Source organism: Equus asinus, chromosome 6 (assembly GCF_041296235.1).
Source record: "Equus asinus isolate D_3611 breed Donkey chromosome 6, EquAss-T2T_v2, whole genome shotgun sequence".
Lineage (NCBI taxonomy): Eukaryota > Metazoa > Chordata > Mammalia > Perissodactyla > Equidae > Equus > Equus asinus.
This window is the reverse complement of record NC_091795.1, coordinates 3,092,541-3,226,221: the sequence shown is the minus strand read 5'-3', so window position 1 is coordinate 3,226,221 and position 133,681 is coordinate 3,092,541.

Here is a 133,681-nt window from a genome sequence, read left to right as displayed (position 1 = left end):
AAGTGGTTCTGGTGTAGCCGGCAGTTCATTTTGGCGTGTCTGGCACATGGGTCCTGCGAGTCGAGCAGGTGGTTCCGGCGTGCTCGGCAGGTGGTCCAGGCATGTCCGGCAGGTGGTTCCAGTCTGTCCAGGACGTGGTTCCAGCGTGTCCGGCACGTGGTCCCCTTACGTCTGAGAGGTGGTTCCTGCATGCCTGGCAGGTTATTGCGGATTGTCTGCCAGGTGGTTCTCTCATAGCCAGCTGTTGATTTTGGCCTGTCAGGCAGGTGGTTCTGGTGAGTCCAGCAGGTGGCTCCGGCGTGCTCGGCAGGTGGTTCTGGCATGTCTGGCAGGTGGTTCCGGCGAGTTGAGCAGCTGGTTCCAGCCTGTCCGTCAGGTTAGGTTTAGGGATAGGGTTAGGGTTACGGTTAGGGATAGGGTTTAGGGTTTGGGGTTAGGGGTTAGGGTTAGGGGTAGGGTTAGGGTTAGGGTTACGGTTGGGTTAGGGTTTAGGGTTAGGGTTAGGCTTAGGGGTTAGGGTTAGGGTTAGGGTTAGGGTTAGGGTTAGGGGTTAGGGTTAGGGTTAGGGTTTGGGGATACGGTTAGGGTTAGGGTTAGGGTTAGGGCCCGGCAGGTGGATCCGGCGAGCCGAGCAGGTGGCTCCGGCGCGCCCAGCAGGTGCTTCCGCTGTGCCCGGCAGGTGGTTCCGGCGAGGCGAGCAGGTGGCTCCGGCGTGCTCGGCAGGTGCTTCCACTGCGCCCGGCAGGTGGTTCCGGCGAGTCGAGCAGGTGGTTCCTGCGTGCTCGGCAGGTGGTTCAGTTGGGTCTGGCAGGTGGTTTCGGTCTGTTCTGGGTGTGGTTCCAGCATCTCAGGCACATGGTTCTGGCACGTCTGAGAGGTGGTTCCGGCTGGCCCAACAGGTGTTTCTGGAGTCTCCGCCAAGTGGTTCTGGCGTAGCTGGCAGGTGATGTTGGCGTGACTGGCAGGTGGTTCCAGCCAGCCCGGCAGGTGTTTCCGGAGTGTTCACCAACTGGCTGTGGCGTAGCCGGCAGGTGATTTTGGCGTGTCCGACAGGTGGTTCTGGCGAGTCGAGCAGGTGCTTCCGGCATGCTCGGCAGGTGCTTCCGGTGTCATTGGCATGTGGTTCTGGCATGTCTGAGAGGTGGTTCCGGCATGCCTGACAGGTGATTCCGGAGTGTTCGCCAAGCGGTTCTGGCATAGGCGGCAGGTGATTTTGCCATGTCCAGAATGTGGTTCCAGCGAGTCGAACATGTGGTTCCGGCGTGTCCGGCAGGTGGTTCTGGGGTGTCCGGCATGAGGTTCTGGCACGTCTGAGAGGTGGTTCCGGCCGGCCCGACATGCATTTCCGGAGTGTCCGCCACGTGGTTCAGGCACGTCTGAGAGGTGGTTCCAGCATGCCCGGCAGGTTTTCCCGGAGAGTCCTCCAAGTGGTTCTGGCGTAGCCCGCAGGTGATTTTGGTGTGTCCGGCAGGTTGTTCCGTTCTGTCCGATAGGTTGTTCCGGCATGTCCAGCATGTGCTTCTGGCACTTCTGAGAGGTGGTTCTGGCATGCCGGGCAGGTTATTCCGGAGTGTCCGGTAAGTGGTTCTGGTGTAGCCGGCAGTTCATTTTGGCGTGTCTGGCACATGGGTCCTGCGAGTCGAGCAGGTGGTTCCGGCGTGCTCGGCAGGTGGTCCAGGCATGTCCGGCAGGTGGTTCCAGTCTGTCCAGGACGTGGTTCCAGCGTGTCCGGCACGTGGTCCCCTTACGTCTGAGAGGTGGTTCCTGCATGCCTGGCAGGTTATTGCGGATTGTCTGCCAGGTGGTTCTCTCATAGCCAGCTGTTGATTTTGGCCTGTCAGGCAGGTGGTTCTGGTGAGTCCAGCAGGTGGCTCCGGCGTGCTCGGCAGGTGGTTCTGGCATGTCTGGCAGGTGGTTCCGGCGAGTTGAGCAGCTGGTTCCAGCCTGTCCGTCAGGTTAGGTTTAGGGATAGGGTTAGGGTTACGGTTAGGGATAGGGTTTAGGGTTTGGGGTTAGGGGTTAGGGTTAGGGGTAGGGTTAGGGTTAGGGTTACAGTTGGGTTAGGGTTTAGGGTTAGGGTTAGGGTTAGGGGTTAGGGTTAGGGTTAGGGTTAGGGTTAGGGTTAGGGGTTAGGGTTAGGGTTAGGGTTTGGGGATACGGTTAGGGTTAGGGTTAGGGTTAGGGCCCGGCAGGTGGATCCGGCGAGCCGAGCAGGTGGCTCCGGCCCGCCCAGCAGGTGCTTCCGCTGTGCCCGGCAGGTGGTTCCGGCGAGGCGAGCAGGTGGCTCCGGCGCGCTCGGCAGGTGCTTCCGCTGCGCCCGGCAGGTGGTTCCGGCGAGTCGAGCAGGTGGTTCCTGCGTGCTCGGCAGGTGGTTCAGTTGGGTCTGGCAGGTGGTTTCGGTCTGTTCTGGGTGTGGTTCCAGCATCTCAGGCACATGGTTCTGGCACGTCTGAGAGGTGGTTCCGGCTGGCCCAACAGGTGTTTCTGGAGTCTCCGCCAAGTGGTTCTGGCGTAGCTGGCAGGTGATGTTGGCGTGACTGGCAGCTGGCTCCAGCCAGCCCGGCAGGTGTTTCCGGAGTGTTCACCAACTGGCTGTGGCGTAGCCGGCAGGTGATTTTGGCGTGTCCGACAGGTGGTTCTGGCGAGTCGAGCAGGTGCTTCCGGCATGCTCGGCAGGTGCTTCCGGTGTCATTGGCATGTGGTTCTGGCATGTCTGAGAGGTGGTTCCGGCATGCCTGACAGGTGATTCCGGAGTGTTCGCCAAGCGGTTCTGGCATAGGCGGCAGGTGATTTTGCCATGTCCAGAATGTGGTTCCAGCGAGTCGAACATGTGGTTCCGGCGTGTCCGGCAGGTGGTTCTGGGGTGTCCGGCATGAGGTTCTGGCACGTCTGAGAGGTGGTTCCGGCCGGCCCGACATGCATTTCCGGAGTGTCCGCCACGTGGTTCAGGCACGTCTGAGAGGTGGTTCCAGCATGCCCGGCAGGTTTTCCCGGAGAGTCCTCCAAGTGGTTCTGGCGTAGCCCGCAGGTGATTTTGGTGTGTCCGGCAGGTTGTTCCGTTCTGTCCGATAGGTTGTTCCGGCATGTCCAGCATGTGCTTCTGGCACTTCTGAGAGGTGGTTCTGGCATGCCGGGCAGGTTATTCCGGAGTGTCCGGTAAGTGGTTCTGGTGTAGCCGGCAGTTCATTTTGGCGTGTCTGGCACATGGGTCCTGCGAGTCGAGCAGGTGGTTCCGGCGTGCTCGGCAGGTGGTCCAGGCATGTCCGGCAGGTGGTTCCAGTCTGTCCAGGACGTGGTTCCAGCGTGTCCGGCACGTGGTCCCCTTACGTCTGAGAGGTGGTTCCTGCATGCCTGGCAGGTTATTGCGGATTGTCTGCCAGGTGGTTCTCTCATAGCCAGCTGTTGATTTTGGCCTGTCAGGCAGGTGGTTCTGGTGAGTCCAGCAGGTGGCTCCGGCGTGCTCGGCAGGTGGTTCTGGCATGTCTGGCAGGTGGTTCCGGCGAGTTGAGCAGCTGGTTCCAGCCTGTCCGTCAGGTTAGGTTTAGGGATAGGGTTAGGGTTACGGTTAGGGATAGGGTTTAGGGTTTGGGGTTAGGGGTTAGGGTTAGGGGTAGGGTTAGGGTTAGGGTTACGGTTGGGTTAGGGTTTAGGGTTAGGGTTAGGCTTAGGGGTTAGGGTTAGGGTTAGGGTTAGGGTTAGGGTTAGGGGTTAGGGTTAGGGTTAGGGTTTGGGGATACGGTTAGGGTTAGGGTTAGGGTTAGGGCCCGGCAGGTGGATCCGGCGAGCCGAGCAGGTGGCTCCGGCGCGCCCAGCAGGTGCTTCCGCTGTGCCCGGCAGGTGGTTCCGGCGAGGCGAGCAGGTGGCTCCGGCGTGCTCGGCAGGTGCTTCCGCTGCGCCCGGCAGGTGGTTCCGGCGAGTCGAGCAGGTGGTTCCTGCGTGCTCGGCAGGTGGTTCAGTTGGGTCTGGCAGGTGGTTTCGGTCTGTTCTGGGTGTGGTTCCAGCATCTCAGGCACATGGTTCTGGCACGTCTGAGAGGTGGTTCCGGCTGGCCCAACAGGTGTTTCTGGAGTCTCCGCCAAGTGGTTCTGGCGTAGCTGGCAGGTGATGTTGGCGTGACTGGCAGGTGGTTCCAGCCAGCCCGGCAGGTGTTTCCGGAGTGTTCACCAACTGGCTGTGGCGTAGCCGGCAGGTGATTTTGGCGTGTCCGACAGGTGGTTCTGGCGAGTCGAGCAGGTGCTTCCGGCATGCTCGGCAGGTGCTTCCGGTGTCATTGGCATGTGGTTCTGGCATGTCTGAGAGGTGGTTCCGGCATGCCTGACAGGTGATTCCGGAGTGTTCGCCAAGCGGTTCTGGCATAGGCGGCAGGTGATTTTGCCATGTCCAGAATGTGGTTCCAGCGAGTCGAACATGTGGTTCCGGCGTGTCCGGCAGGTGGTTCTGGGGTGTCCGGCATGAGGTTCTGGCACGTCTGAGAGGTGGTTCCGGCCGGCCCGACATGCATTTCCGGAGTGTCCGCCACGTGGTTCAGGCACGTCTGAGAGGTGGTTCCAGCATGCCCGGCAGGTTTTCCCGGAGAGTCCTCCAAGTGGTTCTGGCGTAGCCCGCAGGTGATTTTGGTGTGTCCGGCAGGTTGTTCCGTTCTGTCCGATAGGTTGTTCCGGCATGTCCAGCATGTGCTTCTGGCATTTCTGAGAGGTGGTTCTGGCATGCCGGGCAGGTTATTCCGGAGTGTCCGGTAAGTGGTTCTGGTGTAGCCGGCAGTTCATTTTGGCGTGTCTGGCACATGGGTCCTGCGAGTCGAGCAGGTGGTTCCGTCGTGCTCGGCAGGTGGTCCAGGCATGTCCGGCAGGTGGTTCCAGTCTGTCCAGGACGTGGTTCCAGCGTGTCCGGCACGTGGTCCCCTTACGTCTGAGAGGTGGTTCCTGCATGCCTGGCAGGTTATTGCGGATTGTCTGCCAGGTGGTTCTCTCATAGCCAGCTGTTGATTTTGGCCTGTCAGGCAGGTGGTTCTGGTGAGTCCAGCAGGTGGCTCCGGCGTGCTCGGCAGGTGGTTCTGGCATGTCTGGCAGGTGGTTCCGGCGAGTTGAGCAGCTGGTTCCAGCCTGTCCGTCAGGTTAGGTTTAGGGATAGGGTTAGGGTTACGGTTAGGGATAGGGTTTAGGGTTTGGGGTTAGGGGTTAGGGTTAGGGGTAGGGTTAGGGTTAGGGTTACAGTTGGGTTAGGGTTTAGGGTTAGGGTTAGGGTTAGGGGTTAGGGTTAGGGTTAGGGTTAGGGTTAGGGTTAGGGGTTAGGGTTAGGGTTAGGGTTTGGGGATACGGTTAGGGTGAGGGTTAGGGTTAGGGCCCGGCAGGTGGATCCGGCGAGCCGAGCAGGTGGCTCCGGCGCGCCCAGCAGGTGCTTCCGCTGCGCCCGGCAGGTGGTTCCGGCGAGTCGAGCAGGTGGTTCCTGCGTGCTCGGCAGGTGGTTCAGTTGGGTCTGGCAGGTGGTTTCGGTCTGTTCTGGGTGTGGTTCCAGCATCTCAGGCACATGGTTCTGGCACGTCTGAGAGGTGGTTCCGGCTGGCCCAACAGGTGTTTCTGGAGTCTCCGCCAAGTGGTTCTGGCGTAGCTGGCAGGTGATGTTGGCGTGACTGGCAGCTGGCTCCAGCCAGCCCGGCAGGTGTTTCCGGAGTGTTCACCAACTGGCTGTGGCGTAGCCGGCAGGTGATTTTGGCGTGTCCGACAGGTGGTTCTGGCGAGTCGAGCAGGTGCTTCCGGCATGCTCGGCAGGTGCTTCCGGTGTCATTGGCATGTGGTTCTGGCATGTCTGAGAGGTGGTTCCGGCATGCCTGACAGGTGATTCCGGAGTGTTCGCCAAGCGGTTCTGGCATAGGCGGCAGGTGATTTTGCCATGTCCAGAATGTGGTTCCAGCGAGTCGAACATGTGGTTCCGGCGTGTCCGGCAGGTGGTTCTGGGGTGTCCGGCATGAGGTTCTGGCACGTCTGAGAGGTGGTTCCGGCCGGCCCGACATGCATTTCCGGAGTGTCCGCCACGTGGTTCAGGCACGTCTGAGAGGTGGTTCCAGCATGCCCGGCAGGTTTTCCCGGAGAGTCCTCCAAGTGGTTCTGGCGTAGCCCGCAGGTGATTTTGGTGTGTCCGGCAGGTTGTTCCGTTCTGTCCGATAGGTTGTTCCGGCATGTCCAGCATGTGCTTCTGGCACTTCTGAGAGGTGGTTCTGGCATGCCGGGCAGGTTATTCCGGAGTGTCCGGTAAGTGGTTCTGGTGTAGCCGGCAGTTCATTTTGGCGTGTCTGGCACATGGGTCCTGCGAGTCGAGCAGGTGGTTCCGGCGTGCTCGGCAGGTGGTCCAGGCATGTCCGGCAGGTGGTTCCAGTCTGTCCAGGACGTGGTTCCAGCGTGTCCGGCACGTGGTCCCCTTACGTCTGAGAGGTGGTTCCTGCATGCCTGGCAGGTTATTGCGGATTGTCTGCCAGGTGGTTCTCTCATAGCCAGCTGTTGATTTTGGCCTGTCAGGCAGGTGGTTCTGGTGAGTCCAGCAGGTGGCTCCGGCGTGCTCGGCAGGTGGTTCTGGCATGTCTGGCAGGTGGTTCCGGCGAGTTGAGCAGCTGGTTCCAGCCTGTCCGTCAGGTTAGGTTTAGGGATAGGGTTAGGGTTACGGTTAGGGATAGGGTTTAGGGTTTGGGGTTAGGGGTTAGGGTTAGGGGTAGGGTTAGGGTTAGGGTTACGGTTGGGTTAGGGTTTAGGGTTAGGGTTAGGGTTAGGGGTTAGGGTTAGGGTTAGGGTTAGGGTTAGGGTTAGGGGTTAGGGTTAGGGTTAGGGTTTGGGGATACGGTTAGGGTTAGGGTTAGGGTTAGGGCCCGGCAGGTGGATCCGGCGAGCCGAGCAGGTGGCTCCGGCGCGCCCAGCAGGTGCTTCCGCTGTGCCCGGCAGGTGGTTCCGGCGAGGCGAGCAGGTGGCTCCGGCGCGCTCGGCAGGTGCTTCCGCTGCGCCCGGCAGGTGGTTCCGGCGAGTCGAGCAGGTGGTTCCTGCGTGCTCGGCAGGTGGTTCAGTTGGGTCTGGCAGGTGGTTTCGGTCTGTTCTGGGTGTGGTTCCAGCATCTCAGGCACATGGTTCTGGCACGTCTGAGAGGTGGTTCCGGCTGGCCCAACAGGTGTTTCTGGAGTCTCCGCCAAGTGGTTCTGGCGTAGCTGGCAGGTGATGTTGGCGTGACTGGCAGCTGGCTCCAGCCAGCCCGGCAGGTGTTTCCGGAGTGTTCACCAACTGGCTGTGGCGTAGCCGGCAGGTGATTTTGGCGTGTCCGACAGGTGGTTCTGGCGAGTCGAGCAGGTGCTTCCGGCATGCTCGGCAGGTGCTTCCGGTGTCATTGGCATGTGGTTCTGGCATGTCTGAGAGGTGGTTCCGGCATGCCTGACAGGTGATTCCGGAGTGTTCGCCAAGCGGTTCTGGCATAGGCGGCAGGTGATTTTGCCATGTCCAGAATGTGGTTCCAGCGAGTCGAACATGTGGTTCCGGCGTGTCCGGCAGGTGGTTCTGGGGTGTCCGGCATGAGGTTCTGGCACGTCTGAGAGGTGGTTCCGGCCGGCCCGACATGCATTTCCGGAGTGTCCGCCACGTGGTTCAGGCACGTCTGAGAGGTGGTTCCAGCATGCCCGGCAGGTTTTCCCGGAGAGTCCTCCAAGTGGTTCTGGCGTAGCCCGCAGGTGATTTTGGTGTGTCCGGCAGGTTGTTCCGTTCTGTCCGATAGGTTGTTCCGGCATGTCCAGCAAGTGCTTCTGGCACTTCTGAGAGGTGGTTCTGGCATGCCGGGCAGGTTATTCCGGAGTGTCCGGTAAGTGGTTCTGGTGTAGCCGGCAGTTCATTTTGGCGTGTCTGGCACATGGGTCCTGCGAGTCGAGCAGGTGGTTCCGGCGTGCTCGGCAGGTGGTCCAGGCATGTCCGGCAGGTGGTTCCAGTCTGTCCAGGACGTGGTTCCAGCGTGTCCGGCACGTGGTCCCCTTACGTCTGAGAGGTGGTTCCTGCATGCCTGGCAGGTTATTGCGGATTGTCTGCCAGGTGGTTCTCTCATAGCCAGCTGTTGATTTTGGCCTGTCAGGCAGGTGGTTCTGGTGAGTCCAGCAGGTGGCTCCGGCGTGCTCGGCAGGTGGTTCTGGCATGTCTGGCAGGTGGTTCCGGCGAGTTGAGCAGCTGGTTCCAGCCTGTCCGTCAGGTTAGGTTTAGGGATAGGGTTAGGGTTACGGTTAGGGATAGGGTTTAGGGTTTGGGGTTAGGGGTTAGGGTTAGGGGTAGGGTTAGGGTTAGGGTTACAGTTGGGTTAGGGTTTAGGGTTAGGGTTAGGGTTAGGGGTTAGGGTTAGGGTTAGGGTTAGGGTTAGGGGTTAGGGTTAGGGTTAGGGTTTGGGGATAGGGTTAGGGTTAGGGTTAGGGTTAGGGCCCGGCAGGTGGATCCGGCGAGCCGAGCAGGTGGCTCCGGCGCGCCCAGCAGGTGCTTCCGCTGGGCCCGGCAGGTGGTTCCGGCGAGGCGAGCAGGTGGCTCCGGCGCGCTCGGCAGGTGCTTCCGCTGCGCCCGGCAGGTGGTTCCGGCGAGTCGAGCAGGTTGTTCCTGCGTGCTCGGCAGGTGGTTCAGTTGGGTCTGGCAGGTGGTTTCGGTCTGTTCTGGGTGTGGTTCCAGCATCTCAGGCACATGGTTCTGGCACGTCTGAGAGGTGGTTCCGGCTGGCCCAACAGGTGTTTCTGGAGTCTCCGCCAAGTGGTTCTGGCGTAGCTGGCAGGTGATGTTGGCGTGACTGGCAGCTGGCTCCAGCCAGCCCGGCAGGTGTTTCCGGAGTGTTCACCAACTGGCTGTGGCGTAGCCGGCAGGTGATTTTGGCGTGTCCGACAGGTGGTTCTGGCGAGTCGAGCAGGTGCTTCCGGCATGCTCGGCAGGTGCTTCCGGTGTCATTGGCATGTGGTTCTGGCATGTCTGAGAGGTGGTTCCGGCATGCCTGACAGGTGATTCCGGAGTGTTCGCCAAGCGGTTCTGGCATAGGCGGCAGGTGATTTTGCCATGTCCAGAATGTGGTTCCAGCGAGTCGAACATGTGGTTCCGGCGTGTCCGGCAGGTGGTTCTGGGGTGTCCGGCATGAGGTTCTGGCACGTCTGAGAGGTGGTTCCGGCCGGCCCGACATGCATTTCCGGAGTGTCCGCCACGTGGTTCAGGCACGTCTGAGAGGTGGTTCCAGCATGCCCGGCAGGTTTTCCCGGAGAGTCCTCCAAGTGGTTCTGGCGTAGCCCGCAGGTGATTTTGGTGTGTCCGGCAGGTTGTTCCGTTCTGTCCGATAGGTTGTTCCGGCATGTCCAGCATGTGCTTCTGGCACTTCTGAGAGGTGGTTCTGGCATGCCGGGCAGGTTATTCCGGAGTGTCCGGTAAGTGGTTCTGGTGTAGCCGGCAGTTCATTTTGGCGTGTCTGGCACATGGGTCCTGCGAGTCGAGCAGGTGGTTCCGGCGTGCTCGGCAGGTGGTCCAGGCATGTCCGGCAGGTGGTTCCAGTCTGTCCAGGACGTGGTTCCAGCGTGTCCGGCACGTGGTCCCCTTACGTCTGAGAGGTGGTTCCTGCATGCCTGGCAGGTTATTGCGGATTGTCTGCCAGGTGGTTCTCTCATAGCCAGCTGTTGATTTTGGCCTGTCAGGCAGGTGGTTCTGGTGAGTCCAGCAGGTGTCTCCGGCGTGCTCGGCAGGTGGTTCTGGCATGTCTGGCAGGTGGTTCCGGCGAGTTGAGCAGCTGGTTCCAGCCTGTCCGTCAGGTTAGGTTTAGGGATAGGGTTAGGGTTACGGTTAGGGATAGGGTTTAGGGTTTGGGGTTAGGGGTTAGGGTTAGGGGTAGGGTTAGGGTTAGGGTTACGGTTGGGTTAGGGTTTAGGGTTAGGGTTAGGGTTAGGGGTTAGGGTTAGGGTTAGGGTTTGGGGATAGGGTTAGGGTTAGGGTTAGGGTTAGGGCCCGGCAGGTGGATCCGGCGAGCCGAGCAGGTGGCTCCGGCGCGCCCAGCAGGTGCTTCCGCTGGGCCCGGCAGGTGGTTCCGGCGAGGCGAGCAGGTGGCTCCGGCGCGCTCGGCAGGTGCTTCCGCTGCGCCCGGCAGGTGGTTCCGGCGAGTCGAGCAGGTTGTTCCTGCGTGCTCGGCAGGTGGTTCAGTTGGGTCTGGCAGGTGGTTTCGGTCTGTTCTGGGTGTGGTTCCAGCATCTCAGGCACATGGTTCTGGCACGTCTGAGAGGTGGTTCCGGCTGGCCCAACAGGTGTTTCTGGAGTCTCCGCCAAGTGGTTCTGGCGTAGCTGGCAGGTGATGTTGGCGTGACTGGCAGCTGGCTCCAGCAAGCCCGGCAGGTGTTTCCGGAGTGTTCACCAACTGGCTGTGGCGTAGCCGGCAGGTGATTTTGGCGTGTCCGACAGGTGGTTCTGGCGAGTCGAGCAGGTGCTTCCGGCATGCTCGGCAGGTGCTTCCGGTGTCATTGGCATGTGGTTCTGGCATGTCTGAGAGGTGGTTCCGGCATGCCTGACAGGTGATTCCGGAGTGTTCGCCAAGCGGTTCTGGCATAGGCGGCAGGTGATTTTGCCATGTCCAGAATGTGGTTCCAGCGAGTCGAACATGTGGTTCCGGCGTGTCCGGCAGGTGGTTCTGGGGTGTCCGGCATGAGGTTCTGGCACGTCTGAGAGGTGGTTCCGGCCGGCCCGACATGCATTTCCGGAGTGTCCGCCACGTGGTTCAGGCACGTCTGAGAGGTGGTTCCAGCATGCCCGGCAGGTTTTCCCGGAGAGTCCTCCAAGTGGTTCTGGCGTAGCCCGCAGGTGATTTTGGTGTGTCCGGCAGGTTGTTCCGTTCTGTCCGATAGGTTGTTCCGGCATGTCCAGCATGTGCTTCTGGCACTTCTGAGAGGTGGTTCTGGCATGCCGGGCAGGTTATTCCGGAGTGTCCGGTAAGTGGTTCTGGTGTAGCCGGCACTTCATTTTGGCGTGTCTGGCACATGGGTCCTGCGAGTCGAGCAGGTGGTTCCGGCGTGCTCGGCAGGTGGTCCAGGCATGTCCGGCAGGTGGTTCCAGTCTGTCCAGGACGTGGTTCCAGCGTGTCCGGCACGTGGTCCCCTTACGTCTGAGAGGTGGTTCCTGCATGCCTGGCAGGTTATTGCGGATTGTCTGCCAGGTGGTTCTCTCATAGCCAGCTGTTGATTTTGGCCTGTCAGGCAGGTGGTTCTGGTGAGTCCAGCAGGTGGCTCCGGCGTGCTCGGCAGGTGGTTCTGGCATGTCTGGCAGGTGGTTCCGGCGAGTTGAGCAGCTGGTTCCAGCCTGTCCGTCAGGTTAGGTTTAGGGATAGGGTTAGGGTTACGGTTAGGGATAGGGTTTAGGGTTTGGGGTTAGGGGTTAGGGTTAGGGGTAGGGTTAGGGTTAGGGTTACGGTTGGGTTAGGGTTTAGGGTTAGGGTTAGGGTTAGGGGTTAGGGTTAGGGTTAGGGTTAGGGTTAGGGTTAGGGGTTAGGGTTAGGGTTAGGGTTTGGGGATACGGTTAGGGTTAGGGTTAGGGTTAGGGCCCGGCAGGTGGATCCGGCGAGCCGAGCAGGTGGCTCCGGCGCGCCCAGCAGGTGCTTCCGCTGTGCCCGGCAGGTGGTTCCGGCGAGGCGAGCAGGTGGCTCTGGCGCGCTCGGCAGGTGCTTCCGCTGCGCCCGGCAGGTGGTTCCGGCGAGTCGAGCAGGTGGTTCCTGCGTGCTCGGCAGGTGGTTCAGTTGGGTCTGGCTGGTGGTTTCGGTCTGTTCTGGGTGTGGTTCCAGCATCTCAGGCACATGGTTCTGGCACGTCTGAGAGGTGGTTCCGGCTGGCCCAACAGGTGTTTCTGGAGTCTCCGCCAAGTGGTTCTGGCGTAGCTGGCAGGTGATGTTGGCGTGACTGGCAGCTGGCTCCAGCCAGCCCGGCAGGTGTTTCCGGAGTGTTCACCAACTGGCTGTGGCGTAGCCGGCAGGTGATTTTGGCGTGTCCGACAGGTGGTTCTGGCGAGTCGAGCAGGTGCTTCCGGCATGCTCGGCAGGTGCTTCCGGTGTCATTGGCATGTGGTTCTGGCATGTCTGAGAGGTGGTTCCGGCATGCCTGACAGGTGATTCCGGAGTGTTCGCCAAGCGGTTCTGGCATAGGCGGCAGGTGATTTTGCCATGTCCAGAATGTGGTTCCAGCGAGTCGAACATGTGGTTCCGGCGTGTCCGGCAGGTGGTTCTGGGGTGTCCGGCATGAGGTTCTGGCACGTCTGAGAGGTGGTTCCGGCCGGCCCGACATGCATTTCCGGAGTGTCCGCCACGTGGTTCAGGCACGTCTGAGAGGTGGTTCCAGCATGCCCGGCAGGTTTTCCCGGAGAGTCCTCCAAGTGGTTCTGGCGTAGCCCGCAGGTGATTTTGGTGTGTCCGGCAGGTTGTTCCGTTCTGTCCGATAGGTTGTTCCGGCATGTCCAGCATGTGCTTCTGGCACTTCTGAGAGGTGGTTCTGGCATGCCGGGCAGGTTATTCCGGAGTGTCCGGTAAGTGGTTCTGGTGTAGCCGGCACTTCATTTTGGCGTGTCTGGCACATGGGTCCTGCGAGTCGAGCAGGTGGTTCCGGCGTGCTCGGCAGGTGGTCCAGGCATGTCCGGCAGGTGGTTCCAGTCTGTCCAGGACGTGGTTCCAGCGTGTCCGGCACGTGGTCCCCTTACGTCTGAGAGGTGGTTCCTGCATGCCTGGCAGGTTATTGCGGATTGTCTGCCAGGTGGTTCTCTCATAGCCAGCTGTTGATTTTGGCCTGTCAGGCAGGTGGTTCTGGTGAGTCCAGCAGGTGGCTCCGGCGTGCTCGGCAGGTGGTTCTGGCATGTCTGGCAGGTGGTTCCGGCGAGTTGAGCAGCTGGTTCCAGCCTGTCCGTCAGGTTAGGTTTAGGGATAGGGTTAGGGTTACGGTTAGGGATAGGGTTTAGGGTTTGGGGTTAGGGGTTAGGGTTAGGGGTAGGGTTAGGGTTAGGGTTACAGTTGGGTTAGGGTTTAGGGTTAGGGTTAGGGTTAGGGGTTAGGGTTAGGGTTAGGGTTAGGGTTAGGGGTTAGGGTTAGGGTTAGGGTTTGGGGATAGGGTTAGGGTTAGGGTTAGGGTTAGGGCCCGGCAGGTGGATCCGGCGAGCCGAGCAGGTGGCTCCGGCGCGCCCAGCAGGTGCTTCCGCTGGGCCCGGCAGGTGGTTCCGGCGAGGCGAGCAGGTGGCTCTGGCGCGCTCGGCAGGTGCTTCCGCTGCGCCCGGCAGGTGGTTCCGGCGAGTCGAGCAGGTTGTTCCTGCGTGCTCGGCAGGTGGTTCAGTTGGGTCTGGCAGGTGGTTTCGGTCTGTTCTGGGTGTGGTTCCAGCATCTCAGGCACATGGTTCTGGCACGTCTGAGAGGTGGTTCCGGCTGGCCCAACAGGTGTTTCTGGAGTCTCCGCCAAGTGGTTCTGGCGTAGCTGGCAGGTGATGTTGGCGTGACTGGCAGCTGGCTCCAGCAAGCCCGGCAGGTGTTTCCGGAGTGTTCACCAACTGGCTGTGGCGTAGCCGGCAGGTGATTTTGGCGTGTCCGACAGGTGGTTCTGGCGAGTCGAGCAGGTGCTTCCGGCATGCTCGGCAGGTGCTTCCGGTGTCATTGGCATGTGGTTCTGGCATGTCTGAGAGGTGGTTCCGGCATGCCTGACAGGTGATTCCGGAGTGTTCGCCAAGCGGTTCTGGCATAGGCGGCAGGTGATTTTGCCATGTCCAGAATGTGGTTCCAGCGAGTCGAACATGTGGTTCCGGCGTGTCCGGCAGGTGTTTCCGGTCTGTCCAGCAGGTGGTTCTGGGGTGTCCGGCATGAGGTTCTGGCACGTCTGAGAGGTGGTTCCGGCCGGCCCGACATGCGTTTCCGGAGTGTCCGCCACGTGGTTCAGGCACGTCTGAGAGGTGGTTCCAGCATGCCCGGCAGGTTTTCCCGGAGAGTCCTCCAAGTGGTTCTGGCGTAGCCCGCAGGTGATTTTGGTGTGTCCGGCAGGTTGTTCCGTTCTGTCCGATAGGTTGTTCCGGCATGTCCGGCACGTGCTTCTGGCACTTCTGAGAGGTGGTTCTGGCATGCCGGGCAGGTTATTCCGGAGTGTCCGGTAAGTGGTTCTGGTGTAGCCGGCAGTTCATTTTGGCGTGTCTGGCACATGGGTCCTGCGAGTCGAGCAGGTGGTTCCGGCGTGCTCGGCAGGTGGTCCAGGCATGTCCGGCAGGTGGTTCCAGTCTGTCCAGGACGTGGTTCCAGCGTGTCCGGCACGTGGTCCCCTTACGTCTGAGAGGTGGTTCCTGCATGCCTGGCAGGTTATTGCGGATTGTCTGCCAGGTGGTTCTCTCATAGCCAGCTGTTGATTTTGGCCTGTCAGGCAGGTGGTTCTGGTGAGTCCAGCAGGTGGCTCCGGCGTGCTCGGCAGGTGGTTCTGGCATGTCTGGCAGGTGGTTCCGGCGAGTTGAGCAGCTGGTTCCAGCCTGTCCGTCAGGTTAGGTTTAGGGATAGGGTTAGGGTTACGGTTAGGGATAGGGTTTAGGGTTTGGGGTTAGGGGTTAGGGTTAGGGGTAGGGTTAGGGTTAGGGTTACGGTTGGGTTAGGGTTTAGGGTTAGGGTTAGGGTTAGGGGTTAGGGTTAGGGTTAGGGTTAGGGTTAGGGGTTAGGGTTAGGGTTAGGGTTTGAGGATAGGGTTAGGGTTAGGGTTAGGGTTAGGGCCCGGCAGGTGGATCCGGCGAGCCGAGCAGGTGGCTCCGGCGCGCCCAGCAGGTGCTTCCGCTGGGCCCGGCAGGTGGTTCCGGCGAGGCGAGCAGGTGGCTCCGGCGCGCTCGGCAGGTGCTTCCGCTGCGCCCGGCAGGTGGTTCCGGCGAGTCGAGCAGGTTGTTCCTGCGTGCTCGGCAGGTGGTTCAGTTGGGTCTGGCAGGTGGTTTCGGTCTGTTCTGGGTGTGGTTCCAGCATCTCAGGCACATGGTTCTGGCACGTCTGAGAGGTGGTTCCGGCTGGCCCAACAGGTGTTTCTGGAGTCTCCGCCAAGTGGTTCTGGCGTAGCTGGCAGGTGATGTTGGCGTGACTGGCAGCTGGCTCCAGCCAGCCCGGCAGGTGTTTCCGGAGTGTTCACCAACTGGCTGTGGCGTAGCCGGCAGGTGATTTTGGCGTGTCCGACAGGTGGTTCTGGCGAGTCGAGCAGGTGCTTCCGGCATGCTCGGCAGGTGCTTCCGGTGTCATTGGCATGTGGTTCTGGCATGTCTGAGAGGTGGTTCCGGCATGCCTGACAGGTGATTCCGGAGTGTTCGCCAAGCGGTTCTGGCATAGGCGGCAGGTGATTTTGCCATGTCCAGAATGTGGTTCCAGCGAGTCGAACATGTGGTTCCGGCGTGTCCGGCAGGTGGTTCTGGGGTGTCCGGCATGAGGTTCTGGCACGTCTGAGAGGTGGTTCCGGCCGGCCCGACATGCATTTCCGGAGTGTCCGCCACGTGGTTCAGGCACGTCTGAGAGGTGGTTCCAGCATGCCCGGCAGGTTTTCCCGGAGAGTCCTCCAAGTGGTTCTGGCGTAGCCCGCAGGTGATTTTGGTGTGTCCGGCAGGTTGTTCCGTTCTGTCCGATAGGTTGTTCCGGCATGTCCAGCATGTGCTTCTGGCACTTCTGAGAGGTGGTTCTGGCATGCCGGGCAGGTTATTCCGGAGTGTCCGGTAAGTGGTTCTGGTGTAGCCGGCAGTTCATTTTGGCGTGTCTGGCACATGGGTCCTGCGAGTCGAGCAGGTGGTTCCGGCGTGCTCGGCAGGTGGTCCAGGCATGTCCGGCAGGTGGTTCCAGTCTGTCCAGGACGTGGTTCCAGCGTGTCCGGCACGTGGTCCCCTTACGTCTGAGAGGTGGTTCCTGCATGCCTGGCAGGTTATTGCGGATTGTCTGCCAGGTGGTTCTCTCATAGCCAGCTGTTGATTTTGGCCTGTCAGGCAGGTGGTTCTGGTGAGTCCAGCAGGTGGCTCCGGCGTGCTCGGCAGGTGGTTCTGGCATGTCTGGCAGGTGGTTCCGGCGAGTTGAGCAGCTGGTTCCAGCCTGTCCGTCAGGTTAGGTTTAGGGATAGGGTTAGGGTTACGGTTAGGGATAGGGTTTAGGGTTTGGGGTTAGGGGTTAGGGTTAGGGGTAGGGTTAGGGTTAGGGTTACGGTTGGGTTAGGGTTTAGGGTTAGGGTTAGGGTTAGGGGTTAGGGTTAGGGTTAGGGTTAGGGTTAGGGGTTAGGGTTAGGGTTAGGGTTTGGGGATAGGGTTAGGGTTAGGGTTAGGGTTAGGGCCCGGCAGGTGGATCCGGCGAGCCGAGCAGGTGGCTCCGGCGCGCCCAGCAGGTGCTTCCGCTGGGCCCGGCAGGTGGTTCCGGCGAGGCGAGCAGGTGGCTCCGGCGCGCTCGGCAGGTGCTTCCGCTGCGCCCGGCAGGTGGTTCCGGCGAGTCGAGCAGGTTGTTCCTGCGTGCTCGGCAGGTGGTTCAGTTGGGTCTGGCAGGTGGTTTCGGTCTGTTCTGGGTGTGGTTCCAGCATCTCAGGCACATGGTTCTGGCACGTCTGAGAGGTGGTTCCGGCTGGCCCAACAGGTGTTTCTGGAGTCTCCGCCAAGTGGTTCTGGCGTAGCTGGCAGGTGATGTTGGCGTGACTGGCAGCTGGCTCCAGCCAGCCCGGCAGGTGTTTCCGGAGTGTTCACCAACTGGCTGTGGCGTAGCCGGCAGGTGATTTTGGCGTGTCCGACAGGTGGTTCTGGCGAGTCGAGCAGGTGCTTCCGGCATGCTCGGCAGGTGCTTCCGGTGTCATTGGCATGTGGTTCTGGCATGTCTGAGAGGTGGTTCCGGCATGCCTGACAGGTGATTCCGGAGTGTTCGCCAAGCGGTTCTGGCATAGGCGGCAGGTGATTTTGCCATGTCCAGAATGTGGTTCCAGCGAGTCGAACATGTGGTTCCGGCGTGTCCGGCAGGTGTTTCCGGTCTGTCCAGCAGGTGGTTCTGGGGTGTCCGGCATGAGGTTCTGGCACGTCTGAGAGGTGGTTCCGGCCGGCCCGACATGCGTTTCCGGAGTGTCCGCCACGTGGTTCAGGCACGTCTGAGAGGTGGTTCCAGCATGCCCGGCAGGTTTTCCCGGAGAGTCCTCCAAGTGGTTCTGGCGTAGCCCGCAGGTGATTTTGGTGTGTCCGGCAGGTTGTTCCGTTCTGTCCGATAGGTTGTTCCGGCATGTCCAGCACGTGCTTCTGGCACTTCTGAGAGGTGGTTCTGGCATGCCGGGCAGGTTATTCCGGAGTGTCCGGTAAGTGGTTCTGGTGTAGCCGGCAGTTCATTTTGGCGTGTCTGGCACATGGGTCCTGCGAGTCGAGCAGGTGGTTCCGGCGTGCTCGGCAGGTGGTCCAGGCATGTCCGGCAGGTGGTTCCAGTCTGTCCAGGACGTGGTTCCAGCGTGTCCGGCACGTGGTCCCCTTACGTCTGAGAGGTGGTTCCTGCATGCCTGGCAGGTTATTGCGGATTGTCTGCCAGGTGGTTCTCTCATAGCCAGCTGTTGATTTTGGCCTGTCAGGCAGGTGGTTCTGGTGAGTCCAGCAGGTGGCTCCGGCGTGCTCGGCAGGTGGTTCTGGCATGTCTGGCAGGTGGTTCCGGCGAGTTGAGCAGCTGGTTCCAGCCTGTCCGTCAGGTTAGGTTTAGGGATAGGGTTAGGGTTACGGTTAGGGATAGGGTTTAGGGTTTGGGGTTAGGGGTTAGGGTTAGGGGTAGGGTTAGGGTTAGGGTTACGGATGGGTTAGGGTTTAGGGTTAGGGTTAGGGTTAGGGGTTAGGGTTAGGGTTAGGGTTAGGGTTAGGGGTTAGGGTTAGGGTTAGGGTTTGGGGATAGGGTTAGGGTTAGGGTTAGGGTTAGGGCCCGGCAGGTGGATCCGGCGAGCCGAGCAGGTGGCTCCGGCGCGCCCAGCAGGTGCTTCCGCTGGGCCCGGCAGGTGGTTCCGGCGAGGCGAGCAGGTGGCTCCGGCGCGCTCGGCAGGTGCTTCCGCTGCGCCCGGCAGGTGGTTCCGGCGAGTCGAGCAGGTTGTTCCTGCGTGCTCGGCAGGTGGTTCAGTTGGGTCTGGCAGGTGGTTTCGGTCTGTTCTGGGTGTGGTTCCAGCATCTCAGGCACATGGTTCTGGCACGTCTGAGAGGTGGTTCCGGCTGGCCCAACAGGTGTTTCTGGAGTCTCCGCCAAGTGGTTCTGGCGTAGCTGGCAGGTGATGTTGGCGTGACTGGCAGCTGGCTCCAGCCAGCCCGGCAGGTGTTTCCGGAGTGTTCACCAACTGGCTGTGGCGTAGCCGGCAGGTGATTTTGGCGTGTCCGACAGGTGGTTCTGGCGAGTCGAGCAGGTGCTTCCGGCATGCTCGGCAGGTGCTTCCGGTGTCATTGGCATGTGGTTCTGGCATGTCTGAGAGGTGGTTCCGGCATGCCTGACAGGTGATTCCGGAGTGTTCGCCAAGCGGTTCTGGCATAGGCGGCAGGTGATTTTGCCATGTCCAGAATGTGGTTCCAGCGAGTCGAACATGTGGTTCCGGCGTGTCCGGCAGGTGGTTCTGGGGTGTCCGGCATGAGGTTCTGGCACGTCTGAGAGGTGGTTCCGGCCGGCCCGACATGCATTTCCGGAGTGTCCGCCACGTGGTTCAGGCACGTCTGAGAGGTGGTTCCAGCATGCCCGGCAGGTTTTCCCGGAGAGTCCTCCAAGTGGTTCTGGCGTAGCCCGCAGGTGATTTTGGTGTGTCCGGCAGGTTGTTCCGTTCTGTCCGATAGGTTGTTCCGGCATGTCCAGCATGTGCTTCTGGCACTTCTGAGAGGTGGTTCTGGCATGCCGGGCAGGTTATTCCGGAGTGTCCGGTAAGTGGTTCTGGTGTAGCCGGCAGTTCATTTTGGCGTGTCTGGCACATGGGTCCTGCGAGTCGAGCAGGTGGTTCCGGCGTGCTCGGCAGGTGGTCCAGGCATGTCCGGCAGGTGGTTCCAGTCTGTCCAGGACGTGGTTCCAGCGTGTCCGGCACGTGGTCCCCTTACGTCTGAGAGGTGGTTCCTGCATGCCTGGCAGGTTATTGCGGATTGTCTGCCAGGTGGTTCTCTCATAGCCAGCTGTTGATTTTGGCCTGTCAGGCAGGTGGTTCTGGTGAGTCCAGCAGGTGGCTCCGGCGTGCTCGGCAGGTGGTTCTGGCATGTCTGGCAGGTGGTTCCGGCGAGTTGAGCAGCTGGTTCCAGCCTGTCCGTCAGGTTAGGTTTAGGGATAGGGTTAGGGTTACAGTTAGGGATAGGGTTTAGGGTTTGGGGTTAGGGGTTAGGGTTAGGGGTAGGGTTAGGGTTAGGGTTACGGTTGGGTTAGGGTTTAGGGTTAGGGTTAGGGTTAGGGGTTAGGGTTAGGGTTAGGGTTAGGGTTAGGGGTTAGGGTTAGGGTTAGGGTTTGGGGATAGGGTTAGGGTTAGGGTTAGGGTTAGGGCCCGGCAGGTGGATCCGGCGAGCCGAGCAGGTGGCTCCGGCGCGCCCAGCAGGTGCTTCCGCTGGGCCCGGCAGGTGGTTCCGGCGAGGCGAGCAGGTGGCTCCGGCGCGCTCGGCAGGTGCTTCCGCTGCGCCCGGCAGGTGGTTCCGGCGAGTCGAGCAGGTTGTTCCTGCGTGCTCGGCAGGTGGTTCAGTTGGGTCTGGCAGGTGGTTTCGGTCTGTTCTGGGTGTGGTTCCAGCATCTCAGGCACATGGTTCTGGCACGTCTGAGAGGTGGTTCCGGCTGGCCCAACAGGTGTTTCTGGAGTCTCCGCCAAGTGGTTCTGGCGTAGCTGGCAGGTGATGTTGGCGTGACTGGCAGCTGGCTCCAGCAAGCCCGGCAGGTGTTTCCGGAGTGTTCACCAACTGGCTGTGGCGTAGCCGGCAGGTGATTTTGGCGTGTCCGACAGGTGGTTCTGGCGAGTCGAGCAGGTGCTTCCGGCATGCTCGGCAGGTGCTTCCGGTGTCATTGGCATGTGGTTCTGGCATGTCTGAGAGGTGGTTCCGGCATGCCTGACAGGTGATTCCGGAGTGTTCGCCAAGCGGTTCTGGCATAGGCGGCAGGTGATTTTGCCATGTCCAGAATGTGGTTCCAGCGAGTCGAACATGTGGTTCCGGCGTGTCCGGCAGGTGTTTCCGGTCTGTCCAGCAGGTGGTTCTGGGGTGTCCGGCATGAGGTTCTGGCACGTCTGAGAGGTGGTTCCGGCCGGCCCGACATGCGTTTCCGGAGTGTCCGCCACGTGGTTCAGGCACGTCTGAGAGGTGGTTCCAGCATGCCCGGCAGGTTTTCCCGGAGAGTCCTCCAAGTGGTTCTGGCGTAGCCCGCAGGTGATTTTGGTGTGTCCGGCAGGTTGTTCCGTTCTGTCCGATAGGTTGTTCCGGCATGTCCAGCACGTGCTTCTGGCACTTCTGAGAGGTGGTTCTGGCATGCCGGGCAGGTTATTCCGGAGTGTCCGGTAAGTGGTTCTGGTGTAGCCGGCAGTTCATTTTGGCGTGTCTGGCACATGGGTCCTGCGAGTCGAGCAGGTGGTTCCGGCGTGCTCGGCAGGTGGTCCAGGCATGTCCGGCAGGTGGTTCCAGTCTGTCCAGGACGTGGTTCCAGCGTGTCCGGCACGTGGTCCCCTTACGTCTGAGAGGTGGTTCCTGCATGCCTGGCAGGTTATTGCGGATTGTCTGCCAGGTGGTTCTCTCATAGCCAGCTGTTGATTTTGGCCTGTCAGGCAGGTGGTTCTGGTGAGTCCAGCAGGTGGCTCCGGCGTGCTCGGCAGGTGGTTCTGGCATGTCTGGCAGGTGGTTCCGGCGAGTTGAGCAGCTGGTTCCAGCCTGTCCGTCAGGTTAGGTTTAGGGATAGGGTTAGGGTTACGGTTAGGGATAGGGTTTAGGGTTTGGGGTTAGGGGTTAGGGTTAGGGGTAGGGTTAGGGTTAGGGTTACGGTTGGGTTAGGGTTTAGGGTTAGGGTTAGGGTTAGGGGTTAGGGTTAGGGTTAGGGTTTGGGGATAGGGTTAGGGTTAGGGTTAGGGTTAGGGCCCGGCAGGTGGATCCGGCGAGCCGAGCAGGTGGCTCCGGCGCGCCCAGCAGGTGCTTCCGCTGGGCCCGGCAGGTGGTTCCGGCGAGGCGAGCAGGTGGCTCCGGCGCGCTCGGCAGGTGCTTCCGCTGCGCCCGGCAGGTGGTTCCGGCGAGTCGAGCAGGTTGTTCCTGCGTGCTCGGCAGGTGGTTCAGTTGGGTCTGGCAGGTGGTTTCGGTCTGTTCTGGGTGTGGTTCCAGCATCTCAGGCACATGGTTCTGGCACGTCTGAGAGGTGGTTCCGGCTGGCCCAACAGGTGTTTCTGGAGTCTCCGCCAAGTGGTTCTGGCGTAGCTGGCAGGTGATGTTGGCGTGACTGGCAGCTGGCTCCAGCAAGCCCGGCAGGTGTTTCCGGAGTGTTCACCAACTGGCTGTGGCGTAGCCGGCAGGTGATTTTGGCGTGTCCGACAGGTGGTTCTGGCGAGTCGAGCAGGTGCTTCCGGCATGCTCGGCAGGTGCTTCCGGTGTCATTGGCATGTGGTTCTGGCATGTCTGAGAGGTGGTTCCGGCATGCCTGACAGGTGATTCCGGAGTGTTCGCCAAGCGGTTCTGGCATAGGCGGCAGGTGATTTTGCCATGTCCAGAATGTGGTTCCAGCGAGTCGAACATGTGGTTCCGGCGTGTCCGGCAGGTGTTTCCGGTCTGTCCAGCAGGTGGTTCTGGGGTGTCCGGCATGAGGTTCTGGCACGTCTGAGAGGTGGTTCCGGCCGGCCCGACATGCGTTTCCGGAGTGTCCGCCACGTGGTTCAGGCACGTCTGAGAGGTGGTTCCAGCATGCCCGGCAGGTTTTCCCGGAGAGTCCTCCAAGTGGTTCTGGCGTAGCCCGCAGGTGATTTTGGTGTGTCCGGCAGGTTGTTCCGTTCTGTCCGATAGGTTGTTCCGGCATGTCCAGCACGTGCTTCTGGCACTTCTGAGAGGTGGTTCTGGCATGCCGGGCAGGTTATTCCGGAGTGTCCGGTAAGTGGTTCTGGTGTAGCCGGCAGTTCATTTTGGCGTGTCTGGCACATGGGTCCTGCGAGTCGAGCAGGTGGTTCCGGCGTGCTCGGCAGGTGGTCCAGGCATGTCCGGCAGGTGGTTCCAGTCTGTCCAGGACGTGGTTCCAGCGTGTCCGGCACGTGGTCCCCTTACGTCTGAGAGGTGGTTCCTGCATGCCTGGCAGGTTATTGCGGATTGTCTGCCAGGTGGTTCTCTCATAGCCAGCTGTTGATTTTGGCCTGTCAGGCAGGTGGTTCTGGTGAGTCCAGCAGGTGGCTCCGGCGTGCTCGGCAGGTGGTTCTGGCATGTCTGGCAGGTGGTTCCGGCGAGTTGAGCAGCTGGTTCCAGCCTGTCCGTCAGGTTAGGTTTAGGGATAGGGTTAGGGTTACGGTTAGGGATAGGGTTTAGGGTTTGGGGTTAGGGGTTAGGGTTAGGGGTAGGGTTAGGGTTAGGGTTACGGTTGGGTTAGGGTTTAGGGTTAGGGTTAGGGTTAGGGGTTAGGGTTAGGGTTAGGGTTTGGGGATAGGGTTAGGGTTAGGGTTAGGGTTAGGGCCCGGCAGGTGGATCCGGCGAGCCGAGCAGGTGGCTCCGGCGCGCCCAGCAGGTGCTTCCGCTGGGCCCGGCAGGTGGTTCCGGCGAGGCGAGCAGGTGGCTCCGGCGCGCTCGGCAGGTGCTTCCGCTGCGCCCGGCAGGTGGTTCCGGCGAGTCGAGCAGGTTGTTCCTGCGTGCTCGGCAGGTGGTTCAGTTGGGTCTGGCAGGTGGTTTCGGTCTGTTCTGGGTGTGGTTCCAGCATCTCAGGCACATGGTTCTGGCACGTCTGAGAGGTGGTTCCGGCTGGCCCAACAGGTGTTTCTGGAGTCTCCGCCAAGTGGTTCTGGCGTAGCTGGCAGGTGATGTTGGCGTGACTGGCAGCTGGCTCCAGCAAGCCCGGCAGGTGTTTCCGGAGTGTTCACCAACTGGCTGTGGCGTAGCCGGCAGGTGATTTTGGCGTGTCCGACAGGTGGTTCTGGCGAGTCGAGCAGGTGCTTCCGGCATGCTCGGCAGGTGCTTCCGGTGTCATTGGCATGTGGTTCTGGCATGTCTGAGAGGTGGTTCCGGCATGCCTGACAGGTGATTCCGGAGTGTTCGCCAAGCGGTTCTGGCATAGGCGGCAGGTGATTTTGCCATGTCCAGAATGTGGTTCCAGCGAGTCGAACATGTGGTTCCGGCGTGTCCGGCAGGTGTTTCCGGTCTGTCCAGCAGGTGGTTCTGGGGTGTCCGGCATGAGGTTCTGGCACGTCTGAGAGGTGGTTCCGGCCGGCCCGACATGCGTTTCCGGAGTGTCCGCCACGTGGTTCAGGCACGTCTGAGAGGTGGTTCCAGCATGCCCGGCAGGTTTTCCCGGAGAGTCCTCCAAGTGGTTCTGGCGTAGCCCGCAGGTGATTTTGGTGTGTCCGGCAGGTTGTTCCGTTCTGTCCGATAGGTTGTTCCGGCATGTCCAGCACGTGCTTCTGGCACTTCTGAGAGGTGGTTCTGGCATGCCGGGCAGGTTATTCCGGAGTGTCCGGTAAGTGGTTCTGGTGTAGCCGGCAGTTCATTTTGGCGTGTCTGGCACATGGGTCCTGCGAGTCGAGCAGGTGGTTCCGGCGTGCTCGGCAGGTGGTCCAGGCATGTCCGGCAGGTGGTTCCAGTCTGTCCAGGACGTGGTTCCAGCGTGTCCGGCACGTGGTTCTCTTACGTCTGAGAGGTGGTTCCTGCATGCCTGGCAGGTTATTGCGGATTGTCTGCCAGGTGGTTCTCTCATAGCCAGCTGTTGATTTTGGCCTGTCAGGCAGGTGGTTCTGGTGAGTCCAGCAGGTGGCTCCGGCGTGCTCGGCAGGTGGTTCTGGCATGTCTGGCAGGTGGTTCCGGCGAGTTGAGCAGCTGGTTCCAGCCTGTCCGTCAGGTTAGGTTTAGGGATAGGGTTAGGGTTACGGATAGGGATAGGGTTTAGGGTTTGGGGTTAGGGGTTAGGGTTAGGGGTAGGGTTAGGGTTAGGGTTACGGTTGGGTTAGGGTTTAGGGTTAGGGTTAGGGTTAGGGGTTAGGGTTAGGGTTAGGGTTTGGGGATAGGGTTAGGGTTAGGGTTAGGGTTAGGGCCCGGCAGGTGGTTCCGGCGAGCCGAGCAGGTGGCTCCGGCGCGCCCGGCAGGTGCTTCCGCTGGGCCCGGCAGGTGGTTCCGGCGAGGAGAGCAGGTGGCTCCGGCGCGCTCGGCAGGTGCTTCCGCTGCGCCCGGCAGGTGGTTCCGGCGAGTCGAGCAGGTTGTTCCTGCGTGCTCGGCAGGTGGTTCAGTTGGGTCTGGCAGGTCGTTTCGGTCTGTTCGGGGTGTGGTTCCAGCATCTCAGGCACATGGTTCTGGCACGTCTGAGAGGTGGTTCCGGCTGGCCCAACAGGTGTTTCTGGAGTCTCCGCCAAGTGGTTCTGGCGTAGCCGGCAGGTGATGCTGGCGTGACTGGCAGGTGGTTCCAGCCAGCCCGGCAGGTGTTTCCGGAGTGTTCACCAACTGGCTGTGGCGTAGCCGGCAGGTGATTTTGGCGTGTCCGACAGGTGGTTCTGGCGAGTCGAGCAGGTGCTTCCGGCATGCTCGGCAGGTGCTTCCGGTGTCATTGGCATGTGGTTCTGGCATGTCTGAGAGGTGGTTCCGGCATGCCTGACAGGTGATTCCGGAGTGTTCGCCAAGTTGTTCTGGCATAGGCGGCAGGTGATTTTGCCATGTCCAGAATGTGGTTCCAGCGAGTCAAACATGTGGTTCCGGCGTGTCCGGCAGGTGGTTCTGGGGTGTCCGGCATGAGGTTCTGGCACGTCTGAGAGGTGGTTCCGGCCGGCCCGACATGCATTTCCGGAGTGTCCGCCACGTGGTTCAGGCACGTCTGAGAGGTGGTTCCAGCATGCCCGGCAGGTTTTCCTGGAGAGTCCTCCAAGTGGTTCTGGCGTAGCCCGCAGGTGATTTTGGTGTGTCCGGCAGGTTGTTCCGTTCTGTCCGATAGGTTGTTCCGGCATGTCCAGCATGTGCTTCTGGCACTTCTGAGAGGTGGTTCTGGCATGCCGGGCAGGTTATTCCGGAGTGTCCGGTAAGTGGTTCTGGTGTAGCCGGCAGTTCATTTTGGCGTGTCTGGCACATGGGTCCTGCGAGTCGAGCAGGTGGTTCCGGCGTGCTCGGCAGGTGGTCCAGGCATGTCCGGCAGGTGGTTCCAGTCTGTCCAGGACGTGGTTCCAGCGTGTCCGGCACGTGGTCCCCTTACGTCTGAGAGGTGGTTCCTGCATGCCTGGCAGGTTATTGCGGATTGTCTGCCAGGTGGTTCTCTCATAGCCAGCTGTTGATTTTGGCCTGTCAGGCAGGTGGTTCTGGTGAGTCCAGCAGGTGGCTCCGGCGTGCTCGGCAGGTGGTTCTGGCATGTCTGGCAGGTGGTTCCGGCGAGTTGAGCAGCTGGTTCCAGCCTGTCCGTCAGGTTAGGTTTAGGGATAGGGTTAGGGTTACGGTTAGGGATAGGGTTTAGGGTTTGGGGTTAGGGGTTAGGGTTAGGGGTAGGGTTAGGGTTAGGGTTACGGTTGGGTTAGGGTTTAGGGTTAGGGTTAGGGTTAGGGGTTAGGGTTAGGGTTAGGGTTTGGGGATAGGGTTAGGGTTAGGGTTAGGGTTATGGCCCGGCAGGTGGATCCGGCGAGCCGAGCAGGTGGCTCCGGCGCGCCCAGCAGGTGCTTCCGCTGGGCCCGGCAGGTGGTTCCGGCGAGGCGAGCAGGTGGCTCCGGCGCGCTCGGCAGGTGCTTCCGCTGCGCCCGGCAGGTGGTTCCGGCGAGTCGAGCAGGTTGTTCCTGCGTGCTCGGCAGGTGGTTCAGTTGGGTCTGGCAGGTGGTTTCGGTCTGTTCTGGGTGTGGTTCCAGCATCTCAGGCACATGGTTCTGGCACGTCTGAGAGGTGGTTCCGGCTGGCCCAACAGGTGTTTCTGGAGTCTCCGCCAAGTGGTTCTGGCGTAGCTGGCAGGTGATGTTGGCGTGACTGGCAGCTGGCTCCAGCAAGCCCGGCAGGTGTTTCCGGAGTGTTCACCAACTGACTGTGGCGTAGCCGGCAGGTGATTTTGGCGTGTCCGACAGGTGGTTCTGGCGAGTCGAGCAGGCGTTTCCGGCATGCTCGGCAGGTGCTTCCGGTGTCATTGGCATGTGGTTCTGGCATGTCTGAGAGGTGGTTCCGGCATGCCTGACAGGTGATTCCGGAGTGTTCGCCAAGCGGTTCTGGCATAGGCGGCAGGTGATTTTGCCATGTCCAGAATGTGGTTCCAGCGAGTCGAACATGTGGTTCCGGCGTGTCCGGCAGGTGTTTCCGGTCTGTCCAGCACGTGGTTCTGGGGCGTCCGGCATGAGGTTCTGGCAAGTCTGAGAGGTGGTTCCGGCCGGCCCGACATGCGTTTCCGGAGTGTCCGCCACGTGGTTCAGGCACGTCTGAGAGGTGGTTCCAGCAAGCCCGGCAGGTTTTCCCGGAGAGTCCTCCAAGTGGTTCTGGTGTAGCCCGCAGGTGATTTTGGTGTGTCCGGCAGGTTGTTCCGTTCTGTCCGATAGGTTGTTCCGGCATGTCCAGCACGTGCTTCTGGCACTTCTGAGAGGTGGTTCTGGCATGCCGGGCAGGTTATTCCGGAGTGTCCGGTAAGTGGTTCTGGTGTAGCCGGCAGTTCATTTTGGCGTGTCTGGCACATGGGTCCTGCGAGTCGAGCAGGTGGTTCCGGCGTGCTCGGCAGGTGGTCCAGGCATGTCCGGCAGGTGGTTCCAGTCTGTCCAGGACGTGGTTCCAGCGTGTCCGGCACGTGGTTCTCTTACGTCTGAGAGGTGGTTCCTGCATGCCTGGCAGGTTATTGCGGATTGTCTGCCAGGTGGTTCTCTCATAGCCAGCTGTTGATTTTGGCCTGTCAGGCAGGTGGTTCTGGTGAGTCCAGCAGGTGGCTCCGGCGTGCTCGGCAGGTGGTTCTGGCATGTCTGGCAGGTGATTCCGGCGAGTTGAGCAGCTGGTTCAAGCCTGTCCGTCAGGTTAGGGTTAGGGATAGGGTTAGGGTTTAACGTTAGGGTTAGGGTTAGGTTTGCGGGTTAGGGTTTAGGGTTAGGGTAAGGGTTAGTGGTTAGGGTAAGGGTTAGGGTTAGGGTTAGGGTTAGGGTTTAGGGTTAGGGTAAGGGTTAGTGGTTAGGGTAAGGGTTAGGGTTACGGTTAGGGTTAGGGGTTAGGGTTAGGGTTAGGGTTTGGGGTTAGGGTTAGGGTTAGGGTTAGGGCCCGGCAGGTGGTTCCGGCGAGCCGAGCAGGTGGCTCCGGCGCGCCCGGCAGGTGCTTCCGCTGGGCCCGGCAGGTGGTTCCGGCGAGGAGAGCAGGTGGCTCCGGCGCGCCCGGCAGCTGCTTCCGCTGCGCCCGGCAGGTGGTTCTGGCGAGGCGAGCAGGTGGCTCCGGCGCGCTCGGCAGGTGCTTCCGCTGCACCCGGCAGGTGGTTCCGGCGAGTCGAGCAGGTTGTTCCTGCGTGCTCGGCAGGTGGTTCAGTTGGGTCTGGCAGGTGGTTTCGGTCTGTTCTGGGTGTGGTTCCAGCATCTCAGGCACATGGTTCTGGCACGTCTGAGAGGTGGTTTCGGCTGGCCCAACAGGTGTTTCTGGAGTCTCCGCCAAGTGGTTCTGGCGTAGCTGGCAGGTGATGTTGGCGTGACTGGCAGCTGGCTCCAGCAAGCCCGGCAGGTGTTTCCGGAGTGTTCACCAACTGGCTGTGGCGTAGCCGGCAGGTGATTTTGGCATGTCCGACAGGTGGTTCTGGCGAGTCGAGCAGGTGCTTCCGGCATGCTCGGCAGGTGCTTCCGGTGTCATTGGCATGTGGTTCTGGCATGTCTGAGAGGTGGTTCCGGCATGCCTGACAGGTGATTCCGGAGTGTTCGCCAAGCGGTTCTGGCATAGGCGGCAGGTGATTTTGCCATGTCCAGAATGTGGTTCCAGCGAGTCGAACATGTGGTTCCGGCGTGTCCGGCAGGTGGTTCTGGGGTGTCCGGCATGAGGTTCTGGCACGTCTGAGAGGTGGTTCCGGCCGGCCCGACATGCATTTCCGGAGTGTCCGCCACGTGGTTCAGGCACGTCTGAGAGGTGGTTCCAGCATGCCCGGCAGGTTTTCCTGGAGAGTCCTCCAAGTGGTTCTGGCGTAGCCCGCAGGTGATTTTGGTGTGTCCGGCAGGTTTTTCCGTTCTGTCCGATAGGTTGTTCCGGCATGTCCAGCATGTGCTTCTGGCACTTCTGAGAGGTGGTTCTGGCATGCCGGGCAGGTTATTCCGGAGTGTCCGGTAAGTGGTTCTGGTGTAGCCGGCAGTTCATTTTGGCGTGTCTGGCACATGGGTCCTGCGAGTCGAGCAGGTGGTTCCGGCGTGCTCGGCAGGTGGTCCAGGCATGTCCGGCAGGTGGTTCCAGTCTGTCCAGGACGTGGTTCCAGCGTGTCCGGCACGTGGTTCCCTTACGTCTGAGAGGTGGTTCCTGCATGCCTGGCAGGTTATTGCGGATTGTCTGCCAGGTGGTTCTCTCATAGCCAGCTGTTGATTTTGGCCTGTCAGGCAGGTGGTTCTGGTGAGTCCAGCAGGTGGCTCCGGCGTGCTCGGCAGGTGGTTCTGGCATGTCTGGCAGGTGGTTCCGGCGAGTTGAGCAGCTGGTTCCAGCCTGTCCGTCAGGTTAGGTTTAGGGATAGGGTTAGGGTTACGGTTAGGGATAGGGTTTAGGGTTTGGGGTTAGGGGTTAGGGTTAGGGGTAGGGTTAGGGTTAGGGTTACGGTTGGGTTAGGGTTTAGGGTTAGGGTTAGGGTTAGGGGTTAGGGTTAGGGTTAGGGTTTGGGGATAGGGTTAGGGTTAGGGTTAGGGTTAGGGTTAGGGCCCGGCAGGTGGATCCGGCGAGCCGAGCAGGTGGCTCCGGCGCGCCCAGCAGGTGCTTCCGCTGTGCCCGGCAGGTGGTTCCGGCGAGGCGAGCAGGTGGCTCCGGCGCGCTCGGCAGGTGCTTCCGCTGCGCCCGGCAGGTGGTTCCGGCGAGTCGAGCAGGTTGTTCCTGCGTGCTCGGCAGGTGATTCAGTTGGGTCTGGCAGGTGGTTTCGGTCTGTTCTGGGTGTGGTTCCAGCATCTCAGGCACATGGTTCTGGCACGTCTGAGAGGTGGTTCCGGCTGGCCCAACAGGTGTTTCTGGAGTCTCCGCCAAGTGGTTCTGGCGTAGCTGGCAGGTGATGTTGGCGTGACTGGCAGCTGGCTCCAGCAAGCCCGGCAGGTGTTTCCGGAGTGTTCACCAACTGGCTGTGGCGTAGCCGGCAGGTGATTTTGGCGTGTCCGACAGGTGGTTCTGGCGAGTCGAGCAGGTGCTTCCGGCATGCTCGGCAGGTGCTTCCGGTGTCATTGGCATGTGGTTCTGGCATGTCTGAGAGGTGGTTCCGGCATGCCTGACAGGTGATTCCGGAGTGTTCGCCAAGCGGTTCTGGCATAGGCGGCAGGTGATTTTGCCATGTCCAGAATGTGGTTCCAGCGAGTCGAACATGTGGTTCCGGCGTGTCCGGCAGGTGGTTCTGGGGTGTCCGGCATGAGGTTCTGGCACGTCTGAGAGGTGGTTCCGGCCGGCCCGACATGCATTTCCGGAGTGTCCGCCACGTGGTTCAGGCACGTCTGAGAGGTGGTTCCAGCATGCCCGGCAGGTTTTCCTGGAGAGTCCTCCAAGTGGTTCTGGCGTAGCCCGCAGGTGATTTTGGTGTGTCCGGCAGGTTGTTCCGTTCTGTCCGATAGGTTGTTCCGGCATGTCCAGCATGTGCTTCTGGCACTTCTGAGAGGTGGTTCTGGCATGCCGGGCAGGTTATTCCGGAGTGTCCGGTAAGTGGTTCTGGTGTAGCCGGCAGTTCATTTTGGCGTGTCTGGCACATGGGTCCTGCGAGTTGAGCAGGTGGTTCCGGCGTGCTCGGCAGGTGGTCCAGGCATGTCCGGCAGGTGGTTCCAGTCTGTCCAGGACGTGGTTCCAGCGTGTCCGGCACGTGGTTCCCTTACGTCTGAGAGGTGGTTCCTGCATGCCTGGCAGGTTATTGCGGATTGTCTGCCAGGTGGTTCTCTCATAGCCAGCTGTTGATTTTGGCCTGTCAGGCAGGTGGTTCTGGTGAGTCCAGCAGGTGGCTCCGGCGTGCTCGGCAGGTGGTTCTGGCATGTCTGGCAGGTGGTTCCGGTGAGTTGAGCAGCTGGTTCCAGCCTGTCCGTCAGGTTAGGTTTAGGGATAGGGTTAGGGTTACGGTTAGGGATAGGGTTTAGGGTTTGGGGTTAGGGGTTAGGGTTAGGGGTAGGGTTAGGGTTAGGGTTACGGTTGGGTTAGGGTTTAGGGTTAGGGTTAGGGTTAGGGGTTAGGGTTAGGGTTAGGGTTTGGGGATAGGGTTAGGGTTAGGGTTAGGGTTAGGGCCCGGCAGGTGGATCCGGCGAGCCGAGCAGGTGGCTCCGGCGCGCCCAGCAGGTGCTTCCGCTGTGCCCGGCAGGTGGTTCCGGCGAGGCGAGCAGGTGGCTCCGGCGCGCTCGGCAGGTGCTTCCGCTGCGCCCGGCAGGTGGTTCCGGCGAGTCGAGCAGGTTGTTCCTGCGTGCTCGGCAGGTGATTCAGTTGGGTCTGGCAGGTGGTTTCGGTCTGTTCTGGGTGTGGTTCCAGCATCTCAGGCACATGGTTCTGGCACGTCTGAGAGGTGGTTCCGGCTGGCCCAACAGGTGTTTCTGGAGTCTCCGCCAAGTGGTTCTGGCGTAGCTGGCAGGTGATGTTGGCGTGACTGGCAGCTGGCTCCAGCAAGCCCGGCAGGTGTTTCCGGAGTGTTCACCAACTGGCTGTGGCGTAGCCGGCAGGTGATTTTGGCGTGTCCGACAGGTGGTTCTGGCGAGTCGAGCAGGTGCTTCCGGCATGCTCGGCAGGTGCTTCCGGTGTCATTGGCATGTGGTTCTGGCATGTCTGAGAGGTGGTTCCGGCATGCCTGACAGGTGATTCCGGAGTGTTCGCCAAGCGTTTCTGGCATAGCCGGCAGGTGATTTTGCCATGTCCAGAATGTGGTTCCAGCGAGTCGAACATGTGGTTCCGGCGTGTCCGGCAGGTGTTTCCGGTCTGTCCAGCAGGTGGTTCTGGGGTGTCCGGCATGAGGTTCTGGCACGTCTGAGAGGTGGTTCCGGCCGGCCCGACATGCGTTTCCGGAGTGTCCGCCACGTGGTTCAGGCACGTCTGAGAGGTGGTTCCAGCATGCCCGGCAGGTTTTCCCGGAGAGTCCTCCAAGTGGTTCTGGCGTAGCCCGCAGGTGATTTTGGTGTGTCCGGCAGGTTGTTCCGTTCTGTCCGATAGGTTGTTCCGGCATGTCCAGCACGTGCTTCTGGCACTTCTGAGAGGTGGTTCTGGCATGCCGGGCAGGTTATTCCGGAGTGTCCGGTAAGTGGTTCTGGTGTAGCCGGCAGTTCATTTTGGCGTGTCTGGCACATGGGTCCTGCGAGTCGAGCAGGTGGTTCCGGCGTGCTCGGCAGGTGGTCCAGGCATGTCCGGCAGGTGGTTCCAGTCTGTCCAGGACGTGGTTCCAGCGTGTCCGGCACGTGGTCCCCTTACGTCTGAGAGGTGGTTCCTGCATGCCTGGCAGGTTATTGCGGATTGTCTGCCAGGTGGTTCTCTCATAGCCAGCTGTTGATTTTGGCCTGTCAGGCAGGTGGTTCTGGTGAGTCCAGCAGGTGGCTCCGGCGTGCTCGGCAGGTGGTTCTGGCATGTCTGGCAGGTGGTTCCGGCGAGTTGAGCAGCTGGTTCCAGCCTGTCCGTCAGGTTAGGTTTAGGGATAGGGTTAGGGTTACGGTTAGGGATAGGGTTTAGGGTTTGGGGTTAGGGGTTAGGGTTAGGGGTAGGGTTAGGGTTAGGGTTACGGTTGGGTTAGGGTTTAGGGTTAGGGTTAGGGTTATGGGTTAGGGTTAGGGTTAGGGTTAGGGTTAGGGGTTAGGGTTAGGGTTAGGGTTTGGGGTTAGGGTTAGGGTTAGGGTTAGGGCCCGGCAGGTGGTTCCGGCGAGCCGAGCACGTGGCTCCGGCGCGCCCGGCAGGTGCTTCCGCTGGGGCCGGCAGGTGGTTCCGGCGAGGAGAGCAGCTGGCTCCGGCGCGCTCGGCAGGTGCTTCCGCTGCGCCCGGCAGGTGGTTCCGGCGAGGCGAGCAGGTTGTTCCTGCGTGCTCGGCAGGTGGTTCAGTTGGGTCTGGCAGGTCGTTTCGGTCTGTTCGGGGTGTGGTTCCAGCATCTCAGGCACATGGTTCTGGCACGTCTGAGAGGTGGTTCCGGCTGGCCCAACAGGTGTTTCTGGAGTCTCCGCCAAGTGGTTCTGGCGTAGCTGGCAGGTGATGTTGGCGTGACTGGCAGGTGGTTCCAGCCAGCCCGGCAGGTGTTTCCGGAGTGTTCACCAACTGGCTGTGGCGTAGCCGGCAGGTGATTTTGGCGTGTCCGACAGGTGGTTCTGGCGAGTCGAGCAGGTGCTTCCGGCATGCTCGGCAGGTGCTTCCGGTGTCATTGGCATGTGGTTCTGGCATGTCTGAGAGGTGGTTCCGGCATGCCTGACAGGTGATTCCGGAGTGTTCGCCAAGCGGTTCTGGCATAGGCGGCAGGTGATTTTGCCATGTCCAGAATGTGGTTCCAGCGAGTCGAACATGTGGTTCCGGCGTGTCCGGCAGGTGGTTCTGGGGTGTCCGGCATGAGGTTCTGGCACGTCTGAGAGGTGGTTCCGGCCGGCCCGACATGCATTTCCGGAGTGTCCGCCACGTGGTTCAGGCACGTCTGAGAGGTGGTTCCAGCATGCCCGGCAGGTTTTCCTGGAGAGTCCTCCAAGTGGTTCTGGCGTAGCCCGCAGGTGATTTTGGTGTGTCCGGCAGGTTGTTCCGTTCTGTCCGATAGGTTGTTCCGGCATGTCCAGCATGTGCTTCTGGCACTTCTGAGAGGTGGTTCTGGCATGCCGGGCAGGTTATTCCGGAGTGTCCGGTAAGTGGTTCTGGTGTAGCCGGCAGTTCATTTTGGCGTGTCTGGCACATGGGTCCTGCGAGTCGAGCAGGTGGTTCCGGCGTGCTCGGCAGGTGGTCCAGGCATGTCCGGCAGGTGGTTCCAGTCTGTCCAGGACGTGGTTCCAGCGTGTCCGGCACGTGGTTCCCTTACGTCTGAGAGGTGGTTCCTGCATGCCTGGCAGGTTATTGCGGATTGTCTGCCAGGTGGTTCTCTCATAGCCAGCTGTTGATTTTGGCCTGTCAGGCAGGTGGTTCTGGTGAGTCCAGCAGGTGGCTCCGGCGTGCTCGGCAGGTGGTTCTGGCATGTCTGGCAGGTGGTTCCGGTGAGTTGAGCAGCTGGTTCCAGCCTGTCCGTCAGGTTAGGTTTAGGGATAGGGTTAGGGTTACGGTTAGGGATAGGGTTTAGGGTTTGGGGTTAGGGGTTAGGGTTAGGGGTAGGGTTAGGGTTAGGGTTACGGTTGGGTTAGGGTTTAGGGTTAGGGTTAGGGTTAGAGGTTAGGGTTAGGGTTAGGGTTAGGGTTAGGGTTAGGGGTTAGGGTTAGGGTTAGGGTTTGGGGATAGGGTTAGGTTTAGGGTTAGGGTTAGGGCCCGGCAGGTGGATCCGGCGAGCCGAGCAGGTGGCTATGGCGTGCCCAGCAGGTGCTTCCGCTGTGCCCGGCATGTGGTTCCGGCGAGGCGAGCAGGTGGCTCCGGCGCGCTCGGCAGGTGCTTCCGCTGCGCCCGGCAGGTGGTTCCGGCGAGTCGAGCAGGTTGTTCCTGCGTGCTCGGCAGGTGGTTCAGTTGGGTCTGGCAGGTGGTTTCGGTCTGTTCTGGGTGTGGTTCCAGCATCTCAGGCACATGGTTCTGGCACGTCTGAGAGGTGGTTCCGGCTGGCCCAACAGGTGTCTCTGGAGTCTCCGCCAAGTGGTTCTGGCGTAGCTGGCAGGTGATGTTGGCGTGACTGGCAGCTGGCTCCAGCCAGCCCGGCAGGTGTTTCCGGAGTGTTCACCAACTGGCTGTGGCGTAGCCGGCAGGTGATTTTGGCGTGTCCGACAGGTGGTTCTGGCGAGTCGAGCAGGTGCTTCCGGCATGCTCGGCAGGTGCTTCCGGTGTCATTGGCATGTGGTTCTGGCATGTCTGAGAGGTGGTTCCGGCATGCCTGACAGGTGATTCCGGAGTGTTCGCCAAGCGGTTCTGGCATAGGCGGCAGGTGATTTTGCCATGTCCAGAATGTGGTTCCAGCGAGTCGAACATGTGGTTCCGGCGTGTCCGGCAGGTGGTTCTGGTGTGTCCGGCATGAGGTTCTGGCACGTCTGAGAGGTGGTTCCGGCCGGCCCGACATGCGTTTCCGGAGTGTCCGCCACGTGGTTCAGGCACGTCTGAGAGGTGGTTCCAGCATGCCCGGCAGGTTTTCCTGGAGAGTCCTCCAAGTGGTTCTGGCGTAGCCCGCAGGTGATTTTGGTGTGTCCGGCAGGTTGTTCCGTTCTGTCCGATAGGTTGTTCCGGCATGTCCAGCATGTGCTTCTGGCACTTCTGAGAGGTGGTTCTGGCATGCCGGGCAGGTTATTCCGGAGTGTCCGGTAAGTGGTTCTGGTGTAGCCGGCAGTTCATTTTGGCGTGTCTGGCACATGGGTCCTGCGAGTCGAGCAGGTGGTTCCGGCGTGCTCGGCAGGTGGTCCAGGCATGTCCGGCAGGTGGTTCCAGTCTGTCCAGGACGTGGTTCCAGCGTGTCCGGCACGTGGTTCTCTTACGTCTGAGAGGTGGTGCCTGCATGCCTGGCAGGTTATTGCGGATTGTCTGCCAGGTGGTTCTCTCATAGCCAGCTGTTGATTTTGGCCTGTCAGGCAGGTGGTTCTGGTGAGTCCAGCAGGTGGCTCCGGCGTGCTCGGCACGTGGTTCTGGCATGTCTGGCAGGTCATTCCGGCGAGTTGAACAGCTGGTTCCAGCCTGTCCGTCAGGTTAGGGTTAGGGATAGGGTTAGGGTTTAACGTTAGGGTTAGGGTTAGATTTACGGGTTATGGTTTAGGGTTAGGGTAAGGGTTAGTGGTTAGGGTAAGGGTTAGGGTTAGGGTTAGGGTTAGGGGTTAGGGTTAGAGTTAGGGTTTGGGGTTATGGTTAGGGTTAGGGTTAGGGCCCGGCAGGTGGTTCCGGCGAGCCGAGCAGGTGGCTCCGGCGCGCCCGGCAGGTGCTTCCGCTGGGCCCGGCAGGTGGTTCCGGCGAGGCGAGCAGGTGGCTCCGGCGTGCTCGGCAGGTGCTTCCGCTGGGCCCGGCAGGTGGTTCCGGCGAGGAGAGCAGGTGGCTCCGGCGCGCTCGGCTGGTGCTTCCGCTGTTCCCGGCAGGTGGTTCTGGCATGTCTGGCAGGTGATTCCGGCGAGTTGAACAGCTGGTTCCAGCCTGTCCGTCAGGTTAGGGTTAGGGATAGGGTTAGGGTTTAACGTTAGGGTTAGGGTTAGGTTTACGGGTTAGGGTTTAGGGTTAGGGTAAGGGTTAGTGGTTAGGGTAAGGGTTAGGGTTAGGGGTAGGGTTAGGGGTTAGGGTTAGGGTTAGGGTTTGGGGTTAGGGTTAGGGTTAGGGTTAGGGCCCGGCAGGTGGTTCCGGCGAGGCGAGCAGGTGGCTCCGGCGCGCTCGGCAGGTGCTTCCGCTGCGCCCGGCAGGTGGTTCCGGCGAGTCGAGCAGGTTGTTCCTGCGTGCTCGGCAGGTGGTTCAGTTGGGTCTGGCAGGTGGTTTTCGTCTGTTCGGGGTGTGGTTCCAGCATCTCAGGCACATGGTTCTGGCACGTCTGAGAGGTGGTTCCGTCTGGCCCAACAGGTGTTTCTGGAGTCTCCGCCAAGTGGTTCTGGCGTAGCTGGCAGGTGATGTTGGCGTGACTGGCAGGTGGTTCCAGCCAGCCCGGCAGGTGTTTCCGGAGTGTTCACCAACTGGCTGTGGCGTAGCCGGCAGGTGATTTTGGCGTGTCCGACAGGTGGTTCTGGCGAGTCGAGCAGGTGCTTCCGGCATGCTCGGCAGGTGCTTCCGGTGTCATTGGCATGTGGTTCTGGCATGTCTGAGAGGTGGTTCCGGCATGCCTGACAGGTGATTCCAGAGTGTTCGCCAAGTTGTTCTGGCATAGGCGGCAGGTGATTTTGCCATGTCCAGAATGTGGTTCCAGCGAGTCGAACATGTGGTTCCGTCGTGTCCGGCAGGTGGTTCTGGGGTGTCCGGCATGAGGTTCTGGCACGTCTGAGAGGTGGTTCCGGCCGGCCCGACATGCATTTCCGGAGTGTCCGCCACGTGGTTCAGGCACGTCTGAGAGGTGGTTCCAGCATGCCCGGCAGGTTTTCCTGGAGAGTCCTCCAAGTGGTTCTGGCGTAGCCCGCAGGTGATTTTGGTGTGTCCGGCAGGTTGTTCCGTTCTGTCCGATAGGTTGTTCCGGCATGTCCAGCATGTGCTTCTGGCACTTCTGAGAGGTGGTTCTGGCATGCCGGGCAGGTTATTCCGGAGTGTCCGGTAAGTGGTTCTGGTGTAGCCGGCAGTTCATTTTGGCGTGTCTGGCACATGGGTCCTGCGAGTCGAGCAGGTGGTTCCGGCGTGCTCGGCAGGTGGTCCAGGCATGTCCGGCAGGTGGTTCCAGTCTGTCCAGGACGTGGTTCCAGCGTGTCCGGCACGTGGTCCCCTTACGTCTGAGAGGTGGTTCCTGCATGCCTGGCAGGTTATTGCGGATTGTCTGCCAGGTGGTTCTCTCATAGCCAGCTGTTGATTTTGGCCTGTCAGGCAGGTGGTTCTGGTGAGTCCAGCAGGTGGCTCCGGCGTGCTCGGCAGGTGGTTCTGGCATGTCTGGCAGGTGGTTCCGGTGAGTTGAGCAGCTGGTTCCAGCCTGTCCGTCAGGTTAGGTTTAGGGATAGGGTTAGGGTTACGGTTAGGGATAGGGTTTAGGGTTTGGGGTTGGGGTTAGGGTTAGGGGTAGGGTTAGGGTTAGGGTTACGGTTGGGTTAGGGTTTAGGGTTAGGGTTAGGGTTAGGGGTTAGGGTTAGGGTTAGGGTTAGGGTTAGGGTTAGGGGTTAGGGTGAGGGTTAGGGTTTGGGGATAGGGTTAGGGTTAGGGTTAGGGTTAGGGCCCGGCAGGTGGATCCGGCGAGCCGAGCAGGTGGCTATGGCGCGCCCAGCAGGTGCTTCCGCTGTGCCCGGCATGTGGTTCCTGCGAGGCAAGCAGGTGGCTCCGGCGCGCTCGGCAGGTGCTTCCGCTGCGCCCGGCAGGTGGTTCCGGCGAGTCGAGCAGGTTGTTCCTGCGTGCTCGGCAGGTGGTTCAGTTGGGTCTGGCAGGTGGTTTCGGTCTGTTCTGGGTGTGGTTCCAGCATCTCAGGCACATGGTTCTGGCACGTCTGAGAGGTGGTTCCGGCTGGCCCAACAGGTGTCTCTGGAGTCTCCGCCAAGTGGTTCTGGCGTAGCTGGCAGGTGATGTTGGCGTGACTGGCAGCTGGCTCCAGCCAGCCCGGCAGGTGTTTCCGGAGTGTTCACCAACTGGCTGTGGCGTAGCCGGCAGGTGATTTTGGCGTGTCCGACAGGTGGTTCTGGCGAGTCGAGCAGGTGCTTCCGGCATGCTCGGCAGGTGCTTCCGGTGTCATTGGCATGTGGTTCTGGCATGTCTGAGAGGTGGTTCCGGCATGCCTGACAGGTGATTCCGGAGTGTTCGCCAAGCGGTTCTGGCATAGGCGGCAGGTGATTTTGCCATGTCCAGAATGTGGTTCCAGCGAGTCGAACATGTGGTTCCGGCGTGTCCGGCAGGTGTTTCCGGTCTGTCCAGCAGGTGGTTCTGGGAGGTCCGGCATGAGGTTCTGGCACGTCTGAGAGGTGGTTCCGGCCGGCCTGACATGCGTTTCCGGAGTGTCCGCCACGTGGTTCAGGCACGTCTGAGAGGTGGTTCCAGCATGCCCGGCAGGTTTTCCCGGAGAGTCCTCCAAGTGGTTCTGGCGTAGCCCGCAGGTGATTTTGGTGTGTCCGGCAGGTTGTTCCGTTCTGTCCGATAGGTTGTTCCGGCATGTCCAGCACGTGCTTCTGGCACTTCTGAGAGGTGGTTCTGGCATGCCGGGCAGGTTATTCCGGAGTGTCCGGTAAGTGGTTCTGGTGTAGCCGGCAGTTCATTTTGGCGTGTCTGGCACATGGGTCCTGCGAGTCGAGCAGGTGGTTCCGGCGTGCTCAGCAGGTGGTCCAGGCATGTCCGGCAGGTGGTTCCAGTCTGTCCAGGACGTGGTTCCAGCGTGTCCGGCACGTGGTTCTCTTACGTCTGAGAGGTGGTTCCTGCATGCCTGGCAGGTTATTGCGGATTGTCTGCCAGGTGGTTCTCTCATAGCCAGCTGTTGATTTTGGCCTGTCAGGCAGGTGGTTCTGGTGAGTCCAGCAGGTGGCTCCGGCGTGCTCGGCAGGTGGTTCTGGCATGTCTGGCAGGTGATTCCGGCGAGTTGAGCAGCTGGTTCCAGCCTGTCCGTTAGGTTAGGGTTAGGGATAGGGTTAGGGTTTAACGTTAGGGTTAGGGTTAGGTTTACGGGTTAGGGTTTAGGGTTAGGGTAAGGGTTAGTGGTTAGGGTAAGGGTTAGGGTTAGGGTTAGGGTTAGGGGTTAGGGTTAGGGTTAGGGTTTGGGGTTAGGGTTAGGGTTAGGGTTAGAGCCCGGCAGGTGGTTCCGGCGAGCCGAGCAGGTGGCTCCGGCGCGCCCGGCAGGTGCTTCCGCGGGCCCGGCAGGTGGTTCCGGCGAGGCGAGCAGGTGGCTCCGGCGCGCTCGGCAGGTGCTTCCGCTGTGCCCGGCAGGTGGTTCCGGCGAGGTGAGCAGGTTGTTCCTGCGTGCTCGGCAGGTGGTTCAGTTGGGTCTGGCAGGTCTTTTCAGTCTGTTCGGGGTGTGGTTCCAGCATCTCAGGCACATGGTTCTGGCACGTCTGAGAGGTGGTTCCGGCTGGCCCAACAGGTGTTTCTGGAGTCTCCGCCAAGTGGTTCTGGCGTAGCTGGCAGGTGATGTTGGCGTGACTGGCAGGTGGTTCCAGCCAGCCCGGCAGGTGTTTCCGGAGTGTTCACCAACTGGCTGTGGCGTAGCCGGCAGGTGATTTTGGCGTGTCCGACAGGTGGTTCTGGCGAGTCGAGCAGGTGCTTCCGGCATGCTCGGCAGGTGCTTCCGGTGTCATTGGCATGTGGTTCTGGCATGTCTGAGAGGTGGTTCCGGCATGCCCGACAGGTGATTCCGGAGTGTTCGCCAAGTTGTTCTGGCATAGGCGGCAGGTTATTTTGCCATGTCCAGAATGTGGTTCCAGCGAGTCGAACATGTGGTTCCGGCGTGTCCGGCAGGAGTTTCCGGTCTGTCCAGCAGGTGGTTCTGGGGTGTCCGGCATGAGGTTCTGGCACGTCTGAGAGGTGGTTCCGGCCGGCCCGACATGCGTTTCCGGAGTTTCCGCCACGTGGTTCAGGCACGTCTGAGAGGTGGTTCCAGCATGCCCGGCAGGTTTTCCCGGAGAGTCCTCCAAGTGGTTCTGGCGTAGCCCGCAGGTGATTTTGGTGTGTCCGGCAGGTTGTTCCGTTCTGTCCGATAGGTTGTTCCGGCATGTCCAGCACGTGCTTCTGGCACTTCTGAGAGGTGGTTCTGGCATGCCGGGCAGGTTATTCCGGAGTGTCCCGTAAGTGGTTCTGGTGTAGCCGGCAGCTCATTTTGGCGTGTCTGGAACATGGGTCCTGCGAGTCGAGCAGGTGGCTCCGGGGCGCTCGGCAGGTGCATCCGCTGGACCCGGCAGGTGGTTCCGGCGAGGCGAGCAGGTGGCTCCGGCGCGCTCGGCAGGTGCTTCCGCTGTGCCCAGCAGGTTGTTCCAGCGAGGCGAGCAGGTGGCTCCGGCGCGCCCGGCAGGTGGTTCCGGCGAGGTGAGCAGGTGGCTCCGGCGCGCTCGGCAGGTGCTTCCGCTGCGCCCGGCAGGTGGTTCTGGCGAGGCGAGCAGGTTGTTCCTGCGTGCTCGGCTGGTGGTTCAGTTGGGTCTGGCAGGTGGTTTCGGTCTGTTCGGGGTGTGGTTCCAGCATCTCAGGCACATGGTTCTGGCACGTCTGAGAGGTGGTTCCGGCTGGCCCAACAGGTGTTTCTGGAGTCTCCGCCAAGTGGTTCTGGCGTAGCTGGCAGGTGATGTTGGCGTGACTGGCAGGTGGTTCCAGCCAGCCCGGCAGGTGTTTCTGGAGTGTTCACCAACTGGCTGTGGCGTAGCCGGCAGGTGATTTTGGCGTGTCCGACAGGTGGTTCTGGCGAGTCGAGCAGGTGCTTCCGGCATGCTCGGCAGGTGCTTCCGGTGTCATTGGCATGTGGTTCTGGCATGTCTGAGAGGTGGTTCCGGCATGCCTGACAGGTGATTCCGGAGTGTTCGCCAAGCGGTTCTGGCATAGGCGGCAGGTGATTTTGCCATGTCCAGAATGTGGTTCCAGCGAGTCGAACATGTGGTTCCGGCGTGTCCGGCAGGTGTTTCCGGTCTGTCCAGCAGGTGGTTCTGGGGTGTCCGGCATGAGGTTCTGGCACGTCTGAGAGGTGGTTCCGGCCGGCCCGACATGCGTTTCCGGAGTGTCCGCCACGTGGTTCAGGCACGTCTGAGAGGTGGTTCCAGCATGCCCGGCAGGTTTTCCCGGAGAGTCCTCCAAGTGGTTCTGGCGTAGCCCGAAGGTGATTTTGGTGTGTCTGGCAGGTTGTTCCGTTCTGTCCGATAGGTTGTTCCGGCATGTCCAGCACGTGCTTCTGGCACTTCTGAGAGGTGGTTCTGGCATGCCGGGCAGGTTATTCCGGAGTGTCCCGTAAGTGGTTCTGGTGTAGCCGGCAGCTCATTTTGGCGTGTCTGGAACATGGGTCCTGCGAGTCGAGCAGGTGGCTCCGGGGCGCTCGGCAGGTGCATCCGCTGGACCCGGCAGGTGGTTCCGGCGAGGCGAGCAGGTGGCTCCGGCGCGCTCGGCAGGTGCTTCCGCTGCGCCCAGCAGGTTGTTCCAGCGAGGCGAGCAGGTGGCTCCGGCGCGCCCGGCAGGTGGTTCCGGCGAGGCGAGCAGGTGGCTCCGGCGCGCTCGGCAGGTGCTTCCGCTGCGCCCGGCAGGTGGTTCCGGCGAGGCGAGCAGGTTGTTCCTGCGTGCTCGGCTGGTGGTTCAGTTGGGTCTGGCAGGTGGTTTCGGTCTGTTCGGGGTGTGGTTCCAGCATCTCAGGCACATGGTTCTGGCACGTCTGAGAGGTGGTTCCGGCTGGCCCAACAGGTGTTTCTGGAGTCTCCGCCAAGTGGTTCTGGCGTAGCTGGCAGGTGATGTTGGCGTGACTGGCAGGTGGTTCCAGCCAGCCCGGCAGGTGTTTCCGGAGTGTTCACCAACTGGCTGTGGCGTAGCCGGCAGGTGATTTTGGCGTGTCCGACAGGTGGTTCTGGCGAGTCGAGCAGGTGCTTCCGGCATGCTCGGCAGGTGCTTCCGGTGTCATTGGCATGTGGTTCTGGCATGTCTGAGAGGTGGTTCCGGCATGCCTGACAGGTGATTCCGGAGTGTTCGCCAAGCGGTTCTGGCATAGGCGGCAGGTGATTTTGCCATGTCCAGAATGTGGTTCCAGCGAGTCGAACATGTGGTTCCGGCGTGTCCGGCAGGTGTTTCCGGTCTGTCCAGCAGGTGGTTCTGGGGTGTCCGGCATGAGGTTCTGGCACGTCTGAGAGGTGGTTCCGGCCGGCCCGACATGCGTTTCCGGAGTGTCCGCCACGTGGTTCAGGCACGTCTGAGAGGTGGTTCCAGCATGCCCGGCAGGTTTTCCCGGAGAGTCCTCCAAGTGGTTCTGGCGTAGCCCGCAGGTGATTTTGGTGTGTCCGGCAGGTTGTTCCGTTCTGTCCGATAGGTTGTTCCGGCATGTCCAGCACGTGCTTCTGGCACTTCTGAGAGGTGGTTCTGGCATGCCGGGCAGGTTATTCCGGAGTGTCCCGTAAGTGGTTCTGGTGTAGCCGGCAGCTCATTTTGGCGTGTCTGGAACATGGGTCCTGCGAGTCGAGCAGGTGGCTCCGGGGCGCTCGGCAGGTGCATCCGCTGGAGCCGGCAGGTGGCTCCGGCGAGGCGAGCAGGTGGCTCCGGCGCGCTCGGCAGGTGCTTCCGCTGTGCCCAGCAGGTTGTTCCAGCGAGGCGAGCAGGTGGCTCCGGCGCGCCCGGCAGGTGGTTCCGGCGAGGCGAGCAGGTGGCTCCGGCGCGCTCGGCAGGTGCTTCCGCTGCGCCCGGCAGGTGGTTCCGGCGAGGCGAGCAGGTTGTTCCTGCGTGCTCGGCAGGTGGTTCAGTTGGGTCTGGCAGGTGGTTTCGGTCTGTTCGGGGTGTGGTTCCAGCATCTCAGGCACATGGTTCTGGCACGTCTGAGAGGTGGTTCCGGCTGGCCCAACAGGTGTTTCTGGAGTCTCCGCCAAGTGGTTCTGGCGTAGCTGGCAGGTGATGTTGGCGTGACTGGCAGGTGGTTCCAGCCAGCCCGGCAGGTGTTTCCGGAGTGTTCACCAACTGGCTGTGGCGTAGCCGGCAGGTGATTTTGGCGTGTCCGACAGGTGGTTCTGGCGAGTCGAGCAGGTGCTTCCGGCATGCTCGGCAGGTGCTTCCGGTGTCATTGGCATGTGGTTCTGGCATGTCTGAGAGGTGGTTCCGGCATGCCTGACAGGTGATTCCGGAGTGTTCGCCAAGCGGTTCTGGCATAGGCGGCAGGTGATTTTGCCATGTCCAGAATGTGGTTCCAGCGAGTCGAACATGTGGTTCCGGCGTGTCCGGCAGGTGTTTCCGGTCTGTCCAGCAGGTGGTTCTGGGGTGTCCGGCATGAGGTTCTGGCACGTCTGAGAGGTGGTTCCGGCCGGCCCGACATGCGTTTCCGGAGTGTCCGCCACGTGGTTCAGGCACGTCTGAGAGGTGGTTCCAGCATGCCCGGCAGGTTTTCCCGGAGAGTCCTCCAAGTGGTTCTGGCGTAGCCCGCAGGTGATTTTGGTGTGTCCGGCAGGTTGTTCCGTTCTGTCCGATAGGTTGTTAGGGCATGTCCAGCACGTGCTTCTGGCACTTCTGAGAGGTGGTTCTGGCATGCCGGGCAGGTTATTCCGGAGTGTCCGGTAAGTGGTTCTGGTGTAGCCGGCAGCTCATTTTGGCGTGTCTGGAACATGGGTCCTGCGAGTCGAGCAGGTGGCTCCGGGGCGCTCGGCAGGTGCATCCGCTGGACCCGGCAGGTGGCTCCGGCGAGGCGAGCAGGTGGCTCCGGCGCGCTCGGCAGGTGCTTCCGCTGTGCCCAGCAGGTTGTTCCAGCGAGGCGAGCAGGTGGCTCCGGCGCGCCCGGCAGGTGGTTCCGGCGAGGCGAGCAGGTGGCTCCGGCGCGCTCGGCAGGTGCTTCCGCTGCGCCCGGCAGGTGGTTCCGGCGAGGCGAGCAGGTTGTTCCTGCGTGCTCGGCAGGTGGTTCAGTTGGGTCTGGCAGGTGGTTTCGGTCTGTTCGGGGTGTGGTTCCAGCATCTCAGGCACATGGTTCTGGCACGTCTGAGAGGTGGTTCCGGCTGGCCCAACAGGTGTTTCTGGAGTCTCCGCCAAGTGGTTCTGGCGTAGCTGGCAGGTGATGTTGGCGTGACTGGCAGGTGGTTCCAGCCAGCCCGGCAGGTGTTTCCGGAGTGTTCACCAACTGGCTGTGGCGTAGCCGGCAGGTGATTTTGGCGTGTCCGACAGGTCGTTCTGGCGAGTCGAGCAGGTGCTTCCGGCATGCTCGGCAGGTGCTTTCGGTGTCATTGGCATGTGGTTCTGGCATGTCTGAGAGGTGGTTCCGGCATGCCTGACAGGTGATTCCGGAGTGTTCGCCAAGCGGTTCTGGCATAGGCGGCAGGTGATTTTGCCATGTCCAGAATGTGGTTCCAGCGAGTCGAACATGTGGTTCCGGCGTGTCCGGCAGGTGTTTCCGGTCTGTCCAGCAGGTGGTTCTGGGGTGTCCGGCATGAGGTTCTGGCACGTCTGAGAGGTGGTTCCGGCCGGCCCGACATGCGTTTCCGGAGTGTCCGCCACGTGGTTCAGGCACGTCTGAGAGGTGGTTCCAGCATGCCCGGCAGGTTTTCCCGGAGAGTCCTCCAAGTGGTTCTGGCGTAGCCCGCAGGTGATTTTGGTGTGTCCGGCAGGTTGTTCCGTTCTGTCCGATAGGTTGTTCCGGCATGTCCAGCACGTGCTTCTGGCACTTCTGAGAGGTGGTTCTGGCATGCCGGGCAGGTTATTCCGGAGTGTCCCGTAAGTGGTTCTGGTGTAGCCGGCAGCTCATTTTGGCGTGTCTGGAACATGGGTCCTGCGAGTCGAGCAGGTGGCTCCGGGGCGCTCGGCAGGTGCATCCGCTGGACCTGGCAGGTGGTTCCGGCGAGGAGAGCAGGTGGCTCCGGCGCGCTCGGCAGGTGCTTCCGCTGCGCCCAGCAGGTTGTTCCAGCGAGGCGAGCAGGTGGCTCCGGCGCGCCCGGCAGGTGGTTCCGGCGAGGCGAGCAGGTGGCTCCGGCGTGCTCGGCAGGTGCTTCCGCTGCGCCCGGCAGGTGGTTCCGGCGAGGCGAGCAGGTTGTTCCTGCGTGCTCGGCAGGTGGTTCAGTTGGGTCTGGCAGGTGGTTTCGGTCTGTTCGGGGTGTGGTTCCAGCATCTCAGGCACATGGTTCTGGCACGTCTGAGAGGTGGTTCCGGCTGGCCCAACAGGTGTTTCTGGAGTCTCCGCCAAGTGGTTCTGGCGTAGCTGGCAGGTGATGTTGGCGTGACTGGCAGGTGGTTCCAGGCAGCCCGGCAGGTTTTTCCGGAGTGTTCACCAACTGGCTGTGGCGTAGCCGGCAGGTGATTTTGGCGTGTCCGACAGGTGGTTCTGGCGAGTCAAGCAGGTGCTTCCGGCATGCTCGGCAGGTGCTTCCGGTGTCATTGGCATGTGGTTCTGGCATGTCTGAGAGGTGGTTCCGGCATGCCTGACAGGTGATTCCGGAGTGTTCGCCAAGCGGTTCTGGCATAGGCGGCAGGTGATTTTGCCATGTCCAGAATGTGGTTCCAGCGAGTCGAACATGTGGTTCCGGCGTGTCCGGCAGGTGTTTCCGGTCTGTCCAGCAGGTGGTTCTGGGGTGTCCGGCATGAGGTTCTGGCACGTCTGAGAGGTGTTTCCGGAGTGTCCGCCACGTGGTTCAGGCACGTCTGAGAGGTGGTTCCAGCATGCCCGGCAGGTTTTCCCGGAGAGTCCTCCAAGTGGTTCTGGCGTAGCCCGCAGGTGATTTTGGTGTGTCCGGCAGGTTGTTCCGTTCTGTCCGATAGGTTGTTCCGGCATGTCCAGCACGTGCTTCTGGCACTTCTGAGAGGTGGTTCTGGCATGCCGGGCAGGTTATTCCGGAGTGTCCCGTAAGTGGTTCTGGTGTAGCCGGCAGCTCATTTTGGCCTGTCTGGAACATGGGTCCTGCGAGTCGAGCAGGTGGCTCCGGGGCGCTCGGCAGGTGCATCCGCTGGACCCGGCAGGTGGTTCCGGCGAGGCGAGCAGGTGGCTCCGGCGCGCTCGGCAGGTGCTTCCGCTGTGCCCAGCAGGTTGTTCCAGCGAGGCGAGCAGGTGGCTCCGGCGCGCCCGGCAGGTGGTTCCGGCGAGGCGAGCAGGTGGCTCCGGCGCGCTCGGCAGGTGCTTCCGCTGCGCCCGGCAGGTGGTTCCGGCGAGGCGAGCAGGTTGTTCCTGCGTGCTCGGCTGGTGGTTCAGTTGGGTCTGGCAGGTGGTTTCGGTCTGTTCGGGGTGTGGTTCCAGCATCTCAGGCACATGGTTCTGGCACGTCTGAGAGGTGGTTCCGGCTGGCCCAACAGGTGTTTCTGGAGTCTCCGCCAAGTGGTTCTGGCGTAGCTGGCAGGTGATGTTGGCGTGACTGGCAGGTGGTTCCAGCCAGCCCGGCAGGTGTTTCCGGAGTGTTCACCAACTGGCTGTGGCGTAGCCGGCAGGTGATTTTGGCGTGTCCGACAGGTCGTTCTGGCGAGTCGAGCAGGTGCTTCCGGCATGCTCGGCAGGTGCTTTCGGTGTCATTGGCATGTGGTTCTGGCATGTCTGAGAGGTGGTTCCGGCATGCCTGACAGGTGATTCCGGAGTGTTCGCCAAGCGGTTCTGGCATAGGCGGCAGGTGATTTTGCCATGTCCAGAATGTGGTTCCAGCGAGTCGAACATGTGGTTCCGGCGTGTCCGGCAGGTGTTTCCGGTCTGTCCAGCAGGTGGTTCTGGGGTGTCCGGCATGAGGTTCTGGCACGTCTGAGAGGTGGTTCCGGCCGGCCCGACATGCGTTTCCGGAGTGTCCGCCACGTGGTTCAGGCACGTCTGAGAGGTGGTTCCAGCATGCCCGGCAGGTTTTCCCGGAGAGTCCTCCAAGTGGTTCTGGCGTAGCCCGCAGGTGATTTTGGTGTGTCCGGCAGGTTGTTCCGTTCTGTCCGATAGGTTGTTCCGGCATGTCCAGCACGTGCTTCTGGCACTTCTGAGAGGTGGTTCTGGCATGCCGGGCAGGTTATTCCGGAGTGTCCCGTAAGTGGTTCTGGTGTAGCCGGCAGCTCATTTTGGCGTGTCTGGAACATGGGTCCTGCGAGTCGAGCAGGTGGCTCCGGGGCGCTCGGCAGGTGCATCCGCTGGACCTGGCAGGTGGTTCCGGCGAGGAGAGCAGGTGGCTCCGGCGCGCTCGGCAGGTGCTTCCGCTGCGCCCAGCAGGTTGTTCCAGCGAGGCGAGCAGGTGGCTCCGGCGCGCCCGGCAGGTGGTTCCGGCGAGGCGAGCAGGTGGCTCCGGCGTGCTCGGCAGGTGCTTCCGCTGCGCCCGGCAGGTGGTTCCGGCGAGGCGAGCAGGTTGTTCCTGCGTGCTCGGCAGGTGGTTCAGTTGGGTCTGGCAGGTGGTTTCGGTCTGTTCGGGGTGTGGTTCCAGCATCTCAGGCACATGGTTCTGGCACGTCTGAGAGGTGGTTCCGGCTGGCCCAACAGGTGTTTCTGGAGTCTCCGCCAAGTGGTTCTGGCGTAGCTGGCAGGTGATGTTGGCGTGACTGGCAGGTGGTTCCAGGCAGCCCGGCAGGTTTTTCCGGAGTGTTCACCAACTGGCTGTGGCGTAGCCGGCAGGTGATTTTGGCGTGTCCGACAGGTGGTTCTGGCGAGTCAAGCAGGTGCTTCCGGCATGCTCGGCAGGTGCTTCCGGTGTCATTGGCATGTGGTTCTGGCATGTCTGAGAGGTGGTTCCGGCATGCCTGACAGGTGATTCCGGAGTGTTCGCCAAGCGGTTCTGGCATAGGCGGCAGGTGATTTTGCCATGTCCAGAATGTGGTTCCAGCGAGTCGAACATGTGGTTCCGGCGTGTCCGGCAGGTGTTTCCGGTCTGTCCAGCAGGTGGTTCTGGGGTGTCCGGCATGAGGTTCTGGCACGTCTGAGAGGTGTTTCCGGAGTGTCCGCCACGTGGTTCAGGCACGTCTGAGAGGTGGTTCCAGCATGCCCGGCAGGTTTTCCCGGAGAGTCCTCCAAGTGGTTCTGGCGTAGCCCGCAGGTGATTTTGGTGTGTCCGGCAGGTTGTTCCGTTCTGTCCGATAGGTTGTTCCGGCATGTCCAGCACGTGCTTCTGGCACTTCTGAGAGGTGGTTCTGGCATGCCGGGCAGGTTATTCCGGAGTGTCCCGTAAGTGGTTCTGGTGTAGCCGGCAGCTCATTTTGGCGTGTCTGGAACATGGGTCCTGCGAGTCGAGCAGGTGGCTCCGGGGCGCTCGGCAGGTGCATCCGCTGGACCCGGCAGGTGGTTCCGGCGAGGCGAGCAGGTGGCTCCGGCGCGCTCGGCAGGTGCTTCCGCTGTGCCCAGCAGGTTGTTCCAGCGAGGCGAGCAGGTGGCTCCGGCGCGCCCGGCAGGTGGTTCCGGCGAGGCGAGCAGGTGGCTCCGGCGCGCTCGGCAGGTGCTTCCGCTGCGCCCGGCAGGTGGTTCCGGCGAGGCGAGCAGGTTGTTCCTGCGTGCTCGGCTGGTGGTTCAGTTGGGTCTGGCAGGTGGTTTCGGTCTGTTCGGGGTGTGGTTCCAGCATCTCAGGCACATGGTTCTGGCACGTCTGAGAGGTGGTTCCGGCTGGCCCAACAGGTGTTTCTGGAGTCTCCGCCAAGTGGTTCTGGCGTAGCTGGCAGGTGATGTTGGCGTGACTGGCAGGTGGTTCCAGCCAGCCCGGCAGGTGTTTCTGGAGTGTTCACCAACTGGCTGTGGCGTAGCCGGCAGGTGATTTTGGCGTGTCCGACAGGTGGTTCTGGCGAGTCGAGCAGGTGCTTCCGGCATGCTCGGCAGGTGCTTCCGGTGTCATTGGCATGTGGTTCTGGCATGTCTGAGAGGTGGTTCCGGCATGCCTGACAGGTGATTCCGGAGTGTTCGCCAAGCGGTTCTGGCATAGGCGGCAGGTGATTTTGCCATGTCCAGAATGTGGTTCCAGCGAGTCGAACATGTGGTTCCGGCGTGTCCGGCAGGTGTTTCCGGTCTGTCCAGCAGGTGGTTCTGGGGTGTCCGGCATGAGGTTCTGGCACGTCTGAGAGGTGGTTCCGGCCGGCCCGACATGCGTTTCCGGAGTGTCCGCCACGTGGTTCAGGCACGTCTGAGAGGTGGTTCCAGCATGCCCGGCAGGTTTTCCCGGAGAGTCCTCCAAGTGGTTCTGGCGTAGCCCGCAGGTGATTTTGGTGTGTCCGGCAGGTTGTTCCGTTCTGTCCGATAGGTTGTTCCGGCATGTCCAGCACGTGCTTCTGGCACTTCTGAGAGGTGGTTCTGGCATGCCGGGCAGGTTATTCCGGAGTGTCCCGTAAGTGGTTCTGGTGTAGCCGGCAGCTCATTTTGGCCTGTCTGGAACATGGGTCCTGCGAGTCGAGCAGGTGGCTCCGGGGCGCTCGGCAGGTGCATCCGCTGGACCCGGCAGGTGGTTCCGGCGAGGCGAGCAGGTGGCTCCGGCGCGCTCGGCAGGTGCTTCCGCTGCGCCCAGCAGGTTGTTCCAGCGAGGCGAGCAGGTGGCTCCGGCGCGCCCGGCAGGTGGTTCCGGCGAGGCGAGCAGGTGGCTCCGGCGCGCTCGGCAGGTGCTTCCGCTGCGCCCGGCAGGTGGTTCCGGCGAGGCGAGCAGGTTCTTCGTGCGTGCTCGGCTGGTGGTTCAGTTGGGTCTGGCAGGTGGTTTCGGTCTGTTCGGGGTGTGGTTCCAGCATCTCAGGCACATGGTTCTGGCACGTCTGAGAGGTGGTTCCGGCTGGCCCAACAGGTGTTTCTGGAGTCTCCGCCAAGTGGTTCTGGCGTAGCTGGCAGGTGATGTTGGCGTGACTGGCAGGTGGTTCCAGCCAGCCCGGCAGGTGTTTCTGGAGTGTTCACCAACTGGCTGTGGCGTAGCCGGCAGGTGATTTTGGCGTGTCCGACAGGTGGTTCTGGCGAGTCGAGCAGGTGCTTCCGGCATGCTCGGCAGGTGCTTCCGGTGTCATTGGCATGTGGTTCTGGCATGTCTGAGAGGTGGTTCCGGCATGCCTGACAGGTGATTCCGGAGTGTTCGCCAAGCGGTTCTGGCATAGGCGGCAGGTGATTTTGCCATGTCCAGAATGTGGTTCCAGCGACTCGAACATGTGGTTCCGGCGTGTCCGGCAGGTGTTTCCGGTCTGTCCAGCAGGTGGTTCTGGGGTGTCCGGCATGAGGTTCTGGCACGTCTGAGAGGTGGTTCCGGCCGGCCCGACATGCGTTTCCGGAGTGTCCGCCACGTGGTTCAGGCACGTCTGAGAGGTGGTTCCAGCATGCCCGGCAGGTTTTCCCGGAGAGTCCTCCAAGTGGTTCTGGCGTAGCCCGCAGGTGATTTTGGTGTGTCCGGCAGGTTGTTCCGTTCTGTCCGATAGGTTGTTCCGGCATGTCCAGCACGTGCTTCTGGCACTTCTGAGAGGTGGTTCTGGCATGCCGGGCAGGTTATTCCGGAGTGTCCCGTAAGTGGTTCTGGTGTAGCCGGCAGCTCATTTTGGCCTGTCTGGAACATGGGTCCTGCGAGTCGAGCAGGTGGCTCCGGGGCGCTCGGCAGGTGCATCCGCTGGACCCGGCAGGTGGTTCCGGCGAGGCGAGCAGGTGGCTCCGGCGCGCTCGGCAGGTGCTTCCGCTGCGCCCAGCAGGTTGTTCCAGCGAGGCGAGCAGGTGGCTCCGGCGCGCCCGGCAGGTGGTTCCGGCGAGGCGAGCAGGTGGCTCCGGCGCGCTCGGCAGGTGCTTCCGCTGCGCCCGGCAGGTGGTTCCGGCGAGGCGAGCAGGTTCTTCCTGCGTGCTCGGCTGGTGGTTCAGTTGGGTCTGGCAGGTGGTTTCGGTCTGTTCGGGGTGTGGTTCCAGCATCTCAGGCACATGGTTCTGGCACGTCTGAGAGGTGGTTCCGGCTGGCCCAACAGGTGTTTCTGGAGTCTCCGCCAAGTGGTTCTGGCGTAGCTGGCAGGTGATGTTGGCGTGACTGGCAGGTGGTTCCAGCCAGCCCGGCAGGTGTTTCCGGAGTGTTCACCAACTGGCTGTGGCGTAGCCGGCAGGTGATTTTGGCGTGTCCGACAGGTGGTTCTGGCGAGTCGAGCAGGTGCTTCCGGCATGCTCGGCAGGTGCTTCCGGTGTCATTGGCATGTGGTTCTGGCATGTCTGAGAGGTGGTTCCGGCATGCCTGACAGGTGATTCCGGAGTGTTCGCCAAGCGGTTCTGGCATAGGCGGCAGGTGATTTTGCCATGTCCAGAATGTGGTTCCAGCGAGTCGAACATGTGGTTCCGGCGTGTCCGGCAGGTGTTTCCGGTCTGTCCAGCAGGTGGTTCTGGGGTGTCCGGCATGAGGTTCTGGCACGTCTGAGAGGTGGTTCCGGCCGGCCCGACATGCGTTTCCGGAGTGTCCGCCACGTGGTTCAGGCACGTCTGAGAGGTGGTTCCAGCATGCCCGGCAGGTTTTCCCGGAGAGTCCTCCAAGTGGTTCTGGCGTAGCCCGCAGGTGATTTTGGTGTGTCCGGCAGGTTGTTCCGTTCTGTCCGATAGGTTGTTCCGGCATGTCCAGCACGTGCTTCTGGCACTTCTGAGAGGTGGTTCTGGCATGCCGGGCAGGTTATTCCGGAGTGTCCCGTAAGTGGTTCTGGTGTAGCCGGCAGCTCATTTTGGCGTGTCTGGAACATGGGTCCTGCGAGTCGAGCAGGTGGCTCCGGGGCGCTCGGCAGGTGCATCCGCTGGACCCGGCAGGTGGTTCCGGCGAGGCGAGCAGGTGGCTCCGGCGCGCTCGGCAGGTGCTTCCGCTGTGCCCAGCAGGTTGTTCCAGCGAGGCGAGCAGGTGGCTCCGGCGCGCCCGGCAGGTGGTTCCGGCGAGGCGAGCAGGTGGCTCCGGCGCGCTCGGCAGGTGCTTCCGCTGCGCCCGGCAGGTGGTTCCGGCGAGGCGAGCAGGTTGTTCCTGCGTGCTCGGCTGGTGGTTCAGTTGGGTCTGGCAGGTGGTTTCGGTCTGTTCGGGGTGTGGTTCCAGCATCTCAGGCACATGGTTCTGGCACGTCTGAGAGGTGGTTCCGGCTGGCCCAACAGGTGTTTCTGGAGTCTCCGCCAAGTGGTTCTGGCGTAGCTGGCAGGTGATGTTGGCGTGACTGGCAGGTGGTTCCAGCCAGCCCGGCAGGTGTTTCTGGAGTGTTCACCAACTGGCTGTGGCGTAGCCGGCAGGTGATTTTGGCGTGTCCGACAGGTGGTTCTGGCGAGTCGAGCAGGTGCTTCCGGCATGCTCGGCAGGTGCTTCCGGTGTCATTGGCATGTGGTTCTGGCATGTCTGAGAGGTGGTTCCGGCATGCCTGACAGGTGATTCCGGAGTGTTCGCCAAGCGGTTCTGGCATAGGCGGCAGGTGATTTTGCCATGTCCAGAATGTGGTTCCAGCGAGTCGAACATGTGGTTCCGGCGTGTCCGGCAGGTGTTTCCGGTCTGTCCAGCAGGTGGTTCTGGGGTGTCCGGCATGAGGTTCTGGCACGTCTGAGAGGTGGTTCCGGCCGGCCCGACATGCGTTTCCGGAGTGTCCGCCACGTGGTTCAGGCACGTCTGAGAGGTGGTTCCAGCATGCCCGGCAGGTTTTCCCGGAGAGTCCTCCAAGTGGTTCTGGCGTAGCCCGCAGGTGATTTTGGTGTGTCCGGCAGGTTGTTCCGTTCTGTCCGATAGGTTGTTCCGGCATGTCCAGCACGTGCTTCTGGCACTTCTGAGAGGTGGTTCTGGCATGCCGGGCAGGTTATTCCGGAGTGTCCCGTAAGTGGTTCTGGTGTAGCCGGCAGCTCATTTTGGCCTGTCTGGAACATGGGTCCTGCGAGTCGAGCAGGTGGCTCCGGGGCGCTCGGCAGGTGCATCCGCTGGACCCGGCAGGTGGTTCCGGCGAGGCGAGCAGGTGGCTCCGGCGCGCTCGGCAGGTGCTTCCGCTGTGCCCAGCAGGTTGTTCCAGCGAGGCGAGCAGGTGGCTCCGGCGCGCCCGGCAGGTGGTTCCGGCGAGGCGAGCAGGTGGCTCCGGCGCGCTCGGCAGGTGCTTCCGCTGCGCCCGGCAGGTGGTTCCGGCGAGGCGAGCAGGTTGTTCCTGCGTGCTCGGCTGGTGGTTCAGTTGGGTCTGGCAGGTGGTTTCGGTCTGTTCGGGGTGTGGTTCCAGCATCTCAGGCACATGGTTCTGGCACGTCTGAGAGGTGGTTCCGGCTGGCCCAACAGGTGTTTCTGGAGTCTCCGCCAAGTGGTTCTGGCGTAGCTGGCAGGTGATGTTGGCGTGACTGGCAGGTGGTTCCAGCCAGCCCGGCAGGTGTTTCCGGAGTGTTCACCAACTGGCTGTGGCGTAGCCGGCAGGTGATTTTGGCGTGTCCGACAGGTGGTTCTGGCGAGTCGAGCAGGTGCTTCCGGCATGCTCGGCAGGTGCTTCCGGTGTCATTGGCATGTGGTTCTGGCATGTCTGAGAGGTGGTTCCGGCATGCCTGACAGGTGATTCCGGAGTGTTCGCCAAGCGGTTCTGGCATAGGCGGCAGGTGATTTTGCCATGTCCAGAATGTGGTTCCAGCGAGTCGAACATGTGGTTCCGGCGTGTCCGGCAGGTGTTTCCGGTCTGTCCAGCAGGTGGTTCTGGGGTGTCCGGCATGAGGTTCTGGCACGTCTGAGAGGTGGTTCCGGCCGGCCCGACATGCGTTTCCGGAGTGTCCGCCACGTGGTTCAGGCACGTCTGAGAGGTGGTTCCAGCATGCCCGGCAGGTTTTCCCGGAGAGTCCTCCAAGTGGTTCTGGCGTAGCCCGCAGGTGATTTTGGTGTGTCCGGCAGGTTGTTCCGTTCTGTCCGATAGGTTGTTCCGGCATGTCCAGCACGTGCTTCTGGCACTTCTGAGAGGTGGTTCTGGCATGCCGGGCAGGTTATTCCGGAGTGTCCCGTAAGTGGTTCTGGTGTAGCCGGCAGCTCATTTTGGCGTGTCTGGAACATGGGTCCTGCGAGTCGAGCAGGTGGCTCCGGGGCGCTCGGCAGGTGCATCCGCTGGACCCGGCAGGTGGTTCCGGCGAGGCGAGCAGGTGGCTCCGGCGCGCTCGGCAGGTGCTTCCGCTGTGCCCAGCAGGTTGTTCCAGCGAGGCGAGCAGGTGGCTCCGGCGCGCCCGGCAGGTGGTTCCGGCGAGGCGAGCAGGTGGCTCCGGCGCGCTCGGCAGGTGCTTCCGCTGCGCCCGGCAGGTGGTTCCGGCGAGGCGAGCAGGTTGTTCCTGCGTGCTCGGCTGGTGGTTCAGTTGGGTCTGGCAGGTGGTTTCGGTCTGTTCGGGGTGTGGTTCCAGCATCTCAGGCACATGGTTCTGGCACGTCTGAGAGGTGGTTCCGGCTGGCCCAACAGGTGTTTCTGGAGTCTCCGCCAAGTGGTTCTGGCGTAGCTGGCAGGTGATGTTGGCGTGACTGGCAGGTGGTTCCAGCCAGCCCGGCAGGTGTTTCTGGAGTGTTCACCAACTGGCTGTGGCGTAGCCGGCAGGTGATTTTGGCGTGTCCGACAGGTGGTTCTGGCGAGTCGAGCAGGTGCTTCCGGCATGCTCGGCAGGTGCTTCCGGTGTCATTGGCATGTGGTTCTGGCATGTCTGAGAGGTGGTTCCGGCATGCCTGACAGGTGATTCCGGAGTGTTCGCCAAGCGGTTCTGGCATAGGCGGCAGGTGATTTTGCCATGTCCAGAATGTGGTTCCAGCGAGTCGAACATGTGGTTCCGGCGTGTCCGGCAGGTGTTTCCGGTCTGTCCAGCAGGTGGTTCTGGGGTGTCCGGCATGAGGTTCTGGCACGTCTGAGAGGTGGTTCCGGCCGGCCCGACATGCGTTTCCGGAGTGTCCGCCACGTGGTTCAGGCACGTCTGAGAGGTGGTTCCAGCATGCCCGGCAGGTTTTCCCGGAGAGTCCTCCAAGTGGTTCTGGCGTAGCCCGCAGGTGATTTTGGTGTGTCCGGCAGGTTGTTCCGTTCTGTCCGATAGGTTGTTCCGGCATGTCCAGCACGTGCTTCTGGCACTTCTGAGAGGTGGTTCTGGCATGCCGGGCAGGTTATTCCGGAGTGTCCCGTAAGTGGTTCTGGTGTAGCCGGCAGCTCATTTTGGCGTGTCTGGAACATGGGTCCTGCGAGTCGAGCAGGTGGCTCCGGGGCGCTCGGCAGGTGCATCCGCTGGACCCGGCAGGTGGTTCCGGCGAGGCGAGCAGGTGGCTCCGGCGCGCTCGGCAGGTGCTTCCGCTGTGCCCAGCAGGTTGTTCCAGCGAGGCGAGCAGGTGGCTCCGGCGCGCCCGGCAGGTGGTTCCGGCGAGGCGAGCAGGTGGCTCCGGCGCGCTCGGCAGGTGCTTCCGCTGCACCCGGCAGGTGGTTCCGGCGAGGCGAGCAGGTTCTTCCTGCGTGCTCGGCTGGTGGTTCAGTTGGGTCTGGCAGGTGGTTTCGGTCTGTTCGGGGTGTGGTTCCAGCATCTCAGGCACATGGTTCTGGCACGTCTGAGAGGTGGTTCCGGCTGGCCCAACAGGTGTTTCTGGAGTCTCCGCCAAGTGGTTCTGGCGTAGCTGGCAGGTGATGTTGGCGTGACTGGCAGGTGGTTCCAGCCAGCCCGGCAGGTGTTTCCGGAGTGTTCACCAACTGGCTGTGGCGTAGCCGGCAGGTGATTTTGGCGTGTCCGACAGGTGGTTCTGGCGAGTCGAGCAGGTGCTTCCGGCATGCTCGGCAGGTGCTTCCGGTGTCATTGGCATGTGGTTCTGGCATGTCTGAGAGGTGGTTCCGGCATGCCTGACAGGTGATTCCGGAGTGTTCGCCAAGCGGTTCTGGCATAGGCGGCAGGTGATTTTGCCATGTCCAGAATGTGGTTCCAGCGAGTCGAACATGTGGTTCCGGCGTGTCCGGCAGGTGTTTCCGGTCTGTCCAGCAGGTGGTTCTGGGGTGTCCGGCATGAGGTTCTGGCACGTCTGAGAGGTGGTTCCGGCCGGCCCGACATGCGTTTCCGGAGTGTCCGCCACGTGGTTCAGGCACGTCTGAGAGGTGGTTCCAGCATGCCCGGCAGGTTTTCCCGGAGAGTCCTCCACGTGGTTCTGGCGTAGCCCGCAGGTGATTTTGGTGTGTCCGGCAGGTTGTTCCGTTCTGTCCGATAGGTTGTTCCGGCATGTCCAGCACGTGCTTCTGGCACTTCTGAGAGGTGGTTCTGGCATGCCGGGCAGGTTATTCCGGAGTGTCCCGTAAGTGGTTCTGGTGTAGCCGGCAGCTCATTTTGGCGTGTCTGGAACATGGGTCCTGCGAGTCGAGCAGGTGGCTCCGGGGCGCTCGGCAGGTGCATCCGCTGGACCCGGCAGGTGGTTCCGGCGAGGCGAGCAGGTGGCTCCGGCGCGCTCGGCAGGTGCTTCCGCTGTGCCCAGCAGGTTGTTCCAGCGAGGCGAGCAGGTGGCTCCGGCGCGCCCGGCAGGTGGTTCCGGCGAGGCGAGCAGGTGGCTCCGGCGCGCTCGGCAGGTGCTTCCGCTGCGCCCGGCAGGTGGTTCCGGCGAGGCGAGCAGGTTCTTCCTGCGTGCTCGGCTGGTGGTTCAGTTGGGTCTGGCAGGTGGTTTCGGTCTGTTCGGGGTGTGGTTCCAGCATCTCAGGCACATGGTTCTGGCACGTCTGAGAGGTGGTTCCGGCTGGCCCAACAGGTGTTTCTGGAGTGTCCGCCAAGTGGTTCTGGCGTAGCTGGCAGGTGATGTTGGCGTGACTGGCAGGTGGTTCCAGCCAGCCCGGCAGGTGTTTCCGGAGTGTTCACCAACTGGCTGTGGCGTAGCCGGCAGGTGATTTTGGCGTGTCCGACAGGTGGTTCTGGCGAGTCGAGCAGGTGCTTCCGGCATGCTCGGCAGGTGCTTCCGGTGTCATTGGCATGTGGTTCTGGCATGTCTGAGAGGTGGTTCCGGCATGCCTGACAGGTGATTCCGGAGTGTTCGCCAAGCGGTTCTGGCATAGGCGGCAGGTGATTTTGCCATGTCCAGAATGTGGTTCCAGCGAGTCGAACATGTGGTTCCGGCGTGTCCGGCAGGTGTTTCCGGTCTGTCCAGCAGGTGGTTCTGGGGTGTCCGGCATGAGGTTCTGGCACGTCTGAGAGGTGGTTCCGGCCGGCCCGACATGCGTTTCCGGAGTGTCCGCCACGTGGTTCAGGCACGTCTGAGAGGTGGTTCCAGCATGCCCGGCAGGTTTTCCCGGAGAGTCCTCCAAGTGGTTCTGGCGTAGCCCGCAGGTGATTTTGGTGTGTCCGGCAGGTTGTTCCGTTCTGTCCGATAGGTTGTTCCGGCATGTCCAGCACGTGCTTCTGGCACTTCTGAGAGGTGGTTCTGGCATGCCGGGCAGGTTATTCCGGAGTGTCCCGTAAGTGGTTCTGGTGTAGCCGGCAGCTCATTTTGGCGTGTCTGGAACATGGGTCCTGCGAGTCGAGCAGGTGGCTCCGGGGCGCTCGGCAGGTGCATCCGCTGGACCCGGCAGGTGGTTCCGGCGAGGCGAGCAGGTGGCTCCGGCGCGCTCGGCAGGTGCTTCCGCTGCGCCCAGCAGGTTGTTCCAGCGAGGCGAGCAGGTGGCTCCGGCGCGCCCGGCAGGTGGTTCCGGCGAGGCGAGCAGGTGGCTCTGGCGCGCTCGGCAGGTGCTTCCACTGCGCCCGGCAGGTGGTTCCGGCGAGGCGAGCAGGTTGTTCCTGCGTGCTCGGCTGGTGGTTCAGTTGGGTCTGGCAGGTGGTTTCGGTCTGTTCGGGGTGTGGTTCCAGCATCTCAGGCACATGGTTCTGGCACGTCTGAGAGGTGGTTCCGGCTGGCCCAACAGGTGTTTCTGGAGTCTCCGCCAAGTGGTTCTGGCGTAGCTGGCAGGTGATGTTGGCGTGACTGGCAGGTGGTTCCAGCCAGCCCGGCAGGTGTTTCTGGAGTGTTCACCAACTGGCTGTGGCGTAGCCGGCAGGTGATTTTGGCGTGTCCGACAGGTGGTTCTGGCGAGTCGAGCAGGTGCTTCCGGCATGCTCGGCAGGTGCTTCCGGTGTCATTGGCATGTGGTTCTGGCATGTCTGAGAGGTGGTTCTGGCATGCCTGACAGGTGATTCCGGAGTGTTCGCCAAGCGGTTCTGGCATAGGCGGCAGGTGATTTTGCCATGTCCAGAATGTGGTTCCAGCGAGTCGAACATGTGGTTCCGGCGTGTCCGGCAGGTGTTTCCGGTCTGTCCAGCAGGTGGTTCTGGGGTGTCCGGCATGAGGTTCTGGCACGTCTGAGAGGTGGTTCCGGCCGGCCCGACATGCGTTTCCGGAGTGTCCGCCACGTGGTTCAGGCACGTCTGAGAGGTGGTTCCAGCATGCCCGGCAGGTTTTCCCGGAGAGTCCTCCAAGTGGTTCTGGCGTAGCCCGAAGGTGATTTTGGTGTGTCCGGCAGGTTGTTCCGTTCTGTCCGATAGGTTGTTCCGGCATGTCCAGCACGTGCTTCTGGCACTTCTGAGAGGTGGTTCTGGCATGCCGGGCAGGTTATTCCGGAGTGTCCCGTAAGTGGTTCTGGTGTAGCCGGCAGCTCATTTTGGCGTGTCTGGAACATGGGTCCTGCGAGTCGAGCAGGTGGCTCCGGGGCGCTCGGCAGGTGCATCCGCTGGACCCGGCAGGTGGTTCCGGCGAGGCGAGCAGGTGGCTCCGGCGCGCTCGGCAGGTGCTTCCGCTGTGCCCAGCAGGTTGTTCCAGCGAGGCGAGCAGGTGGCTCCGGCGCGCCCGGCAGGTGGTTCCGGCGAGGCGAGCAGGTGGCTCCGGCGCGCTCGGCAGGTGCTTCCGCTGCGCCCGGCAGGTGGTTCCGGCGAGGCGAGCAGGTTCTTCCTGCGTGCTCGGCTGGTGGTTCAGTTGGGTCTGGCAGGTGGTTTCGGTCTGTTCGGGGTGTGGTTCCAGCATCTCAGGCACATGGTTCTGGCACGTCTGAGAGGTGGTTCCGGCTGGCCCAACAGGTGTTTCTGGAGTCTCCGCCAAGTGGTTCTGGCGTAGCTGGCAGGTGATGTTGGCGTGACTGGCAGGTGGTTCCAGCCAGCCCGGCAGGTGTTTCTGGAGTGTTCACCAACTGGCTGTGGCGTAGCCGGCAGGTGATTTTGGCGTGTCCGACAGGTGGTTCTGGCGAGTCGAGCAGGTGCTTCCGGCATGCTCGGCAGGTGCTTCCGGTGTCATTGGCATGTGGTTCTGGCATGTCTGAGAGGTGGTTCTGGCATGCCTGACAGGTGATTCCGGAGTGTTCGCCAAGCGGTTCTGGCATAGGCGGCAGGTGATTTTGCCATGTCCAGAATGTGGTTCCAGCGAGTCGAACATGTGGTTCAGGCGTGTCCGGCAGGTGTTTCCGGTCTGTCCAGCAGGTGGTTCTGGGGTGTCCGGCATGAGGTTCTGGCACGTCTGAGAGGTGGTTCCGGCCGGCCCGACATGCGTTTCCGGAGTGTCCGCCACGTGGTTCAGGCACGTCTGAGAGGTGGTTCCAGCATGCCCGGCAGGTTTTCCCGGAGAGTCCTCCAAGTGGTTCTGGCGTAGCCCGAAGGTGATTTTGGTGTGTCTGGCAGGTTGTTCCGTTCTGTCCGATAGGTTGTTAGGGCATGTCCAGCACGTGCTTCTGGCACTTCTGAGAGGTGGTTCTGGCATGCCGGGCAGGTTATTCCGGAGTGTCCGGTAAGTGGTTCTGGTGTAGCCGGCAGCTCATTTTGGCGTGTCTGGAACATGGGTCCTGCGAGTCGAGCAGGTGGCTCCGGGGCGCTCGGCAGGTGCATCCGCTGGACCCGGCAGGTGGTTCCGGCGAGGTGAGCAGGTGGCTCCGGTGCGCTCGGCAGGTGCTTCCGCTGCGCCCAGCAGGTTGTTCCAGCGAGGCGAGCAGGTGGCTCCGGCGCGCCCGGCAGGTGGTTCCGGCGAGGCGAGCAGGTGGCTCCGGCGCGCTCGGCAGGTGCTTCCGCTGCGCCCGGCAGGTGGTTCCGGCGAGGCGAGCAGGTTGTTCCTGCGTGCTCGGCAGGTGGTTCAGTTGGGTCTGGCAGGTGGTTTCGGTCTGTTCGGGGTGTGGTTCCAGCATCTCAGGCACATGGTTCTGGCACGTCTGAGAGGTGGTTCCGGCTGGCCCAACAGGTGTTTCTGGAGTCTCCGCCAAGTGGTTCTGGCGTAGCTGGCAGGTGATGTTGGCGTGACTGGCAGGTGGTTCCAGCCAGCCCGGCAGGTGTTTCCGGAGTGTTCACCAACTGGCTGTGGCGTAGCCGGCAGGTGATTTTGGCGTGTCCGACAGGTGGTTCTGGCGAGTCGAGCAGGTGCTTCCGGCATGCTCGGCAGGTGCTTCCGGTGTCATTGGCATGTGGTTCTGGCATGTCTGAGAGGTGGTTCCGGCATGCCTGACAGGTGATTCCGGAGTGTTCGCCAAGCGGTTCTGGCATAGGCGGCAGGTGATTTTGCCATGTCCAGAATGTGGTTCCAGCGAGTCGAACATGTGGTTCCGGCGTGTCCGGCAGGTGTTTCCGGTCTGTAGAGCAGGTGGTTCTGGGGTGTCCGGCATGAGGTTCTGGCACGTCTGAGAGGTGGTTCCGGCCGGCCCGACATGCGTTTCCGGAGTGTCCGCCACGTGGTTCAGGCACGTCTGAGAGGTGGTTCCAGCATGCCCGGCAGGTTTTCCCGGAGAGTCCTCCAAGTGGTTCTGGCGTAGCCCGCAGGTGATTTTGGTGTGTCCGGCAGGTTGTTCCGTTCTGTCCGATAGGTTGTTCCGGCATGTCCAGCACGTGCTTCTGGCACTTCTGAGAGGTGGTTCTGGCATGCCGGGCAGGTTATTCCGGAGTGTCCCGTAAGTGGTTCTGGTGTAGCCGGCAGCTCATTTTGGCGTGTCTGGAACATGGGTCCTGCGAGTCGAGCAGGTGGCTCCGGGGCGCTCGGCAGGTGCATCCGCTGGACCCGGCAGGTGGTTCCGGCGAGGCGAGCAGGTGGCTCCGGCGCGCTCGGCAGGTGCTTCCGCTGCGCCCAGCAGGTTGTTCCAGCGAGGCGAGCAGGTGGCTCCGGCGCGCCCGGCAGGTGGTTCCGGCGAGGCGAGCAGGTGGCTCTGGCGCGCTCGGCAGGTGCTTCCGCTGCGCCCGGCAGGTGGTTCCGGCGAGGCGAGCAGGTTGTTCCTGCGTGCTCGGCTGGTGGTTCAGTTGGGTCTGGCAGGTGGTTTCGGTCTGTTCGGGGTGTGGTTCCAGCATCTCAGGCACATGGTTCTGGCACGTCTGAGAGGTGGTTCCGGCTGGCCCAACAGGTGTTTCTGGAGTCTCCGCCAAGTGGTTCTGGCGTAGCTGGCAGGTGATGTTGGCGTGACTGGCAGGTGGTTCCAGCCAGCCCGGCAGGTGTTTCTGGAGTGTTCACCAACTGGCTGTGGCGTAGCCGGCAGGTGATTTTGGCGTGTCCGACAGGTGGTTCTGGCGAGTCGAGCAGGTGCTTCCGGCATGCTCGGCAGGTGCTTCCGGTGTCATTGGCATGTGGTTCTGGCATGTCTGAGAGGTGGTTCTGGCATGCCTGACAGGTGATTCCGGAGTGTTCGCCAAGCGGTTCTGGCATAGGCGGCAGGTGATTTTGCCATGTCCAGAATGTGGTTCCAGCGAGTCGAACATGTGGTTCCGGCGTGTCCGGCAGGTGTTTCCGGTCTGTCCAGCAGGTGGTTCTGGGGTGTCCGGCATGAGGTTCTGGCACGTCTGAGAGGTGGTTCCGGCCGGCCCGACATGCGTTTCCGGAGTGTCCGCCACGTGGTTCAGGCACGTCTGAGAGGTGGTTCCAGCATGCCCGGCAGGTTTTCCCGGAGAGTCCTCCAAGTGGTTCTGGCGTAGCCCGCAGGTGATTTTGGTGTGTCCGGCAGGTTGTTCCGTTCTGTCCGATAGGTTGTTCCGGCATGTCCAGCACGTGCTTCTGGCACTTCTGAGAGGTGGTTCTGGCATGCCGGGCAGGTTATTCCGGAGTGTCCCGTAAGTGGTTCTGGTGTAGTCGGCAGCTCATTTTGGCGTGTCTGGAACATGGGTCCTGCGAGTCGAGCAGGTGGCTCCGGGGCGCTCGGCAGGTGCATCCGCTGGACCCGGCAGGTGGTTCCGGCGAGGCGAGCAGGTGGCTCCGGCGCGCTCGGCAGGTGCTTCCGCTGTGCCCAGCAGGTTGTTCCAGCGAGGCGAGCAGGTGGCTCCGGCGCGCCCGGCAGGTGGTTCCGGCGAGGTGAGCAGGTGGCTCCGGCGCGCTCGGCAGGTGCTTCCGCTGCGCCCGGCAGGTGGTTCTGGCGAGGCGAGCAGGTTGTTCCTGCGTGCTCGGCTGGTGGTTCAGTTGGGTCTGGCAGGTGGTTTCGGTCTGTTCGGGGTGTGGTTCCAGCATCTCAGGCACATGGTTCTGGCACGTCTGAGAGGTGGTTCCGGCTGGCCCAACAGGTGTTTCTGTAGTCTCCGCCAAGTGGTTCTGGCGTAGCTGGCAGGTGATGTTGGCGTGACTGGCAGGTGGTTCCAGCCAGCCCGGCAGGTGTTTCTGGAGTGTTCACCAACTGGCTGTGGCGTAGCCGGCAGGTGATTTTGGCGTGTCCGACAGGTGGTTCTGGCGAGTCGAGCAGGTGCTTCCGGCATGCTCGGCAGGTGCTTCCGGTGTCATTGGCATGTGGTTCTGGCATGTCTGAGAGGTGGTTCTGGCATGCCTGACAGGTGATTCCGGAGTGTTCGCCAAGCGGTTCTGGCATAGGCGGCAGGTGATTTTGCCATGTCCAGAATGTGGTTCCAGCGAGTCGAACATGTGGTTCCGGCGTGTCCGGCAGGTGTTTCCGGTCTGTCCAGCAGGTGGTTCTGGGGTGTCCGGCATGAGGTTCTGGCACGTCTGAGAGGTGGTTCCGGCCGGCCCGACATGCGTTTCCGGAGTGTCCGCCACGTGGTTCAGGCACGTCTGAGAGGTGGTTCCAGCATGCCCGGCAGGTTTTCCCGGAGAGTCCTCCAAGTGGTTCTGGCGTAGCCCGAAGGTGATTTTGGTGTGTCCGGCAGGTTGTTCCGTTCTGTCCGATAGGTTGTTCCGGCATGTCCAGCACGTGCTTCTGGCACTTCTGAGAGGTGGTTCTGGCATGCCGGGCAGGTTATTCCGGAGTGTCCCGTAAGTGGTTCTGGTGTAGCCGGCAGCTCATTTTGGCGTGTCTGGAACATGGGTCCTGCGAGTCGAGCAGGTGGCTCCGGGGCGCTCGGCAGGTGCATCCGCTGGACCCGGCAGGTGGTTCCGGCGAGGCGAGCAGGTGGCTCCGGCGCGCTCGGCAGGTGCTTCCGCTGTGCCCAGCAGGTTGTTCCAGCGAGGCGAGCAGGTGGCTCCGGCGCGCCCGGCAGGTGGTTCCGGCGAGGTGAGCAGGTGGCTCCGGCGCGCTCGGCAGGTGCTTCCGCTGCGCCCGGCAGGTGGTTCTGGCGAGGCGAGCAGGCTGTTCCTGCGTGCTCGGCTGGTGGTTCAGTTGGGTCTGGCAGGTGGTTTCGGTCTGTTCGGGGTGTGGTTCCAGCATATCAGGCACATGGTTCTGGCACGTCTGAGAGGTGGTTCCGGCTGGCCCAACAGGTGTTTCTGGAGTCTCCGCCAAGTGGTTCTGGCGTAGCTGGCAGGTGATGTTGGCGTGACTGGCAGGTGGTTCCAGCCAGCCCGGCAGGTGTTTCTGGAGTGTTCACCAACTGGCTGTGGCGTAGCCGGCAGGTGATTTTGGCGTGTCCGACAGGTGGTTCTGGCGAGTCGAGCAGGTGCTTCCGGCATGCTCGGCAGGTGCTTCCGGTGTCATTGGCATGTGGTTCTGGCATGTCTGAGAGGTGGTTCTGGCATGCCTGACAGGTGATTCCGGAGTGTTCGCCAAGCGGTTCTGGCATAGGCGGCAGGTGATTTTGCCATGTCCAGAATGTGGTTCCAGCGAGTCGAACATGTGGTTCAGGCGTGTCCGGCAGGTGTTTCCGGTCTGTCCAGCAGGTGGTTCTGGGGTGTCCGGCATGAGGTTCTGGCACGTCTGAGAGGTGGTTCCGGCCGGCCCGACATGCGTTTCCGGAGTGTCCGCCACGTGGTTCAGGCACGTCTGAGAGGTGGTTCCAGCATGCCCGGCAGGTTTTCCCGGAGAGTCCTCCAAGTGGTTCTGGCGTAGCCCGAAGGTGATTTTGGTGTGTCCGGCAGGTTGTTCCGTTCTGTCCGATAGGTTGTTAGGGCATGTCCAGCACGTGCTTCTGGCACTTCTGAGAGGTGGTTCTGGCATGCCGGGCAGGTTATTCCGGAGTGTCCGGTAAGTGGTTCTGGTGTAGCCGGCAGCTCATTTTGGCGTGTCTGGAACATGGGTCCTGCGAGTCGAGCAGGTGGCTCCGGGGCGCTCGGCAGGTGCATCCGCTGGACCCGGCAGGTGGTTCCGGCGAGGCGAGCAGGTGGCTCCGGCGCGCTCGGCAGGTGCTTCCGCTGTGCCCAGCAGGTTGTTCCAGCGAGGCGAGCAGGTGGCTCCGGCGCGCCCGGCAGGTGGTTCCGGCGAGGTGAGCAGGTGGCTCCGGCGCGCTCGGCAGGTGCTTCCGCTGCGCCCGGCAGGTGGTTCTGGCGAGGCGAGCAGGTTGTTCCTGCGTGCTCGGCTGGTGGTTCAGTTGGGTCTGGCAGGTGGTTTCGGTCTGTTCTGGGTGTGGTTCCAGCATCTCAGGCACATGGTTCTGGCACGTCTGAGAGGTGGTTCCGGCTGGCCCAACAGGTGTTTCTGGAGTCTCCGCCAAGTGGTTCTGGCGTAGCTGGCAGGTGATGTTGGCGTGACTGGCAGGTGGTTCCAGCCAGCCCGGCAGGTGTTTCTGGAGTGTTCACCAACTGGCTGTGGCGTAGCCGGCAGGTGATTTTGGCGTGTCCGACAGGTGGTTCTGGCGAGTCGAGCAGGTGCTTCCGGCATGCTCGGCAGGTGCTTCCGGTGTCATTGGCATGTGGTTCTGGCATGTCTGAGAGGTGGTTCTGGCATGCCTGACAGGTGATTCCGGAGTGTTCGCCAAGCGGTTCTGGCATAGGCGGCAGGTGATTTTGCCATGTCCAGAATGTGGTTCCAGCGAGTCGAACATGTGGTTCAGGCGTGTCCGGCAGGTGTTTCCGGTCTGTCCAGCAGGTGGTTCTGGGGTGTCCGGCATGAGGTTCTGGCACGTCTGAGAGGTGGTTCCGGCCGGCCCGACATGCGTTTCCGGAGTGTCCGCCACGTGGTTCAGGCACGTCTGAGAGGTGGTTCCAGCATGCCCGGCAGGTTTTCCCGGAGAGTCCTCCAAGTGGTTCTGGCGTAGCCCGAAGGTGATTTTGGTGTGTCTGGCAGGTTGTTCCGTTCTGTCCGATAGGTTGTTAGGGCATGTCCAGCACGTGCTTCTGGCACTTCTGAGAGGTGGTTCTGGCATGCCGGGCAGGTTATTCCGGAGTGTCCGGTAAGTGGTTCTGGTGTAGCCGGCAGCTCATTTTGGCGTGTCTGGAACATGGGTCCTGCGAGTCGAGCAGGTGGCTCCGGGGCGCTCGGCAGGTGCATCCGCTGGACCCGGCAGGTGGTTCCGGCGAGGTGAGCAGGTGGCTCCGGTGCGCTCGGCAGGTGCTTCCGCTGCGCCCAGCAGGTTGTTCCAGCGAGGCGAGCAGGTGGCTCCGGCGCGCCCGGCAGGTGGTTCCGGCGAGGCGAGCAGGTGGCTCCGGCGCGCTCGGCAGGTGCTTCCGCTGCGCCCGGCAGGTGGTTCCGGCGAGGCGAGCAGGTTGTTCCTGCGTGCTCGGCAGGTGGTTCAGTTGGGTCTGGCAGGTGGTTTCGGTCTGTTCGGGGTGTGGTTCCAGCATCTCAGGCACATGGTTCTGGCACGTCTGAGAGGTGGTTCCGGCTGGCCCAACAGGTGTTTCTGGAGTCTCCGCCAAGTGGTTCTGGCGTAGCTGGCAGGTGATGTTGGCGTGACTGGCAGGTGGTTCCAGCCAGCCCGGCAGGTGTTTCCGGAGTGTTCACCAACTGGCTGTGGCGTAGCCGGCAGGTGATTTTGGCGTGTCCGACAGGTGGTTCTGGCGAGTCGAGCAGGTGCTTCCGGCATGCTCGGCAGGTGCTTCCGGTGTCATTGGCATGTGGTTCTGGCATGTCTGAGAGGTGGTTCCGGCATGCCTGACAGGTGATTCCGGAGTGTTCGCCAAGCGGTTCTGGCATAGGCGGCAGGTGATTTTGCCATGTCCAGAATGTGGTTCCAGCGAGTCGAACATGTGGTTCCGGCGTGTCCGGCAGGTGTTTCCGGTCTGTAGAGCAGGTGGTTCTGGGGTGTCCGGCATGAGGTTCTGGCACGTCTGAGAGGTGGTTCCGGCCGGCCCGACATGCGTTTCCGGAGTGTCCGCCACGTGGTTCAGGCACGTCTGAGAGGTGGTTCCAGCATGCCCGGCAGGTTTTCCCGGAGAGTCCTCCAAGTGGTTCTGGCGTAGCCCGCAGGTGATTTTGGTGTGTCCGGCAGGTTGTTCCGTTCTGTCCGATAGGTTGTTCCGGCATGTCCAGCACGTGCTTCTGGCACTTCTGAGAGGTGGTTCTGGCATGCCGGGCAGGTTATTCCGGAGTGTCCCGTAAGTGGTTCTGGTGTAGCCGGCAGCTCATTTTGGCGTGTCTGGAACATGGGTCCTGCGAGTCGAGCAGGTGGCTCCGGGGCGCTCGGCAGGTGCATCCGCTGGACCCGGCAGGTGGTTCCGGCGAGGCGAGCAGGTGGCTCCGGCGCGCTCGGCAGGTGCTTCCGCTGTGCCCAGCAGGTTGTTCCAGCGAGGCGAGCAGGTGGCTCCGGCGCGCCCGGCAGGTGGTTCCGGCGAGGCGAGCAGGTGGCTCCAGCGCGCTCGGCAGGTGCTTCCGCTGCGCCCGGCAGGTGGTTCCGGTGAGGCGAGCAGGTTGTTCCTGCGTGCTCGGCTGGTGGTTCAGTTGGGTCTGGCAGGTGGTTTCGGTCTGTTCGGGGTGTGGTTCCAGCATCTCAGGCACATGGTTCTGGCACGTCTGAGAGGTGGTTCCGGCTGGCCCAACAGGTGTTTCTGGAGTCTCCGCCAAGTGGTTCTGGCGTAGCTGGAAGGTGATGTTGGCGTGACTGGCAGGTGGTTCCAGACAGCCCGGCAGGTGTTTCCAGCCAGCCCGGCAGGTGTTTCCGGAGTGTTCACCAACTGGCTGTGGCGTAGCCGGCAGGTGATTTTGGCGTGTCCGACAGGTGGTTCTGGCGAGTCGAGCAGGTGCTTCCGGCATGCTCGGCAGGTGCTTCCGGTGTCATTGGCATGTGGTTCTGGCATGTCTGAGAGGTGGTTCCGGCATGCCTGACAGGTGATTCCGGAGTGTTCGCCAAGCGGTTCTGGCATAGGCGGCAGGTGATTTTGCCATGTCCAGAATGTGGTTCCAGCGAGTCGAACATGTGGTTCCGGCGTGTCCGGCAGGTGTTTCCGGTCTGTCCAGCAGGTGGTTCTGGGGTGTCCGGCATGAGGTTCTGGCACGTCTGAGAGGTGGTTCCGGCCGGCCCGACATGCGTTTCCGGAGTGTCCGCCACGTGGTTCAGGCACGTCTGAGAGGTGGTTCCAGCATGCCCGGCAGGTTTTCCCGGAGAGTCCTCCAAGTGGTTCTGGCGTAGCCCGCAGGTGATTTTGGTGTGTCCGGCAGGTTGTTCCGTTCTGTCCGATAGGTTGTTCCGGCATGTCCAGCACGTGCTTCTGGCACTTCTGAGAGGTGGTTCTGGCATGCCGGGCAGGTTATTCCGGAGTGTCCCGTAAGTGGTTCTGGTGTGGTCGGCAGCTCATTTTGGCGTGTCTGGAACATGGGTCCTGCGAGTCGAGCAGGTGGCTCCGGGGCGCTCGGCAGGTGCATCCGCTGGACCCGGCAGGTGGTTCCGGCGAGGCGAGCAGGTGGCTCCGGCGCGCTCGGCAGGTGCTTCCGCTGTGCCCAGCAGGTTGTTCCAGCGAGGCGAGCAGGTGGCTCCGGCGCGCCCGGCAGGTGGTTCCGGCGAGGTGAGCAGGTGGCTCCGGCGCGCTCGGCAGGTGCTTCCGCTGCGCCCGGCAGGTGGTTCTGGCGAGGCGAGCAGGTTGTTCCTGCGTGCTCGGCTGGTGGTTCAGTTGGGTCTGGCAGGTGGTTTCGGTCTGTTCGGGGTGTGGTTCCAGCATCTCAGGCACATGGTTCTGGCACGTCTGAGAGGTGGTTCCGGCTGGCCCAACAGGTGTTTCTGTAGTCTCCGCCAAGTGGTTCTGGCGTAGCTGGCAGGTGATGTTGGCGTGACTGGCAGGTGGTTCCAGCCAGCCCGGCAGGTGTTTCTGGAGTGTTCACCAACTGGCTGTGGCGTAGCCGGCAGGTGATTTTGGCGTGTCCGACAGGTGGTTCTGGCGAGTCGAGCAGGTGCTTCCGGCATGCTCGGCAGGTGCTTCCGGTGTCATTGGCATGTGGTTCTGGCATGTCTGAGAGGTGGTTCTGGCATGCCTGACAGGTGATTCCGGAGTGTTCGCCAAGCGGTTCTGGCATAGGCGGCAGGTGATTTTGCCATGTCCAGAATGTGGTTCCAGCGAGTCGAACATGTGGTTCCGGCGTGTCCGGCAGGTGTTTCCGGTCTGTCCAGCAGGTGGTTCTGGGGTGTCCGGCATGAGGTTCTGGCACGTCTGAGAGGTGGTTCCGGCCGGCCCGACATGCGTTTCCGGAGTGTCCGCCACGTGGTTCAGGCACGTCTGAGAGGTGGTTCCAGCATGCCCGGCAGGTTTTCCCGGAGAGTCCTCCAAGTGGTTCTGGCGTAGCCCGAAGGTGATTTTGGTGTGTCCGGCAGGTTGTTCCGTTCTGTCCGATAGGTTGTTCCGGCATGTCCAGCACGTGCTTCTGGCACTTCTGAGAGGTGGTTCTGGCATGCCGGGCAGGTTATTCCGGAGTGTCCCGTAAGTGGTTCTGGTGTAGCCGGCAGCTCATTTTGGCGTGTCTGGAACATGGGTCCTGCGAGTCGAGCAGGTGGCTCCGGGGCGCTCGGCAGGTGCATCCGCTGGACCCGGCAGGTGGTTCCGGCGAGGCGAGCAGGTGGCTCCGGCGCGCTCGGCAGGTGCTTCCGCTGTGCCCAGCAGGTTGTTCCAGCGAGGCGAGCAGGTGGCTCCGGCGCGCCCGGCAGGTGGTTCCGGCGAGGTGAGCAGGTGGCTCCGGCGCGCTCGGCAGGTGCTTCCGCTGCGCCCGGCAGGTGGTTCTGGCGAGGCGAGCAGGCTGTTCCTGCGTGCTCGGCTGGTGGTTCAGTTGGGTCTGGCAGGTGGTTTCGGTCTGTTCGGGGTGTGGTTCCAGCATATCAGGCACATGGTTCTGGCACGTCTGAGAGGTGGTTCCGGCTGGCCCAACAGGTGTTTCTGGAGTCTCCGCCAAGTGGTTCTGGCGTAGCTGGCAGGTGATGTTGGCGTGACTGGCAGGTGGTTCCAGCCAGCCCGGCAGGTGTTTCTGGAGTGTTCACCAACTGGCTGTGGCGTAGCCGGCAGGTGATTTTGGCGTGTCCGACAGGTGGTTCTGGCGAGTCGAGCAGGTGCTTCCGGCATGCTCGGCAGGTGCTTCCGGTGTCATTGGCATGTGGTTCTGGCATGTCTGAGAGGTGGTTCTGGCATGCCTGACAGGTGATTCCGGAGTGTTCGCCAAGCGGTTCTGGCATAGGCGGCAGGTGATTTTGCCATGTCCAGAATGTGGTTCCAGCGAGTCGAACATGTGGTTCCGGCGTGTCCGGCAGGTGTTTCCGGTCTGTCCAGCAGGTGGTTCTGGGGTGTCCGGCATGAGGTTCTGGCACGTCTGAGAGGTGGTTCCGGCCGGCCCGACATGCGTTTCCGGAGTGTCCGCCACGTGGTTCAGGCACGTCTGAGAGGTGGTTCCAGCATGCCCGGCAGGTTTTCCCGGAGAGTCCTCCAAGTGGTTCTGGCGTAGCCCGCAGGTGATTTTGGTGTGTCCGGCAGGTTGTTCCGTTCTGTCCGATAGGTTGTTAGGGCATGTCCAGCACGTGCTTCTGGCACTTCTGAGAGGTGGTTCTGGCATGCCGGGCAGGTTATTCCGGAGTGTCCGGTAAGTGGTTCTGGTGTAGCCGGCAGCTCATTTTGGCGTGTCTGGAACATGGGTCCTGCGAGTCGAGCAGGTGGCTCCGGGGCGCTCGGCAGGTGCATCCGCTGGACCCGGCAGGTGGTTCCGGCGAGGTGAGCAGGTGGCTCCGGTGCGCTCGGCAGGTGCTTCCGCTGCGCCCAGCAGGTTGTTCCAGCGAGGCGAGCAGGTGGCTCCGGCGCGCCCGGCAGGTGGTTCCGGCGAGGCGAGCAGGTGGCTCCGGCGCGCTCGGCAGGTGCTTCCGCTGCGCCCGGCAGGTGGTTCCGGCGAGGCGAGCAGGTTGTTCCTGCGTGCTCGGCAGGTGGTTCAGTTGGGTCTGGCAGGTGGTTTCGGTCTGTTCGGGGTGTGGTTCCAGCATCTCAGGCACATGGTTCTGGCACGTCTGAGAGGTGGTTCCGGCTGGCCCAACAGGTGTTTCTGGAGTCTCCGCCAAGTGGTTCTGGCGTAGCTGGCAGGTGATGTTGGCGTGACTGGCAGGTGGTTCCAGCCAGCCCGGCAGGTGTTTCCGGAGTGTTCACCAACTGGCTGTGGCGTAGCCGGCAGGTGATTTTGGCGTGTCTGACAGGTGGTTCTGGCGAGTCGAGCAGGTGCTTCCGGCATGCTCGGCAGGTGCTTCCGGTGTCATTGGCATGTGGTTCTGGCATGTCTGAGAGGTGGTTCCGGCATGCCTGACAGGTGATTCCGGAGTGTTCGCCAAGCGGTTCTGGCATAGGCGGCAGGTGATTTTGCCATGTCCAGAATGTGGTTCCAGCGAGTCGAACATGTGGTTCCGGCGTGTCCGGCAGGTGTTTCCGGTCTGTAGAGCAGGTGGTTCTGGGGTGTCCGGCATGAGGTTCTGGCACGTCTGAGAGGTGGTTCCGGCCGGCCCGACATGCGTTTCCGGAGTGTCCGCCACGTGGTTCAGGCACGTCTGAGAGGTGGTTCCAGCATGCCCGGCAGGTTTTCCCGGAGAGTCCTCCAAGTGGTTCTGGCGTAGCCCGCAGGTGATTTTGGTGTGTCCGGCAGGTTGTTCCGTTCTGTCCGATAGGTTGTTCCGGCATGTCCAGCACGTGCTTCTGGCACTTCTGAGAGGTGGTTCTGGCATGCCGGGCAGGTTATTCCGGAGTGTCCCGTAAGTGGTTCTGGTGTAGCCGGCAGCTCATTTTGGCGTGTCTGGAACATGGGTCCTGCGAGTCGAGCAGGTGGCTCCGGGGCGCTCGGCAGGTGCATCCGCTGGACCCGGCAGGTGGTTCCGGCGAGGCGAGCAGGTGGCTCCGGCGCGCTCGGCAGGTGCTTCCGCTGTGCCCAGCAGGTTGTTCCAGCGAGGCGAGCAGGTGGCTCCGGCGCGCCCGGCAGGTGGTTCCGGCGAGGTGAGCAGGTGGCTCCGGCGCGCTCGGCAGGTGCTTCCGCTGCGCCCGGCAGGTGGTTCTGGCGAGGCGAGCAGGCTGTTCCTGCGTGCTCGGCTGGTGGTTCAGTTGGGTCTGGCAGGTGGTTTCGGTCTGTTCGGGGTGTGGTTCCAGCATATCAGGCACATGGTTCTGGCACGTCTGAGAGGTGGTTCCGGCTGGCCCAACAGGTGTTTCTGGAGTCTCCGCCAAGTGGTTCTGGCGTAGCTGGCAGGTGATGTTGGCGTGACTGGCAGGTGGTTCCAGCCAGCCCGGCAGGTGTTTCTGGAGTGTTCACCAACTGGCTGTGGCGTAGCCGGCAGGTGATTTTGGCGTGTCCGACAGGTGGTTCTGGCGAGTCGAGCAGGTGCTTCCGGCATGCTCGGCAGGTGCTTCCGGTGTCATTGGCATGTGGTTCTGGCATGTCTGAGAGGTGGTTCTGGCATGCCTGACAGGTGATTCCGGAGTGTTCGCCAAGCGGTTCTGGCATAGGCGGCAGGTGATTTTGCCATGTCCAGAATGTGGTTCCAGCGAGTCGAACATGTGGTTCAGGCGTGTCCGGCAGGTGTTTCCGGTCTGTCCAGCAGGTGGTTCTGGGGTGTCCGGCATGAGGTTCTGGCACGTCTGAGAGGTGGTTCCGGCCGGCCCGACATGCGTTTCCGGAGTGTCCGCCACGTGGTTCAGGCACGTCTGAGAGGTGGTTCCAGCATGCCCGGCAGGTTTTCCCGGAGAGTCCTCCAAGTGGTTCTGGCGTAGCCCGAAGGTGATTTTGGTGTGTCTGGCAGGTTGTTCCGTTCTGTCCGATAGGTTGTTAGGGCATGTCCAACACGTGCTTCTGGCACTTCTGAGAGGTGGTTCTGGCATGCCGGGCAGGTTATTCCGGAGTGTCCGGTAAGTGGTTCTGGTGTAGCCGGCAGCTCATTTTGGCGTGTCTGGAACATGGGTCCTGCGAGTCGAGCAGGTGGCTCCGGGGCGCTCGGCAGGTGCATCCGCTGGACCCGGCAGGTGGTTCCGGCGAGGTGAGCAGGTGGCTCCGGTGCGCTCGGCAGGTGCTTCCGCTGCGCCCAGCAGGTTGTTCCAGAGAGGCGAGCAGGTGGCTCCGGCGCGCCCGGCAGGTGGTTCCGGCGAGGCGAGCAGGTGGCTCCGGCGCGCTCGGCAGGTGCTTCCGCTGCGCCCGGCAGGTGGTTCCGGCGAGGCGAGCAGGTTGTTCCTGCGTGCTCGGCAGGTGGTTCAGTTGGGTCTGGCAGGTGGTTTCGGTCTGTTCGGGGTGTGGTTCCAGCATCTCAGGCACATGGTTCTGGCACGTCTGAGAGGTGGTTCCGGCTGGCCCAACAGGTGTTTCTGGAGTCTCCGCCAAGTGGTTCTGGCGTAGCTGGCAGGTGATGTTGGCGTGACTGGCAGGTGGTTCCAGCCAGCCCGGCAGGTGTTTCCGGAGTGTTCACCAACTGGCTGTGGCGTAGCCGGCAGGTGATTTTGGCGTGTCTGACAGGTGGTTCTGGCGAGTCGAGCAGGTGCTTCCGGCATGCTCGGCAGGTGCTTCCGGTGTCATTGGCATGTGGTTCTGGCATGTCTGAGAGGTGGTTCCGGCATGCCTGACAGGTGATTCCGGAGTGTTCGCCAAGCGGTTCTGGCATAGGCGGCAGGTGATTTTGCCATGTCCAGAATGTGGTTCCAGCGAGTCGAACATGTGGTTCCGGCGTGTCCGGCAGGTGTTTCCGGTCTGTAGAGCAGGTGGTTCTGGGGTGTCCGGCATGAGGTTCTGGCACGTCTGAGAGGTGGTTCCGGCCGGCCCGACATGCGTTTCCGGAGTGTCCGCCACGTGGTTCAGGCACGTCTGAGAGGTGGTTCCAGCATGCCCGGCAGGTTTTCCCGGAGAGTCCTCCAAGTGGTTCTGGCGTAGCCCGCAGGTGATTTTGGTGTGTCCGGCAGGTTGTTCCGTTCTGTCCGATAGGTTGTTCCGGCATGTCCAGCACGTGCTTCTGGCACTTCTGAGAGGTGGTTCTGGCATGCCGGGCAGGTTATTCCGGAGTGTCCCGTAAGTGGTTCTGGTGTAGCCGGCAGCTCATTTTGGCGTGTCTGGAACATGGGTCCTGCGAGTCGAGCAGGTGGCTCCGGGGCGCTCGGCAGGTGCATCCGCTGGACCCGGCAGGTGGTTCCGGCGAGGCGAGCAGGTGGCTCCGGCGCGCTCGGCAGGTGCTTCCGCTGTGCCCAGCAGGTTGTTCCAGCGAGGCGAGCAGGTGGCTCCGGCGCGCCCGGCAGGTGGTTCCGGCGAGGCGAGCAGGTGGCTCCGGCGCGCTCGGCAGGTGCTTCCGCTGCGCCCGGCAGGTGGTTCCGGCGAGGCGAGCAGGCTGTTCCTGCGTGCTCGGCTGGTGGTTCAGTTGGGTCTGGCAGGTGGTTTCGGTCTGTTCGGGGTGTGGTTCCAGCATCTCAGGCACATGGTTCTGGCACGTCTGAGAGGTGGTTCCGGCTGGCCCAACAGGTGTTTCTGGAGTCTCCGCCAAGTGGTTCTGGCGTAGCTGGAAGGTGATGTTGGCGTGACTGGCAGGTGGTTCCAGCCAGCCCGGCAGGTGTTTCCGGAGTGTTCACCAACTGGCTGTGGCGTAGCCGGCAGGTGATTTTGGCGTGTCCGACAGGTGGTTCTGGCGAGTCGAGCAGGTGCTTCCGGCATGCTCGGCAGGTGCTTCCGGTGTCATTGGCATGTGGTTCTGGCATGTCTGAGAGGTGGTTCCGGCATGCCTGACAGGTGATTCCGGAGTGTTCGCCAAGCGGTTCTGGCATAGGCGGCAGGTGATTTTGCCATGTCCAGAATGTGGTTCCAGCGAGTCGAACATGTGGTTCCGGCGTGTCCGGCAGGTGTTTCCGGTCTGTCCAGCAGGTGGTTCTGGGGTGTCCGGCATGAGGTTCTGGCACGTCTGAGAGGTGGTTCCGGCCGGCCCGACATGCGTTTCCGGAGTGTCCGCCACGTGGTTCAGGCACGTCTGAGAGGTGGTTCCAGCATGCCCGGCAGGTTTTCCCGGAGAGTCCTCCAAGTGGTTCTGGCGTAGCCCGCAGGTGATTTTGGTGTGTCCGGCAGGTTGTTCCGTTCTGTCCGATAGGTTGTTCCGGCATGTCCAGCACGTGCTTCTGGCACTTCTGAGAGGTGGTTCTGGCATGCCGGGCAGGTTATTCCGGAGTGTCCCGTAAGTGGTTCTGGTGTAGCCGGCAGCTCATTTTGGCGTGTCTGGAACATGGGTCCTGCGAGTCGAGCAGGTGGCTCCGGGGCGCTCGGCAGGTGCATCCGCTGGACCTGGCAGGTGGTTCCGGCGAGGCGAGCAGGTGGCTCCGGCGCGCTCGGCAGGTGCTTCCGCTGCGCCCAGCAGGTTGTTCCAGCGAGGCGAGCAGGTGGCTCCGGCGCGCCCGGCAGGTGGTTCCGGCGAGGCGAGCAGGTGGCTCCGGCGCGCTTGGCAGGTGCTTCCGCTGCGCCCGGCAGGTGGTTCCGGCGAGGCGAGCAGGTTGTTCCTGCGTGCTCGGCAGGTGGTTCAGTTGGGTCTGGCAGGTGGTTTCGGTCTGTTCGGGGTGTGGTTCCAGCATCTCAGGCACATGGTTCTGGCACGTCTGAGATGTGGTTCCGGCTGGCCCAACAGGTGTTTCTGGAGTCTCCGCCAAGTGGTTCTGGCGTAGCTGGCAGGTGATGTTGGCGTGACTGGCAGGTGGTTCCAGCCAGCCCGGCAGGTGTTTCCGGAGTGTTCACCAACTGGCTGTGGCGTAGCCGGCAGGTGATTTTGGCGTGTCCGACAGGTGGTTCTGGCGAGTCGAGCAGGTGCTTCCGGCATGCTCTGCAGGTGCTTCCGGTGTCATTGGCATGTGGTTCTGGCATGTCTGAGAGGTGGTTCCGGCATGCCTGACAGGTGATTCCGGAGTGTTCGCCAAGCGGTTCTGGCATAGGCGGCAGGTGATTTTGCCATGTCCAGAATGTGGTTCCAGCGAGTCGAACATGTGGTTCCGGCGTGTCCGGCAGGTGTTTCCGGTCTGTCCAGCAGGTGGTTCTGGGGTGTGCGGCATGAGGTTCTGGCACGTCTGAGTGGTGGTTCCGGCCGGCCCGACATGCGTTTCCGGAGTGTCCGCCACGTGGTTCAGGCACGTCTGAGAGGTGGTTCCAGCATGCCCGGCAGGTTTTCCCGGAGAGTCCTCCAAGTGGTTCTGGCGTAGCCCGCAGGTGATTTTGGTGTGTCCGGCAGGTTGTTCCGTTCTGTCCGATAGGTTGTTCCGGCATGTCCAGCACGTGCTTCTGGCACTTCTGAGAGGTGGTTCTGGCATACCGGGCAGGTTATTCCGGAGTGTCCGGTAAGTGGTTCTGGTGTAGCCGGCAGCTCATTTTGGCGTGTCTGGAACATGGGTCCTGCGAGTCGAGCAGGTGGCTCCGGGGCGCTCGGCAGGTGCATCCGCTGGACCCGGCAGGTGGTTCCGGCGAGGCGAGCAGGTGGCTCCGGCGCGCTCGGCAGGTGCTTCCGCTGCGCCCAGCAGGTTGTTCCAGCGAGGCGAGCAGGTGGCTCCGGCGCGGCCGGCAGGTGGTTCCGGCGAGGCGAGCAGGTGGCTCCGGCGCGCTCGGCAGGTGCTTCCGCTGCGCCCGGCAGGTGGTTCCGGCGAGGCGAGCAGGTTGTTCCTGCGTGCTCGGCAGGTGGTTCAGTTGGGTCTGGCAGGTGGTTTCGGTCTGTTCGGGGTGTGGTTCCAGCATCTCAGGCACATGGTTCTGGCACGTCTGAGAGGTGGTTCCGGCTGGCCCAACAGGTGTTTCTGGAGTCTCCGCCAAGTGGTTCTGGCGTAGCTGGCAGGTGATGTTGGCGTGACTGGCAGGTGGTTCCAGCCAGCCCGGCAGGTGTTTCCGGAGTGTTCACCAACTGGCTGTGGCGTAGCCGGCAGGTGATTTTGGCGTGTCCGCCAGGTGGTTCTGGCGAGTCGAGCAGGTGCTTCCGGCATGCTCGGCAGGTGCTTCCGGTGTCATTGGCATGTGGTTCTGGCATGTCTGAGAGGTGGTTCCGGCATGCCTGACAGGTGATTCCGGAGTGTTCGCCAAGCGGTTCTGGCATAGGCGGCAGGTGATTTTGCCATGTCCAGAATGTGGTTCCAGCGAGTCGAACATGTGGTTCCGGCGTGTCCGGCAGGTGTTTCCGGTCTGTAGAGCAGGTGGTTCTGGGGTGTCCGGCATGAGGTTCTGGCACGTCTGAGAGGTGGTTCCGGCCGGCCCGACATGCGTTTCCGGAGTGTCCGCCACGTGGTTCAGGCACGTCTGAGAGGTGGTTCCAGCATGCCCGGCAGGTTTTCCCGGAGAGTCCTCCAAGTGGTTCTGGCGTAGCCCGCAGGTGATTTTGGTGTGTCCGGCAGGTTGTTCCGTTCTGTCCGATAGGTTGTTCCGGCATGTCCAGCACGTGCTTCTGGCACTTCTGAGAGGTGGTTCTGGCATGCCGGGCAGGTTATTCCGGAGTGTCCCGTAAGTGGTTCTGGTGTAGCCGGCAGCTCATTTTGGCGTGTCTGGAACATGGGTCCTGCGAGTCGAGCAGGTGGCTCCGGGGCGCTCGGCAGGTGCATCCGCTGGACCCGGCAGGTGGTTCCGGCGAGGCGAGCAGGTGGCTCCGGCGCGCTCGGCAGGTGCTTCCGCTGCGCCCAGCAGGTTGTTCCAGCGAGGCGAGCAGGTGGCTCCGGCGCGCCCGGCAGGTGGTTCCGGCGAGGCGAGCAGGTGGCTCCGGCGCGCTCGGCTGGTGGTTCAGTTGGGTCTGGCAGGTGGTTTCGGTCTGTTCGGGGTGTGGTTCCAGCATCTCAGGCACATGGTTCTGGCACGTCTGAGAGGTGGTTCCGGCTGGCCCAACAGGTGTTTCTGGAGTCTCCGCCAAGTGGTTCTGGCGTAGCTGGCAGGTGATGTTGGCGTGACTGGCAGGTGGTTCCAGCCAGCCCGGCAGGTGTTTCCGGAGTGTTCACCAACTGGCTGTGGCGTAGCCGGCAGGTGATTTTGGCGTGTCCGACAGGTGGTTCTGGCGAGTCGAGCAGGTGCTTCCGGCATGCTCGGCAGGTGCTTCCGGTGTCATTGGCATGTGGTTCTGGCATGTCTGAGAGGTGGTTCCGGCATGCCTGACAGGTGATTCCGGAGTGTTCGCCAAGCGGTTCTGGCATAGGCGGCAGGTGATTTTGCCATGTCCAGAATGTGGTTCCAGCGAGTCGAACATGTGGTTCCGGCGTGTCCGGCAGGTGTTTCCGGTCTGTCCAGCAGGTGGTTCTGGGGTGTCCGGCATGAGGTTCTGGCACGTCTGAGAGGTGGTTCCGGCCGGCCCGACATGCGTTTCCGGAGTGTCCGCCACGTGGTTCAGGCACGTCTGAGAGGTGGTTCCAGCATGCCCGGCAGGTTTTCCCGGAGAGTCCTCCAAGTGGTTCTGGCGTAGCCCGCAGGTGATTTTGGTGTGTCCGGCAGGTTGTTCCGTTCTGTCCGATAGGTTGTTCCGGCATGTCCAGCACGTGCTTCTGGCACTTCTGAGAGGTGGTTCTGGCATGCCGGGCAGGTTATTCCGGAGTGTCCCGTAAGTGGTTCTGGTGTAGCCGGCAGCTCATTTTGGCGTGTCTGGAACATGGGTCCTGCGAGTCGAGCAGGTGGCTCCGGGGCGCTCGGCAGGTGCATCCGCTGGACCCGGCAGGTGGTTCCGGCGAGGCGAGCAGGTGGCTCCGGCGCGCTCGGCAGGTGCTTCCGCTGCGCCCAGCAGGTTGTTCCAGCGAGGCGAGCAGGTGGCTCCGGCGCGCCCGGCAGGTGGTTCCGGCGAGGCGAGCAGGTGGCTCCGGCGCGCTCGGCAGGTGCTTCCGCTGCGCCCGGCAGGTGGTTCCGGCGAGGCGAGCAGGTTCTTCCTGCGTGCTCGCCAGGTGGTTCAGTTGGGTCTGGCAGGTGGTTTCGGTCTGTTCGGGGTGTGGTTCCAGCATCTCAGGCACATGGTTCTGGCACGTCTGAGATGTGGTTCCGGCTGGCCCAACAGGTGTTTCTGGAGTCTCCGCCAAGTGGTTCTGGCGTAGCTGGCAGGTGATGTTGGCGTGACTGGCAGGTGGTTCCAGCCAGCCCGGCAGGTGTTTCCGGAGTGTTCACCAACTGGCTGTGGCGTAGCCGGCAGGTGATTTTGGCGTGTCCGACAGGTGGTTCTGGCGAGTCGAGCAGGTGCTTCCGGCATGCTCTGCAGGTGCTTCCGGTGTCATTGGCATGTGGTTCTGGCATGTCTGAGAGGTGGTTCCGGCATGCCTGACAGGTGATTCCGGAGTGTTCGCCAAGCGGTTCTGGCATAGGCGGCAGGTGATTTTGCCATGTCCAGAATGTGGTTCCAGCGAGTCGAACATGTGGTTCCGGCGTGTCCGGCAGGTGTTTCCGGTCTGTCCAGCAGGTGGTTCTGGGGTGTCCGGCATGAGGTTCTGGCACGTCTGAGAGGTGGTTCCGGCCGGCCCGACATGCGTTTCCGGAGTGTCCGCCACGTGGTTCAGGCACGTCTGAGAGGTGGTTCCAGCATGCCCGGCAGGTTTTCCCGGAGAGTCCTCCAAGTGGTTCTGGCGTAGCCCGCAGGTGATTTTGGTGTGTCCGGCAGGTTGTTCCGTTCTGTCCGATAGGTTGTTAGGGCATGTCCAGCACGTGCTTCTGGCACTTCTGAGAGGTGGTTCTGGCATGGCGGGCAGGTTATTCCGGAGTGTCCGGTAAGTGGTTCTGGTGTAGCCGGCAGCTCATTTTGGCGTGTCTGGAACATGGGTCCTGCGAGTCGAGCAGGTGGCTCCGGGGCGCTCGGCAGGTGCATCCGCTGGACCCGGCAGGTGGTTCCGGCGAGGTGAGCACGTGGCTCCGGTGCGCTCGGCAGGTGCTTCCGCTGCGCCCAGCAGGTTGTTCCAGCGAGGCGAGCAGGTGGCTCCGGCGCGCCCGGCAGGTGGTTCCGGCGAGGCGAGCAGGTGGCTCCGGCGCGCTCGGCAGGTGCTTCCGCTGCGCCCGGCAGGTGGTTCCGGCGAGGCGAGCAGGTTGTTCCTGCGTGCTCGGCAGGTGGTTCAGTTGGGTCTGGCAGGTGGTTTCGGTCTGTTCGGGGTGTGGTTCCAGCATCTCAGGCACATGGTTCTGGCACGTCTGAGAGGTGGTTCCGGCTGGCCCAACAGGTGTTTCTGGAGTCTCCGCCAAGTGGTTCTGGCGTAGCTGGCAGGTGATGTTGGCGTGACTGGCAGGTGGTTCCAGCCAGCCCGGCAGGTGTTTCCGGAGTGTTCACCAACTGGCTGTGGCGTAGCCGGCAGGTGATTTTGGCGTGTCCGACAGGTGGTTCTGGCGAGTCGAGCAGGTGCTTCCGGCATGCTCTGCAGGTGCTTCCGGTGTCATTGGCATGTGGTTCTGGCATGTCTGAGAGGTGGTTCCGGCATGCCTGACAGGTGATTCCGGAGTGTTCGCCAAGCGGTTCTGGCATAGGCGGCAGGTGATTTTGCCATGTCCAGAATGTGGTTCCAGCGAGTCGAACATGTGGTTCCGGCGTGTCCGGCAGGTGTTTCCGGTCTGTCCAGCAGGTGGTTCTGGGGTGTGCGGCATGAGGTTCTGGCACGTCTGAGTGGTGGTTCCGGCCGGCCCGACATGCGTTTCCGGAGTGTCCGCCACGTGGTTCAGGCACGTCTGAGAGGTGGTTCCAGCATGCCCGGCAGGTTTTCCCGGAGAGTCCTCCAAGTGGTTCTGGCGTAGCCCGCAGGTGATTTTGGTGTGTCCGGCAGGTTGTTCCGTTCTGTCCGATAGGTTGTTCCGGCATGTCCAGCACGTGCTTCTGGCACTTCTGAGAGGTGGTTCTGGCATACCGGGCAGGTTATTCCGGAGTGTCCGGTAAGTGGTTCTGGTGTAGCCGGCAGCTCATTTTGGCGTGTCTGGAACATGGGTCCTGCGAGTCGAGCAGGTGGCTCCGGGGCGCTCGGCAGGTGCATCCGCTGGACCCGGCAGGTGGTTCCGGCGAGGCGAGCAGGTGGCTCCGGCGCGCTCGGCAGGTGCTTCCGCTGCGCCCAGCAGGTTGTTCCAGCGAGGCGAGCAGGTGGCTCCGGCGCGCCCGGCAGGTGGTTCCGGCGAGGCGAGCAGGTGGCTCCGGCGCGCTCGGCAGGTGCTTCCGCTGCGCCCGGCAGGTGGTTCCGGCGAGGCGAGCAGGTTGTTCCTGCGTGCTCGGCAGGTGGTTCAGTTGGGTCTGGCAGGTGGTTTCGGTCTGTTCGGGGTGTGGTTCCAGCATCTCAGGCACATGGTTCTGGCACGTCTGAGAGGTGGTTCCGGCTGGCCCAACAGGTGTTTCTGGAGTCTCCGCCAAGTGGTTCTGGCGTAGCTGGCAGGTGATGTTGGCGTGACTGGCAGGTGGTTCCAGCCAGCCCGGCAGGTGTTTCCGGAGTGTTCACCAACTGGCTGTGGCGTAGCCGGCAGGTGATTTTGGCGTGTCTGACAGGTGGTTCTGGCGAGTCGAGCAGGTGCTTCCGGCATGCTCGGCAGGTGCTTCCGGTGTCATTGGCATGTGGTTCTGGCATGTCTGAGAGGTGGTTCCGGCATGCCTGACAGGTGATTCCGGAGTGTTCGCCAAGCGGTTCTGGCATAGGCGGCAGGTGATTTTGCCATGTCCAGAATGTGGTTCCAGCGAGTCGAACATGTGGTTCCGGCGTGTCCGGCAGGTGTTTCCGGTCTGTCCAGCAGGTGGTTCTGGGGTGTCCGGCATGAGGTTCTGGCACGTCTGAGAGGTGGTTCCGGCCGGCCCGACATGCGTTTCCGGAGTGTCCGCCACGTGGTTCAGGCACGTCTGAGAGGTGGTTCCAGCATGCCCGGCAGGTTTTCCCGGAGAGTCCTCCAAGTGGTTCTGGCGTAGCCCGCAGGTGATTTTGGTGTGTCCGGCAGGTTGTTCCGTTCTGTCCGATAGGTTGTTCCGGCATGTCCAGCACGTGCTTCTGGCACTTCTGAGAGGTGGTTCTGGCATGCCGGGCAGGTTATTCCGGAGTGTCCCGTAAGTGGTTCTGGTGTAGCCGGCAGCTCATTTTGGCGTGTCTGGAACATGGGTCCTGCGAGTCGAGCAGGTGGCTCCGGGGCGCTCGGCAGGTGCATCCGCTGGACCCGGCAGGTGGTTCCGGCGAGGCGAGCAGGTGGCTCCGGCGCGCTCGGCAGGTGCTTCCGCTGCGCCCAGCAGGTTGTTCCAGCGAGGCGAGCAGGTGGCTCCGGCGCGCCCGGCAGGTGGTTCCGGCGAGGCGAGCAGGTGGCTCCGGCGCGCTCGGCAGGTGCTTCCGCTGCGCCCGGCAGGTGGTTCCGGCGAGGCGAGCAGGTTGTTCCTGCGTGCTCGGCAGGTGGTTCAGTTGGGTCTGGCAGGTGGTTTCGGTCTGTTCGGGGTGTGGTTCCAGCATCTCAGGCACATGGTACTGGCACGTCTGAGAGGTGGTTCCGGCTGGCCCAACAGGTGTTTCTGGAGTCTCCGCCAAGTGGTTCTGGCGTAGCTGGAAGGTGATGTTGGCGTGACTGGCAGGTGGTTCCAGCCAGCCCGACAGGTGTTTCCGGAGTGTTCACCAACTGGCTGTGGCGTAGCCGGCAGGTGATTTTGGCGTGTCCGACAGGTGGTTCTGGCGAGTCGAGCAGGTGCTTCCGGCATGCTCGGCAGGTGCTTCCGGTGTCATTGGCATGTGGTTCTGGCATGTCTGAGAGGTGGTTCCGGCATGCCTGACAGGTGATTCCGGAGTGTTCGCCAAGCGGTTCTGGCATAGGCGGCAGGTGATTTTGCCATGTCCAGAATGTGGTTCCAGCGAGTCGAACATGTGGTTCCGGCGTGTCCGGCAGGTGTTTCCGGTCTGTCCAGCAGGTGGTTCTGGGGTGTCCGGCATGAGGTTCTGGCACGTCTGAGAGGTGGTTCCGGCCGGCCCGACATGCGTTTCCGGAGTGTCCGCCACGTGGTTCAGGCACGTCTGAGAGGTGGTTCCAGCATGCCCGGCAGGTTTTCCCGGAGAGTCCTCCAAGTGGTTCTGGCGTAGCCCGCAGGTGATTTTGGTGTGTCCGGCAGGTTGTTCCGTTCTGTCCGATAGGTTGTTCCGGCATGTCCAGCACGTGCTTCTGGCACTTCTGAGAGGTGGTTCTGGCATACCGGGCAGGTTATTCCGGAGTGTCCGGTAAGTGGTTCTGGTGTAGCCGGCAGCTCATTTTGGCGTGTCTGGAACATGGGTCCTGCGAGTCGAGCAGGTGGCTCCGGGGCGCTCGGCAGGTGCATCCGCTGGACCCGGCAGGTGGTTCCGGCGAGGCGAGCAGGTGGCTCCGGCGCGCTCGGCAGGTGCTTCCGCTGCGCCCAGCAGGTTGTTCCAGCGAGGCGAGCAGGTGGCTCCGGCGCGCCCGGCAGGTGGTTCCGGCGAGGCGAGCAGGTGGCTCCGGCGCGCTCGGCAGGTGCTTCCGCTGCGCCCGGCACGTGGTTCCGGCGAGGCGAGCAGGTTGTTCCTGCGTGCTCGGCAGGTGGTTCAGTTGGGTCTGGCAGGTGGTTTCGGTCTGTTCGGGGTGTGGTTCCAGCATCTCAGGCACATGGTTCTGGCACGTCTGAGAGGTGGTTCCGGCTGGCCCAACAGGTGTTTCTGGAGTCTCCGCCAAGTGGTTCTGGCGTAGCTGGCAGGTGATGTTGGCGTGACTGGCAGGTGGTTCCAGCCAGCCCGGCAGGTGTTTCCGGAGTGTTCACCAACTGGCTGTGGCGTAGCCGGCAGGTGATTTTGGCGTGTCCGACAGGTGGTTCTGGCGAGTCGAGCAGGTGCTTCCGGCATGCTCGGCAGGTGCTTCCGGTGTCATTGGCATGTGGTTCTGGCATGTCTGAGAGGTGGTTCCGGCATGCCTGACAGGTGATTCCGGAGTGTTCGCCAAGCGGTTCTGGCATAGGCGGCAGGTGATTTTGCCATGTCCAGAATGTGGTTCCAGCGAGTCGAACATGTGGTTCCGGCGTGTCCGGCAGGTGGTTCTGGGGTGTCCGGCATGAGGTTCTGGCACGTCTGAGAGGTGGTTCCGGCCGGCCCGACATGCATTTCCGGAGTGTCCGCCACGTGGTTCAGGCACGTCTGAGAGGTGGTTCCAGCATGCCCGGCAGGTTTTCCTGGAGAGTCCTCCAAGTGGTTCTGGCGTAGCCCGCAGGTGATTTTGGTGTGTCCGGCAGGTTGTTCCGTTCTGTCCGATAGGTTGTTCCGGCATGTCCAGCATGTGCTTCTGGCACTTCTGAGAGGTGGTTCTGGCATGCCGGGCAGGTTATTCCGGAGTGTCCGGTAAGTGGTTCTGGTGTAGCCGGCAGTTCATTTTGGCGTGTCTGGCACATGTGTCCTGCGAGTCGAGCAGGTGGTTCCGGCGTGCTCGGCAGGTGGTCCAGGCATGTCCGGCAGGTGGTTCCAGTCTGTCCAGGACGTGGTTCCAGCGTGTCCGGCACGTGGTCCCCTTACGTCTGAGAGGTGGTTCCTGCATGCCTGGCAGGTTATTGCGGATTGTCTGCCAGGTGGTTCTCTCATAGCCAGCTGTTGATTTTGGCCTGTCAGGCAGGTGGTTCTGGTGAGTCCAGCAGGTGGCTCCGGCGTGCTCGGCAGGTGGTTCTGGCATGTCTGGCAGGTGGTTCCGGCGAGTTGAGCAGCTGGTTCCAGCCTGTCCGTCAGGTTAGGTTTAGGGATAGGGTTAGGGTTACGGTTAGGGATAGGGTTTAGGGTTTGGGGTTAGGGGTTAGGGTTAGGGGTAGGGTTAGGGTTAGGGTTACGGTTGGGTTAGGGTTTAGGGTTAGGGTTAGGGTTAGGGGTTAGGGTTAGGGTTAGGGTTAGGGTTAGGGTTAGGGGTTAGGGTTAGAGTTAGGGTTTGGGGATACGGTTAGGGTTAGGGTTAGGGTTAGGGCCCGGCAGGTGGATCCGGCGAGCCGAGCAGGTGGCTCCGGCGCGCCCAGCAGGTGCTTCCGCTGTGCCCGGCAGGTGGTTCCAGCGAGTCGAGCAGGTGGCTCCGGCGCGCTCGGCAGGTGCTTCCGCTGCGCCCGGCAGGTGGTTCCGGCGAGGCGAGCAGGTGGTTCCTGCGTGCTCGGCAGGTGGTTCAGTTGGGTCTGGCAGGTGGTTTCGGTCTGTTCGGGGTGTGGTTCCAGCATCTCAGGCACATGGTTCTGGCACGTCTGAGAGGTGGTTCCGGCTGGCCCAACAGGTGTTTCTGGAGTCTCCGCCAAGTGGTTCTGGCGTAGCTGGCAGGTGATGTTGGCGTGACTGGCAGCTGGCTCCAGCCAGCCCGGCAGGTGTTTCCGGAGTGTTCACCAACTGGCTGTGGCGTAGCCGGCAGGTGATTTTGGCGTGTCCGACAGGTGGTTCTGGCGAGTCGAGCAGGTGCTTCCGGCATGCTCGGCAGGTGCTTCCGGTGTCATTGGCATGTGGTTCTGGCATGTCTGAGAGGTGGTTCCGGCATGCCTGACAGGTGATTCCGGAGTGTTCGCCAAGCGGTTCTGGCATAGGCGGCAGGTGATTTTGCCATGTCCAGAATGTGGTTCCAGCGAGTCGAACATGTGGTTCCGGCGTGTCCGGCAGGTGGTTCTGGGGTGTCCGGCATGAGGTTCTGGCACGTCTGAGAGGTGGTTCCGGCCGGCCCGACATGCATTTCCGGAGTGTCCGCCACGTGGTTCAGGCACGTCTGAGAGGTGGTTCCAGCATGCCCGGCAGGTTTTCCTGGAGAGTCCTCCAAGTGGTTCTGGCGTAGCCCGCAGGTGATTTTGGTGTGTCCGGCAGGTTGTTCCGTTCTGTCCGATAGGTTGTTCCGGCATGTCCAGCATGTGCTTCTGGCACTTCTGAGAGGTGGTTCTGGCATGCCGGGCAGGTTATTCCGGAGTGTCCGGTAAGTGGTTCTGGTGTAGCCGGCAGTTCATTTTGGCGTGTCTGGCACATGGGTCCTGCGAGTCGAGCAGGTGGTTCCGGCGTGCTCGGCAGGTGGTCCAGGCATGTCCGGCAGGTGGTTCCAGTCTGTCCAGGACGTGGTTCCAGCGTGTCCGGCACGTGGTCCCCTTACGTCTGAGAGGTGGTTCCTGCATGCCTGGCAGGTTATTGCGGATTGTCTGCCAGGTGGTTCTCTCATAGCCAGCTGTTGATTTTGGCCTGTCAGGCAGGTGGTTCTGGTGAGTCCAGCAGGTGGCTCCGGCGTGCTCGGCAGGTGGTTCTGGCATGTCTGGCAGGTGGTTCCGGCGAGTTGAGCAGCTGGTTCCAGCCTGTCCGTCAGGTTAGGTTTAGGGATAGGGTTAGGGTTACGGTTAGGGATAGGGTTTAGGGTTTGGGGTTAGGGGTTAGGGTTAGGGGTAGGGTTAGGGTTAGGGTTACGGTTGGGTTAGGGTTTAGGGTTAGGGTTAGGGTTAGGGGTTAGGGTTAGGGTTAGGGTTAGGGTTAGGGTTAGGGGTTAGGGTTAGGGTTAGGGTTTGGGGATACGGTTAGGGTTAGGGTTAGGGTTAGGGCCCGGCAGGTGGATCCGGCGAGCCGAGCAGGTGGCTCCGGCGCGCCCAGCAGGTGCTTCCGCTGTGCCCGGCAGGTGGTTCCGGCGAGGCGAGCAGGTGGCTCCGGCGCGCTCGGCAGGTGCTTCCGCTGCGCCCGGCAGGTGGTTCCGGCGAGTCGAGCAGGTGGTTCCTGCGTGCTCGGCAGGTGGTTCAGTTGGGTCTGGCAGGTGGTTTCGGTCTGTTCTGGGTGTGGTTCCAGCATCTCAGGCACATGGTTCTGGCACGTCTGAGAGGTGGTTCCGGCTGGCCCAACAGGTGTTTCTGGAGTCTCCGCCAAGTGGTTCTGGCGTAGCTGGCAGGTGATGTTGGCGTGACTGGCAGGTGGTTCCAGCCAGCCCGGCAGGTGTTTCCGGAGTGTTCACCAACTGGCTGTGGCGTAGCCGGCAGGTGATTTTGGCGTGTCCGACAGGTGGTTCTGGCGAGTCAAGCAGGTGCTTCCGGCATGCTCGGCAGGTGCTTCCGGTGTCATTGGCATGTGGTTCTGGCATGTCTGAGAGGTGGTTCCGGCATGCCTGACAGGTGATTCCGGAGTGTTCGCCAAGCGGTTCTGGCATAGGCGGCAGGTGATTTTGCCATGTCCAGAATGTGGTTCCAGCGAGTCGAACATGTGGTTCCGGCGTGTCCGGCAGGTGGTTCTGGGGTGTCCGGCATGAGGTTCTGGCACGTCTGAGAGGTGGTTCCGGCCGGCCCGACATGCATTTCCGGAGTGTCCGACACGTGGTTCAGGCACGTCTGAGAGGTGGTTCCAGCATGCCCGGCAGGTTTTCCTGGAGAGTCCTCCAAGTGGTTCTGGCGTAGCCCGCAGGTGATTTTGGTGTGTCCGGCAGGTTGTTCCGTTCTGTCCGATAGGTTGTTCCGGCATGTCCAGCATGTGCTTCTGGCACTTCTGAGAGGTGGTTCTGGCATGCCGGGCAGGTTATTCCGGAGTGTCCGGTAAGTGGTTCTGGTGTAGCCGGCAGTTCATTTTGGCGTGTCTGGCACATGGGTCCTGCGAGTCGAGCAGGTGGTTCCGGCGTGCTCGGCAGGTGGTCCAGGCATGTCCGGCAGGTGGTTCCAGTCTGTCCAGGACGTGGTTCCAGCGTGTCCGGCACGTGGTCCCCTTACGTCTGAGAGGTGGTTCCTGCATGCCTGGCAGGTTATTGCGGATTGTCTGCCAGGTGGTTCTCTCATAGCCAGCTGTTGATTTTGGCCTGTCAGGCAGGTGGTTCTGGTGAGTCCAGCAGGTGGCTCCGGCGTGCTCGGCAGGTGGTTCTGGCATGTCTGGCAGGTGGTTCCGGCGAGTTGAGCAGCTGGTTCCAGCCTGTCCGTCAGGTTAGGTTTAGGGATAGGGTTAGGGTTACGGTTAGGGATAGGGTTTAGGGTTTGGGGTTAGGGGTTAGGGTTAGGGGTAGGGTTAGGGTTAGGGTTACGGTTGGGTTAGGGTTTAGGGTTAGGGTTAGGGTTAGGGGTTAGGGTTAGGGTTAGGGTTAGGGTTAGGGTTAGGGGTTAGGGTTAGGGTTAGGGTTTGGGGATACGGTTAGGGTTAGGGTTAGGGTTAGGGCCCGGCAGGTGGATCCGGCGAGCCGAGCAGGTGGCTCCGGCGCGCCCAGCAGGTGCTTCCGCTGTGCCCGGCAGGTGGTTCCAGCGAGTCGAGCAGGTGGCTCCGGCGCGCTCGGCAGGTGCTTCCGCTGCGCCCGGCAGGTGGTTCCGGCGAGTCGAGCAGGTGGTTCCTGCGTGCTCGGCAGGTGGTTCAGTTGGGTCTGGCAGGTGGTTTCGGTCTGTTCGGGGTGTGGTTCCAGCATCTCAGGCACATGGTTCTGGCACCTCTGAGAGGTGGTTCCGGCTGGCCCAACAGGTGTTTCTGGAGTCTCCGCCAAGTGGTTCTGGCGTAGCTGGCAGGTGATGTTGGCGTGACTGGCAGCTGGCTCCAGCCAGCCCGGCAGGTGTTTCCGGAGTGTTCACCAACTGGCTGTGGCGTAGCCGGCAGGTGATTTTGGCGTGTCCGACAGGTGGTTCTGGCGAGTCGAGCAGGTGCTTCCGGCATGCTCGGCAGGTGCTTCCGGTGTCATTGGCATGTGGTTCTGGCATGTCTGAGAGGTGGTTCCGGCATGCCTGACAGGTGATTCCGGAGTGTTCGCCAAGCGGTTCTGGCATAGGCGGCAGGTGATTTTGCCATGTCCAGAATGTGGTTCCAGCGAGTCGAACATGTGGTTCCGGCGTGTCCGGCAGGTGGTTCTGGGGTGTCCGGCATGAGGTTCTGGCACGTCTGAGAGGTGGTTCCGGCCGGCCCGACATGCATTTCCGGAGTGTCCGCCACGTGGTTCAGGCACGTCTGAGAGGTGGTTCCAGCATGCCCGGCAGGTTTTCCTGGAGAGTCCTCCAAGTGGTTCTGGCGTAGCCCGCAGGTGATTTTGGTGTGTCCGGCAGGTTGTTCCGTTCTGTCCGATAGGTTGTTCCGGCATGTCCAGCATGTGCTTCTGGCACTTCTGAGAGGTGGTTCTGGCATGCCGGGCAGGTTATTCCGGAGTGTCCGGTAAGTGGTTCTGGTGTAGCCGGCAGTTCATTTTGGCGTGTCTGGCACATGGGTCCTGCGAGTCGAGCAGGTGGTTCCGGCGTGCTCGGCAGGTGGTCCAGGCATGTCCGGCAGGTGGTTCCAGTCTGTCCAGGACGTGGTTCCAGCGTGTCCGGCACGTGGTCCCCTTACGTCTGAGAGGTGGTTCCTGCATGCCTGGCAGGTTATTGCGGATTGTCTGCCAGGTGGTTCTCTCATAGCCAGCTGTTGATTTTGGCCTGTCAGGCAGGTGGTTCTGGTGAGTCCAGCAGGTGGCTCCGGCGTGCTCGGCAGGTGGTTCTGGCATGTCTGGCAGGTGGTTCCGGCGAGTTGAGCAGCTGGTTCCAGCCTGTCCGTCAGGTTAGGTTTAGGGATAGGGTTAGGGTTACGGTTAGGGATAGGGTTTAGGGTTTGGGGTTAGGGGTTAGGGTTAGGGGTAGGGTTAGGGTTAGGGTTACGGTTGGGTTAGGGTTTAGGGTTAGGGTTAGGGTTAGGGGTTAGGGTTAGGGTTAGGGTTAGGGTTAGGGTTAGGGGTTAGGGTTAGGGTTAGGGTTTGGGGATACGGTTAGGGTTAGGGTTAGGGTTAGGGCCCGGCAGGTGGATCTGGCGAGCCGAGCAGGTGGCTCCGGCGCGCCCAGCAGGTGCTTCCGCTGTGCCCGGCAGGTGGTTCCAGCGAGTCGAGCAGGTGGCTCCGGCGCGCTCGGCAGGTGCTTCCGCTGCGCCCGGCAGGTGGTTCCGGCGAGTCGAGCAGGTGGTTCCTGCGTGCTCGGCAGGTGGTTCAGTTGGGTCTGGCAGGTGGTTTCGGTCTGTTCGGGGTGTGGTTCCAGCATCTCAGGCACATGGTTCTGGCACGTCTGAGAGGTGGTTCCGGCTGGCCCAACAGGTGTTTCTGGAGTCTCCGCCAAGTGGTTCTGGCGTAGCTGGCAGGTGATGTTGGCGTGACTGGCAGCTGGCTCCAGCCAGCCCGGCAGGTGTTTCCGGAGTGTTCACCAACTGGCTGTGGCGTAGCCGGCAGGTGATTTTGGCGTGTCCGACAGGTGGTTCTGGCGAGTCGAGCAGGTGCTTCCGGCATGCTCGGCAGGTGCTTCCGGTGTCATTGGCATGTGGTTCTGGCATGTCTGAGAGGTGGTTCCGGCATGCCTGACAGGTGATTCCGGAGTGTTCGCCAAGCGGTTCTGGCATAGGCGGCAGGTGATTTTGCCATGTCCAGAATGTGGTTCCAGCGAGTCGAACATGTGGTTCCGGCGTGTCCGGCAGGTGGTTCTGGGGTGTCCGGCATGAGGTTCTGGCACGTCTGAGAGGTGGTTCCGGCCGGCCCGACATGCATTTCCGGAGTGTCCGCCACGTGGTTCAGGCACGTCTGAGAGGTGGTTCCAGCATGCCCGGCAGGTTTTCCTGGAGAGTCCTCCAAGTGGTTCTGGCGTAGCCCGCAGGTGATTTTGGTGTGTCCGGCAGGTTGTTCCGTTCTGTCCGATAGGTTGTTCCGGCATGTCCAGCATGTGCTTCTGGCACTTCTGAGAGGTGGTTCTGGCATGCCGGGCAGGTTATTCCGGAGTGTCCGGTAAGTGGTTCTGGTGTAGCCGGCAGTTCATTTTGGCGTGTCTGGCACATGGGTCCTGCGAGTCGAGCAGGTGGTTCCGGCGTGCTCGGCAGGTGGTCCAGGCATGTCCGGCAGGTGGTTCCAGTCTGTCCAGGACGTGGTTCCAGCGTGTCCGGCACGTGGTCCCCTTACGTCTGAGAGGTGGTTCCTGCATGCCTGGCAGGTTATTGCGGATTGTCTGCCAGGTGGTTCTCTCATAGCCAGCTGTTGATTTTGGCCTGTCAGGCAGGTGGTTCTGGTGAGTCCAGCAGGTGGCTCCGGCGTGCTCGGCAGGTGGTTCTGGCATGTCTGGCAGGTGGTTCCGGCGAGTTGAGCAGCTGGTTCCAGCCTGTCCGTCAGGTTAGGTTTAGGGATAGGGTTAGGGTTACGGTTAGGGATAGGGTTTAGGGTTTGGGGTTAGGGGTTAGGGTTAGGGGTAGGGTTAGGGTTAGGGTTACGGTTGGGTTAGGGTTTAGGGTTAGGGTTAGGGTTAGGGGTTAGGGCTAGGGTTAGGGTTAGGGTTAGGGGTTAGGGTTAGGGTTAGGGTTTGGGGATAGGGTTAGGGTTAGGGTTAGGGTTAGGGCCCGGCAGGTGGATCCGGCGAGCCGAGCAGGTGGCTCCGGCGCGCCCAGCAGGTGCTTCCGCTGGGCCCGGCAGGTGGTTCCGGCGAGGCGAGCAGGTGGCTCCGGCGCGCTCGGCAGGTGCTTCCGCTGCGCCCGGCAGGTGGTTCCGGCGAGGCGAGCAGGTTGTTCCTGCGTGCTCGGCAGGTGGTTCAGTTGGGTCTGGCAGGTGGTTTCGGTCTGTTCGGGGTGTGGTTCCAGCATCTCAGGCACATGGTTCTGGCACGTCTGAGAGGTGGTTCCGGCTGGCCCAACAGGTGTTTCTGGAGTCTCCGCCAAGTGGTTCTGGCGTAGCTGGCAGGTGATGTTGGCGTGACTGGCAGGTGGTTCCAGCCAGCCCGGCAGGTGTTTCCGGAGTGTTCACCAACTGGCTGTGGCGTAGCCGGCAGGTGATTTTGGCGTGTCCGACAGGTGGTTCTGGCGAGTCGAGCAGGTGCTTCCGGCATGCTCGGCAGGTGCTTCCGGTGTCATTGGCATGTGGTTCTGGCATGTCTGAGAGGTGGTTCCGGCATGCCTGACAGGTGATTCCGGAGTGTTCGCCAAGCGGTTCTGGCATAGGCGGCAGGTGATTTTGCCATGTCCAGAATGTGGTTCCAGCGAGTCGAACATGTGGTTCCGGCGTGTCCGGCAGGTGTTTCCGGTCTGTCCAGCAGGTGGTTCTGGGGTGTCCGGCATGAGGTTCTGGCACGTCTGAGAGGTGGTTCCGGCCGGCCCGACATGCGTTTCCGGAGTGTCCGCCACGTGGTTCAGGCACGTCTGAGAGGTGGTTCCAGCATGCCCGGCAGGTTTTCCCGGAGAGTCCTCCAAGTGGTTCTGGCGTAGCCCGCAGGTGATTTTGGTGTGTCCGGCAGGTTGTTCCGTTCTGTCCGATAGGTTGTTCCGGCATGTCCAGCACGTGCTTCTGGCACTTCTGAGAGGTGGTTCTGGCATGCCGGGCAGGTTATTCCGGAGTGTCCGGTAAGTGGTTCTGGTGTAGCCGGCAGCTCATTTTGGCGTGTCTGGAACATGGGTCCTGCGAGTCGAGCAGGTGGCTCCGGGGCGCTCGGCAGGTGCATCCGCTGGACCCGGCAGGTGGTTCCGGCGAGGCGAGCAGGTGGCTCCGGCGCGCTCGGCAGGTGCTTCCGCTGCGCCCAGCAGGTTGTTCCAGCGAGGCGAGCAGGTGGCTCCGGCGCGCCCGGCAGGTGGTTCCGGCGAGGCGAGCAGGTGGCTCCGGCGCGCTCGGCAGGTGCTTCCGCTGCGCCCGGCAGGTGGTTCCGGCGAGTCGAGCAGGTTGCTCCTGCGTGCTCGGCAGGTGGTTCAGTTGGGTCTGGCAGGTGGTTTCGGTCTGTTCGGGGTGTGGTTCCAGCATCTCAGGCACATGGTTCTGGCACGTCTGAGAGGTGGTTCCGGCTGGCCCAACAAGTGTTTCTGGAGTCTCCGCCAAGTGGTTCTGGCGTAGCTGGCAGGTGATGTTGGCGTGACTGGCAGGTGGTTCCAGCCAGCCCGGCAGGTGTTTCCGGAGTGTTCACCAACTGGCTGTGGCGTAGCCGGCAGGTGATTTTGGCGTGTCCGACAGGTGGTTCTGGCGAGTCGAGCAGGTGCTTCCGGCATGCTCGGCAGGTGCTTCCGGTGTCATTGGCATGTGGTTCTGGCATGTCTGAGAGGTGGTTCCGGCATGCCTGACAGGTGATTCCGGAGTGTTCGCCAAGCGGTTCTGGCATAGGCGGCAGGTGATTTTGCCATGTCCAGAATGTGGTTCCAGCGAGTCGAACATGTGGTTCCGGCGTGTCCGGCAGGTGGTTCTGGGGTGTCCGGCATGAGGTTCTGGCACGTCTGAGAGGTGGTTCCGGCCGGCCCGACATGCATTTCCGGAGTGTCCGCCACGTGGTTCAGGCACGTCTGAGAGGTGGTTCCAGCATGCCCGGCAGGTTTTCCTGGAGAGTCCTCCAAGTGGTTCTGGCGTAGCCCGCAGGTGATTTTGGTGTGTCTGGCAGGTTGTTCCGTTCTGTCCGATAGGTTGTTCCGGCATGTCCAGCATGTGCTTCTGGCACTTCTGAGAGGTGGTTCTGGCATGCCGGGCAGGTTATTCCGGAGTGTCCGGTAAGTGGTTCTGGTGTAGCCGGCAGTTCATTTTGGCGTGTCTGGCACATGGGTCCTGCGAGTCGAGCAGGTGGTTCCGGCGTGCTCGGCAGGTGGTCCAGGCATGTCCGGCAGGTGGTTCCAGTCTGTCCAGGACGTGGTTCCAGCGTGTCCGGCACGTGGTCCCCTTACGTCTGAGAGGTGGTTCCTGCATGCCTGGCAGGTTATTGCGGATTGTCTGCCAGGTGGTTCTCTCATAGCCAGCTGTTGATTTTGGCCTGTCAGGCAGGTGGTTCTGGTGAGTCCAGCAGGTGGCTCCGGCGTGCTCGGCAGGTGGTTCTGGCATGTCTGGCAGGTGGTTCCGGCGAGTTGAGCAGCTGGTTCCAGCCTGTCCGTCAGGTTAGGTTTAGGGATAGGGTTAGGGTTACGGTTAGGGATAGGGTTTAGGGTTTGGGGTTAGGGGTTAGGGTTAGGGGTAGGGTTAGGGTTAGGGTTACGGTTGGGTTAGGGTTTAGGGTTAGGGTTAGGGTTAGGGGTTAGGGCTAGGGTTAGGGTTAGGGTTAGGGGTTAGGGTTAGGGTTAGGGTTTGGGGATAGGGTTAGGGTTAGGGTTAGGGTTAGGGCCCGGCAGGTGGATCCGGCGAGCCGAGCAGGTGGCTCCGGCGCGCCCAGCAGGTGCTTCCGCTGGGCCCGGCAGGTGGTTCCGGCGAGGCGAGCAGGTGGCTCCGGCGCGCTCGGCAGGTGCTTCCGCTGCGCCCGGCAGGTGGTTCCGGCGAGGCGAGCAGGTTGTTCCTGCGTGCTCGGCAGGTGGTTCAGTTGGGTCTGGCAGGTGGTTTCGGTCTGTTCGGGGTGTGGTTCCAGCATCTCAGGCACATGGTTCTGGCACGTCTGAGAGGTGGTTCCGGCTGGCCCAACAGGTGTTTCTGGAGTCTCCGCCAAGTGGTTCTGGCGTAGCTGGCAGGTGATGTTGGCGTGACTGGCAGGTGGTTCCAGCCAGCCCGGCAGGTGTTTCCGGAGTGTTCACCAACTGGCTGTGGCGTAGCCGGCAGGTGATTTTGGCGTGTCCGACAGGTGGTTCTGGCGAGTCGAGCAGGTGCTTCCGGCATGCTCGGCAGGTGCTTCCGGTGTCATTGGCATGTGGTTCTGGCATGTCTGAGAGGTGGTTCCGGCATGCCTGACAGGTGATTCCGGAGTGTTCGCCAAGCGGTTCTGGCATAGGCGGCAGGTGATTTTGCCATGTCCAGAATGTGGTTCCAGCGAGTCGAACATGTGGTTCCGGCGTGTCCGGCAGGTGTTTCCGGTCTGTCCAGCAGGTGGTTCTGGGGTGTCCGGCATGAGGTTCTGGCACGTCTGAGAGGTGGTTCCGGCCGGCCCGACATGCGTTTCCGGAGTGTCCGCCACGTGGTTCAGGCACGTCTGAGAGGTGGTTCCAGCATGCCCGGCAGGTTTTCCCGGAGAGTCCTCCAAGTGGTTCTGGCGTAGCCCGCAGGTGATTTTGGTGTGTCCGGCAGGTTGTTCCGTTCTGTCCGATAGGTTGTTCCGGCATGTCCAGCACGTGCTTCTGGCACTTCTGAGAGGTGGTTCTGGCATGCCGGGCAGGTTATTCCGGAGTGTCCGGTAAGTGGTTCTGGTGTAGCCGGCAGCTCATTTTGGCGTGTCTGGAACATGGGTCCTGCGAGTCGAGCAGGTGGCTCCGGGGCGCTCGGCAGGTGCATCCGCTGGACCCGGCAGGTGGTTCCGGCGAGGCGAGCAGGTGGCTCCGGCGCGCTCGGCAGGTGCTTCCGCTGCGCCCAGCAGGTTGTTCCAGCGAGGCGAGCAGGTGGCTCCGGCGCGCCCGGCAGGTGGTTCCGGCGAGGCGAGCAGGTGGCTCCGGCGCGCTCGGCAGGTGCTTCCGCTGCGCCCGGCAGGTGGTTCCGGCGAGGCGAGCAGGTTGCTCCTGCGTGCTCGGCAGGTGGTTCAGTTGGGTCTGGCAGGTGGTTTCGGTCTGTTCGGGGTGTGGTTCCAGCATCTCAGGCACATGGTTCTGGCACGTCTGAGAGGTGGTTCCGGCTGGCCCAACAAGTGTTTCTGGAGTCTCCGCCAAGTGGTTCTGGCGTAGCTGGCAGGTGATGTTGGCGTGACTGGCAGGTGGTTCCAGCCAGCCCGGCAGGTGTTTCCGGAGTGTTCACCAACTGGCTGTGGCGTAGCCGGCAGGTGATTTTGGCGTGTCCGACAGGTGGTTCTGGCGAGTCGAGCAGGTGCTTCCGGCATGCTCGGCAGGTGCTTCCGGTGTCATTGGCATGTGGTTCTGGCATGTCTGAGAGGTGGTTCCGGCATGCCTGACAGGTGATTCCGGAGTGTTCGCCAAGCGGTTCTGGCATAGGCGGCAGGTGATTTTGCCATGTCCAGAATGTGGTTCCAGCGAGTCGAACATGTGGTTCCGGCGTGTCCGGCAGGTGTTTCCGGTCTGTCCAGCAGGTGGTTCTGGGGTGTCCGGCATGAGGTTCTGGCACGTCTGAGAGGTGGTTCCGGCCGGCCCGACATGCGTTTCCGGAGTGTCCGCCACGTGGTTCAGGCACGTCTGAGAGGTGGTTCCAGCATGCCCGGCAGGTTTTCCCGGAGAGTCCTCCAAGTGGTTCTGGCGTAGCCCGCAGGTGATTTTGGTGTGTCCGGCAGGTTGTTCCGTTCTGTCCGATAGGTTGTTCCGGCATGTCCAGCACGTGCTTCTGGCACTTCTGAGAGGTGGTTCTGGCATGCCGGGCAGGTTATTCCGGAGTGTCCGGTAAGTGGTTCTGGTGTAGCCGGCAGCTCATTTTGGCGTGTCTGGAACATGGGTCCTGCGAGTCGAGCAGGTGGCTCCGGGGCGCTCGGCAGGTGCATCCGCTGGACCCGGCAGGTGGTTCCGGCGAGGCGAGCAGGTGGCTCCGGCGCGCTCGGCAGGTGCTTCCGCTGCGCCCAGCAGGTTGTTCCAGCGAGGCGAGCAGGTGGCTCCGGCGCGCCCGGCAGGTGGTTCCGGCGAGGCGAGCAGGTGGCTCCGGCGCGCTCGGCAGGTGCTTCCGCTGCGCCCGGCAGGTGGTTCCGGCGAGTCGAGCAGGTTGCTCCTGCGTGCTCGGCAGGTGGTTCAGTTGGGTCTGGCAGGTGGTTTCGGTCTGTTCGGGGTGTGGTTCCAGCATCTCAGGCACATGGTTCTGGCACGTCTGAGAGGTGGTTCCGGCTGGCCCAACAAGTGTTTCTGGAGTCTCCGCCAAGTGGTTCTGGCGTAGCTGGCAGGTGATGTTGGCGTGACTGGCAGGTGGTTCCAGCCAGCCCGGCAGGTGTTTCCGGAGTGTTCACCAACTGGCTGTGGCGTAGCCGGCAGGTGATTTTGGCGTGTCCGACAGGTGGTTCTGGCGAGTCGAGCAGGTGCTTCCGGCATGCTCGGCAGGTGCTTCCGGTGTCATTGGCATGTGGTTCTGGCATGTCTGAGAGGTGGTTCCGGCATGCCTGACAGGTGATTCCGGAGTGTTCGCCAAGCGGTTCTGGCATAGGCGGCAGGTGATTTTGCCATGTCCAGAATGTGGTTCCAGCGAGTCGAACATGTGGTTCCGGCGTGTCCGGCAGGTGGTTCTGGGGTGTCCGGCATGAGGTTCTGGCACGTCTGAGAGGTGGTTCCGGCCGGCCCGACATGCATTTCCGGAGTGTCCGCCACGTGGTTCAGGCACGTCTGAGAGGTGGTTCCAGCATGCCCGGCAGGTTTTCCTGGAGAGTCCTCCAAGTGGTTCTGGCGTAGCCCGCAGGTGATTTTGGTGTGTCCGGCAGGTTGTTCCGTTCTGTCCGATAGGTTGTTCCGGCATGTCCAGCATGTGCTTCTGGCACTTCTGAGAGGTGGTTCTGGCATGCCGGGCAGGTTATTCCGGAGTGTCCGGTAAGTGGTTCTGGTGTAGCCGGCAGTTCATTTTGGCGTGTCTGGCACATGGGTCCTGCGAGTCGAGCAGGTGGTTCCGGCGTGCTCGGCAGGTGGTCCAGGCATGTCCGGCAGGTGGTTCCAGTCTGTCCAGGACGTGGTTCCAGCGTGTCCGGCACGTGGTCCCCTTACGTCTGAGAGGTGGTTCCTGCATGCCTGGCAGGTTATTGCGGATTGTCTGCCAGGTGGTTCTCTCATAGCCAGCTGTTGATTTTGGCCTGTCAGGCAGGTGGTTCTGGTGAGTCCAGCAGGTGGCTCCGGCGTGCTCGGCAGGTGGTTCTGGCATGTCTGGCAGGTGGTTCCGGCGAGTTGAGCAGCTGGTTCCAGCCTGTCCGTCAGGTTAGGTTTAGGGATAGGGTTAGGGTTACGGTTAGGGATAGGGTTTAGGGTTTGGGGTTAGGGGTTAGGGTTAGGGGTAGGGTTAGGGTTAGGGTTACGGTTGGGTTAGGGTTTAGGGTTAGGGTTAGGGTTAGGGGTTAGGGTTAGGGTTAGGGTTAGGGTTAGGGTTAGGGGTTAGGGTTAGGGTTAGGGTTTTGGGATACGGTTAGGGTTAGGGTTAGGGTTAGGGCCCGGCAGGTGGATCCGGCGAGCCGAGCAGGTGGCTCCGGCGCGCCCAGCAGGTGCTTCCGCTGTGCCCGGCAGGTGGTTCCGGCGAGGCGAGCAGGTGGCTCCGGCGCGCTCGGCAGGTGCTTCCGCTGCGCCCGGCAGGTGGTTCCGGCGAGTCGAGCAGGTGGTTCCTGCGTGCTCGGCAGGTGGTTCAGTTGGGTCTGGCAGGTGGTTTCGGTCTGTTCGGGGTGTGGTTCCAGCATCTCAGGCACATGGTTCTGGCACGTCTGAGAGGTGGTTCCGGCTGGCCCAACAGGTGTTTCTGGAGTCTCCGCCAAGTGGTTCTGGCGTAGCTGGCAGGTGATGTTGGCGTGACTGGCAGCTGGCTCCAGCCAGCCCGGCAGGTGTTTCCGGAGTGTTCACCAACTGGCTGTGGCGTAGCCGGCAGGTGATTTTGGCGTGTCCGACAGGTGGTTCTGGCGAGTCGAGCAGGTGCTTCCGGCATGCTCGGCAGGTGCTTCCGGTGTCATTGGCATGTGGTTCTGGCATGTCTGAGAGGTGGTTCCGGCATGCCTGACAGGTGATTCCGGAGTGTTCGCCAAGCGGTTCTGGCATAGGCGGCAGGTGATTTTGCCATGTCCAGAATGTGGTTCCAGCGAGTCGAACATGTGGTTCCGGCGTGTCCGGCAGGTGGTTCTGGGGTGTCCGGCATGAGGTTCTGGCACGTCTGAGAGGTGGTTCCGGCCGGCCCGACATGCATTTCCGGAGTGTCCGCCACGTGGTTCAGGCACGTCTGAGAGGTGGTTCCAGCATGCCCGGCAGGTTTTCCTGGAGAGTCCTCCAAGTGGTTCTGGCGTAGCCCGCAGGTGATTTTGGTGTGTCCGGCAGGTTGTTCCGTTCTGTCCGATAGGTTGTTCCGGCATGTCCAGCATGTGCTTCTGGCACTTCTGAGAGGTGGTTCTGGCATGCCGGGCAGGTTATTCCGGAGTGTCCGGTAAGTGGTTCTGGTGTAGCCGGCAGTTCATTTTGGCGTGTCTGGCACATGGGTCCTGCGAGTCGAGCAGGTGGTTCCGGCGTGCTCGGCAGGTGGTCCAGGCATGTCCGGCAGGTGGTTCCAGTCTGTCCAGGACGTGGTTCCAGCGTGTCCGGCACGTGGTCCCCTTACGTCTGAGAGGTGGTTCCTGCATGCCTGGCAGGTTATTGCGGATTGTCTGCCAGGTGGTTCTCTCATAGCCAGCTGTTGATTTTGGCCTGTCAGGCAGGTGGTTCTGGTGAGTCCAGCAGGTGGCTCCGGCGTGCTCGGCAGGTGGTTCTGGCATGTCTGGCAGGTGGTTCCGGCGAGTTGAGCAGCTGGTTCCAGCCTGTCCGTCAGGTTAGGTTTAGGGATAGGGTTAGGGTTACGGTTAGGGATAGGGTTTAGGGTTTGGGGTTAGGGGTTAGGGTTAGGGGTAGGGTTAGGGTTAGGGTTACAGTTGGGTTAGGGTTTAGGGTTAGGGTTAGGGTTAGGGGTTAGGGCTAGGGTTAGGGTTAGGGTTAGGGGTTAGGGTTAGGGTTAGGGTTTGGGGATAGGGTTAGGGTTAGGGTTAGGGTTAGGGCCCGGCAGGTGGATCCGGCGAGCCGAGCAGGTGGCTCCGGCGCGCCCAGCAGGTGCTTCCGCTGGGCCCGGCAGGTGGTTCCGGCGAGGCGAGCAGGTGGCTCCGGCGCGCTCGGCAGGTGCTTCCGCTGCGCCCGGCAGGTGGTTCCGGCGAGGCGAGCAGGTTGTTCCTGCGTGCTCGGCAGGTGGTTCAGTTGGGTCTGGCAGGTGGTTTCGGTCTGTTCGGGGTGTGGTTCCAGCATCTCAGGCACATGGTTCTGGCACGTCTGAGAGGTGGTTCCGGCTGGCCCAACAGGTGTTTCTGGAGTCTCCGCCAAGTGGTTCTGGCGTAGCTGGCAGGTGATGTTGGCGTGACTGGCAGGTGGTTCCAGCCAGCCCGGCAGGTGTTTCCGGAGTGTTCACCAACTGGCTGTGGCGTAGCCGGCAGGTGATTTTGGCGTGTCCGACAGGTGGTTCTGGCGAGTCGAGCAGGTGCTTCCGGCATGCTCTGCAGGTGCTTCCGGTGTCATTGGCATGTGGTTCTGGCATGTCTGAGAGGTGGTTCCGGCATGCCTGACAGGTGATTCCGGAGTGTTCGCCAAGCGGTTCTGGCATAGGCGGCAGGTGATTTTGCCATGTCCAGAATGTGGTTCCAGCGAGTCGAACATGTGGTTCCGGCGTGTCCGGCAGGTGTTTCCGGTCTGTCCAGCAGGTGGTTCTGGGGTGTCCGGCATGAGGTTCTGGCACGTCTGAGAGGTGGTTCCGGCCGGCCCGACATGCGTTTCCGGAGTGTCCGCCACGTGGTTCAGGCACGTCTGAGAGGTGGTTCCAGCATGCCCGGCAGGTTTTCCCGGAGAGTCCTCCAAGTGGTTCTGGCGTAGCCCGCAGGTGATTTTGGTGTGTCCGGCAGGTTGTTCCGTTCTGTCCGATAGGTTGTTCCGGCATGTCCAGCACGTGCTTCTGGCACTTCTGAGAGGTGGTTCTGGCATGCCGGGCAGGTTATTCCGGAGTGTCCGGTAAGTGGTTCTGGTGTAGCCGGCAGCTCATTTTGGCGTGTCTGGAACATGGGTCCTGCGAGTCGAGCAGGTGGCTCCGGGGCGCTCGGCAGGTGCATCCGCTGGACCCGGCAGGTGGTTCCGGCGAGGCGAGCAGGTGGCTCCGGCGCGCTCGGCAGGTGCTTCCGCTGCGCCCAGCAGGTTGTTCCAGCGAGGCGAGCAGGTGGCTCCGGCGCGCCCGGCAGGTGGTTCCGGCGAGGCGAGCAGGTGGCTCCGGCGCGCTCGGCAGGTGCTTCCGCTGCGCCCGGCAGGTGGTTCCGGCGAGGCGAGCAGGTTGCTCCTGCGTGCTCGGCAGGTGGTTCAGTTGGGTCTGGCAGGTGGTTTCGGTCTGTTCGGGGTGTGGTTCCAGCATCTCAGGCACATGGTTCTGGCACGTCTGAGAGGTGGTTCCGGCTGGCCCAACAAGTGTTTCTGGAGTCTCCGCCAAGTGGTTCTGGCGTAGCTGGCAGGTGATGTTGGCGTGACTGGCAGGTGGTTCCAGCCAGCCCGGCAGGTGTTTCCGGAGTGTTCACCAACTGGCTGTGGCGTAGCCGGCAGGTGATTTTGGCGTGTCCGACAGGTGGTTCTGGCGAGTCGAGCAGGTGCTTCCGGCATGCTCGGCAGGTGCTTCCGGTGTCATTGGCATGTGGTTCTGGCATGTCTGAGAGGTGGTTCCGGCATGCCTGACAGGTGATTCCGGAGTGTTCGCCAAGCGGTTCTGGCATAGGCGGCAGGTGATTTTGCCATGTCCAGAATGTGGTTCCAGCGAGTCGAACATGTGGTTCCGGCGTGTCCGGCAGGTGGTTCTGGGGTGTCCGGCATGAGGTTCTGGCACGTCTGAGAGGTGGTTCCGGCCGGCCCGACATGCATTTCCGGAGTGTCCGCCACGTGGTTCAGGCACGTCTGAGAGGTGGTTCCAGCATGCCCGGCAGGTTTTCCTGGAGAGTCCTCCAAGTGGTTCTGGCGTAGCCCGCAGGTGATTTTGGTGTGTCCGGCAGGTTTTTCCGTTCTGTCCGATAGGTTGTTCCGGCATGTCCAGCATGTGCTTCTGGCACTTCTGAGAGGTGGTTCTGGCATGCCGGGCAGGTTATTCCGGAGTGTCCGGTAAGTGGTTCTGGTGTAGCCGGCAGTTCATTTTGGCGTGTCTGGCACATGGGTCCTGCGAGTCGAGCAGGTGGTTCCGGCGTGCTCGGCAGGTGGTCCAGGCATGTCCGGCAGGTGGTTCCAGTCTGTCCAGGACGTGGTTCCAGCGTGTCCGGCACGTGGTCCCCTTACGTCTGAGAGGTGGTTCCTGCATGCCTGGCAGGTTATTGCGGATTGTCTGCCAGGTGGTTCTCTCATAGCCAGCTGTTGATTTTGGCCTGTCAGGCAGGTGGTTCTGGTGAGTCCAGCAGGTGGCTCCGGCGTGCTCGGCAGGTGGTTCTGGCATGTCTGGCAGGTGGTTCCGGCGAGTTGAGCAGCTGGTTCCAGCCTGTCCGTCAGGTTAGGTTTAGGGATAGGGTTAGGGTTACGGTTAGGGATAGGGTTTAGGGTTTGGGGTTAGGGGTTAGGGTTAGGGGTAGGGTTAGGGTTAGGGTTACGGTTGGGTTAGGGTTTAGGGTTAGGGTTAGGGTTAGGGGTTAGGGTTAGGGTTAGGGTTAGGGTTAGGGTTAGGGGTTAGGGTTAGGGTTAGGGTTTGGGGATACGGTTAGGGTTAGGGTTAGGGTTAGGGCCCGGCAGGTGGATCCGGCGAGCCGAGCAGGTGGCTCCGGCGCGCCCAGCAGGTGCTTCCGCTGTGCCCGGCAGGTGGTTCCGGCGAGGCGAGCAGGTGGCTCCGGCGCGCTCGGCAGGTGCTTCCGCTGCGCCCGGCAGGTGGTTCCGGCGAGTCGAGCAGGTGGTTCCTGCGTGCTCGGCAGGTGGTTCAGTTGGGTCTGGCAGGTGGTTTCGGTCTGTTCTGGGTGTGGTTCCAGCATCTCAGGCACATGGTTCTGGCACGTCTGAGAGGTGGTTCCGGCTGGCCCAACAGGTGTTTCTGGAGTCTCCGCCAAGTGGTTCTGGCGTAGCTGGCAGGTGATGTTGGCGTGACTGGCAGGTGGTTCCAGCCAGCCCGGCAGGTGTTTCCGGAGTGTTCACCAACTGGCTGTGGCGTAGCCGGCAGGTGATTTTGGCGTGTCCGACAGGTGGTTCTGGCGAGTCGAGCAGGTGCTTCCGGCATGCTCGGCAGGTGCTTCCGGTGTCATTGGCATGTGGTTCTGGCATGTCTGAGAGGTGGTTCCGGCATGCCTGACAGGTGATTCCGGAGTGTTCGCCAAGCGGTTCTGGCATAGGCGGCAGGTGATTTTGCCATGTCCAGAATGTGGTTCCAGCGAGTCGAACATGTGGTTCCGGCGTGTCCGGCAGGTGGTTCTGGGGTGTCCGGCATGAGGTTCTGGCACGTCTGAGAGGTGGTTCCGGCCGGCCCGACATGCATTTCCGGAGTGTCCGCCACGTGGTTCAGGCACGTCTGAGAGGTGGTTCCAGCATGCCCGGCAGGTTTTCCTGGAGAGTCCTCCAAGTGGTTCTGGCGTAGCCCGCAGGTGATTTTGGTGTGTCCGGCAGGTTGTTCCGTTCTGTCCGATAGGTTGTTCCGGCATGTCCAGCATGTGCTTCTGGCACTTCTGAGAGGTGGTTCTGGCATGCCGGGCAGGTTATTCCGGAGTGTCCGGTAAGTGGTTCTGGTGTAGCCGGCAGTTCATTTTGGCGTGTCTGGCACATGGGTCCTGCGAGTCGAGCAGGTGGTTCCGGCGTGCTCGGCAGGTGGTCCAGGCATGTCCGGCAGGTGGTTCCAGTCTGTCCAGGACGTGGTTCCAGCGTGTCCGGCACGTGGTCCCCTTACGTCTGAGAGGTGGTTCCTGCATGCCTGGCAGGTTATTGCGGATTGTCTGCCAGGTGGTTCTCTCATAGCCAGCTGTTGATTTTGGCCTGTCAGGCAGGTGGTTCTGGTGAGTCCAGCAGGTGGCTCCGGCGTGCTCGGCAGGTGGTTCTGGCATGTCTGGCAGGTGGTTCCGGCGACTTGAGCAGCTGGTTCCAGCCTGTCCGTCAGGTTAGGTTTAGGGATAGGGTTAGGGTTACGGTTAGGGATAGGGTTTAGGGTTTGGGGTTAGGGGTTAGGGTTAGGGTTTAGGGTTAGGGTTAGGGTTAGGGGTTAGGGTTAGGGTTAGGGTTAGGGTTAGGGTTAGGGGTTAGGGTTAGGGTTAGGGTTTGGGGATACGGTTAGGGTTAGGGTTAGGGTTAGGGCCCGGCAGGTGGATCCGGCGAGCCGAGCAGGTGGCTCCGGCGCGCCCAGCAGGTGCTTCCGCTGTGCCCGGCAGGTGGTTCCAGCGAGGCGAGCAGGTGGCTCCGGCGCGCTCGGCAGGTGCTTCCGCTGCGCCCGGCAGGTGGTTCCGGCGAGTCGAGCAGGTGGTTCCTGCGTGCTCGGCAGGTGGTTCAGTTGGGTCTGGCAGGTGGTTTCGGTCTGTTCGGGGTGTGGTTCCAGCATCTCAGGCACATGGTTCTGGCACGTCTGAGAGGTGGTTCCGGCTGGCCCAACAGGTGTTTCTGGAGTCTCCGCCAAGTGGTTCTGGCGTAGCTGGCAGGTGATGTTGGCGTGACTGGCAGCTGGCTCCAGCCAGCCCGGCAGGTGTTTCCGGAGTGTTCACCAACTGGCTGTGGCGTAGCCGGCAGGTGATTTTGGCGTGTCCGACAGGTGGTTCTGGCGAGTCGAGCAGGTGCTTCCGGCATGCTCGGCAGGTGCTTCCGGTGTCATTGGCATGTGGTTCTGGCATGTCTGAGAGGTGGTTCCGGCATGCCTGACAGGTGATTCCGGAGTGTTCGCCAAGCGGTTCTGGCATAGGCGGCAGGTGATTTTGCCATGTCCAGAATGTGGTTCCAGCGAGTCGAACATGTGGTTCCGGCGTGTCCGGCAGGTGGTTCTGGGGTGTCCGGCATGAGGTTCTGGCACGTCTGAGAGGTGGTTCCGGCCGGCCCGACATGCATTTCCGGAGTGTCCGCCACGTGGTTCAGGCACGTCTGAGAGGTGGTTCCAGCATGCCCGGCAGGTTTTCCTGGAGAGTCCTCCAAGTGGTTCTGGCGTAGCCCGCAGGTGATTTTGGTGTGTCCGGCAGGTTGTTCCGTTCTGTCCGATAGGTTGTTCCGGCATGTCCAGCATGTGCTTCTGGCACTTCTGAGAGGTGGTTCTGGCATGCCGGGCAGGTTATTCCGGAGTGTCCGGTAAGTGGTTCTGGTGTAGCCGGCAGTTCATTTTGGCGTGTCTGGCACATGGGTCCTGCGAGTCGAGCAGGTGGTTCCGGCGTGCTCGGCAGGTGGTCCAGGCATGTCCGGCAGGTGGTTCCAGTCTGTCCAGGACGTGGTTCCAGCGTGTCCGGCACGTGGTCCCCTTACGTCTGAGAGGTGGTTCCTGCATGCCTGGCAGGTTATTGCGGATTGTCTGCCAGGTGGTTCTCTCATAGCCAGCTGTTGATTTTGGCCTGTCAGGCAGGTGGTTCTGGTGAGTCCAGCAGGTGGCTCCGGCGTGCTCGGCAGGTGGTTCTGGCATGTCTGGCAGGTGGTTCCGGCGAGTTGAGCAGCTGGTTCCAGCCTGTCCGTCAGGTTAGGTTTAGGGATAGGGTTAGGGTTACGGTTAGGGATAGGGTTTAGGGTTTGGGGTTAGGGGTTAGGGTTAGGGGTAGGGTTAGGGTTAGGGTTACAGTTGGGTTAGGGTTTAGGGTTAGGGTTAGGGTTAGGGGTTAGGGCTAGGGTTAGGGTTAGGGTTAGGGTTTGGGGATACGGTTAGGGTTAGGGTTAGGGTTAGGGCCCGGCAGGTGGATCCGGCGAGCCGAGCAGGTGGCTCCGGCGCGCCCTGCAGGTGCTTCCGCTGTGCCCGGCAGGTGGTTCCGGCGAGGCGAGCAGGTGGCTCCGGCGCGCTCGGCAGGTGCTTCCGCTGCGCCCGACAGGTGGTTCCGGCGAGTCGAGCAGGTGGTTCCTGCGTGCTCGGCAGGTGGTTCAGTTGGGTCTGGCAGGTGGTTTCGGTCTGTTCTGGGTGTGGTTCCAGCATCTCAGGCACATGGTTCTGGCACGTCTGAGAGGTGGTTCCGGCTGGCCCAACAGGTGTTTCTGGAGTCTCCGCCAAGTGGTTCTGGCGTAGCTGGCAGGTGATGTTGGCGTGACTGGCAGGTGGTTCCAGCCAGCCCGGCAGGTGTTTCCGGAGTGTTCACCAACTGGCTGTGGCGTAGCCGGCAGGTGATTTTGGCGTGTCCGACAGGTGGTTCTGGCGAGTCGAGCAGGTGCTTCCGGCATGCTCGGCAGGTGCTTCCGGTGTCATTGGCATGTGGTTCTGGCATGTCTGAGAGGTGGTTCCGGCATGCCTGACAGGTGATTCCGGAGTGTTCGCCAAGCGGTTCTGGCATAGGCGGCAGGTGATTTTGCCATGTCCAGAATGTGGTTCCAGCGAGTCGAACATGTGGTTCCGGCGTGTCCGGCAGGTGGTTCTGGGGTGTCCGGCATGAGGTTCTGGCACGTCTGAGAGGTGGTTCCGGCCGGCCCGACATGCATTTCCGGAGTGTCCGCCACGTGGTTCAGGCACGTCTGAGAGGTGGTTCCAGCATGCCCGGCAGGTTTTCCTGGAGAGTCCTCCAAGTGGTTCTGGCGTAGCCCGCAGGTGATTTTGGTGTGTCCGGCAGGTTGTTCCGTTCTGTCCGATAGGTTGTTCCGGCATGTCCAGCATGTGCTTCTGGCACTTCTGAGAGGTGGTTCTGGCATGCCGGGCAGGTTATTCCGGAGTGTCCGGTAAGTGGTTCTGGTGTAGCCGGCAGTTCATTTTGGCGTGTCTGGCACATGGGTCCTGCGAGTCGAGCAGGTGGTTCCGGCGTGCTCGGCAGGTGGTCCAGGCATGTCCGGCAGGTGGTTCCAGTCTGTCCAGGACGTGGTTCCAGCGTGTCCGGCACGTGGTCCCCTTACGTCTGAGAGGTGGTTCCTGCATGCCTGGCAGGTTATTGCGGATTGTCTGCCAGGTGGTTCTCTCATAGCCAGCTGTTGATTTTGGCCTGTCAGGCAGGTGGTTCTGGTGAGTCCAGCAGGTGGCTCCGGCGTGCTCGGCAGGTGGTTCTGGCATGTCTGGCAGGTGGTTCCGGCGAGTTGAGCAGCTGGTTCCAGCCTGTCCGTCAGGTTAGGTTTAGGGATAGGGTTAGGGTTACGGTTAGGGATAGGGTTTAGGGTTTGGGGTTAGGGGTTAGGGTTAGGGGTAGGGTTAGGGTTAGGGTTACGGTTGGGTTAGGGTTTAGGGTTAGGGTTAGGGTTAGGGGTTAGGGTTAGGGTTAGGGTTAGGGTTAGGGTTAGGGGTTAGGGTTAGGGTTAGGGTTTGGGGATACGGTTAGGGTTAGGGTTAGGGTTAGGGCCCGGCAGGTGGATCCGGCGAGCCGAGCAGGTGGCTCCGGCGCGCCCAGCAGGTGCTTCCGCTGTGCCCGGCAGGTGGTTCCAGCGAGGCGAGCAGGTGGCTCCGGCGCGCTCGGCAGGTGCTTCCGCTGCGCCCGGCAGGTGGTTCCGGCGAGTCGAGCAGGTGGTGCCTGCGTGCTCGGCAGGTGGTTCAGTTGGGTCTGGCAGGTGGTTTCGGTCTGTTCGGGGTGTGGTTCCAGCATCTCAGGCACATGGTTCTGGCACGTCTGAGAGGTGGTTCCGGCTGGCCCAACAGGTGTTTCTGGAGTCTCCGCCAAGTGGTTCTGGCGTAGCTGGCAGGTGATGTTGGCGTGACTGGCAGCTGGCTCCAGCCAGCCCGGCAGGTGTTTCCGGAGTGTTCACCAACTGGCTGTGGCGTAGCCGGCAGGTGATTTTGGCGTGTCCGACAGGTGGTTCTGGCGAGTCGAGCAGGTGCTTCCGGCATGCTCGGCAGGTGCTTCCGGTGTCATTGGCATGTGGTTCTGGCATGTCTGAGAGGTGGTTCCGGCATGCCTGACAGGTGATTCCGGAGTGTTCGCCAAGCGGTTCTGGCATAGGCGGCAGGTGATTTTGCCATGTCCAGAATGTGGTTCCAGCGAGTCGAACATGTGGTTCCGGCGTGTCCGGCAGGTGGTTCTGGGGTGTCCGGCATGAGGTTCTGGCACGTCTGAGAGGTGGTTCCGGCCGGCCCGACATGCATTTCCGGAGTGTCCGCCACGAGGTTCAGGCACGTCTGAGAGGTGGTTCCAGCATGCCCGGCAGGTTTTCCTGGAGAGTCCTCCAAGTGGTTCTGGCGTAGCCCGCAGGTGATTTTGGTGTGTCCGGCAGGTTGTTCCGTTCTGTCCGATAGGTTGTTCCGGCATGTCCAGCATGTGCTTCTGGCACTTCTGAGAGGTGGTTCTGGCATGCCGGGCAGGTTATTCCGGAGTGTCCGGTAAGTGGTTCTGGTGTAGCCGGCAGTTCATTTTGGCGTGTCTGGCACATGGGTCCTGCGAGTCGAGCAGGTGGTTCCGGCGTGCTCGGCAGGTGGTCCAGGCATGTCCGGCAGGTGGTTCCAGTCTGTCCAGGACGTGGTTCCAGCGTGTCCGGCACGTGGTCCCCTTACGTCTGAGAGGTGGTTCCTGCATGCCTGGCAGGTTATTGCGGATTGTCTGCCAGGTGGTTCTCTCATAGCCAGCTGTTGATTTTGGCCTGTCAGGCAGGTGGTTCTGGTGAGTCCAGCAGGTGGCTCCGGCGTGCTCGGCAGGTGGTTCTGGCATGTCTGGCAGGTGGTTCCGGCGAGTTGAGCAGCTGGTTCCAGCCTGTCCGTCAGGTTAGGTTTAGGGATAGGGTTAGGGTTACGGTTAGGGATAGGGTTTAGGGTTTGGGGTTAGGGGTTAGGGTTAGGGGTAGGGTTAGGGTTAGGGTTACAGTTGGGTTAGGGTTTAGGGTTAGGGTTAGGGTTAGGGGTTAGGGCTAGGGTTAGGGTTAGGGTTAGGGGTTAGGGTTAGGGTTAGGGTTTGGTGATAGGGTTAGGGTTAGGGTTAGGGTTAGGGCCCAGCAGGTGGATCCGGCGAGCCGAGCAGGTGGCTCCGGCGCGCCCAGCAGGTGCTTCCGCTGGGCCCGGCAGGTGGTTCCGGCGAGGCGAGCAGGTGGCTCCGGCGCGCTCGGCAGGTGCTTCCGCTGCGCCCGGCAGGTGGTTCCGGCGAGTCGAGCAGGTTGTTCCTGCGTGCTCGGCAGGTGGTTCAGTTGGGTCTGGCAGGTGGTTTCGGTCTGTTCTGGGTGTGGTTCCAGCATCTCAGGCACATGGTTCTGGCACGTCTGAGAGGTGGTTCCGGCTGGCCCAACAGGTGTTTCTGGAGTCTCCGCCAAGTGGTTCTGGCGTAGCTGGCAGGTGATGTTGGCGTGACTGGCAGCTGGCTCCAGCCAGCCTGGCAGGTGTTTCCGGAGTGTTCACCAACTGGCTGTGGCGTAGCCGGCAGGTGATTTTGGCGTGTCCGACAGGTGGTTCTGGCGAGTCGAGCAGGTGCTTCCGGCATGCTCGGCAGGTGCATCCGGTGTCATTGGCATGTGGTTCTGGCATGTCTGAGAGGTGGTTCCGGCATGCCTGACAGGTGATTCCGGAGTGTTCGCCAAGCGGTTCTGGCATAGGCGGCAGGTGATTTTGCCATGTCCAGAATGTGGTTCCAGCGAGTCGAACATGTGGTTCCGGCGTGTCCGGCAGGTGGTTCTGGGGTGTCCGGCATGAGGTTCTGGCACGTCTGAGAGGTGGTTCCGGCCGGCCCGACATGCATTTCCGGAGTGTCCGCCACGTGGTTCAGGCACGTCTGAGAGGTGGTTCCAGCATGCCCGGCAGGTTTTCCTGGAGAGTCCTCCAAGTGGTTCTGGCGTAGCCCGCAGGTGATTTTGGTGTGTCCGGCAGGTTGTTCCGTTCTGTCCGATAGGTTGTTCCGGCATGTCCAGCATGTGCTTCTGGCACTTCTGAGAGGTGGTTCTGGCATGCCGGGCAGGTTATTCCGGAGTGTCCGGTAAGTGGTTCTGGTGTAGCCGGCAGTTCATTTTGGCGTGTCTGGCACATGGGTCCTGCGAGTCGAGCAGGTGGTTCCGGCGTGCTCGGCAGGTGGTCCAGGCATGTCCGGCAGGTGGTTCCAGTCTGTCCAGGACGTGGTTCCAGCGTGTCCGGCACGTGGTCCCCTTACGTCTGAGAGGTGGTTCCTGCATGCCTGGCAGGTTATTGCGGATTGTCTGCCAGGTGGTTCTCTCATAGCCAGCTGTTGATTTTGGCCTGTCAGGCAGGTGGTTCTGGTGAGTCCAGCAGGTGGCTCCGGCGTGCTCGGCAGGTGGTTCTGGCATGTCTGGCAGGTGGTTCCGGCGACTTGAGCAGCTGGTTCCAGCCTGTCCGTCAGGTTAGGTTTAGGGATAGGGTTAGGGTTACGGTTAGGGATAGGGTTTAGGGTTTGGGGTTAGGGGTTAGGGTTAGGGTTTAGGGTTAGGGTTAGGGTTAGGGGTTAGGGTTAGGGTTAGGGTTAGGGTTAGGGTTAGGGGTTAGGGTTAGGGTTAGGGTTTGGGGATACGGTTAGGGTTAGGGTTAGGGTTAGGGCCCGGCAGGTGGATCCGGCGAGCCGAGCAGGTGGCTCCGGCGCGCCCAGCAGGTGCTTCCGCTGTGCCCGGCAGGTGGTTCCAGCGAGGCGAGCAGGTGGCTCCGGCGCGCTCGGCAGGTGCTTCCGCTGCGCCCGGCAGGTGGTTCCGGCGAGTCGAGCAGGTGGTTCCTGCGTGCTTGGCAGGTGGTTCAGTTGGGTCTGGCAGGTGGTTTCGGTCTGTTCGGGGTGTGGTTCCAGCATCTCAGGCACATGGTTCTGGCACGTCTGAGAGGTGGTTCCGGCTGGCCCAACAGGTGTTTCTGGAGTCTCCGCCAAGTGGTTCTGGCGTAGCTGGCAGGTGATGTTGGCGTGACTGGCAGCTGGCTCCAGCCAGCCCGGCAGGTGTTTCCGGAGTGTTCACCAACTGGCTGTGGCGTAGCCGGCAGGTGATTTTGGCGTGTCCGACAGGTGGTTCTGGCGAGTCGAGCAGGTGCTTCCGGCATGCTCGGCAGGTGCTTCCGGTGTCATTGGCATGTGGTTCTGGCATGTCTGAGAGGTGGTTCCGGCATGCCTGACAGGTGATTCCGGAGTGTTCGCCAAGCGGTTCTGGCATAGGCGGCAGGTGATTTTGCCATGTCCAGAATGTGGTTCCAGCGAGTCGAACATGTGGTTCCGGCGTGTCCGGCAGGTGGTTCTGGGGTGTCCGGCATGAGGTTCTGGCACGTCTGAGAGGTGGTTCCGGCCGGCCCGACATGCATTTCCGGAGTGTCCGCCACGTGGTTCAGGCACGTCTGAGAGGTGGTTCCAGCATGCCCGGCAGGTTTTCCTGGAGAGTCCTCCAAGTGGTTCTGGCGTAGCCCGCAGGTGATTTTGGTGTGTCCGGCAGGTTGTTCCGTTCTGTCCGATAGGTTGTTCCGGCATGTCCAGCATGTGCTTCTGGCACTTCTGAGAGGTGGTTCTGGCATGCCGGGCAGGTTATTCCGGAGTGTCCGGTAAGTGGTTCTGGTGTAGCCGGCAGTTCATTTTGGCGTGTCTGGCACATGGGTCCTGCGAGTCGAGCAGGTGGTTCCGGCGTGCTCGGCAGGTGGTCCAGGCATGTCCGGCAGGTGGTTCCAGTCTGTCCAGGACGTGGTTCCAGCGTGTCCGGCACGTGGTCCCCTTACGTCTGAGAGGTGGTTCCTGCATGCCTGGCAGGTTATTGCGGATTGTCTGCCAGGTGGTTCTCTCATAGCCAGCTGTTGATTTTGGCCTGTCAGGCAGGTGGTTCTGGTGAGTCCAGCAGGTGGCTCCGGCGTGCTCGGCAGGTGGTTCTGGCATGTCTGGCAGGTGGTTCCGGCGACTTGAGCAGCTGGTTCCAGCCTGTCCGTCAGGTTAGGTTTAGGGATAGGGTTAGGGTTACGGTTAGGGATAGGGTTTAGGGTTTGGGGTTAGGGGTTAGGGTTAGGGTTTAGGGTTAGGGTTAGGGTTAGGGGTTAGGGTTAGGGTTAGGGTTAGGGTTAGGGTTAGGGGTTAGGGTTAGGGTTAGGGTTTGGGGATACGGTTAGGGTTAGGGTTAGGGTTAGGGCCCGGCAGGTGGATCCGGCGAGCCGAGCAGGTGGCTCCGGCGCGCCCAGCAGGTGCTTCCGCTGTGCCCGGCAGGTGGTTCCAGCGAGGCGAGCAGGTGGCTCCGGCGCGCTCGGCAGGTGCTTCCGCTGCGCCCGGCAGGTGGTTCCGGCGAGTCGAGCAGGTGGTTCCTGCGTGCTCGGCAGGTGGTTCAGTTGGGTCTGGCAGGTGGTTTCGGTCTGTTCGGGGTGTGGTTCCAGCATCTCAGGCACATGGTTCTGGCACGTCTGAGAGGTGGTTCCGGCTGGCCCAACAGGTGTTTCTGGAGTCTCCGCCAAGTGGTTCTGGCGTAGCTGGCAGGTGATGTTGGCGTGACTGGCAGCTGGCTCCAGCCAGCCCGGCAGGTGTTTCCGGAGTGTTCACCAACTGGCTGTGGCGTAGCCGGCAGGTGATTTTGGCGTGTCCGACAGGTGGTTCTGGCGAGTCGAGCAGGTGCTTCCGGCATGCTCGGCAGGTGCTTCCGGTGTCATTGGCATGTGGTTCTGGCATGTCTGAGAGGTGGTTCCGGCATGCCTGACAGGTGATTCCGGAGTGTTCGCCAAGCGGTTCTGGCATAGGCGGCAGGTGATTTTGCCATGTCCAGAATGTGGTTCCAGCGAGTCGAACATGTGGTTCCGGCGTGTCCGGCAGGTGGTTCTGGGGTGTCCGGCATGAGGTTCTGGCACGTCTGAGAGGTGGTTCCGGCCGGCCCGACATGCATTTCCGGAGTGTCCGCCACGTGGTTCAGGCACGTCTGAGAGGTGGTTCCAGCATGCCCGGCAGGTTTTCCTGGAGAGTCCTCCAAGTGGTTCTGGCGTAGCCCGCAGGTGATTTTGGTGTGTCCGGCAGGTTGTTCCGTTCTGTCCGATAGGTTGTTCCGGCATGTCCAGCATGTGCTTCTGGCACTTCTGAGAGGTGGTTCTGGCATGCCGGGCAGGTTATTCCGGAGTGTCCGGTAAGTGGTTCTGGTGTAGCCGGCAGTTCATTTTGGCGTGTCTGGCACATGGGTCCTGCGAGTCGAGCAGGTGGTTCCGGCGTGCTCGGCAGGTGGTCCAGGCATGTCCGGCAGGTGGTTCCAGTCTGTCCAGGACGTGGTTCCAGCGTGTCCGGCACGTGGTCCCCTTACGTCTGAGAGGTGGTTCCTGCATGCCTGGCAGGTTATTGCGGATTGTCTGCCAGGTGGTTCTCTCATAGCCAGCTGTTGATTTTGGCCTGTCAGGCAGGTGGTTCTGGTGAGTCCAGCAGGTGGCTCCGGCGTGCTCGGCAGGTGGTTCTGGCATGTCTGGCAGGTGGTTCCGGCGAGTTGAGCAGCTGGTTCCAGCCTGTCCGTCAGGTTAGGTTTAGGGATAGGGTTAGGGTTACGGTTAGGGATAGGGTTTAGGGTTTGGGGTTAGGGGTTAGGGTTAGGGGTAGGGTTAGGGTTAGGGTTACAGTTGGGTTAGGGTTTAGGGTTAGGGTTAGGGTTAGGGGTTAGGGCTAGGGTTAGGGTTAGGGTTAGGGTTTGGGGATACGGTTAGGGTTAGGGTTAGGGTTAGGGCCCGGCAGGTGGATCCGGCGAGCCGAGCAGGTGGCTCCGGCGCGCCCAGCAGGTGCTTCCGCTGTGCCCGGCAGGTGGTTCCGGCGAGGCGAGCAGGTGGCTCCGGCGCGCTCGGCAGGTGCTTCCGCTGCGCCCGGCAGGTGGTTCCGGCGAGTCGAGCAGGTGGTTCCTGCGTGCTCGGCAGGTGGTTCAGTTGGGTCTGGCAGGTGGTTTCGGTCTGTTCTGGGTGTGGTTCCAGCATCTCAGGCACATGGTTCTGGCACGTCTGAGAGGTGGTTCCGGCTGGCCCAACAGGTGTTTCTGGAGTCTCCGCCAAGTGGTTCTGGCGTAGCTGGCAGGTGATGTTGGCGTGACTGGCAGGTGGTTCCAGCCAGCCCGGCAGGTGTTTCCGGAGTGTTCACCAACTGGCTGTGGCGTAGCCGGCAGGTGATTTTGGCGTGTCCGACAGGTGGTTCTGGCGAGTCGAGCAGGTGCTTCCGGCATGCTCGGCAGGTGCTTCCGGTGTCATTGGCATGTGGTTCTGGCATGTCTGAGAGGTGGTTCCGGCATGCCTGACAGGTGATTCCGGAGTGTTCGCCAAGCGGTTCTGGCATAGGCGGCAGGTGATTTTGCCATGTCCAGAATGTGGTTCCAGCGAGTCGAACATGTGGTTCCGGCGTGTCCGGCAGGTGGTTCTGGGGTGTCCGGCATGAGGTTCTGGCACGTCTGAGAGGTGGTTCCGGCCGGCCCGACATGCATTTCCGGAGTGTCCGCCACGTGGTTCAGGCACGTCTGAGAGGTGGTTCCAGCATGCCCGGCAGGTTTTCCTGGAGAGTCCTCCAAGTGGTTCTGGCGTAGCCCGCAGGTGATTTTGGTGTGTCCGGCAGGTTGTTCCGTTCTGTCCGATAGGTTGTTCCGGCATGTCCAGCATGTGCTTCTGGCACTTCTGAGAGGTGGTTCTGGCATGCCGGGCAGGTTATTCCGGAGTGTCCGGTAAGTGGTTCTGGTGTAGCCGGCAGTTCATTTTGGCGTGTCTGGCACATGGGTCCTGCGAGTCGAGCAGGTGGTTCCGGCGTGCTCGGCAGGTGGTCCAGGCATGTCCGGCAGGTGGTTCCAGTCTGTCCAGGACGTGGTTCCAGCGTGTCCGGCACGTGGTCCCCTTACGTCTGAGAGGTGGTTCCTGCATGCCTGGCAGGTTATTGCGGATTGTCTGCCAGGTGGTTCTCTCATAGCCAGCTGTTGATTTTGGCCTGTCAGGCAGGTGGTTCTGGTGAGTCCAGCAGGTGGCTCCGGCGTGCTCGGCAGGTGGTTCTGGCATGTCTGGCAGGTGGTTCCGGCGAGTTGAGCAGCTGGTTCCAGCCTGTCCGTCAGGTTAGGTTTAGGGATAGGGTTAGGGTTACGGTTAGGGATAGGGTTTAGGGTTTGGGGTTAGGGGTTAGGGTTAGGGGTAGGGTTAGGGTTAGGGTTACGGTTGGGTTAGGGTTTAGGGTTAGGGTTAGGGTTAGGGGTTAGGGTTAGGGTTAGGGTTAGGGTTAGGGTTAGGGGTTAGGGTTAGGGTTAGGGTTTGGGGATACGGTTAGGGTTAGGGTTAGGGTTAGGGCCCGGCAGGTGGATCCGGCGAGCCGAGCAGGTGGCTCCGGCGCGCCCAGCAGGTGCTTCCGCTGTGCCCGGCAGGTGGTTCCAGCGAGGCGAGCAGGTGGTTCCGGCGCGCTCGGCAGGTGCTTCCGCTGCGCCCGGCAGGTGGTTCCGGCGAGTCGAGCAGGTGGTGCCTGCGTGCTCGGCAGGTGGTTCAGTTGGGTCTGGCAGGTGGTTTCGGTCTGTTCGGGGTGTGGTTCCAGCATCTCAGGCACATGGTTCTGGCACGTCTGAGAGGTGGTTCCGGCTGGCCCAACAGGTGTTTCTGGAGTCTCCGCCAAGTGGTTCTGGCGTAGCTGGCAGGTGATGTTGGCGTGACTGGCAGCTGGCTCCAGCCAGCCCGGCAGGTGTTTCCGGAGTGTTCACCAACTGGCTGTGGCGTAGCCGGCAGGTGATTTTGGCGTGTCCGACAGGTGGTTCTGGCGAGTCGAGCAGGTGCTTCCGGCATGCTCGGCAGGTGCTTCCGGTGTCATTGGCATGTGGTTCTGGCATGTCTGAGAGGTGGTTCCGGCATGCCTGACAGGTGATTCCGGAGTGTTCGCCAAGCGGTTCTGGCATAGGCGGCAGGTGATTTTGCCATGTCCAGAATGTGGTTCCAGCGAGTCGAACATGTGGTTCCGGCGTGTCCGGCAGGTGGTTCTGGGGTGTCCGGCATGAGGTTCTGGCACGTCTGAGAGGTGGTTCCGGCCGGCCCGACATGCATTTCCGGAGTGTCCGCCACGTGGTTCAGGCACGTCTGAGAGGTGGTTCCAGCATGCCCGGCAGGTTTTCCTGGAGAGTCCTCCAAGTGGTTCTGGCGTAGCCCGCAGGTGATTTTGGTGTGTCCGGCAGGTTGTTCCGTTCTGTCCGATAGGTTGTTCCGGCATGTCCAGCATGTGCTTCTGGCACTTCTGAGAGGTGGTTCTGGCATGCCGGGCAGGTTATTCCGGAGTGTCCGGTAAGTGGTTCTGGTGTAGCCGGCAGTTCATTTTGGCGTGTCTGGCACATGGGTCCTGCGAGTCGAGCAGGTGGTTCCGGCATGCTCGGCAGGTGGTCCAGGCATGTCCGGCAGGTGGTTCCAGTCTGTCCAGGACGTGGTTCCAGCGTGTCCGGCACGTGGTCCCCTTACGTCTGAGAGGTGGTTCCTGCATGCCTGGCAGGTTATTGCGGATTGTCTGCCAGGTGGTTCTCTCATAGCCAGCTGTTGATTTTGGCCTGTCAGGCAGGTGGTTCTGGTGAGTCCAGCAGGTGGCTCCGGCGTGCTCGGCAGGTGGTTCTGGCATGTCTGGCAGGTGGTTCCGGCGAGTTGAGCAGCTGGTTCCAGCCTGTCCGTCAGGTTAGGTTTAGGGATAGGGTTAGGGTTACGGTTAGGGATAGGGTTTAGGGTTTGGGGTTAGGGGTTAGGGTTAGGGGTAGGGTTAGTGTTAGGGTTACAGTTGGGTTAGGGTTTAGGGTTAGGGTTAGGGTTAGGGGTTAGGGCTAGGGTTAGGGTTAGGGTTAGGGGTTAGGGTTAGGGTTAGGGTTTGGTGATAGGGTTAGGGTTAGGGTTAGGGTTAGGGCCCAGCAGGTGGATCCGGCGAGCCGAGCAGGTGGCTCCGGCGCGCCCAGCAGGTGCTTCCGCTGGGCCCGCCAGGTGGTTCCGGCGAGGCGAGCAGGTGGCTCCGGCGCGCTCGGCAGGTGCTTCCGCTGCGCCCGGCAGGTGGTTCCGGCGAGTCGAGCAGGTTGTTCCTGCGTGCTCGGCAGGTGGTTCAGTTGGGTCTGGCAGATGGTTTCGGTCTGTTCTGGGTGTGGTTCCAGCATCTCAGGCACATGGTTCTGGCACGTCTGAGAGGTGGTTCCGGCTGGCCCAACAGGTGTTTCTGGAGTCTCCGCCAAGTGGTTCTGGCGTAGCTGGCAGGTGATGTTGGCGTGACTGGCAGCTGGCTCCAGCCAGCCTGGCAGGTGTTTCCGGAGTGTTCACCAACTGGCTGTGGCGTAGCCGGCAGGTGATTTTGGCGTGTCCGACAGGTGGTTCTGGCGAGTCGAGCAGGTGCTTCCGGCATGCTCGGCAGGTGCATCCGGTGTCATTGGCATGTGGTTCTGGCATGTCTGAGAGGTGGTTCCGGCATGCCTGACAGGTGATTCCGGAGTGTTCGCCAAGCGGTTCTGGCATAGGCGGCAGGTGATTTTGCCATGTCCAGAATGTGGTTCCAGCGAGTCGAACATGTGGTTCCGGCGTGTCCGGCAGGTGGTTCTGGGGTGTCCGGCATGAGGTTCTGGCACGTCTGAGAGGTGGTTCCGGCCGGCCCGACATGCATTTCCGGAGTGTCCGCCACGTGGTTCAGGCACGTCTGAGAGGTGGTTCCAGCATGCCCGGCAGGTTTTCCCGGAGAGTCCTCCAAGTGGTTCTGGCGTAGCCCGCAGGTGATTTTGGTGTGTCCGGCAGGTTGTTCCGTTCTGTCCGATAGGTTGTTCCGGCATGTCCAGCATGTGCTTTTGGCACTTCTGAGAGGTGGTTCTGGCATGCCGGGCAGGTTATTCCGGAGTGTCCGGTAAGTGGTTCTGGTGTAGCCGGCAGTTCATTTTGGCGTGTCTGGCACATGGGTCCTGCGAGTCGAGCAGGTGGTTCCGGCGTGCTCGGCAGGTGGTCCAGGCATGTCCGGCAGGTGGTTCCAGTCTGTCCAGGACGTGGTTCCAGCGTGTCCGGCACGTGGTCCCCTTACGTCTGAGAGGTGGTTCCTGCATGCCTGGCAGGTTATTGCGGATTGTCTGCCAGGTGGTTCTCTCATAGCCAGCTGTTGATTTTGGCCTGTCAGGCAGGTGGTTCTGGTGAGTCCAGCAGGTGGCTCCGGCGTGCTCGGCAGGTGGTTCTGGCATGTCTGGCAGGTGGTTCCGGCGAGTTGAGCAGCTGGTTCCAGCCTGTCCGTCAGGTTAGGTTTAGGGATAGGGTTAGGGTTACGGTTAGGGATAGGGTTTAGGGTTTGGGGTTAGGGGTTAGGGTTAGGGGTAGGGTTAGGGTTAGGGTTACGGTTGGGTTAGGGTTTAGGCTTAGGGTTAGGGTTAGGGGTTAGGGTTAGGGTTAGGGTTTGGGGATAGGGTTAGGGTTAGGGTTAGGGTTAGGGCCCGGCAGATGGATCCGGCGAGCCGAGCAGGTGGCTCCGGCGCGCCCAGCAGGTGCTTCCGCTGGGCCCGGCAGGTGGTTCCGGCGAGGCGAGCAGGTGGCTCCGGCGCGCTCGGCAGGTGCTTCCGCTGCGCCCGGCAGGTGGTTCCGGCGAGGCGAGCTGGTTGTTCCTGCGTGCTCGGCTGGTGGTTCAGTTGGGTCTGGCAGGTGGTTTCGGTCTGTTCGGGGTGTGGTTCCAGCATCTCAGGCACATGGTTCTGGCACGTCTGAGAGGTGGTTCCGGCTGGCCCAACAGGTGTTTCTGGAGTCTCCGCCAAGTGGTTCTGGCGTAGCTGGCAGGTGATGTTGGCGTGACTGGCAGCTGGCTCCAGCCAGCCCGGCAGGTGTTTCCGGAGTGTTCACCAACTGGCTGTGGCGTAGCCGGCAGGTGATTTTGGCGTGTCCGACAGGTGGTTCTGGCGAGTCGAGCAGGTGCTTCCGGCATGCTCGGCAGGTGCTTCCGGTGTCATTGGCATGTGGTTCTGGCATGTCTGAGAGGTGGTTCCGGCATGCCTGACAGGTGATTCCGGAGTGTTCGCCAAGCGGTTCTGGCATAGGCGGCAGGTGATTTTGCCATGTCCAGAATGTGGTTCCAGCGAGTCGAACATGTGGTTCCGGCGTGTCCGGCAGGTGTTTCCGGTCTGTCCAGCGGGTGGTTCTGGGGTGTCCGGCATGAGGTTCTGGCACGTCTGAGAGGTGGTTCCGGCCGGCCCGACATGCGTTTCCGGAGTGTCCGCCACGTGGTTCAGGCCCGTCTGAGAGGTGGTTCCAGCATGCCCGGCAGGTTTTCCCGGAGAGTCCTCCAAGTGGTTCTGGCGTAGCCCGCAGGTGATTTTGGTGTGTCCGGCAGGTTGTTCCGTTCTGTCCGATAGGTTGTTCCGGCATGTCCAGCACGTGCTTCTGGCACTTCTGAGAGGTGGTTCTGGCATGCCGGGCAGGTTATTCCGGAGTGTCCCGTAAGTGGTTCTGGTGTAGCCGGCAGCTCATTTTGGCGTGTCTGGAACATGGGTCCTGCGAGTCGAGCAGGTGGCTCCGGGGCGCTCGGCAGGTGCATCCGCTGGACCCGGCAGGTGGTTCCGGCGAGGCGAGCAGGTGGCTCCGGCGCGCTCGGCAGGTGCTTCCGCTGTGCCCAGCAGGTTGTTCCAGCGAGGCGAGCAGGTGGCTCCGGCGCGCCCGGCAGGTGGTTCCGGCGAGGCGAGCAGGTGGCTCCGGCGCGCTCGGCAGGTGCTTCCGCTGCGCCCGGCAGGTGGTTCCGGCGAGGCGAGCAGGTTGTTCCTGCGTGCTCGGCTGGTGGTTCAGTTGGCTCTGGCAGGTGGTTTCGGTCTGTTCGGGGTGTGGTTCCAGCATCTCAGGCACATGGTTCTGGCACGTCTGAGAGGTGGTTCCGGCTGGCCCAACAGGTGTTTCTGGAGTCTCCGCCAAGTGGTTCTGGCGTAGCTGGCAGGTGATGTTGGCGTGACTGGCAGGTGGTTCCAGCCAGCCCGGCAGGTGTTTCCGGAGTGTTCACCAACTGGCTGTGGCGTAGCCGGCAGGTGATTTTGGCGTGTCCGACAGGTGGTTCTGGCGAGTCGAGCAGGTGCTTCCGGCATGCTCGGCAGGTGCTTCCGGTGTCATTGGCATGTGGTTCTGGCATGTCTGAGAGGTGGTTCCGGCATGCCTGACAGGTGATTCCGGAGTGTTCGCCAAGCGGTTCTGGCATAGGCGGCAGGTGATTTTGCCATGTCCAGAATGTGGTTCCAGCGAGTCGAACATGTGGTTCCGGCGTGTCCGGCAGGTGTTTCCGGTCTGTCCAGCAGGTGGTTCTGGGGTGTCCGGCATGAGGTTCTGGCACGTCTGAGAGGTGGTTCCGGCCGGCCCGACATGCGTTTCCGGAGTGTCCGCCACGTGGTTCAGGCACGTCTGAGAGGTGGTTCCAGCATGCCCGGCAGGTTTTCCCGGAGAGTCCTCCAAGTGGTTCTGGCGTAGCCCGCAGGTGATTTTGGTGTGTCCGGCAGGTTGTTCCGTTCTGTCCGATAGGTTGTTCCGGCATGTCCAGCACGTGCTTCTGGCACTTCTGAGAGGTGGTTCTGGCATGCCGGGCAGGTTATTCCGGAGTGTCCCGTAAGTGGTTCTGGTGTAGCCGGCAGCTCATTTTGGCGTGTCTGGAACATGGGTCCTGCGAGTCGAGCAGGTGGCTCCGGGGCGCTCGGCAGGTGCATCCGCTGGACCCGGCAGGTGGTTCCGGCGAGGCGAGCAGGTGGCTCCGGCGCGCTCGGCAGGTGCTTCCGCTGTGCCCAGCAGGTTGTTCCAGCGAGGCGAGCAGGTGGCTCCGGCGCGCCCGGCAGGTGGTTCCGGCGAGGCGAGCAGGTGGCTCCGGCGCGCTCGGCAGGTGCTTCCGCTGCGCCCGGCAGGTGGTTCCGGCGAGGCGAGCAGGTTGTTCCTGCGTGCTCGGCTGGTGGTTCAGTTGGGTCTGGCAGGTGGTTTCGGTCTGTTCGGGGTGTGGTTCCAGCATCTCAGGCACATGGTTCTGGCACGTCTGAGAGGTGGTTCCGGCTGGCCCAACAGGTGTTTCTGGAGTCTCCGCCAATTGGTTCTGGCGTAGCTGGCAGGTGATGTTGGCGTGACTGGCAGGTGGTTCCAGCCAGCCCGGCAGGTGTTTCCGGAGTGTTCACCAACTGGCTGTGGCGTAGCCGGCAGGTGATTTTGGCGTGTCCGACAGGTGGTTCTGGCGAGTCGAGCAGGTGCTTCCGGCATGCTCTGCAGGTGCTTCCGGTGTCATTGGCATGTGGTTCTGGCATGTCTGAGAGGTGGTTCCGGCATGCCTGACAGGTGATTCCGGAGTGTTCGCCAAGCGGTTCTGGCATAGGCGGCAGGTGATTTTGCCATGTCCAGAATGTGGTTCCAGCGAGTCGAACATGTGGTTCCGGCGTGTCCGGCAGGTGTTTCCGGTCTGTCCAGCAGGTGGTTCTGGGGTGTCCGGCATGAGGTTCTGGCACGTCTGAGAGGTGGTTCCGGCCGGCCCGACATGCGTTTCCGGAGTGTCCGCCACGTGGTTCAGGCACGTCTGAGAGGTGGTTCCAGCATGCCCGGCAGGTTTTCCCGGAGAGTCCTCCAAGTGGTTCTGGCGTAGCCCGCAGGTGATTTTGGTGTGTCCGGCAGGTTGTTCCGTTCTGTCCGATAGGTTGTTCCGGCATGTCCAGCACGTGCTTCTGGCACTTCTGAGAGGTGGTTCTGGCATGCCGGGCAGGTTATTCCGGAGTGTCCCGTAAGTGGTTCTGGTGTAGCCGGCAGCTCATTTTGGCGTGTCTGGAACATGGGTCCTGCGAGTCGAGCAGGTGGCTCCGGGGCGCTCGGCAGGTGCATCCGCTGGACCTGGCAGGTGGTTCCGGCGAGGCGAGCAGGTGGCTCCGGCGCGCTCGGCAGGTGCTTCCGCTGCGCCCAGCAGGTTGTTCCAGCGAGGCGAGCAGGTGGCTCCGGCGCGCCCGGCAGGTGGTTCCGGCGAGGCGAGCAGGTGGCTCCGGCGCGCTCGGCAGGTGCTTCCGCTGCGCCCGGCAGGTGGTTCCGGCGAGGCGAGCAGGTTGTTCCTGCGTGCTCGGCAGGTGGTTCAGTTGGGTCTGGCAGGTGGTTTCGGTCTGTTCGGGGTGTGGTTCCAGCATCTCAGGCACATGGTTCTGGCACGTCTGAGATGTGGTTCCGGCTGGCCCAACAGGTGTTTCTGGAGTCTCCGCCAAGTGGTTCTGGCGTAGCTGGCAGGTGATGTTGGCGTGACTGGCAGGTGGTTCCAGCCAGCCCGGCAGGTGTTTCCGGAGTGTTCACCAACTGGCTGTGGCGTAGCCGGCAGGTGATTTTGGCGTGTCCGACAGGTGGTTCTGGCGAGTCGAGCAGGTGCTTCCGGCATGCTCTGCAGGTGCTTCCGGTGTCATTGGCATGTGGTTCTGGCATGTCTGAGAGGTGGTTCCGGCATGCCTGACAGGTGATTCCGGAGTGTTCGCCAAGCGGTTCTGGCATAGGCGGCAGGTGATTTTGCCATGTCCAGAATGTGGTTCCAGCGAGTCGAACATGTGGTTCCGGCGTGTCCGGCAGGTGTTTCCGGTCTGTCCAGCAGGTGGTTCTGGGGTGTCCGGCATGAGGTTCTGGCACGTCTGAGAGGTGGTTCCGGCCGGCCCGACATGCGTTTCCGGAGTGTCCGCCACGTGGTTCAGGCACGTCTGAGAGGTGGTTCCAGCATGCCCGGCAGGTTTTCCCGGAGAGTCCTCCAAGTGGTTCTGGCGTAGCCCGCAGGTGATTTTGGTGTGTCCGGCAGGTTGTTCCGTTCTGTCCGATAGGTTGTTCCGGCATGTCCAGCACGTGCTTCTGGCACTTCTGAGAGGTGGTTCTGGCATGCCGGGCAGGTTATTCCGGAGTGTCCCGTAAGTGGTTCTGGTGTAGCCGGCAGCTCATTTTGGCGTGTCTGGAACATGGGTCCTGCGAGTCGAGCAGTTGGCTCCGGGGCGCTCGGCAGGTGCATCCGCTGGACCCGGCAGGTGGTTCCGGCGAGGCGAGCAGGTGGCTCCGGCGCGCTCGGCAGGTGCTTCCGCTGTGCCCAGCAGGTTGTTCCAGCGAGGCGAGCAGGTGGCTCCGGCGCGCCCGGCAGGTGGTTCCGGCGAGGTGAGCAGGTGGCTCCGGCGCGCTCGGCAGGTGCTTCCGCTGCGCCCGGCAGGTGGTTCCGGCGAGGCGAGCAGGTTGTTCCTGCGTGCTCGGCAGGTGGTTCAGTTGGGTCTGGCAGGTGGTTTCGGTCTGTTCGGGGTGTGGTTCCAGCATCTCAGGCACATGGTTCTGGCACGTCTGAGATGTGGTTCCGGCTGGCCCAACAGGTGTTTCTGGAGTCTCCGCCAAGTGGTTCTGGCGTAGCTGGCAGGTGATGTTGGCGTGACTGGCAGGTGGTTCCAGCCAGCCCGGCAGGTGTTTCCGGAGTGTTCACCAACTGGCTGTGGCGTAGCCGGCAGGTGATTTTGGCGTGTCCGACAGGTGGTTCTGGCGAGTCGAGCAGGTGCTTCCGGCATGCTCGGCAGGTGCTTCCGGTGTCATTGGCATGTGGTTCTGGCATGTCTGAGAGGTGGTTCCGGCATGCCTGACAGGTGATTCCGGAGTGTTCGCCAAGCGGTTCTGGCATAGGCGGCAGGTGATTTTGCCATGTCCAGAATGTGGTTCCAGCGAGTCGAACATGTGGTTCCGGCGTGTCCGGCAGGTGTTTCCGGTCTGTCCAGCAGGTGGTTCTGGGGTGTCCGGCATGAGGTTCTGGCACGTCTGAGAGGTGGTTCCGGCCGGCCCGACATGCGTTTCCGGAGTGTCCGCCACGTGGTTCAGGCACGTCTGAGAGGTGGTTCCAGCATGCCCGGCAGGTTTTCCCGGAGAGTCCTCCAAGTGGTTCTGGCGTAGCCCGCAGGTGATTTTGGTGTGTCCGGCAGGTTGTTCCGTTCTGTCCGATAGGTTGTTCCGGCATGTCCAGCACGTGCTTCTGGCACTTCTGAGAGGTGGTTCTGGCATGCCGGGCAGGTTATTCCGGAGTGTCCCGTAAGTGGTTCTGGTGTAGCCGGCAGCTCATTTTGGCGTGTCTGGAACATGGGTCCTGCGAGTCGAGCAGGTGGCTCCGGGGCGCTCGGCAGGTGCATCCGCTGGACCCGGCAGGTGGTTCCGGCGAGGCGAGCAGGTGGCTCCGGCGCGCTCGGCAGGTGCTTCCGCTGCGCCCAGCAGGTTGTTCCAGCGAGGCGAGCAGGTGGCTCCGGCGCGCCCGGCAGGTGGTTCCGGCGAGGCGAGCAGGTGGCTCCGGCGCGCTCGGCAGGTGCTTCCGCTGCGCCCGGCAGGTGGTTCCGGCGAGGCGAGCAGGTTGTTCCTGCGTGCTCGGCAGGTGGTTCAGTTGGGTCTGGCAGGTGGTTTCGGTCTGTTCGGGGTGTGGTTCCAGCATCTCAGGCACATGGTTCTGGCACGTCTGAGAGGTGGTTCCGGCTGGCCCAACAGGTGTTTCTGGAGTCTCCGCCAAGTGGTTCTGGCGTAGCTGGCAGGTGATGTTGGCGTGACTGGCAGGTGGTTCCAGCCAGCCCGGCAGGTGTTTCCGGAGTGTTCACCAACTGGCTGTGGCGTAGCCGGCAGGTGATTTTGGCGTGTCCGACAGGTGGTTCTGGCGAGTCGAGCAGGTGCTTCCGGCATGCTCGGCAGGTGCTTCCGGTGTCATTGGCATGTGGTTCTGGCATGTCTGAGAGGTGGTTCCGGCATGCCTGACAGGTGATTCCGGAGTGTTCGCCAAGCGGTTCTGGCATAGGCGGCAGGTGATTTTGCCATGTCCAGAATGTGGTTCCAGCGAGTCGAACATGTGGTTCCGGCGTGTCCGGCAGGTGTTTCCGGTCTGTCCAGCAGGTGGTTCTGGGGTGTCCGGCATGAGGTTCTGGCACGTCTGAGAGGTGGTTCCGGCCGGCCCGACATGCGTTTCCGGAGTGTCCGCCACGTGGTTCAGGCACGTCTGAGAGGTGGTTCCAGCATGCCCGGCAGGTTTTCCCGGAGAGTCCTCCAAGTGGTTCTGGCGTAGCCCGCAGGTGATTTTGGTGTGTCCGGCAGGTTGTTCCGTTCTGTCCGATAGGTTGTTCCGGCATGTCCAGCACGTGCTTCTGGCACTTCTGAGAGGTGGTTCTGGCATACCGGGCAGGTTATTCCGGAGTGTCCGGTAAGTGGTTCTGGTGTAGCCGGCAGCTCATTTTGGCGTGTCTGGAACATGGGTCCTGCGAGTCGAGCAGGTGGCTCCGGGGCGCTCGGCAGGTGCATCCGCTGGACCCGGCAGGTGGTTCCGGCGAGGCGAGCAGGTGGCTCCGGCGCGCTCGGCAGGTGCTTCCGCTGCGCCCAGCAGGTTGTTCCAGCGAGGCGAGCAGGTGGCTCCGGCGCGCCCGGCAGGTGGTTCCGGCGAGGCGAGCAGGTGGCTCCGGCGCGCTCGGCAGGTGCTTCCGCTGCGCCCGGCAGGTGGTTCCGGCGAGGCGAGCAGGTTGTTCCTGCGTGCTCGGCAGGTGGTTCAGTTGGGTCTGGCAGGTGGTTTCGGTCTGTTCGGGGTGTGGTTCCAGCATCTCAGGCACATGGTTCTGGCACGTCTGAGATGTGGTTCCGGCTGGCCCAACAGGTGTTTCTGGAGTCTCCGCCAAGTGGTTCTGGCGTAGCTGGCAGGTGATGTTGGCGTGACTGGCAGGTGGTTCCAGCCAGCCCGGCAGGTGTTTCCGGAGTGTTCACCAACTGGCTGTGGCGTAGCCGGCAGGTGATTTTGGCGTGTCCGACAGGTGGTTCTGGCGAGTCGAGCAGGTGCTTCCGGCATGCTCTGCAGGTGCTTCCGGTGTCATTGGCATGTGGTTCTGGCATGTCTGAGAGGTGGTTCCGGCATGCCTGACAGGTGATTCCGGAGTGTTCGCCAAGCGGTTCTGGCATAGGCGGCAGGTGATTTTGCCATGTCCAGAATGTGGTTCCAGCGAGTCGAACATGTGGTTCCGGCGTGTCCGGCAGGTGTTTCCGGTCTGTCCAGCAGGTGGTTATGGGGTGTCCGGCATGAGGTTCTGGCACGTCTGAGAGGTGGTTCCGGCCGGCCCGACATGCGTTTCCGGAGTGTCCGCCACGTGGTTCAGGCACGTCTGAGAGGTGGTTCCAGCATGCCCGGCAGGTTTTCCCGGAGAGTCCTCCAAGTGGTTCTGGCGTAGCCCGCAGGTGATTTTGGTGTGTCCGGCAGGTTGTTCCGTTCTGTCCAATAGGTTGTTCCGGCATGTCCAGCACGTGCTTCTGGCACTTCTGAGAGGTGGTTCTGGCATGCCGGGCAGGTTATTCCGGAGTGTCCCGTAAGTGGTTCTGGTGTAGCCGGCAGCTCATTTTGGCGTGTCTGGAACATGGGTCCTGCGAGTCGAGCAGGTGGCTCCGGGGCGCTCGGCAGGTGCATCCGCTGGACCCGGCAGGTGGTTCCGGCGAGGCGAGCAGGTGGCTCCGGCGCGCTCGGCAAGTGCTTCCGCTGCGCCCAGCAGGTTGTTCCAGCGAGGCGAGCAGGTGGCTCCGGCGCGCCCGGCAGGTGGTTCCGGCGAGGCGAGCAGGTGGCTCCGGCGCGCTCGGCAGGTGCTTCCGCTGCGCCCGGCAGGTGGTTCCGGCGAGGCGAGCAGGTTGCTCCTGCGTGCTCGGCAGGTGGTTCAGTTGGGTCTGGCAGGTGGTTTCGGTCTGTTCGGGGTGTGGTTCCAGCATCTCAGGCACATGGTTCTGGCACGTCTGAGAGGTGGTTCTGGCTGGCCCAACAGGTGTTTCTGGAGTCTCCGCCAAGTGGTTCTGGCGTAGCTGGCAGGTGATGTTGGCGTGACTGGCAGGTGGTTCCAGCCAGCCCGGCAGGTGTTTCCGGAGTGTTCACCAACTGGCTGTGGCGTAGCCGGCAGGTGATTTTGGCGTGTCCGACAGGTGGTTCTGGCGAGTCGAGCAGGTGCTTCCGGCATGCTCGGCAGGTGCTTCCGGTGTCATTGGCATGTGGTTCTGGCATGTCTGAGAGGTGGTTCCGGCATGCCTGACAGGTGATTCCGGAGTGTTCGCCAAGCGGTTCTGGCATAGGCGGCAGGTGATTTTGCCATGTCCAGAATGTGGTTCCAGCGAGTCGAACATGTGGTTCCGGCGTGTCCGGCAGGTGTTTCCGGTCTGTCCAGCAGGTGGTTCTGGGGTGTCCGGCATGAGGTTCTGGCACGTCTGAGAGGTGGTTCCGGCCGGCCCGACATGCGTTTCCGGAGTGTCCGCCACGTGGTTCAGGCACGTCTGAGAGGTGGTTCCAGCATGCCCGGCAGGTTTTCCCGGAGAGTCCTCCAAGTGGTTCTGGCGTAGCCCGCAGGTGATTTTGGTGTGTCCGGCAGGTTGTTCCGTTCTGTCCGATAGGTTGTTCCGGCATGTCCAGCACGTGCTTCTGGCACTTCTGAGAGGTGGTTCTGGCATGCCGGGCAGGTTATTCCGGAGTGTCCCGTAAGTGGTTCTGGTGTAGCCGGCAGCTCATTTTGGCGTGTCTGGAACATGGGTCCTGCGAGTCGAGCAGGTGGCTCCGGGGCGCTCGGCAGGTGCATCCGCTGGACCCGGCAGGTGGTTCCGGCGAGGCGAGCAGGTGGCTCCGGCGCGCTCGGCAGGTGCTTCCGCTGCGCCCAGCAGGTTGTTCCAGCGAGGCGAGCAGGTGGCTCCGGCGCGCCCGGCAGGTGGTTCCGGCGAGGCGAGCAGGTGGCTCCGGCGCGCTCGGCAGGTGCTTCCGCTGCGCCCGGCAGGTGGTTCCGGCGAGGCGAGCAGGTTGTTCCTGCGTGCTCGGCAGGTGGTTCAGTTGGGTCTGGCAGGTGGTTTCGGTCTGTTCGGGGTGTGGTTCCAGCATCTCAGGCACATGGTTCTGGCACGTCTGAGAGGTGGTTCCGGCTGGCCCAACAGGTGTTTCTGGAGTCTCCGCCAAGTGGTTCTGGCGTAGCTGGCAGGTGATGTTGGCGTGACTGGCAGGTGGTTCCAGCCAGCCCGGCAGGTGTTTCCGGAGTGTTCACCAACTGGCTGTGGCGTAGCCGGCAGGTGATTTTGGCGTGTCCGACAGGTGGTTCTGGCGAGTCGAGCAGGTGCTTCCGGCATGCTCGGCAGGTGCTTCCGGTGTCATTGGCATGTGGTTCTGGCATGTCTGAGAGGTGGTTCCGGCATGCCTGACAGGTGATTCCGGAGTGTTCGCCAAGCGGTTCTGGCATAGGCGGCAGGTGATTTTGCCATGTCCAGAATGTGGTTCCAGCGAGTCGAACATGTGGTTCCGGCGTGTCCGGCAGGTGTTTCCGGTCTGTCCAGCAGGTGGTTCTGGGGTGTCCGGCATGAGGTTCTGGCACGTCTGAGAGGTGGTTCCGGCCGGCCCGACATGCGTTTCCGGAGTGTCCGCCACGTGGTTCAGGCACGTCTGAGAGGTGGTTCCAGCATGCCCGGCAGGTTTTCCCGGAGAGTCCTCCAAGTGGTTCTGGCGTAGCCCGCAGGTGATTTTGGTGTGTCCGGCAGGTTGTTCCGTTCTGTCCGATAGGTTGTTCCGGCATGTCCAGCACGTGCTTCTGGCACTTCTGAGAGGTGGTTCTGGCATGCCGGGCAGGTTATTCCGGAGTGTCCGGTAAGTGGTTCTGGTGTAGCCGGCAGCTCATTTTGGCGTGTCTGGAACATGGGTCCTGCGAGTCGAGCAGGTGGCTCCGGGGCGCTCGGCAGGTGCATCCGCTGGACCCGGCAGGTGGTTCCGGCGAGGCGAGCAGGTGGCTCCGGCGCGCTCGGCAGGTGCTTCCGCTGCGCCCAGCAGGTTGTTCCAGCGAGGCGAGCAGGTGGCTCCGGCGCGCCCGGCAGGTGGTTCCGGCGAGGCGAGCAGGTGGCTCCGGCGCGCTCGGCAGGTGCTTCCGCTGCGCCCGGCAGGTGGTTCCGGCGAGGCGAGCAGGTTGTTCCTGCGTGCTCGGCAGGTGGTTCAGTTGGGTCTGGCAGGTGGTTTCGGTCTGTTCGGGGTGTGGTTCCAGCATCTCAGGCACATGGTTCTGGCACGTCTGAGATGTGGTTCCGGCTGGCCCAACAGGTGTTTCTGGAGTCTCCGCCAAGTGGTTCTGGCGTAGCTGGCAGGTGATGTTGGCGTGACTGGCAGGTGGTTCCAGCCAGCCCGGCAGGTGTTTCCGGAGTGTTCACCAACTGGCTGTGGCGTAGCCGGCAGGTGATTTTGGCGTGTCCGACAGGTGGTTCTGGCGAGTCGAGCAGGTGCTTCCGGCATGCTCTGCAGGTGCTTCCGGTGTCATTGGCATGTGTTTCTGGCATGTCTGAGAGGTGGTTCCGGCATGCCTGACAGGTGATTCCGGAGTGTTCGCCAAGCGGTTCTGGCATAGGCGGCAGGTGATTTTGCCATGTCCAGAATGTGGTTCCAGCGAGTCGAACATGTGGTTCCGGCGTGTCCGGCAGGTGTTTCCGGTCTGTCCAGCAGGTGGTTCTGGGGTGTCCGGCATGAGGTTCTGGCACGTCTGAGAGGTGGTTCCGGCCGGCCCGACATGCGTTTCCGGAGTGTCCGCCACGTGGTTCAGGCACGTCTGAGAGGTGGTTCCAGCATGCCCGGCAGGTTTTCCCGGAGAGTCCCCCAAGTGGTTCTGGCGTAGCCCGCAGGTGATTTTGGTGTGTCCGGCAGGTTGTTCCGTTCTGTCCAATAGGTTGTTCCGGCATGTCCAGCACGTGCTTCTGGCACTTCTGAGAGGTGGTTCTGGCATGCCGGGCAGGTTATTCCGGAGTGTCCCGTAAGTGGTTCTGGTGTAGCCGGCAGCTCATTTTGGCGTGTCTGGAACATGGGTCCTGCGAGTCGAGCAGGTGGCTCCGGGGCGCTCGGCAGGTGCATCCGCTGGACCCGGCAGGTGGTTCCGGCGAGGCGAGCAGGTGGCTCCGGCGCGCTCGGCAGGTGCTTCCGCTGCGCCCAGCAGGTTGTTCCAGCGAGGCGAGCAGGTGGCTCCGGCGCGCCCGGCAGGTGGTTCCGGCGAGGCGAGCAGGTGGCTCCGGCGCGCTCGGCAGGTGCTTCCGCTGCGCCCGGCAGGTGGTTCCGGCGAGGCGAGCAGGTTGCTCCTGCGTGCTCGGCAGGTGGTTCAGTTGGGTCTGGCAGGTGGTTTCGGTCTGTTCGGGGTGTGGTTCCAGCATCTCAGGCACATGGTTCTGGCACGTCTGAGAGGTGGTTCCGGCTGGCCCAACAGGTGTTTCTGGAGTCTCCGCCAAGTGGTTCTGGCGTAGCTGGCAGGTGATGTTGGCGTGACTGGCAGGTGGTTCCAGCCAGCCCGGCAGGTGTTTCCGGAGTGTTCACCAACTGGCTGTGGCGTAGCCGGCAGGTGATTTTGGCGTGTCCGACAGGTGGTTCTGGCGAGTCGAGCAGGTGCTTCCGGCATGCTCGGCAGGTGCTTCCGGTGTCATTGGCATGTGGTTCTGGCATGTCTGAGAGGTGGTTCCGGCATGCCTGACAGGTGATTCCGGAGTGTTCGCCAAGCGGTTCTGGCATAGGCGGCAGGTGATTTTGCCATGTCCAGAATGTGGTTCCAGCGAGTCGAACATGTGGTTCCGGTGTGTCCGGCAGGTGTTTCCGGTCTGTCCAGCAGGTGGTTCTGGGGTGTCCGGCATGAGGTTCTGGCACGTCTGAGAGGTGGTTCCGGCCGGCCCGACATGCGTTTCCGGAGTGTCCGCCACGTGGTTCAGGCACGTCTGAGAGGTGGTTCCAGCATGCCCGGCAGGTTTTCCCGGAGAGTCCCCCAAGTGGTTCTGGCGTAGCCCGCAGGTGATTTTGGTGTGTCCGGCAGGTTGTTCCGTTCTGTCCGATAGGTTGTTCCGGCATGTCCAGCACGTGCTTCTGGCACTTCTGAGAGGTGGTTCTGGCATGCCGGGCAGGTTATTCCGGAGTGTCCCGTAAGTGGTTCTGGTGTAGCCGGCAGCTCATTTTGGCGTGTCTGGAACATGGGTCCTGCGAGTCGAGCAGGTGGCTCCGGGGCGCTCGGCAGGTGCATCCGCTGGACCCGGCAGGTGGTTCCGGCGAGGCGAGCAGGTGGCTCCGGCGCGCTCGGCAGGTGCTTCCGCTGCGCCCAGCAGGTTGTTCCAGCGAGGCGAGCAGGTGGCTCCGGCGCGCCCGGCAGGTGGTTCCGGCGAGGCGAGCAGGTGGCTCCGGCGCGCTCGGCAGGTGCTTCCGCTGCGCCCGGCAGGTGGTTCCGGCGAGGCGAGCAGGTTGTTCCTGCGTGCTCGGCAGGTGGTTCAGTTGGGTCTGGCAGGTGGTTTCGGTCTGTTCGGGGTGTGGTTCCAGCATCTCAGGCACATGGTTCTGGCACGTCTGAGAGGTGGTTCCGGCTGGCCCAACAGGTGTTTCTGGAGTCTCCGCCAAGTGGTTCTGGCGTAGCTGGCAGGTGATGTTGGCGTGACTGGCAGGTGGTTCCAGCCAGCCCGGCAGGTGTTTCCGGAGTGTTCACCAACTGGCTGTGGCGTAGCCGGCAGGTGATTTTGGCGTGTCCGACAGGTGGTTCTGGCGAGTCGAGCAGGTGCTTCCGGCATGCTCGGCAGGTGCTTCCGGTGTCATTGGCATGTGGTTCTGGCATGTCTGAGAGGTGGTTCCGGCATGCCTGACAGGTGATTCCGGAGTGTTCGCCAAGCGGTTCTGGCATAGGCGGCAGGTGATTTTGCCATGTCCAGAATGTGGTTCCAGCGAGTCGAACATGTGGTTCCGGCGTGTCCGGCAGGTGTTTCCGGTCTGTCCAGCAGGTGGTTCTGGGGTGTCCGGCATGAGGTTCTGGCACGTCTGAGAGGTGGTTCCGGCCGGCCCGACATGCGTTTCCGGAGTGTCCGCCACGTGGTTCAGGCACGTCTGAGAGGTGGTTCCAGCATGCCCGGCAGGTTTTCCCGGAGAGTCCCCCAAGTGGTTCTGGCGTAGCCCGCAGGTGATTTTGGTGTGTCCGGCAGGTTGTTCCGTTCTGTCCGATAGGTTGTTCCGGCATGTCCAGCACGTGCTTCTGGCACTTCTGAGAGGTGGTTCTGGCATGCCGGGCAGGTTATTCCGGAGTGTCCCGTAAGTGGTTCTGGTGTAGCCGGCAGCTCATTTTGGCGTGTCTGGAACATGGGTCCTGCGAGTCGAGCAGGTGGCTCCGGGGCGCTCGGCAGGTGCATCCGCTGGACCCGGCAGGTGGTTCCGGCGAGGCGAGCAGGTGGCTCCGGCGCGCTCGGCAGGTGCTTCCGCTGCGCCCAGCAGGTTGTTCCAGCGAGGCGAGCAGGTGGCTCCGGCGCGCCCGGCAGGTGGTTCCGGCGAGGCGAGCAGGTGGCTCCGGCGCGCTCGGCAGGTGCTTCCGCTGCGCCCGGCAGGTGGTTCCGGCGAGGCGAGCAGGTTGCTCCTGCGTGCTCGGCAGGTGGTTCAGTTGGGTCTGGCAGGTGGTTTCGGTCTGTTCGGGGTGTGGTTCCAGCATCTCAGGCACATGGTTCTGGCACGTCTGAGAGGTGGTTCCGGCTGGCCCAACAGGTGTTTCTGGAGTCTCCGCCAAGTGGTTCTGGCGTAGCTGGCAGGTGATGTTGGCGTGACTGGCAGGTGGTTCCAGCCAGCCCGGCAGGTGTTTCCGGAGTGTTCACCAACTGGCTGTGGCGTAGCCGGCAGGTGATTTTGGCGTGTCCGACAGGTGGTTCTGGCGAGTCGAGCAGGTGCTTCCGGCATGCTCGGCAGGTGCTTCCGGTGTCATTGGCATGTGGTTCTGGCATGTCTGAGAGGTGGTTCCGGCATGCCTGACAGGTGATTCCGGAGTGTTCGCCAAGCGGTTCTGGCATAGGCGGCAGGTGATTTTGCCATGTCCAGAATGTGGTTCCAGCGAGTCGAACATGTGGTTCCGGCGTGTCCGGCAGGTGTTTCCGGTCTGTCCAGCAGGTGGTTCTGGGGTGTCCGGCATGAGGTTCTGGCACGTCTGAGAGGTGGTTCCGGCCGGCCCGACATGCGTTTCCGGAGTGTCCGCCACGTGGTTCAGGCACGTCTGAGAGGTGGTTCCAGCATGCCCGGCAGGTTTTCCCGGAGAGTCCCCCAAGTGGTTCTGGCGTAGCCCGCAGGTGATTTTGGTGTGTCCGGCAGGTTGTTCCGTTCTGTCCGATAGGTTGTTCCGGCATGTCCAGCACGTGCTTCTGGCACTTCTGAGAGGTGGTTCTGGCATGCCGGGCAGGTTATTCCGGAGTGTCCCGTAAGTGGTTCTGGTGTAGCCGGCAGCTCATTTTGGCGTGTCTGGAACATGGGTCCTGCGAGTCGAGCAGGTGGCTCCGGGGCGCTCGGCAGGTGCATCCGCTGGACCCGGCAGGTGGTTCCGGCGAGGCGAGCAGGTGGCTCCGGCGCGCTCGGCAGGTGCTTCCGCTGCGCCCAGCAGGTTGTTCCAGCGAGGCGAGCAGGTGGCTCCGGCGCGCCCGGCAGGTGGTTCCGGCGAGGCGAGCAGGTGGCTCCGGCGCGCTCGGCAGGTGCTTCCGCTGCGCCCGGCAGGTGGTTCCGGCGAGGCGAGCAGGTTGTTCCTGCGTGCTCGGCAGGTGGTTCAGTTGGGTCTGGCAGGTGGTTTCGGTCTGTTCGGGGTGTGGTTCCAGCATCTCAGGCACATGGTTCTGGCACGTCTGAGAGGTGGTTCCGGCTGGCCCAACAGGTGTTTCTGGAGTCTCCGCCAAGTGGTTCTGGCGTAGCTGGCAGGTGATGTTGGCGTGACTGGCAGGTGGTTCCAGCCAGCCCGGCAGGTGTTTCCGGAGTGTTCACCAACTGGCTGTGGCGTAGCCGGCAGGTGATTTTGGCGTGTCCGACAGGTGGTTCTGGCGAGTCGAGCAGGTGCTTCCGGCATGCTCGGCAGGTGCTTCCGGTGTCATTGGCATGTGGTTCTGGCATGTCTGAGAGGTGGTTCCGGCATGCCTGACAGGTGATTCCGGAGTGTTCGCCAAGCGGTTCTGGCATAGGCGGCAGGTGATTTTGCCATGTCCAGAATGTGGTTCCAGCGAGTCGAACATGTGGTTCCGGCGTGTCCGGCAGGTGTTTCCGGTCTGTCCAGCAGGTGGTTCTGGGGTGTCCGGCATGAGGTTCTGGCACGTCTGAGAGGTGGTTCCGGCCGGCCCGACATGCGTTTCCGGAGTGTCCGCCACGTGGTTCAGGCACGTCTGAGAGGTGGTTCCAGCATGCCCGGCAGGTTTTCCCGGAGAGTCCTCCAAGTGGTTCTGGCGTAGCCCGCAGGTGATTTTGGTGTGTCCGGCAGGTTGTTCCGTTCTGTCCGATAGGTTGTTCCGGCATGTCCAGCACGTGCTTCTGGCACTTCTGAGAGGTGGTTCTGGCATGCCGGGCAGGTTATTCCGGAGTGTCCCGTAAGTGGTTCTGGTGTAGCCGGCAGCTCATTTTGGCGTGTCTGGAACATGGGTCCTGCGAGTCGAGCAGGTGGCTCCGGGGCGCTCGGCAGGTGCATCCGCTGGACCCGGCAGGTGGTTCCGGCGAGGCGAGCAGGTGGCTCCGGCGCGCTCGGCAGGTGCTTCCGCTGCGCCCAGCAGGTTGTTCCAGCGAGGCGAGCAGGTGGCTCCGGCGCGCCCGGCAGGTGGTTCCGGCGAGGCGAGCAGGTGGCTCCGGCGCGCTCGGCAGGTGCTTCCGCTGCGCCCGGCAGGTGGTTCCGGCGAGGCGAGCAGGTTGCTCCTGCGTGCTCGGCAGGTGGTTCAGTTGGGTCTGGCAGGTGGTTTCGGTCTGTTCGGGGTGTGGTTCCAGCATCTCAGGCACATGGTTCTGGCACGTCTGAGAGGTGGTTCCGGCTGGCCCAACAGGTGTTTCTGGAGTCTCCGCCAAGTGGTTCTGGCGTAGCTGGCAGGTGATGTTGGCGTGACTGGCAGGTGGTTCCAGCCAGCCCGGCAGGTGTTTCCGGAGTGTTCACCAACTGGCTGTGGCGTAGCCGGCAGGTGATTTTGGCGTGTCCGACAGGTGGTTCTGGCGAGTCGAGCAGGTGCTTCCGGCATGCTCGGCAGGTGCTTCCGGTGTCATTGGCATGTGGTTCTGGCATGTCTGAGAGGTGGTTCCGGCATGCCTGACAGGTGATTCCGGAGTGTTCGCCAAGCGGTTCTGGCATAGGCGGCAGGTGATTTTGCCATGTCCAGAATGTGGTTCCAGCGAGTCGAACATGTGGTTCCGGCGTGTCCGGCAGGTGTTTCCGGTCTGTCCAGCAGGTGGTTCTGGGGTGTCCGGCATGAGGTTCTGGCACGTCTGAGAGGTGGTTCCGGCCGGCCCGACATGCGTTTCCGGAGTGTCCGCCACGTGGTTCAGGCACGTCTGAGAGGTGGTTCCAGCATGCCCGGCAGGTTTTCCCGGAGAGTCCTCCAAGTGGTTCTGGCGTAGCCCGCAGGTGATTTTGGTGTGTCCGGCAGGTTGTTCCGTTCTGTCCGATAGGTTGTTCCGGCATGTCCAGCACGTGCTTCTGGCACTTCTGAGAGGTGGTTCTGGCATGCCGGGCAGGTTATTCCGGAGTGTCCCGTAAGTGGTTCTGGTGTAGCCGGCAGCTCATTTTGGCGTGTCTGGAACATGGGTCCTGCGAGTCGAGCAGGTGGCTCCGGGGCGCTCGGCAGGTGCATCCGCTGGACCCGGCAGGTGGTTCCGGCGAGGCGAGCAGGTGGCTCCGGCGCGCTCGGCAGGTGCTTCCGCTGCGCCCAGCAGGTTGTTCCAGCGAGGCGAGCAGGTGGCTCCGGCGCGCCCGGCAGGTGGTTCCGGCGAGGCGAGCAGGTGGCTCCGGCGCGCTCGGCAGGTGCTTCCG